Source organism: Stenella coeruleoalba, assembly GCF_951394435.1.
Source record: "Stenella coeruleoalba genome assembly, contig: scaffold_224, whole genome shotgun sequence".
NCBI lineage: Eukaryota > Metazoa > Chordata > Mammalia > Artiodactyla > Delphinidae > Stenella > Stenella coeruleoalba.
The window spans coordinates 35,378-178,081 of record NW_027645930.1 but is presented as its reverse complement, the minus strand read 5'-3'; the positions used below and the strand labels follow the sequence as shown (position 1 = coordinate 178,081).

General features: G+C 47.8%; 1 long non-coding RNA gene across 1 annotated transcript; it reads left to right on the top strand.

Annotated features, from left to right (window-relative positions):
- Positions 1 to 52,706: 52,706 nt before the first annotated feature.
- Positions 52,707 to 141,214, top strand: LOC307181458. The gene is made up of 3 exons (XR_013826806.1): positions 52,707 to 52,793; positions 104,827 to 104,904; positions 141,143 to 141,214. It is a non-coding gene; the product is annotated as an uncharacterized lncRNA (long non-coding RNA).
- The last annotated feature ends 1,490 nt before the right edge of the window (positions 141,215 to 142,704 follow it).

Genomic DNA, 142,704 nt, shown 5'->3' with positions numbered 1-142,704 from the left:
GGGACGGGGACGGTTTAGGGTCCAGGTGAGGGTACGGCAGCGCTTTAGGGGGAGCGTGCGTGTGAGGGCGCGGGTTAGTGTTAGCGTACGGGTTAGGATTAGGGGACGGGTGAGGGTCAGGCTTCGGGGAAGGGTTAGGGTTAGGGTTCGGGCTAGGGTTAGGGTTAGGGGACGGGGACGGTTTAGGGTCCAGGTGAGGGTACGGCAACGCTTTAGGGGGAGCATGTGTGTGAGGGCGCGGGTTAGTGTTAGCGTACGGGTTAGGATTAGGGGATGGGTGAGGGTCAGGCTTCGGGGAAGGGTTAGGGTTATGGTTCGGGCTAGGTTTAGGGTTAGGGGACGGGGACGGTTTAGGGTCCAGGTGAGGGTACGGCAACGCTTTAGGGGGAGCGTGCGTCTGAGGGCGTGGGTTAGTGTTAGCGTACGGGTGAGGATTAGGGGACGGGTGAGGGTCAGGCTTCGGAGAAGGTTTAGGGTTAGGGTTCGGGCTAGGGTTAGGGTTAGGGGACGGGGACGGTTTAGAGTCCAGGAGAGGGTACGGCAACGCTTTAGGGGGTGCGTGCGTGTGAGGGCGCGGGTTAGTGTTAGCGTACGGGTTAGGATTAGGGGACGGGTGAGGGTCAGGCTTCGGGGAAGGGTTAGGGTTAGGGTTCGCGCTAGGGTTAGGGTTAGGGGACGGGGACGGTTTAGGGTCCAGGTGAGGGTACGGCAACGTTTTAGGGGGAGCGTGCGTGTGAGGGCGCGGGTTAGTGTTAGCGTACGGGTTAGGATTAGGGGACGGGTGAGGGTCAGGCTTCGGGGAAGGGTTAGGGTTAGGGTTCGGGCTAGGGTTAGGGTTAGGGGACGGGGACGGTTTAGGGTCCAGGTGAGGGTACGGCAACGCTTTAGGGGGAGCATGCATGTGAGGGCGCGGGTTAGTGTTAGCGTACGGGTTAGGATTAGGGGACGGGTGAGGGTCAGGCTTCGGGGAAGGGTTACGGTTAGGGTTCGGGCTAGGGTTAGGGTTAGGGGACGGGGACGGTTTCGGGTCCAGGTGAGGGTACGGCAACGCTTTAGGGGGAGCGTGCGTGTGAGGGCGCGGGTTAGTGTTAGCGTACGGGTTAGGATTAGGGGACGGATGAGGGTCAGGCTTCGGGGAAGGTTTAGGGTTAGGGTTCGGGCTAGGGTTAGGATTAGGGGACGGGGACGGTTTTGGGTCCAGGTGAGGGTACGGCAACGCTTTAGGGAGAGCGTGCGTGTGAGGGCGCGGGTTAGTGTTAGCGTACGGGTTAGGATTAGGGGATGGGTGAGCGTCAGGCTTCGGGGAAGGGTTAGGGTTAGGGTTCGGGCTAGGGTTAGGGTTAGGGGACGGGGACGGTTTAGGGTCCAGGTGAGGGTACGGCAACGCTTTAGGGGGAGCGTGCGTGTGAGGGCGCGGGTTAGTGTTAGCGTACGGCTTAGGATTAGGGGACGGGTGAGGGTCAGGCTTCGGGGAAGGGTTAGGGTTAGGGTTCGGGCTAGGGTTAGGGTTAGGGGACGGGGACGGTTTAGGGTCCAGGTGAGGGTACGGCAACGCTTTAGGGGGAGCGTGCGTGTGAGGGCGCGGGTTAGTGTTAGCGTACGGGTTAGGATTAGGGGATGGGTGAGGGTCAGGCTTCGGGGAAGGGTTAGGGTTAGGGTTCGGGCTAGGGTTAGGGTTAGGGGCCGGGGACGGTTTAGGTTCCAGGTGAGGGTACGGCAACGCTTTAGGGGGAGCGTGCGTGTGAGGTCGCGGGTTAGTGTTAGCGTACGGCTTAGGATTAGGGGACGGGTGAGGGTCAGGCTTCGGGGAAGGGTTAGGGTTAGGGTTCGGGCTAGGGTTAGGGTTAAGGGACGGGGACGGTTTAGGGTCCAGGTGAGGGTACGGCAACGTTTTAGGGGGAGCGTGCGTGTGAGGGCACGGGTTAGTGTTAGCGTACGGGTTAGGATTAGGGGACGGGTGAGGGTCAGGCTTCGGGGAAGGGTTAGGGTTAGGGTTCGGGCTAGGGTTAGGGTTAGGGGACGGGGACGGTTTAGGGTCCAGGTGAGGGTACGGCAACACTTTAAGGGGAGCGTGCCTGTGAGGGCGCAGGTTAGTGTTAGCGTACGGGTTAGGATTAGGGGACGGGTGAGGGTCAGGCTTCGGGGAAGGGTTAGGGTTAGGGTTCGGGCTAGGGTTAGGGTTAGGGGACGGGGACGGTTTAGGGTCCAGGTGAGGGTACGGCAATGCTTTAGGGGGATCGTGCGTGTGAGGGCGCGGATTAGTGTTAGCGTACGGGTTAGGATTAGGGGACGGGTGAGGGTCAGGCTTCGGGGAAGGGTTAGGGTTAGGGTTCGGGCTAGGGTTAGGGTTAGGGGACGGGGAAGGTTTAGGGACCAGGTGAGGGTACGGCAACGCTTTAGGGGGAGCGTGCGTGTGAGGGCGCGGGTTAGTGTTAGCGTACGGGTTAGGATTAGGGGACGGGTGAGGGTCAGGCTTCGGGGAAGGGTTAGGGTTAGGGTTCGGGCTAGGGTTAGGGTTAGGGGAGGGGGACGGTTTAGGGTCCAGGTGAGGGTACGGCAACGTTTTAGGGGGAGCGTGCGTGTGAGGGCGCGGGTTAGTGTTAGCGTACGGGTTAGGATTAGGGGACGGGTGAGGGTCAGGCTTCGGGGAAGGGTTAGGGTTAGGGTTCGGGCTACGGTTAGGGTTAGGGGACGGGGACGGTTTACGGTCCAGGTGAGGGTACGGCAACACTTTAGGGGGAGCGTGCCTGTGAGGGCGCGGGTTAGTGTTAGCGTACGGGTTAGGATTAGGGGACGGGTGAGGGTCAGGCTTCGGGGAAGGGTTAGGGTTAGGGTTCGGGCTAGGGTTAGGGTTAGGGGACGGGGACGGTTTAGGGTCCAGGTGAGGGTACGGCAACGCTTTAGGGGGAGCGTGCGTGTGAGGGCCCGGGTTAGTGTTAGCGTATGGGTTAGGATTAGGGGACGGGTGAGGGTCAGGCTTCGGGGAAGGGTTAGGGTTAGGGTTCGGGCTAGGGTTAGGTTTTGCGGACGGGGAGGGTTTAGGGTCCAGGTGAGGGTACGGCAACGCTTTAGGGGGAGCGTGCGTGTGAGGGCGCGCGTTAGTGTTAGCGTACGGCTTAGGATAAGGGAACGGGTGAGGGTCAGGCTTCGGGGAAGGGTTAGGGTTAGGGTTCGGGCTAGGGTTAGGGTTAGGGGACGGGGACGGTTTAGGGTCCAGGTGAGGGTACGGCAACGCTTTAGGGGGAGCGTGCGTCTGAGGGCGTGGGTTAGTGTTAGCGTACGGGTTAGGATTAGGGGACGGGTGAGGGTCAGGCTTCGGGGAAGGGTTAGGGTTAGGGTTCGCGCTAGGGTTAGGGTTAGGGGAAGGGGACGGTTTAGGGTCCAGGTGAGGGTACGGCAACGCTTTAGGGGGAGCGTGCGTGTGAGGGCGCGGGTTAGTGTTAGCGTACGGCTTAGGATTAGGGGACGGGTGAGGGTCAGGCTTCGGGGAAGGGTTAGGGTTAGGGTTCGGGCTAGGGTTAGGGTTAGGGGACGGGGACGGTTTAGGGTCCAGGTGAGGGTACGGCAACGCTTTAGGGGGAGCGTGCGTGTGAGGGCGCGGGTTAGTGTTAGCGTACGGGTTAGGATTAGGGGACGGGTGAGGGTCAGGCTTCGGGGAAGGGTTAGGGTTAGGGTTCGGGCTAGGGTTTGGGTTAGGGGACGGGGACGGTTTAGGGTCCAGGTGAGGGTACGGCAACGCTTTAGGGGGAGCGTGCGTGTGAGGTCGCGGGTTAGTGTTAGCGTACGGCTTAGGATTAGGGGACGGGTGAGGGTCAGGCTTGGGGAAGGGTTAGGGTTAGGGTTCGGGCTAGGGTTAGGGTTAAGGGACGGGGACGGTTTAGGGTCCAGGTGAGGGTACGGCAACGTTTTAGGGGGAGCGTGCGTGTGAGGGCACGGGTTAGTGTTAGCGTACGGGTTAGGATTAGGGGACGGGTGAGGGTCAGGCTTCGGGGAAGGGTTAGGGTTAGGGTTCGGGCTAGGGTTAGGGTTAGGGGACGGGGACGGTTTAGGGTCCAGGTGAGGGTACGGCAACACTTTAAGGGGAGCGTGCCTGTGAGGGCGCGGGTTAGTGTTAGCGTACGGGTTAGGATTAGGGGACGGGTGAGGGTCAGGCTTCGGGGAAGGGTTAGGGTTAGGGTTCAGGCTAGGGTTACGGTTAGGGGACGGGGACGGTTTAGGGTCCAGGTGAGGGTACGGTAATGCTTTAGGGGGAGCGTGCGTGTGAGGGCGCGGATTAGTGTTAGCGTACGGGTTAGGATTAGGGGACGGGTGAGGGTCAGGCTTCGGGGAAGGGTTAGGGTTAGGGTTCGGGCTAGGGTTAGGGTTAGGGGACGGGGAAGGTTTAGGGACCAGGTGAGGGTACGGCAACGCTTTAGGGGGAGCGTGCGTGTGAGGGCGCGGGTTAGTGTTAGCGTACGGGTTAGGATTAGGGGACGGGTGAGGGTCAGGCTTCGGGGAAGGGTTAGGGTTAGGGTTCGGGCTAGGGTTAGGGTTAGGGGACGGGGACGGTTTAGGGTCCAGGTGAGGGTACGGCAACGTTTTAGGGGGAGCGTGCGTGTGAGGGCGCGGGTTAGTGTTAGCGTACGGGTTAGGATTAGGGGACGGGTGAGGGTCAGGCTTCGGGGAAGGGTTAGGGTTAGGGTTCGGGCTAGGGTTAGGGTTAGGGGACGGGGACGGTTTAGGGTCCAGGTGAGGGTACGGCAACACTTTAGGGGGAGCGTGCCTGTGAGGGCGCGGGTTAGTGTTAGCGTACGGGTTAGGATTAGGGGACGGGTGAGGGTCAGGCTTCGGGGAAGGGTTAGGGTTAGGGTTCGGGCTAGGGTTAGGGTTAGGGGACGGGGACGGTTTAGGGTCCAGGTGAGGGTACGACAACGCTTTAGGGGGAGCGTGCGTGTGAGGGCCCGGGTTAGTGTTAGCGTACGGGTTAGGATTAGGGGACGGGTGAGGGTCAGGCTTCGGGGAAGGGTTAGGGTTAGGGTTCGGGCTAGGGTTAGGGTTTGCGGACGGGGAGGGTTTAGGGTCCAGGTGAGGGTACGGCAACGCTTTAGGGGGAGCGTGCGTGTGAGGGCGCGCGTTAGTGTTAGCGTACGGCTTAGGATTAGGGGACGGGTGAAGGTCAGGCTTCGGGGAAGGGTTAGGGTTAGGGTTCGGGCTAGGGTTAGGGTTAGGGGACGGGGACGGTTTAGGGTCCAGGTGAGGGTACGGCAACGCTTTAGGGGGAGCGTGCGTGTGAGGGCGCGCGTTAGTGTTAGCGTACGGCTTAGGATTAGGGGACGGGTGAGGGTCAGGCTTCGGGGAAAGGTTAGGGTTAGGGTTCGGGCTAGGGTTAGGGTTAGGGGACGGGGACGGTTTCGGGTCCAGGTGAGGGTACGGCAACACTTTAGGGGGAGCGTGCGTGTGAGGGCGCGGGTTAGTGTTAGCGTACGGGTTAGGATTAGGGGACGGGTGAGGGTCAGGCTTCGGGGAAGGGTTAGGGTTAGGGTTCGGGCTAGGGTTAGGGTTAGGGGACGGGGACGGTTTAGGGTCCAGGTGAGGGTACGGCAACGCTTTAGGGGGAGCGTGCGTGTGAGGGCGCAGGTTATTGTTAGCGTACGGGTTAGGATTAGGGGACGGGTGAGGGTCAGGTTTCGGGGAAGGGTTAGGGTTAGGGTTCGGGCTAGGGTTAGGGTTAGGGGACGGGGACGGTTTAGGGTCCAGGTGAGGGTACGGCAACGCTTTAGGGGGAGCGTGCGTGTGAGGGCGCGGGTTAGTGTTAGCGTACGGGTTAGGATTAGGGGACGGGTGAGGGTCAGGCTTCGGGGAAGGGTTAGGGTTAGGGTTCGGGCTAGGGTTAGTGTTAGGGGACGGGGACGGTTTAGGGTCCAGGTGAGGGTACGGCAACGCTTTAGGGGGAGCGTGCGTGTGAGGGCGCGGGTTAGTGTTAGCGTACGGGTTAAGATTAGGGGACGGGTGAGGGTCAGGCTTCGGGGAAGGGTTAGGGTTAGGGTTCGGGCTAGGGTTAGGGTTAGGGTACGGGGACGGTTTAGGGTCCAGGTGAGGGTACGGCAACGCTTTAGGGGGAGCGTGCGTGTGAGGGCGCGGGTTAGTGTTAGCGTCCGGGTTAGGATTAGGGGACGGGTGAGGGTCAGGCTTCGGGGAAGGGTTAGGGTTAGGGTTCGGGCTAGGGTTAGGGTTAGGGGACGGGGACGGTTTAGGGTCCAGGTGAGGGTACGGCAACGCTTTAGGGGGAGCGTGCGTGTGAGGGCGTGGGTTAGTGTTAGCGTACGGCTTAGGATTAGGGGACGGGTGAGGGTCAGGCTTCGGGGAAGGGTTAGGGTTAGGGTTCGGGCTAGGGTTAGGGTTAGGGGACGGGGACGGTTTAGGGTCCAGGTGAGGGAACGGCAACGCTTTAGGGGGAGCGTGCGTGTGAGGGCGCGCGTTAGTGTTAGCGTACGGGTTAAGATTAGGGGACGGGTGAGGGTCAGGCTTCGGGGAAGGGTTAGGGTTAGGGTTCGGGCTAGGGTTAGGGTTAGGGTACGGGGACGGTTTAGGGTCCAGGTGAGGGTACGGCAACGCTTTAGGGGGAGCGTGCGTGTGAGGGCACGGGTTAGTGTTAGCGTCCGGGTTAGGATTAGGGGACGGGTGAGGGTCAGGCTTCGGGGAAGGGTTAGGGTTAGGGTTCGGGCTAGGGTTAGGGTTAGGGGACGGGGACGGTTTAGGGCCCAGGTGAGGGTACGGCAACGCTTTAGGGGGAGCGTGCGTGTGAGGGCGCGGGTTAGTGTTAGCGTACGGCTTAGGATTAGGGGACGGGTGAGGGTCAGGCTTCGGGGAAGGGTTAGGGTTAGGGTTCGGGCTAGGGTTAGGGTTAGGGGACGGGGACGGTTTAGGGTCCAGGTGAGGGTACGGCAACGCTTTAGGGGGAGCGTGCGTGTGAGGGCGCGCGTTAGTGTTAGCGTACGGCTTAGGATTAGGTGACGGGTGAGGGTCAGGCTTCGGGGAAGGGTTAGGATTAGGGTTCGGGCTAGGGTTAGGGTTAGGGGACGGGGACGGTTTAGGGTCCAGGTGAGGGTACGGCAACGCTTTAGGGGGAGCGTGCGTGTGAGGGCGCGGGTTAGTGTTAGCGTACGGCTTATGATTAGGGGACGGGTGAGGGTCAGGCTTCGGGGAAGGGTTAGGGTTAGGGTTCGGGCTAGGGTTAGGGTTAGGGGACGGGGACGATTTAGGGTCCAGGTGAGGGTACGGCAACGTTTTAGGGGGAGCGTGCGTGTGAGGGCGCGGGTTAGTGTTAGCGTACGGCTTAGGATTAGGGGACGGGTGAGGGTCAGGCTTCGGGGAAGGGTTAGGGTTAGGGTTCGGGCTAGGGTTAGGGTTAGGGGTCGGGGACGGTATCGGGTCCAGGTGAGGGTACGGCAACGCTTTAGGGGGAGCGTGCGTGTGAGGGCGCGGGTTAGTGTTAGCGTACGGCTTAGGATTAGGGGACGGGTGAGGGTCAGGCTTCGGGGAAGGGTTAGGGTTAGGGTTCGGTCTAGGGTTAGGGTTAGGGGACGGGGACGGTTTAGGGTCCAGGTGAGGTAACGGCAATGCTTTAGGGGGAGCGTGCGTGTGAGGGGGCGGGTTAGTGTTAGCGTACGGGTTAGGATTAGGGAACGGGTGAGGGTCAGGCTTCGGGGAAGGGTTAGGGTTAGGGTTCGGGCTAGGGTTAGGGTTAGGGGACGGGGACGGTTTAGGGTCCAGGTGAGGGTACGGCAACGCTTTAGGGGGAGCGTGCGTGTGAGGGCGCGGGTTAGTGTTAGCGTACGGCTTAGGATTAGGGGACGGGTGAGGGTCAGGCTTCGGGGAAGGGTTAGGGTTAGTGTTCGGTCTAGGGTTAGGGTTAGGGGACAGGGACGGTTTAGGGTCCAGGTGAGGGTACGGCAACGCTTTAGGGGGAGCGTGCGTGTGAGGGTGCGGGTTAGTGTTAGCATACGGGTTAGGATTAGGGGACGGGTGAGGGTCAGGCTTCGGGGAAGGGTTAGGGTTAGGGTTCGGGCTAGGGTTAGGGTTAGGGGACGGGGACGGTTTAGGGTCCAGGTGAGGGTACGGCAACGCTTTAGGGGGAGCGTGCGTGTGAGGGCGCGGGTTAGTGTTAGCGTACGGGTTAAGATTAGGGGACGGGTGAGGGTCAGGCTTCGGGGAAGGGTTAGGGTTAGGGTTCGGGCTAGGGTTAGGGTTACGGACGGGGACGGTTTAGGGTCCAGGTGAGGGTACGGCAACGCTTTAGGGGGAGCGTGCGTGTGAGGGCGCGCGTTAGTGTTAGCGTCCGGGTTAGGATTAGGGGACGGGTGAGGGTCAGGCTTCGGGGAAGGGTTAGGGTTAGGGTTCGGGCTAGGGTTAGGGTTAGGGGACGGGGACGGTTTAGGGTCCAGGTGAGGGTACGGCAACGCTTTAGGGGGAGCGTGCGTGTGAGCGCGCGGGTTAGTGTTAGCGTACGGCTTAGGATTAGGGGACGGGTGAGGGTCAGGCTTCGGGGAAGGGTTAGGGTTAGGGTTCGGTCTAGGGTTAGGGTTAGGGTCGGGGACGGTTTAGGGTCCAGGTGAGGGTACGGCAACGCTTTAGGGGGAGCGTGCGTGTGAGGGCGCGCGTTAGTGTTAGCGTACGGGTTAGGATTTGGGGACGGGTGAGGGTCAGGCTTCGGGGAAGGATTAGGGTTAGGGTTCGGGCTAGGGTTAGGGTTAGGGGACGGGGACGGTTTAGGGTCCAGGTGAGGGTACGGCAACGCTTTAGGGGGAGCGTGCGTGTGAGGGCGCGGGTTAGTGTTAGCGTACGGCTTAGGATTAGGGGACGGGTGAGGGTCAGGCTTCGGGGAAGGGTTAGGGTTAGGGTTCGGGCTAGGGTTAGGGTTAGGGGACGGGGACGGTTTAGGGTCCAGGTGAGGGTACGGCAACGCTTTAGGGGGAGCGTGCGTGTGAGGGCGCGCGTTAGTGTTAGCGTACGGCTTAGGATTAGGTGACGGGTGAGGGTCAGGCTTCGGGGAAGGGTTAGGATTAGGGTTCGGGCTAGGGTTAGGGTTAGGGGAGGGGGACGGTTTAGGGTCCAGGTGAGGGTACGGCAACGCTTTAGGGGGAGCGTGCGTGTGAGGGCGCGGGTTAGTGTTAGCGTACGGCTTATGATTAGGGGATGGGTGAGGGTCAGGCTTCGGGGAAGGGTTAGGGTTAGGGTTCGGGCTAGGGTTAGGGTTAGGGGACGGGGACGATTTAGGGTCCAGGTGAGGGTACGGCAACGTTTTAGGGGGAGCGTGCGTGTGAGGGCGCGGGTTAGTGTTAGCGTACGGCTTAGGATTAGGGGACGGGTGAGGGTCAGGCTTCTGGGAAGGGTTAGGGTTAGGGTTCGGGCTAGGGTTAGGGTTAGGGGTCGGGGACGGTTTCGGGTCCAGGTGAGGGTACGGCAACGCTTTAGGGGGAGCGTGCGTGTGAGGGCGCGGGTTAGTGATAGCGTACTGCTTAGGATTAGGGGACGGGTGAGGGTCAGGCTTCGGGGAAGGGTTAGGGTTAGGGTTCGGTCTAGGGTTAGGGTTAGGGGACGGGGACGGTTTAGGGTCCAGGTGAGGGTACGGCAATGCTTTAGGGGGAGCGTGCGTGTGAGGGCGCGGGTTAGTGTTAGCGTACGGGTTAGGATTAGGGGACGGGTGAGGGTCAGGCTTCGGGGAAGGGTTAGGGTTAGGGTTCGGTCTAGGGTTAGGGTTAGGGGACGGGGACGGTTTAGGGTCCAGGTGAGGGTACGGCAACGCTTTAGGGGGAGCGTGCGTGTGAGGGCGCGGGTTAGTGTTAGCGTACGGGTTAAGATTTGGGGACGGGTGAGGGTCAGGCTTCGGGGAAGGGTTAGGGTTAGGGTTCGGGCTAGGGTTAGGGTTAGGGGACGGGGACAGTTTAGGGTCCAGGTGAGGGTACGGCAACGCTTTAGGGGGAGCGTGCGTGTGAGGGCGCGGGTTAGTGTTAGCGTCCGGGTTAGGATTAGGGGACGGGTGAGGGTCAGGCTTCGGGGAAGGGTTAGGGTTAGGGTTCGGGCTAGGGTTAGGGTTAGGGGACGGGCACGGTTTAGGGTCCAGGTGAGAGTACGGCAACGCTTTAGGGGGAGCGTGCGTGTGAGGGCGCGGGTTAGTGTTAGCGTACGGCTTAGGATTAGGGGACGGGTGAGGGTCAGGCTTCGGGGAAGGGTTAGGGTTAGGGTTCGGGCTAGGGTTAGGGTTAGGGGACGGGGACGGTTTAGGGTCCAGGTGAGGGTACGGCAACGTTTTAGGGGGAGAGTGCGTGTGAGGGCGCGGGTTAGTGTTAGCGTACGGCTTAGGATTAGGGGACGGGTGAGGGTCAGGCTTCGGGGAAGGGTTAGGGTTAGGGTTCGGGCTAGGGTTAGGGTTAGGGGAAGGGGACGGTTTCGGTTCCAGGTGAGGGTACGGCAACGATTTAGGGGGAGCGTGCGTGTGAGGGCGCGGGTTAGTGTTAGCGTACGGGTTAGGATTAGGGGACGGGTGAGGGTCAGGCTTCGGGGAAGGGTTAGGGTTAGGGTTCGGGCTAGGGTTAGGGTTAGGGGACGGGGACGGTTTAGGGTCCAGGTGAGGGTACGGCAACGCTTTAGGGGGAGCGTGCGTGTGAGGACGCGGGTTAGTGTTAGCGTACGGGTTAGGATTAGGGGACGGGTGAGGGTCAGGCTTCGGGGAAGGGTTAGGGTTAGGGTTCGGGCTAGGGTTAGTGTTAGGGTCGGGGACGGTTTAGGGTCCAGGTGAGGGTACGGCAACGCTTTAGGGGGAGCGTGCGTGTGAGGGCGCGCGTTAGTGTTAGCGTTCGGCTTAGGATTAGGGGACGGGTGAGGGTCAGGCTTCGGGGAAGGGTTAGGGTTAGGGTTCGGGCTAGGGTTAGGGTTAGGGGACGGGGACGGTTTAGGGTCCAGGTGAGGGTACGGCAACGCTTTAGGGGGAGCGTGCGTGTGAGGGCGCGCGTTATTGTTAGCGTACGGCTTAGGATTAGGGGACGGGTGAGGGTCAGGCTTCGGGGAAGGGTTAGGGTTAGGGTTCGGGCTAGGGTTAGGGTTAGGGGACGGGGACGGTTTAGGGTCCAGGTGAGGGTACGGCAACGCTTTAGGGGGAGCGTGCGTGTGAGGGCGCGGGTTAGTGTTAGCGTACGGCTTAGGATTAGGGGACGGGTGAGGGTCATGCTTCGGGGAAGGGTTAGGGTTAGGGTTCGGGCTAGGGTTAGGGTTAGGGGACGGGGACGGTTTCGGGTCCAGGTGAGGGTACGGCAACGCTTTAGGGGGAGCGTGCGTGTGAGGGCGCGCGTTAGTGTTAGCGTACGGCTTAGGATTAGGGGACGGGTGAGGGTCAGGCTTCGGGGAAGGGTTAGGGTTAGGGTTCGGGCTAGGGTTAGGGTTAGGGGACGGGGACGGTTTCGGGTCCAGGTGAGGGTACGGCAACGCTTTAGGGGGAGCGTGCGTGTGAGGGCGCGGGTTAGTGTTAACGTACGGGTTAGGATTAGGGGACGGGTGAGGGTCAGGCTTCGGGGAAGGGTTAGGGTTAGGGTTCGGGCTAGGGTTAGGGTTAGGGGACGGGGACGGTTTAGGGTCCAGGTGAGGGTACGGCAACGCTTTAGGGGGAGCGTGCGTGTGAGGGCGCGGGTTAGTGTTAGCGTACGGGTTAGGATTAGGGGACGGGTGAGGGTCAGGCTTCGGGGAAGGGTTAGGGTTAGGGTTCGGGCTAGGGTTAGGGTTAGGGGACTGGGACGGTTTAGGGTCCAGGTGAGGGTACGGCAACGCTTTAGAGGAGCGTGCGTGTGAGGGCGCGGGTTATTGTTAGCATACGGGTTAGGATTAGGGGACGGGTGAGGGTCAGGCTTCGGGGAAGGGTTAGGGTTAGGGTTCGGGCTAGGGTTAGGGTTAGGGGACGGGGACGGTTTAGGGTCCAGGTGAGGGTACGGCAACGCTTTAGGGGGAGCGTGCGTGTGAGGGCGCGGGTTGGTGTTAGCGTACGGGTTAGGATTAAAGGAAGGGTGAGGGTCAGGCTTCGGGGAAGGGTTAGGGTTAGGGTTCGGGCTAGGGTTAGGGTTAGGGGACGGGGACGGTTTAGGGTCCAGGTGAGGGTACGGCAACGCTTTAGGGGGAGCGTGCGTGTGAGGGCGTGGGTTAGTGTTAGCGTACGGCTTAGGATTAGGGGACGGGTGAGGGTCAGGCTTCGGGGAAGGGTTAGGGTTAGGGTTCGGTCTAGGGTTAGGGTTAGGGGACGGGCACGGTTTAGGGTCCAGGTGAGGGTACGGCAACGCTTTAGGGGGAGCGTGCGTGTGAGGGCGCGGGTTAGTGTTAGCATACGGGTTAGGATTAGGGGACGGGTGAGTGTCAGGCTTCGGGGAAGGGTTAGGGTTAGGGTTCGGGCTAGGGTTAGGGTTAGGGGACGGGGACGGTTTAGGGTCCAGGTGAGGGTACGGCAACGCTTTAGGGGGAACGTGCGTGTGAGGGCGCGGGTTAGTGTTAGCGTACGGGTTATGATTAGGGGACGTGTGAGGGTCAGGCTTCGGGGAAGGGTTAGGGTTAGGGTTCGGGCTAGGGTTAGGGTTAGGGGACGGGGACGGTTTAGGGTCCAGGTGAGGGTACGGCAACGCTTTAGGGGGAGCGTGCGTGTGAGGGCGCGGGTTAGTGTTAGCGTCCGGGTTAGGATTAGGGGACGGGTGAGGGTCAGGCTTCGGGGAAGGTTTAGGGTTAGGGTTCGGGCTAGGGTTAGGGTTAGGGGACGGGGACGGTTTAGGGTCCAGGTGAGGGTACAGCAACGCTTTAGGGGGAGCGTGCGTGTGAGGGCGCGCGTTAGTGTTAGCGTACGGCTTAGGATTAGGGGACGGGTGAGGGTCAGGCTTCGGGGAAGTGTTAGGGTTAGGGTTCGGGCTAGGGTTAGGGTTAGGGGATGGGGACGGTTTAGGGTCCAGGTGAGGGTACGGCAACGCTTTAGGGGGAGCGTGCGTGTGAGGGCGCGGGTTAGTGTTAGCGTCCGGCTTAGGATTAGGGGACGGGTGAGGGTCAGGCTTCGGGGAAGGGTTAGGGTTAGGGTTCGGGCTAGGGTTAGGGTTAGGGTCGGGGACGGTTTAGGGTCCAGGTGAGGGTACGGCAACGCTTTAGGGGGAGCGTGCGTGTGAGGGCGCGCGTTAGTGTTAGCGTACTGCTTAGGATTAGGGGACGGGTGAGGGTCAGGCTTCGGGGAAGGGTTAAGGTTAGGGTTCGGGCTAGGGTTAGGGTTAGGGGACGGGGACGGTTTAGGGTCCAGGTGAGGGTACGGCAACGCTTTAGGGGGAGCGTGCGTGTGAGGGCGCGCGTTATTGTTAGCGTACGGCTTAGGATTAGGGGACGGGTGAGGGTCAGGCTTCGGGGAAGGGTTAGGGTTAGGGTTCGGGCTAGGGTTAGGGTTAGGGGACGGGGACGGTTTAGGGTCCAGGTGAGGGTACGGCAACGCTTTAGGGGGAGCGTGCGTGTGAGGGCGCGGGTTAGTGTTAGCGTACGGCTTAGGATTAGGGGACGGGTGAGGGTCAGGCTTCGGGGAAGGGTTAGGGTTAGGGTTCGGGCTAGGGTTAGGGTTAGGGGACGGGGACGGTTTAGGGTCCAGGTGAGGGTACGGCAACGCTTTAGGGGGAGCGTGCGTGTGAGGGCGCGGGTTAGTGTTAGCGTACGGGTTAGGATTAGGGGACGGGTGAGGGTCAGGCTTCGGGGAAGGGTTAGGGTTAGGGTTCGGGCTAGGGTTAGGGTTAGGGGACGGGGACGGTTTAGGGTCCAGGTGAGGGTACGGCAACGCTTTAGGGGGAGCGTGCGTGTGAGGGCGCGGGTTAGTGTTAGCGTTCGGCTTAGGATTAGGGGACGGGTGAGGGTCAGGCTTCGGGGAAGGGTTAGGGTTAGGGTTCGGTCTAGGGTTAGGGTTAGGGGACGGGCACGGTTTAGGGTCCAGGTGAGGGTACGGTAACGCTTTAGCGGAGCGTGCGTGTGAGGGCACGGGTTAGTGTTAGCATACGGGTTAGGATTAGGGGACGGGTGAGGGTCAGGCTTCGGGGAAGGGTTAGGGTTAGGGTTCGGGCTAGGGTTAGGGTTAGGGGACGGGGACGGTTTAGGGTCCAGGTGAGGGTACGGCAACGCTTTAGGGGGAGCGTGCGTGTGAGGGCGCGGGTTAGTGTTAGCGTACGGCTTAGGATTAGGGGACGGGTGACGGTCAGGCTTCGGGGAAGGGTTAGGGTTAGGGTTCGGGCTAGGGTTAGGGTTAGGGGACAGGGACGGTTTCGGGTCCAGGTGAGGGTACGGCAACGCTTTAGGGGGAGCGTGCGTGTGAGGGCGCGGGTTAGTGTTAGCGTACGGGTTAGGATTAGGGGACGGGTGAGGGTCAGGCTTCGGGGAAGGGTTAGGGTTAGGGTTCGGGCTAGGGTTAGGGTTAGGGGACGGGGACGGTTTAGGGTCCAGGTGAGGGTACGGCAACGTTTTAGGGGGAGCGTGCGTGTGAGGGCGCGGGTTAGTGTTAGCGTACGGGCTAGGATTAGGGGACGGGTGAGGGTCAGGCTTCGGGGAAGGGTTAGGGTTAGGGTTCGGGCTAGGGTTAGGGTTAGGGGACGGGGACGGTTTAGGGTCCAGGTGAGGGTACAGCAACGCTTTAGGGGGAGCATGCGTGTGAGGGCGCGGGTTAGTGTTAGCGTACGGGTTAGGATTAGGGGACGGGTGAGGGTCAGGCTTCGGGGAAGGCTTAGGTTTAGGGTTCGGGCTAGGGTTAGGGTTAGGGGAGGGGGACGGTTTAGGGTCCAGGTGAGGGTACGGCAACGCTTTAGGGGGAGCGTGCGTGTGAGGGCGCGGTTTAGTGTTAGCGTACGGCTTAGGATTAGGGGACGGGTGAGGGTCATGCTTCGGGGAAGGGTTAGGGTTAGGGTTCGGGCTAGGGTTAGGGTTAAGGGACGGGGACGGTTTAGGGTCCAGCTGAGGGTTCGGCAACGCTTTAGGGGGAGCGTGCGTGTGAGGGCGCGGGTTAGTGTTAGCGTACGGGTTAGTATTAGGGGACAGGTGAGGGTCAGGCTTCGGGAAAGGGTCAGGGTTAGGATTCGGGCTAGGTTTAGGGTTAGGGGACGGGGACGGTTTAGGGTCCAGGTGAGGGTACGGCAACGATTTAGGAGGAGCGTGCGTGTGAGGGCGCGGGTAAGTGTTAGCGTACGGGTTAGGATTAGGGGACGTGTGAGGGTCAGGCTTTGGGGAAGGGTCAGGGTTAGGGTTCGGGCTAGGGTTAGGGTTAGGGGACGGGGACGGTTTAGGGTCCAGGTGAGGGTACGGCAACGCTTTAGGGGGAGCGTGCGTGTGAGGGCGCTGGTTAGTGTTAGCGTACGGGATAGGATTAGGGGACGGGTGAGGGTCAGGCTTCGGGGAAGGGTCAGGGTTAGGGTTCGGGCTAGAGTTAGGGTTAGGGGACGGGGACGGTTTAGGGTCCAGGTGAGGGTACGGCAACGCTTTAGGGGGAGCGTGCGTGTGAGGGCGCGGGTTAGTGTTAGCGTACGGGTTAGGATTGGGGGTCGGGTGAGGGTCAGGCTTCGGGGAAGGGTTAGGGTTAGGGTTCGGAGAAGGGTTAGGGTTAGGGGACGGGGACGGTTTAGGGTCCAGGTGAGGGTACGGCAACGCTTTAGGGGGAGCGTGCGTGTGAGGGCGCGGGTTAGTGTTAGCGTACGGGTTAGGATTAGGGGACGGGTGAGGGTCAGGCTTTGGGGAAGGGTTAGGGTTAGGGTTCGGGCTAGGGTTAGGGTTAGGGGACGGGGACGGTTTAGGGCCCAGGTGAGGGTACGGCAACGCTTTAGGGTAAGCGTGCGTGTGAGGGCGCGGGTTAGTGTTAGCGTACGGGTTAGGATTAGGGGATGGGTGAGGGTCAGGCTTCGGGGAAGGGTTAGGGTTAGGGTTCGGTCTAGGGTTAGGGTTAGGGGACGGGGACGGTTTAGGGTCCAGGTGAGGGTACGGCAACGCTTTAGGGGGAGCGGGCGTGTGAGGGCGCGGGTTAGTGTGAGCGTACGGGTTAGGATTAGGGGACGGGTGAGGGTCAGGCTTCGGGGAAGGGTTAGGGTTAGGGTTCGGGCTAGGGTTAGGGTTAGGGGACGGGGACGGTTTAGGGTCCAGGTGAGGGTACGGCAACGCTTTAGGGGGAGCGTGCGTTGAGGGCGCGGGTTAGTGTGAGTGTACAGGTTAGGATTAGGGGACGGTTGAGGGTCAGGTTTCGGGGAAGGGTTAGGGTTAGGGTTCGGGCTAGGGTTAGGGTTAGGGGACGGGGACTGTTTAGGGTCCAGGTGAGGGTACGGAAACGCTTTAGGGTGAGCGTGCGTGTGAGGGCGCAGATTAGTGTTAGCGTACGGGTTACGATTAGGGGACGGGTGAGGGTCAGGCTTCGGGGAAGGGTTAGGGTTAGGGTTCGGGCTAGGGTTAGGGTTAGGGGACGGGGACGGTTTAGGGTCCAGGTGAGGGTACGGCAACGCTTTAGGGGGAGCGTGCGTGTGAGGGCGCGGGTTAGTGTTAGCGTACGGGTTAGGATTAGGGGACAGGTGAGGGTCAGGCTTCGGGGAAGGGTTAGGGTTAGGGTTCGGCCTAGGGTTAGGGTTAGGGGACGGGGACTGTTTAGGGTCCAGCTGAGGGTACGGCAATGCTTTAGGGGGAGCGTGCGTGTGAGGGCGCGGGTTAGTGTTAGCGTACGGGTTAGGATTAGGGGACGGGTGAGGGTCAGGCTTCGGGAAAGGGTTAGGGTTAGGGTTCGGGCTGGGGTTAGGGTTAGTGGATGGGGACGGTTTAGGGTCCAGGTGAGGCTACGGCAACGCTTTAGGGGGAGCGTGCGTGTGAGGGCGCGGGTTAGTGTTAGCGTACGGGTTAGGATTAGGGGACGTGTGAGGGTCAGGCTTCGGGGAAGGGTCAGGGTTAGGGTTCAGGCTAGGGTTAGGGATAGGGGACGGGGACGGTTTAGGGTCCAGGTGAGGGTACAGCAACGCTTTAGGGGGAGCGTGCGTGTGAGGGCGGAGGTTAGTGTTAGCGTACGGGTTAGGATTAGGGGACGGGTGAGGATCAGGCTTCGGGGAAGGGTTAGGGTTAGGGTTCGGGCTAGGGTTAGGGTTAGGGGAGGGGGACGGTTTAGGGTCCAGGTGAGGGTACGGCAACGCTTTAGGGGGAGCGTGCGTGTGAGGGCGCGGGTTAGTGTTAGCGTACGGCTTAGGATTAGGGGACGGGTGAGGGTCAGGCTTCGGGGAAGTGTTAGGGTTAGGGTTCGGGCTAGGGTTAGGGTTAGGGGATGGGGACGGTTTAGGGTCCAGGTGAGGGTACGGCAACGCTTTAGGGGGAGCGTGCGTGTGAGGGCGCGGGTTAGTGTTAGCGTCCGGCTTAGGATTAGGGGACGGGTGAGGGTCAGGCTTCGGGGAAGGGTTAGGGTTAGGGTTCGGGCTAGGGTTAGGGTTAGGGTCGGGGACGGTTTAGGGTCCAGGTGAGGGTACGGCAACGCTTTAGGGGGAGCGTGCGTGTGAGGGCGCGCGTTAGTGTTAGCGTACTGCTTAGGATTAGGGGACGGGTGAGGGTCAGGCTTCGGGGAAGGGTTAAGGTTAGGGTTCGGGCTAGGGTTAGGTTTAGGGGACGGGGAAGGTTTAGGGTCCAGGTGAGGGTACGGCAACGCTTTAGGGGGAGCGTGCGTGTGAGGGCGCGCGTTATTGTTAGCGTACGGCTTAGGATTAGGGGACGGGTGAGGGTCAGGCTTCGGGGAAGGGTTAGGGTTAGGGTTCGGGCTAGGGTTAGGGTTAGGGGACGGGGACGGTTTAGGGTCCAGGTGAGGGTACGGCAACGCTTTAGGGGGAGCGTGCGTGTGAGGGCGCGGGTTAGTGTTAGCGTACGGCTTAGGATTAGGGGACGGGTGAGGGTCAGGCTTCGGGGAAGGGTTAGGGTTAGGGTTCGGGCTAGGGTTAGGGTTAGGGGACGGGGACGGTTTAGGGTCCAGGTGAGGGTACGGCAACGCTTTAGGGGGAGCGTGCGTGTGAGGGCGCGCGTTAGTGTTAGCGTACGGCTTAGGATTAGGGGACGGGTGAGGGTCAGGCTTCGGGGAAGGGTTAGGGTTAGGGTTCGGGCTAGGGTTAGGGTTAGGGGACGGGGACGGTTTCGGGTCCAGGTGAGGGTACGGCAACGCTTTAGGGGGAGCGTGCGTGTGAGGGCGCGGGTTAGTGTTAACGTACGGGTTAGGATTAGGGGACGGGTGAGGGTCAGGCTTCGGGGAAGGGTTAGGGTTAGGGTTCGGGCTAGGGTTAGGGTTAGGGGACGGGGACGGTTTAGGGTCCAGGTGAGGGTACGGCAACGCTTTAGGGGGAGCGTGCGTGTGAGGGCGCGGGTTAGTGTTAGCGTACGGGTTAGGATTAGGGGACGGGTGAGGGTCAGGCTTCGGGGAAGGGTTAGGGTTAGGGTTCGGGCTAGGGTTAGGGTTAGGGGACGGGGACGGTTTAGGGTCCAGGTGAGGGTACGGCAACGCTTTAGGGGGAGCGTGCGTGTGAGGGCGCGGGTTAGTGTTAGCGTTCGGCTTAGGATTAGGGGACGGGTGAGGGTCAGGCTTCGGGGAAGGGTTAGGGTTAGGGTTCGGTCTAGGGTTAGGGTTAGGGGACGGGCACGGTTTAGGGTCCAGGTGAGGGTACGGTAACGCTTTAGAGGAGCGTGCGTGTGAGGGCGCGGGTTAGTGTTAGCATACGGGTTAGGATTAGGGGACGGGTGAGGGTCAGGCTTCGGGGAAGGGTTAGGGTTAGGGTTCGGGCTAGGGTTAGGGTTAGGGGACGGGGACGGTTTAGGGTCCAGGTGAGGGTACGGCAACGCTTTAGGGGGAGCGTGCGTGTGAGGGCGCGGGTTAGTGTTAGCGTACGGCTTAGGATTAGGGGACGGGTGAGGGTCAGGCTTCGGGGAAGGGTTAGGGTTAGGGTTCGGGCTAGGGTTAGGGTTAGGGGACAGGGACGGTTTCGGGTCCAGGTGAGGGTACGGCAACGCTTTAGGGGGAGCGTGCGTGTGAGGGCGCGGGTTAGTGTTAGCGTACGGGTTAGGATTAGGGGACGGGTGAGGGTCAGGCTTCGGGGAAGGGTTAGGGTTAGGGTTCGGGCTAGGGTTAGGGTTAGGGGACGGGGACGGTTTAGGGTCCAGGTGAGGGTACGGCAACGTTTTAGGGGGAGCGTGCGTGTGAGGGCGCGGGTTAGTGTTAGCGTACGGGCTAGGATTAGGGGACGGGTGAGGGTCAGGCTTCGGGGAAGGGTTAGGGTTAGGGTTCGGGCTAGGGTTAGGGTTAGGGGACGGGGACGGTTTAGGGTCCAGGTGAGGGTACAGCAACGCTTTAGGGGGAGCATGCGTGTGAGGGCGCGGGTTAGTGTTAGCGTACGGGTTAGGATTACGGGACGGGTGAGGGTCAGGCTTCGGGGAAGGCTTAGGTTTAGGGTTCGGGCTAGGGTTAGGGTTAGGGGAGGGGGACGGTTTAGGGTCCAGGTGAGGGTACGGCAACGCTTTAGGGGGAGCGTGCGTGTGAGGGCGCGGTTTAGTGTTAGCGTACGGGTTAGGATTAGGGGACGGGTGAGGGTCAGGCTTCGGGGAAGGGTTAGGGTTAGGGTTCGGGCTAGGGTTAGGGTTAAGGGACGGGGACGGTTTAGGGTCCAGCTGAGTGTTCGGCAACACTTTAGGGGGAGCGTGCGTGTGAGGGCGCGGGTTAGTGTTAGCGTACGGGTTAGTATTAGGGGACAGGTGAGGGTCAGGCTTCGGGAAAGGGTCAGGGTTAGGATTCGGGCTAGGTTTAGGGTTAGGGGACGGGGACGGTTTAGGGTCCAGGTGAGGGTACGGCAACGATTTAGGAGGAGCGTGCGTGTGAGGGCGCGGGTAAGTGTTAGCGTACGGGTTAGGATTAGGGGACGTGTGAGGGTCAGGCTTTGGGGAAGGGTCAGGGTTAGGGTTCGGGCTAGGGTTAGGGTTAGGGGACGGGGACGGTTTAGGGTCCAGGTGAGGGTACGGCAACGCTTTAGGGGGAGCGTGCGTGTGAGGGCGCTGGTTAGTGTTAGCGTACGGGATAGGATTAGGGGACGGGTGAGGGTCAGGCTTCGGGGAAGGGTCAGGGTTAGGGTTCGGGCTAGAGTTAGGGTTAGGGGACGGGGACGGTTTAGGGTCCAGGTGAGGGTACGGCAACGCTTTAGGGGGAGCGTGCGTGTGAGGGCGCGGGTTAGTGTTAGCGTACGGGTTAGGATTGGGGGTCGGGTGAGGGTCAGGCTTCGGGGAAGGGTTAGGGTTAGGGTTCGGAGAAGGGTTAGGGTTAGGGGACGGGGACGGTTTAGGGTCCAGGTGAGGGTACGGCAACGCTTTAGGGGGAGCGTGCGTGTGAGGGCGCGGGTTAGTGTTAGCGTACGGGTTAGGATTAGGGGACGGGTGAGGGTCAGGCTTCGGGGAAGGGTTAGGGTTAGGGTTCGGGCTAGGGTTAGGGTTAGGGGACGGGGACGGTTTAGGGCCCAGGTGAGGGTACGGCAACGCTTTAGGGTAAGCGTGCGTGTGAGGGCGCGGGTTAGTGTTAGCGTACGGGTTAGGATTAGGGGATGGGTGAGGGTCAGGCTTCGGGGAAGGGTTAGGGTTAGGGTTCGGTCTAGGGTTAGGGTTAGGGGACGGGGACGGTTTAGGGTCCAGGTGAGGGTACGGCAACGCTTTAGGGGGAGCGGGCGTGTGAGGGCGCGGGTTAGTGTGAGCGTACGGGTTAGGATTAGGGGACGGGTGAGGGTCAGGCTTCGGGGAAGGGTTAGGGTTAGGGTTCGGGCTAGGGTTAGGGTTAGGGGACGGGGACGGTTTAGGGTCCAGGTGAGGGTACGGCAACGCTTTAGGGGGAGCGTGCGTTGAGGGCGCAGGTTAGTGTGAGTGTACAGGTTAGGATTAGGGGACGGTTGAGGGTCAGGTTTCGGGGAAGGGTTAGGGTTAGGGTTCGGGCTAGGGTTAGGGTTAGGGGACGGGGACTGTTTAGGGTCCAGGTGAGGGTACGGAAACGCTTTAGGGTGAGCGTGCGTGTGAGGGCGCAGATTAGTGTTAGCGTACGGGTTACGATTAGGGGACGGGTGAGGGTCAGGCTTCGGGGAAGGGTTAGGGTTAGGGTTCGGGCTAGGGTTAGGGTTAGGGGACGGGGACGGTTTAGGGTCCAGGTGAGGGTACGGCAACGCTTTAGGGGGAGCGTGCGTGTGAGGGCGCGGGTTAGTGTTAGCGTACGGGTTAGGATTAGGGGACGGGTGAGGGTCAGGCTTCGGGGAAGGGTTAGGGTTAGGGTTCGGCCTAGGGTTAGGGTTAGGGGACGGGGACTGTTTAGGGTCCAGCTGAGGGTACGGCAATGCTTTAGGGGGAGCGTGCGTGTGAGGGCGCGGGTTAGTGTTAGCGTACGGGTTAGGATTAGGGGACGGGTGAGGGTCAGGCTTCGGGAAAGGGTTAGGGTTAGGGTTCGGGCTAGGGTTAGGGTTAGTGGATGGGGACGGTTTAGGGTCCAGGTGAGGCTACGGCAACGCTTTAGGGGGAGCGTGCGTGTGAGGGCGCGGGTTAGTGTTAGCGTACGGGTTAGGATTAGGGGACGTGTGAGGGTCAGGCTTCGGGGAAGGGTCAGGGTTAGGCTTCAGGCTAGGGTTAGGGATAGGGGACGGGGACGGTTTAGGGTCCAGGTGAGGGTACAGCAACGCTTTAGGGGGAGCGTGCGTGTGAGGGCGGAGGTTAGTGTTAGCGTACGGGTTAGGATTAGGGGACGGGTGAGGATCAGGCTTCGGGGAAGGGTTAGGGTTAGGGTTCGGGCTAGGGTTAGGGTTAGGGGAGGGGGACGGTTTAGGGTCCAGGTGAGGGTACGGCAACGCTTTAGGGGGAGCGTGCGTGTGAGGGCGCGGGTTAGTGTTAGCGTACGGGTTAGGATTAGGGGACGGGTGAGGGTCAGGCTTCGGGGAAGGGTTAGGGTTAGGGTTCGGGCTAGGGTTAGGGTTAAGGGACGGGGACGGTTTAGGGTCCAGCTGAGGATTCGGCAACGCTTTAGGGGGAGCGTGCGTGTGAGGCCGCGGGTTAGTGTTAGCGTACGGGTTAGGATTAGGGGACAGGTGAGGGTCAGGCTTCGGGAAAGGGTCAGGGTTAGGGTTCGGGCTAGGGTTAGGGTTAGGGGACGGGGACGGTTTAGGGTCCAGGTGAGGGTACGGCAACGATTTAGGAGGAGCGTGCGTGTGAGGGCGCGGGTAAGTGTTAGCGTACGGGTTAGGATTAGGGGACGTGTGAGGGTCAGGCTTTGAGGAAGGGTCAGGGTTAGGGTTCGGGCTAGGGTTAGGGTTAGGGGACCGGGACGGTTTACGGTCCAGGTGAGGGTACGGCAACGCTTTAGGGGGAGCGTGCGTGTGAGGGCGCTGGTTAGTGTTAGCGTACGGGATAGGATTAGGGGACGGGTGAGGGTCAGGCTTCGGGGAAGGGTCAGGGTTAGGGTTCGGGCTAGAGTTAGGGTTAGGGGACGGGGACGGTTTAGGGTCCAGTTGAGGGTACGGCAACACTTTAGGGGGAGCATGCATGTGAGGGCGCGGGTTAGTGTTAGCGTACGGGTTAGGATTAGGGGACGGGTGAGGGTCAGGCTTCGGGGAAGGGTTAGGGTTAGGGTTCGGGCTAGGGTTAGGGTTAGGGGACGGGGACGGTTTAGGGTCCAGGTGAGGGTACGGCAACGCTTTAGGGGGAGCGTGCGTGTGAGGGCGCGGGTTAGTGAGAGCGTACGGGTTAGGATTAGGGGACGGGTGAGGGTCAGGCTTCGGGGAAGGGTTAGGGCTAGGGTTTGGGCTAGGGTTAGGGTTAGGGGACGGGGACGGTTTAGGGTCCAGGTGAGGGTACGGCAACGCTTTAGGGGGAGCGTGCGTGTGAGGGCGCGGGTTAGTGTGAGCGTACGTGTTAGGATTAGGGGACGGTTGAGGGTCAGGCTTTGGCGAAGGGTTAGGGTTAGGGTTCGGCCTACGGTTAGGGTTAGGGGACTGGGACGGTTTAGGGTCCAGGTGAGGGAACGGCAACGCTTTAGGGGGAGCGTGCGTGTGAGGGCGTGGGTTAGTGTTAGCGTACGGGTTAGGATTAGGGGACGGGTGAGGGTCAGGCTTCGGGGAAGGGTTAGGGTTAGGGTTCGGGCTAGGGTTAGGGTTAGGGGATGGGGACGGTTTAGGGTCCAGGTGAGGGTACGGCAACGCTTTATGGGGAGCGTACGTGTGAGGGCGCGGGTTAGTGTTAGCGTACGGGTTAGGATTAAGGCACGGGTGAGGGTCAGGCTTCGGGGAGGGGTTAGGGTTAGGGTTAGGGCTAGTGTAAGGGTTAGGGGACGGGGACAGTTTAGGGTCCAGGTGAGGGTACGGCAACGCTTTAGGGGGAGCGTGCGTGTGAGGGCGCGGGTTAGTGTTAGCGTACGGGTTAGGATTAGGGGACGGGTGAGGGTCAGGCTTCGGGGAAGGGTTAGGGTTAGGGTTCGGGCTAGGGTTAGGGTTAGGGGACGGGGACGGTTTAGAGTCCAGGTGAGGGTACGGCAACGCTTTAGGGGGAGCGTGCGTGTGAGGGCACGGGTTAGTGTTAGCGTACGGGTTAGGATTACGGGACGGGTGAGGGTCAGGCTTCGGGGAAGGGTTAGGGTTAGGGTTCGGGCTAGGGTTAGGGTTAGGGGATGGGGACGGTTTAGCGTCCAGGTGAGGGTACGGCAACGCTTTAGGGGGAGCGTGCGTGTGAGGGCGCGGGTTAGTGTTAGCGTACGGGTTAGGATTAGGGGACGGGTGAGGGTCAGGCTTCGGGGAAGGGTTAGGGTTAGGGTTCGGGCTAGGGTTAGGGCTAGGGGACGGGGACGGTTGAGGGTCCAGGTGAAGGTACGGCAACGCTTTAGGGGGAGCGTGCGTGTGAGGGCGCGGGTTAGTGTTAGCGTACGGGTTAGGATTAGGGGACGGGTGAGGGTCAGGCTTCGGGGAAGTGTTAGGGTTAGGGTTCGGGCTAGGGTTAGGGTTAGGGGACGGGGACGGTTTAGGGTCCAGGTGAGGGTACGGCAACGCTTTAGGAGGAGCGTGCGTGTGAGGGCGCGGGTTAGTGTTAGCGTACGGGTTAGGATTAGGGGACGGGTGAGGGTCAGGCTTCGGGGAAGGGTTAGGGCTGGGTTCGGGCTAGGGTTAGGGTTAGGGGATGGGGACGGTTTAGGGTCCAGGTGAGGGTACGGCAACGCTTTAGGGGGAGCGTGCGTGTGAGGGCGCGGGTTAGTGTGAGCGTACGTGTTAGGATTAGGGGACGGTTGAGGGTCAGGCTTTTGCGAAGGGTTAGGGTTAGGGTTCGGCCTACGGTTAGGGTTAGGGGACTGGGACGGTTTAGGGTCCAGGTGAGGGAACGGCAACGCTTTAGGGGGAGCGTGCGTGTGAGGGCGTGGGTTAGTGTTAGCGTACGGGTTAGGATTAGGGGACGGGTGAGGGTCAGGCTTCGGGGAAGGGTTAGGGTTAGGGTTCGGGCTAGGGTTAGGGTTAGGGGACGGGGACGGTTTAGGGTCCAGGTGAGGGTACGGCAACGCTTTAGGGGGAGCGTACGTGTGAGGGCGCGGGTTAGTGTTAGCGTACGGGTTAGGATTAAGGCACGGGTGAGGGTCAGGCTTCGGGGAGGGGTTAGTGTTAGGGTTAGGGCTAGTGTAAGGGTTAGGGGACGGGGACAGTTTAGGGTCCAGGTGAGGGTACGGCAACGCTTTAGGGGGAGCGTGCGTGTGAGGGCGCGGGTTAGTGTTAGCGTACGGGTTAGGATTAGGGGACGGGTGAGGGTCAGGCTTCGGGGAAGGGTTAGGGTTAGGGTTCGGGCTAGGGTTAGGGTTAGGGGACGGGGACGGTTTAGAGTCCAGGTGAGGGTACGGCAACGCTTTAGGGGGAGCGTGCGTGTGAGGGCACGGGTTAGTGTTAGCGTACGGGTTAGGATTACGGGACGGGTGAGGGTCAGGCTTCGGGGAAGGGTTAGGGTTAGGGTTCGGGCTAGGGTTAGGGTTAGGGGATGGGGACGGTTTAGCGTCCAGGTGAGGGTACGGCAACGCTTTAGGGGGAGCGCGCGTGTGAGGGCGCGGGTTAGTGTTAGCGTACGGGTTAGGATTAGGGGACGGGTGAGGGTCAGGCTTCGGGGAAGGGTTAGGGTTAGGGTTCGGGCTAGGGTTAGGGCTAGGGGACGGGGACGGTTGAGGGTCCAGGTGAAGGTACGGCAACGCTTTAGGGGGAGCGTGCGTGTGAGGGCGCGGGTTATTGTTAGCGTACGGGTTAGGATTAGGGGACGGGTGAGGGTCAGGCTTCGGGGAAGTGTTAGGGTTAGGGTTCGGGCTAGGGTTAGGGTTAGGGGACGGGGACGGTTTAGGGTCCAGGTGAGGGTACGGCAACGCTTTAGGAGGAGCGTGCGTGTGAGGGCGCGGGTTAGTGTTAGCGTACTGGTTAGGATTAGGGGACGGGTGAGGGTCAGGCTTCGGGGAAGGGTTAGGGCTGGGTTCGGGCTAGGGTTAGGGTTAGGGGATGGGGACGCTTTAGGGTCCAGGTGAGGGTACGGCAACGCTTTAGGGGGAGCGTGCGTGTGAGGGCGCGGGTTAGTGTGAGCGTACGGGTTAGGATTAGGGGACGGGTGAGGGTCAGGCTTCAGGGAAGGGTTAGGGTTAGGGTTCGAGCTAGGGTTAGGGTTAGGGGACGGGGACGGTTTAGGGTCCAGGTGAGGGTACGGCAACGCTTTAGGGGGAGCGTGCGTGTGAGGGTGTGGGTTAGTGTTAGCGTACGGGTTAGGATTAGGGGACGGGTGAGGGTCAGGCTTCGGGGAAGGTTTAGGGTTAGGGTTCGGGCTAGGGTTAGGGTTAGGGGACGGGGACGGTTTAGGGTCCAGGTGAGGGTACGGCAACGCTTTAGGGGGAGCGTGCGTGTGAGGGCGCGGGTTAGTGTTAGCGTACGGGTTAGGATTAGGGGACGGGTGAGGGTCAGGCTTCGGGGAAGGGTTAGGGTTAGGGTTCGGGCTAGGGTTAGGGCTAGGGGACGGGGACGGTTGAGGGTCCAGGTGAAGGTACGGCAACGCTTTAGGGGGAGCGTGCGTGTGAGGGCGCGGGTTATTGTTAGCGTACGGGTTAGGATTAGGGGACGTGTGAGGGTCAGGCTTCGGGGAAGTGTTAGGGTTAGGGTTCGGGCTAGGGTTAGGGTTAGGGGACGGGGACGGTTTAGGGTCCAGGTGAGGGTACGGCAACGCTTTAGGAGGAGCGTGCGTGTGAGGGCGCGGGTTAGTGTTAGCGTACTGGTTAGGATTAGGGGACGGGTGAGGGTCAGGCTTCGGGGAAGGGTTAGGGCTGGGTTCGGGCTAGGGTTAGGGTTAGGGGATGGGGACGCTTTAGGGTCCAGGTGAGGGTACGGCAACGCTTTAGGGGGAGCGTGCGTGTGAGGGCGCGGGTTAGTGTGAGCGTACGGGTTAGGATTAGGGGACGGGTGAGGGTCAGGCTTCAGGGAAGGGTTAGGGTTAGGGTTCGAGCTAGGGTTAGGGTTAGGGGACGGGGACGGTTTAGGGTCCAGGTGAGGGTACGGCAACGCTTTAGGGGGAGCGTGCGTGTGAGGGTGTGGGTTAGTGTTAGCGTACGGGTTAGGATTAGGGGACGGGTGAGGGTCAGGCTTCGGGGAAGGTTTAGGGTTAGGGTTCGGGCTAGGGTTAGGGTTAGGGGACGGGGACGGTTTAGGGTCCAGGTGAGGGTACGGCAACGCTTTAGGGGGAGCGTGCGTGTGAGGGCGCGGGTTAGTGTTAGCGTACGGGTTAGGATTAGGGGACGGGTGAGGGTCAGGCTTCGGGGAAGGGTTAGGGTTAGGGTTCGGGCTAGGGTTAGGGTTAAGGGACGGGGACGGTTTAGGGTCCAGGTGAGGGTACGGCAACGCTTTAGGGGGAGCGTGCGTGTGACGGCGCGGGTTAGTGTGAGCGTACGGTTTAGGATTAAGGGACTGGTGAGGGTCAGGCTTCGGGGAAGGGTTAGGGTTAGGGTTCGGGCTAGGGTTAGGGTTAGGGGACGGGGACGGTTTAGGGTCCAGGTGAGGGTACGGCAACGCTTTAGGGGGAGCGTGCGTGTGAGGGCGCGGGTTAATGTGAGCGTACGGGTTAGGATTAGGGGACGGGTGAGGGTCAGGCTTCGGGGAAGGGTTAGGGTTAGGGTTCGGGCTAGGGTTAGGGTTAGGGGACGGGGACGGTTTAGGGTACAGGTGAGGGTATGGCAACGCTTTAGGGGGAGCGTGCGTGTGAGGGCGCGGGTTAGTGTTAGTGTACGGGTTAGGATTAGGGGACGGTTGAGGGTCAGGCTACGGGGAAGGGCTAGGGTTAGGGTTCGGGCTAGGGTTAGGGTTAGGGGACGGGGACGGTTTAGGGTCCAGGTGAGGGTACGGCAACGCTTTAGGGGGAGCGTGTGTGTGAGGGTGCGGGTTAGTGTGAGCGTACGGGTTAGGATTAGGGGACGGGTGAGGGTCAGGCTTCGGGGAAGGGTTAGGGTTAGGGTTCGGGCTAGGGTTATTGTTAGGGGACGGGGACGGTTTAGGGTCCAGGTGAGGGTACGGCAATGCTTTAGGGGGAGCGTGCGTGTGAGGGCGCGGGTTAATGTTAGCGTACGGGTTAGGATTAGGGGACGGGTGAGGGTCAGGCTTCGGGGAAGGGTTAGGGTTAGGGTTCGGGCTAGGGTTAGGGTTAGGGGACGGGGACGGTTTAGGGTCCAGGTGAGGGTACGACAACGGTTCAGGGGGAGTGTAGGTGTGAGGGCACAGGTTAGTGTTAGCGTACGGCTTACAAATAGGGGAAGGGTGAGGGGAAGTCTTCGGGGAAGTGTTAGGGTTAGGGTTTGGGCTAGGGTTAGGTTTAGGGAACGGGGAAAGTTTAGAGTCCAGGTGAGGGTACGACAATGGTTTAGGGGGAGCGTACATGTGAGGGCACGGGTTAGTGTTAGAGTACGGGTTAGGATGGGGACGGGTGAGGGGAAGGCTTCAGGGAAGGGTTAGGGTTAGGGTTCGGGCTCGGGTTAGGGTTAGGAGACTGGGACGGTTTAGGGTCTAGGTGAGGGTACGACAACGGTTTAGGTGGAGCGTACATGTGAGGGCAAGTTTTAGTGTTAGGGTACGGGTTAGGATTAGGGGACGGGTGAGGAGAAGTCTTCGGGGAAGTGTTAGGTTTAGGGTTCGGGCTAGGGTTACGGTTAGGGGACAGGGACGGTTTAGGGTCCAGGTGAGGTTACGACAACGGTTTAGGTGAGCGTACGTATGAGGGTACGGGTTTGTGTTAGCGAACGGGTTAGGATTAGGGGACGGAAGAGGGGAAGGCTTCGGGGAAGGGTTAGGGTTAGGGTTCGGGCTAGGGTTAGGGTTAGGGGAGGGCGACGGTTTATGGTCCAGGTGAGGGTACGACAACACTTTAGGGGGAGCGTACGTGTGAGGGCGCGGGTTAGTGTTAGCATACGGGTTAGGATTAGGGGACGGGTGAGGGTCAGGCTTCGGGGAAGGGTTAGGGTTAGGGTTCGGGCTAGGGTTAGGGGACGGGGACTGTTTAGTGTCCAGGGGAGGGTACGACATCACTTTAGGGGGAGCGTACGTGTGAGGGTGCGGGTTAGTGTTAGCGTACGGGTTAGGATTTGGGGACGGGTGAGGGTCAGGATTCGGGGAAGGGTTAGGGTTAGAGTTCGGGCTAGGGTTAGGGTTAGGGGACGGGGAAAGTTTAGGGTCCAGGTGAGGGTATGACAACGCTTAAGGGGGAGCGTACGTGTGAGGGCGCGGGTTAGTGTTCGCGTACGGGTTAGGATTAGGGGACGGGTGAGGGTCAGGCTTCGGGGGAGGGTTAGGGTTAGCGTTCGGGCTAGGGTTAGGGTTAGGGGACGGGGACGGTTTAGGGTCCAGGGGAGGGTACGACAACGCTTTACGGGAAGCGTACGTGTGAGGGCGCGGGTTAGTGTTAACGTACGGGTTAGGATTAGGGGACGGGTGAGGGTCAGGCTTCGGGGAAGGGTTAGGGTTAGCGTTCGGGCTAGGGTTAGGGTTCGTGGACGGGGACGGTTTAGGGTCCAGGGGAGGGTACGACAACGCTTTAGGGGAAGCGTACTTGTGAGGGCGCGGGTTAGTGTTAGCATATGGGTTAGGATTAGGGGACGGGTGAGGGTCAGGCTTCGGGGAAGGGTTAGGGCTGGGGTTCGGGCTAGGGTTAGGGTTAGGGGACGGGGACGGTTTCGGGTCCAGGGGAGGGTACGACAACGCTTTAGGGGGAGCGTACGTGTGAGGGCGCGGGTTAGTGTTAGCGTACGGGTTAGGATTAGGGGACGGGTGAGGGTCGGGCTTCGGGGAAGGGTTAGGGTTAGGATTCGGGCTAGGTTTAGGGTTAGGGGACGGGGACGGTTTATGGTCCAGATGAGGGTACGACAGCGCTTTAGGGGGAGCGTACGTGTGAGGGCGCCGGTTAGTGTTATCGTACGGGTTAGGATTAGGGGACGGGTGAGGGTCAGGCTTCGGGGAAGGGGTAGGGTTAGGGTTCGGGCTAGGGTTAGGGGACGGGGACGGTTTAGGGTCCAGGTGAGGGTACGACAATGCTTTAGTGGGAGCGTTCATGTGAGGGAGTGGGTTAGTGTTAGCGTACGGGTTAGGATTAGGGGACGGGTGAGGGTTAGGCTTCGGGGAAGGGTTAGGGTAGGGTTCGGGCTAGGGTTAGGGTTAGGGGACGGGGACGGTTTAGGGTCCAGGTGAGGGTACGACAACGCTTTAGGGGGAGCGTACGTGTGAGGGCGCCGGTTAGTGTCAGCGTACGGGTTAGGATTATGGGACGGGTGAGGGTCAGGCTTCGGAGAAGGGTTAGGGTTAGGGTTCGGGCTAGGGTTAGGGTTAGGGGACGGGGACGGTGTAGGTTCCAGGGGACGGTACGACAATGCTTTAGGGGGACCGTACGTGTGAGGGCGCGTGTTCAGGTTAGCGTACGGGTTAGGATTAGGGGACGTGTGAGGGTCAGGCTTCGGGGAAGGGTTAGGGTTAGGGTTCGGGCTAGAGTTAGGGTTAGGGGACGGGGACGGTTTAGGGTCCAGGTGAGGGTACGACAACGCTTTAGGGGGAGCGTACGTGTGAGGGTGCGGGTTAGTGTTAGCGTACGGGTTAGGATTAGGGGACGGGTGAGGGTTAGGCTTCGGGGAAGGGTTAGGGTTAGTGTTCGGGCTAGGGTTAGGGTTAGGGGACGGGGACGGTTTAGATTCCAGGTGAGGGTACGACAACGCTTTAGGGGGAGCGAACCTGTGAGGGCGCGGGTTAGTGTTAGCGTACGGGTTAGGATTAGGGGACGGGTGAGGGTCAGGCTTCGGGGAAGGGTTAGGGTTAGGGTTCGAGCTAGGGTTAGGGTTAGGGTTAGGGGACGGTTTAGGGTCCAGGGGAGGGTACGACAACGCTTTAGGGGGAGCGTGCGTGTGAGGGCGTCGGTTAGTGTTAGCGTACCGGTTAGGATTAGGGGACGGGTGAGGGTCAGGCTTCGGGGAAGTTTTAGGGTTAGGGTTCGTGCTAGGGTTAGGGTTAAGGTCGGGGACGGTTTAGGGTGCAGGTGAGGGTACGACAACGCTTTAGGGGGAGCGTACGTGTGAGGGCGGGGGTTAGTGTTAGCGTACGGGTTAGGATTAGGGGACGGGTGAGGGTCAGGCTTCGGGGAAGGGTTAGGGTTAGGGTTCGGACTAGGGTTAGGGTTAGGGCTAGGGGAGAGTTTAGGGTCTAGGGGAGGGTACGACAACGCTTTAGGGGGAGCGTACGTGTGAGGGCGTGGGTTAGTGTTAGCGTACCGGTTAGGATTAGGGGACGGGTGAAGGTCAGGCTTCGGGGAAGGGTTAGGGTTAGGGTTCGAGCTAGGGTTAGGGTTAAGGTCGGGGACGGTGTAGGGTCCAGGTGAGGGTACGACGACGGGTTAGGGGGAGCGTACTTGTGAGGGAACGGGTTAGTGTTAGCATACGGCTTAGGATTAGGGGACGGGTGAGGGGAAGGGTTCGGGGAAGAGTTAGGGTTACGGTTCGGGCTAGGGTTAGGGTTATGTGACGGGGACAGTTTAGGGTCCAAGTGAGTGTACGACAACATTTTAGGGGGAGCGTACCTGTGAGGGCACGGGTTAGTGTTAGCGTACGGCTTAGGAATAGGGGACGGATGAGGGGAAGGCTTCGGGAAGGGTTATGTTTAGGGTTCGGGCTAGGGTTAGGGTTAGGGTACGGGGACGGTTTAGGGTCCAGGTGAGGGTACGACAATGGTTCACGGGGAGCGTACGTGTAGGGCACGGGTTAGTGTTAGCGTACGGGTTCGGATTAGGGGACGGGTGAGGGGAAGGCTCCTGGGAAGGGTTAGGGTTAGGGTTCCGGCTAGGGTTAGGGTTTGGGGATGGGGACGGTTTAGGGTCCAAGTGAGGGTATGACAACGGTTTAGGGGGAGCGTATGTGTGGGGGCACGGGTTAGTGTGAGCGTACGGGTTAGGATTAGGGGACGGATGAGGGGTAGGCTTCGGGGAAGTCTTAGGGTTAGTGTTCGGGCTAGGGTTAGGGTTAGGGGAAGGGGACGGTTTAGCGTCCAGTTGAGGGTACGACAACGGTTTAGGGGGAGCGTACGTGTGAGAGCACGGGTTAGTGTTAGCGTACGGGTTAGGATTAGGGCACGGGTGAGGGTGAGGATTAGGGGAAGGGTTAGGGTTAGGGTTCGGGCTAGGGTTAGGGTTAGGGGACGGGGACTGTTTAGGGTCCAGGTGAGGGTACGACGACGGGTTAGGGGGAGCGTACGTGTGAGGGCATGGGTTAGTGTTACCATACGGGTTAGGATTAGGGGACGGGTGAGGGTAAGGCTTCGGGGAAGGGTTAGGGTTAGGGATCGGGCTATAATTAGTCTTAAGGGAAGGGTACGGCTTAGGGTCCAGATGAGGGTACGACTACGGTTTAGGGGGAGCGTACATGTGAGGGCACGTGTTAGTGTTAGTGTACGGGTTAGGATTAGGGAACGGGTGAGGGTCAGGCTTCTGGGAAGTGTTACGGTTAGGGTTTGGGCTAGGGTTAGGGTTAGGGGACGGGGACGGTTTAGGGTCCAGGTGAGGGTACGACAATGGTTTAGGGGGAGCATGCGTGTGAGGGCACGGGTTAGTGTTAGCGTAAGGGTTAGGATTAGGGGACGTGTGAGGGGAAGGCTTCGGGGAAGGTTTAGGGTTAGGTTTCGGGCTAGAGTTAGGGTTAGGGGACGGGGACGGTTTAGGGTCCAGGTGAGGTTATGACAACGTTTCAGGGGGATCGTACGTGTGAGGGCATGGGTTACTGTTAGCGTACAGGTTAGGATTAGGGGACGTGTGAGGGGAAGGCTTCGGGGAAGGGTTAGGGTTAGGGTTCGGTCTAGGGTTAGGGGTAGGGGACGGGGACGGTTTAGGGTCCAGATGAGGGTACGGCAACGGTTTAGGGGGAGCTTACGTGTGAGGGCACGGTTTAGTGTTCGCGTACGCGTTAGGATTAGGTGACGGGTGAGGGGAAGGCTCCGGGGAAGTGTTAGGGTTAGGGTTCGGGCGAGGGTTAGGGTTAGGGTTTGAGTACGGTTTAGGGTCCAGGTGCGGTTACGAAAGCGGTTTAGGGTGAGCGTACGTGTTAGGGCATGGGTTAGTGTTAGCGTACGGGTTAGGACTAGGGAACGGGTGAGGGTAAGGCTTCGGGGAAGGTTTAGGGTGGATCATATTCTGGGTTCCACATGCATGTTTTAGCTGAAGGAAGAATCCCTTAAACCTGGAGAGTTGAGACCCGTGGAATGGGTACCATGCAATATGACTTCAAAGGGTCTTCATTTGCTCACCGAAGCTCTCCAATCCTATCATTGCTGCCTTTATGCCCCTGTACACACGCTTGATTCTCTTTCAGAGACATAGCAATCCATAGGTTTTAAGATACTTACTAGTCAGGTACATTCTTAGGCGTTTAATATGGGGTGTTGAGTCCATTTCGTGTAGCAAGGAGTAGCTCTTGTCTATTACGTATTTGGCTTAAGGAACTTTATCTGTGCTCGTTTCAATCTCTGGTTTTATGCAGCACCCCAACTCACCTTTCCCCTTAAGCAATCATAAGTTCGTTTTCTAAATTTGAAACCCTGTTCTCTTTTGTAATCCAGTTCCTCTGTAGCCAAGTTTACATTCCGTGTATTAGTGATATCTTATGATGTTTCTTTTTTTCTGTGACTTATTTCAGTTAGAATCATCATACCTGAATCCACTCATTATGCTGCTTCGGGCCTGATGACATAGATTTCATTGCTGAGTGATATTGCATTGTACGTAAGTACCACAAATTCTTTATCCATTTTTCGCTTTCTGCGATATTGAACTTGTACCGTAAACGAGGTTCTTGTAAACAGAGCCGTCCCAAACTTTGGGGTGGCTGTGTCTTTATGATTTTAATTTCCCTAAGCTATAGGACCATAAGTGGAAGTGCCCTAGGCTCTGTTGCTTTGTTTTTTAGATGTTTCAGGAAACACCATACACTTCTCCCGAGTGTCTGTTGGCAATTTACATCCCACCCATCAGCATAACAAGGCTCCCAGTTCTCCATGGCCTGTCCTGCCTTTCTGGATTTTACACTTTTTTCAGATGGCCCTTTTGACCGGGGGGAAGTGAGACTTCATTGTAGTGCAGATTTCCTTTGCAAGCTTGCTTGGTTGGCCAAAAAGGGCGTATGCGTTTTTCCCTGAATATATTCAGGGAAAAACGCATACGCCCTTTTTGGCCAAGTGCATCATTGTCGAGGTTCTGACTTTCTTCATATGTTTTCAGTGCATTTCCAGTCTACCTCCTGAAATTGGTTTTTCTGCAATTCTGCCTTCATTTCATTGCCACTTCATAGCCTTACCTCAATATATTTTTTGAAAATAGTTGGCCTTTATAACTCTGCAGGTTTTTGACTTGCAGTGGCCCTTAGCTCCATTTTTCAGCTCTTATTTTTGTGATCTTTCCTCATAACCACAGGATTCCTTCAGGCCCTATTCTTCTTCTGGGGCACCTTGCTGTGCCTTTGGTTAATTCTTCTTACTGATGTGAAATTAGAGTGACATGTGCCCATTGAAACCGCTACAGCTAGTTTCTCACTGGTTCCCCCTATTCCCATTCATCCTCCGCACTAACTGCAGACTGTGCGATACCAGAACTTAAAGGCATTGACTCTCCATGAGGGGATGTTTTTAGTAAAGTGGCTGGAATGTCGATCTGGAGTCCCAGGAGAGGAAAAATGAGGTGCGTTTTAGAAACCTTTCCCGATCATATGGTATACCAGTCGCTGGGTTTCCCAAGCATGGTTTAGCTGTAGGAAGATTCCCTTCAACCTGGAGTGTTGGGACCCTTGGAATGAGTAGCATGAAGTATTGCATTAAACTTTTGGCAGTTGCTCACCAAAGCTCACCAATCCTCTCACCCCCAAGTGTCCAGCCTTATGTCTTATCCAGCTGTGGGTTTATATGTGGTCAATCCAGGTTGCATCACAGCCCCTGAGCAAATTTTGTAAGAATTTTTCTCTCTTTCATTGTTTCTGCATTTTGTTTTTAAAATTTATTTCTATAATGGGGTTTAGCTCATTTTCACTGCTGTGTTTGTGCCGCTCTGCACACACTTGATTCCCTTATGGAGATATATCAATACATGGGTTTTAAGATTCTTATTACTCAGATATATTTCTCTGCGGTGTATAGGGTGTGTTGAGGCCAGTTCATTGAGCAAGGTGTAGATCTTGTCTAATATCTATTTGGTTTATTGAACGGTATCTGTGCTAATTTCAAACTCTGGTTTTATGCATCACCCCACCTCTCCTTTCCCCTTAAGCTGACATAAGTGTGTTTTCTAAATGTGAGACACTGTTCTGTTCTGTAATTCATTTCTTGTGCAGCCATATTTACCCTCCCTCTATAGGTGATATCTTATGATATGTTTCTTTTTCTGTTTGACTTATTTCAAGTAGTATTATCGGACCTAAATCCACTCTTTATCCTTCTACTAGCCTTATTACATTGATTTCATGGTGAAGAGATATTCCATTGTACATAAGTACCACATCTTCTTTATCCATTGTTCTCTTTCCTGGGATATTTAAGGTGTACTGAAGTTGAGGTTCTTGTAAACAGAGTAGCCCTAAACTGTGGTGTGCTTGTGTCTTGTTGATTTTTAGACTTCCCTAGATATACTCCCATGATTGGAAGTGTCCTATGCTCTGTAGCTCTGTTTTTTAGATGATTTAGGAACCACCATACACTTCTCCAGAGTGGCTCTCGGCAGTTCACACACTGCCCATCAGCGTATAAAGGCTCCCTGTTCTCCATGGCCTGTCCTGCATTTCTGGTTTTTACAATTTTTTAGGATGGCCCTTTTGACCGGTGGGAAATGAGACTTCTTTGTTGTGCACATTTGCATTGCTTGCTTGCTTCGTTGTCCATAAAGTGCGTATGCGTTTTTTCCTGGATATAATCAGGAAAAAACGCATACGCCCTTTTGGGCCAACTGCATCATTGTCGAAATTCTGCCGCTTTTCATGTGCTTTAAAGACGAGTCCAATCTATCTCTTGAAATCTGTTTCTTGCAATTCTGTCTTGCATTCAGATCCTCTTCTTTGCCTTACCTCAACATATTTTTGGACGTTAGTTTTCATTTATAACTCTGCAGGTTTGTGAATTGCAGTGACCCTGAGCTCCATTTTTTAAGTTGCTCTTTTGTGAGCTGGCCTCAAACCCGCAGGATTGCTTCAGGCCCTATTTTGGCTCCGGCGAGGCGGGCTGAGCCTTTTTTCAATTCTTATTCTTAATGGGAAATTAGAGTGATATGTGCCCGTCCAAACCCCTACAACTATTCTCTCATTGGTTCCCCCTCTTCCCGTTCATCCTCCTCACAATTTGCAAAATGTGTGAAACAGAAGTTGAAATGTGCTGATTCTCCAAGTGGGGAGATTCTAAGTAACGTGGCTGGAATGGTGAACAGGAGCACCAGGAGAGGATAAATGAGCTGCATTTTAGACACATCTCCCGATCACATGGTGTACAGTCCTCTGGGTTTTCCATGCATGTTTTAGCTGTAGGAAGATCCCTTGAACCTGCAGATTTGGGACCCATTGAATGGGCACCAGGTAGTATTACTTTAAAGGGTGTGCATTTCCTCACCCAACCTCACATTTCTCTTAGCGCAAACAGTTTCCAGCCTTATGTCTCATCCTGCTGTGGGTCTAGATGTGTTCAATCCATGTTGCATCACAGTCCCTGAGGAAAAGTTGTAAGAGGTTTTCTCTGTCTCTCTGTCGTTTATTTTTTTCAATTTATTACTATATTGGTTACAGCTGATTTTCAAAGCTCTGTTTCTTGCTGCTGTACATCCACTTGATTCACGTACAGAGAGACATCAGTAAATTCTTTTTCAGATTCTTACCAGTCATATATATTCTTTTCCGGTGACTTGAGTGTGCTGAGTGCAGTTCTTTTAGCTACCGTGTAGGCCTTGTTGATTATCAGTTTGGTATTTGGAATGGTATCTTTGCTAATTTCAACCTCCTGGATGATGTCTCACCCCTCCCCACCTTTCCCGTTTAGCAGCCTTATGCGTGTTTTCTACATATTTGACTATGTTTTTGTTTTGTAATTTATTTCATGTGTAGCCATTTTGGATTCCACCTTTAAGTGATATCTTATGATATGTGTCTTTTTCTTTTTGTATTATGTCACTTAGAAAGATCATATGTAACTCCTCTGGAGTTGTTACAACTGGCCATATTTCATTGATTTCCAGGCTGAATAATATTCCACTCTACATAAGTACCACATCTCTATCCATTTTTTCCCTCCAGAGACATTTAAGTTATATCCTAGTCGAGGATCTTTTAAACAGAGAGTGGGTAAACATTGGGGTGCCTGTGTCCTCTCGATTTTTGTTTTTCCCAAGATATACGCCCATGAGTGCAAGTGCCCTATGCTCTGTAGCTCATTTTTTAGATGCTTTAGTAAACACAATACACTTCTCCAGAATGGCCGTTGGCAATATACATTTCCACTATAAGTCTCACAGGGCTCCCTCTTCTCGTTGCCCTGTCCTGCATTTCTGTTGTTTACGCTTTATGAGGATGGCTCTTCTGACTGATGCGAAGTGATATCTTTTGTAGTATTGACTTCCCGTGCCCACCTGTTTGGTTGGCTAAAAAAGTGTATGCCCTTTTCTTGAATATATACAGAAAAAAACGCATACACCCTTTTTGGCCAACTGCAATGTTGGCAATGTTCAGCTCCTTTTCTTGTGCTTAATGGCGAGTCCTTTCTACCTCCTCAAATCCCTTTCCTGCCATTCTCCCTTGCTTACAAGTCCTTTTCTCTGACTTTCCTCAAGACATTTTTCAGTGATGGATATTTTCAACTCTGCAGTTTTGTGAATTTTACTGCCCCTGAGTTCCATTGTTCAACTTGTGTTTATGGGAACTGGCCACAAAGCAGCGGGATTTCCTCAAGCCCTATACTGTTTCCATGGGCAACCCTAGCCTTTGGTCAATTCGTCTTCCTGATTGGAAATTAGAGTGACATGTGCCTGTCTGAACACCTAGGACTTGTCTCTCATTGTTCCTCATCCTTCCGCTTCATCCTCTGGACAAATTCCAAACTGTACGCAACAGGATGTTGACAGTGCTGACATCTCCAAGTGGGGAGACTGTTAGTAAAGACGCTGGAGGGGTGAACCCGAGCACCAGGAGATGAGGAGATGAGATGCCTTTTCCAAACTCTTCCCGATCAGACGGTATACCATCCTCTGGGTGTGACAGACATGTTTTAGCAGTAGGAAGAGTCCCATTCATGTAAGGAGAACACCAGGGCTTTTTCAAAATCAGTGTCTCCCCGAAACCCAAACTGGGGAAGTTTTTAAGCTACGGCTACACATATGTTCATTAAGGGCCTTGGGAAGTAGGCAGAGTCCAAACTTTAGATGATTGAAGTCTTCAGGGTCAGAAGCACTCACCACCAGCTTCCCTTAGGTTACACTTTAACTGTCATTGATAGATGATGTCAATAAAAATATCTATTCTTTTTCAGATTATTTCCCCTTATAGGTTATTGCAAAATGTTGAGTGTAGTTCCCTGTGCTATACAGTAGTTCCTTGTTGATGATCTATTTTATACATAGCAGTGTGTATGTGTTAATCCCAAACTGTTAATTTATCCCTCCTCCCACCTTTCCCCTTTGGTAATAATAAATTATAAGATTTTATACTTCTCAGAAATGGGGGAGCTGAAAGAGAGGTATCATTTTCAATGGAAAAGCATTTAAAACAAGATTGAAGCTTTAACCAAGATTATTAGATGTACATCCTTGGAAAGAAATCACTTCGTTTCTCTAATATTGACCTGACAAATAAGACAAACCCTTTCACTGAACTTGCTTATAATAAAGTGATGGAAATATCAAATGGAAGTGTTAGAAACATCTTATTTTACCTGAGCCTTATACACTGTTCTATGTTAACTACAGTTTGGCTCACACATCTGTTCATTGAGGTTACAATAGTCTCAATTTCTGTTACTGATCCTCCAGAGTGGACCCCAACAAGTGTCCCCCTGCCCAGTGTCATTGGGGCCAACAGATCGAGACTGAGTTTGGTTCACAAGCAAAGGAAACTTTATATTTTGATCAGAGAATGGAGAGGTGAGAGCATGCACTACCCCGTGGGCTGTGGGCTGGGCTGCTGTGTAGAGATCCTGTCAGAGTCAGTGGGAGGGAGGGGGCGGAGCTCTCGAGGGCCAGGTTGGCTGCAGCTCAGGCTCTATATCGCGGAGTCTGCACTGGGTCCCAGGATCTGAGGTGTCGTCCCAGCCATTCTGCACTAGGAAATCTGGTCTGAAGTGCCAGGTGTGGAACCTCTGCATGCGGGACCCTAGGAGCACATGAAATTAGACAAAGCACAAAGGATAAAAAAGGTTAGACTTGACTTTATTGCCCAGATTCTATTTTTATCTCCCAGGGATTTTTAATGGGCTTTGCTGGGGACAAACCCCTCCTCTGTCTTTTGTCCCGTTCCTCATTCTTGGAGTGCTGAGGGTGCAGACCCTTCTTCTGTAACTGCTGAGTGCTGAGTTGGGAGCCCTCATACCTGGTGGCGAGGGTCAGAGCTTCTCCCCAGCAGCCTCCAGGTGACATTGATTGTCCCCAGGCCCCCTGCCTCCCTGCTCGTCCACCTGAGCACCAGCATTGGAAGTGTTATAGATTCTAATGACCTTTAAGGGTCCAGGAAAGAGATGTGCAGAGACGCTGTGGGGGCCGGTTTCACCCCGCCCCACATTTGTTCGGCCACCTTAGGCTGACCGTTTCTGCCAGCCTAGATGCTCTGACCAGTAGTCTGCGCTTTCTTCAGTTAGGCCCCTGAATTAACGTACAAACAGCACCAGGTGTCAGAGCCCTGGCCACTCAACTCCCAGAGAGTCCAGGGTCAGTGGTGATCAAGGACCATGATGGCCACTGAGTCAACAGCCTTTTGAAGTAAACAGGAGTCCAGCCGGTCTTATTGGCCACCATCATCATGGTGTCTGTATGCTTTTCTATGGTGACAGTGTGATATACGGTTCCCCCGCCAAGATTATTAGCTCCCCTCTGGGTGCAGTAAGTCCTGCAAGCAGTAGTCTACTCTTTTGGGACACACTCTTGTTGTTTTATGAGAGAAACTCCAGGTCAAGTGATGTTCACACGAGTCGTCATGGTGCCCTGTTGCCCCCGGTTATCTCTCTGGATGTTGGAGTTGCAGGGCCTCCTCACTCGAGGTTGGTGTGCCCACGGAGCGAACCCTGCAACTTCAGGGCATGGTTGGTGGTTAGGATCACCACGTGAGGTCCTTTTCCCTTAGGAGGGAGGTGGCCTTTTGGGCTGCTGATTTCCAGGTTTTTAGATACCGCCAGTATCTTGGCCAGATGTGGCAGTGGGCCAAGCCCCTTGGTGACCGTAGTTTATCCTACCTGGATGGCATTCTTGCATTGTTCCATTTCAAGTGGTCCCAGTTTTTGCACTAATTCTCCAATGGCGATTCACCTTTCACCGGGAATGTAAAGGTCAAAGGGTTTAGCTAAATTAGGGAGTTCCAGGGCAAGGGTCTGAATTGACTGCTCTTTCCATTCTTGAAAGGCCACTTCTGGATTCTATTCAAAAGGATCATCATCTTTTCCTTTCAGTGTTTCATATAGAGGCCCAGCTAGTAGACTGTAGTTAGGGATCCAGAAGCAGCAAACCCTGGCCTCCCCAGGAACCCCTAAGCTGTCTTCTAGTTTTAGAAAGGGGTAAGGCTGAAAATGGTTTCTTCCCTTTCCTGGGATGGGCTTCTCTGACCTTCTGTGAGAATGAAGCCCAGGCAGATCACCGCAGTCTGTGATATTTGAGCTTTTTCTTGGACAACTTCTATCCTTTATTGGCTTGGTAGTTCAGAGGCCTCCTTAGTAGGGCTGGCGATCAGAATGTCGTCTGCGTACTGAAGGAGGGTTTCCTTTTCCAGAGGTAGAACTTTTAGGTCTTTAGCTAAGCTTTCCCCAAAGATGGTGTGGGAATTTTTGCACCCTTGGGGCAAGACGGCCCGGAAGTATTGTTTTAGTTGTATGTTGAGTCCTGCCACTCACAAGCCAAAATTTCTTGTGACTCTGGGACTAATGGAATACAAAAGAAGGCATCATTGAAGACTAATACAGAATACCATGTCCTGGTGGTTGGTAGAATGACCAGCAGGGTGTAGGAATTAGGAGCAGCTGGAGGTATATCCTCGGTGGCTTCACTGACTGTCCTGACATCCTTTACCAGGTCCCCAGCAGCCCATGGGGCTCTCGTGGTCAGACCAATCCCAGAATATGGAGCTCACCTGGGCAGGTACCCCACCCCCACCCCAGCCCATGGGGCTCTCGTGGTCAGGCCCCTCCCAGGATACAGAGCTACCCTTGTAGGTACCGTGGCAGGGCTGGGCACACAGGAACCGTGCACACAGCCCTCATTGCAGAGCACCCCCAGCTCACCTGTCGCTCAGAGCTGACACAGAGCACCTCAGAGCAGGACTTGAACTAACAAACAGCAGCTGTGACAGGTCTGTGACCCTGGGCATCACTCTGTACGGCCTCCCTCCACCTGGTCTTCCAGAGACTTCCACTGCACCCGGGGCACCAGGCCTCTGTCTCCAACCACCACCCACCCCTCCTCTCCCTGACTCCTGGGTTCCTCTCATTAGGAGAGGGTTTTCTTGAAGTTGTCTCCCACTCATGGGCCAGATAAAATGATTAGAAAACAAGCCAAAGCTGCAGCCCCTTGTCTATCCTGACTCTCAGGAGCCCACACCTGTTCCTTGGACCTGGCCGGTTCAGCAAGTTCCATTTTCTGCAACTGTGAGCCCCTGAGGGGTGATGATTGGCTGACCTGGGCAGCCTTACCGTGCCGGCCAGCCCTCCCCAGGTGTGCCTGGGTTGAGATCAATATAAATACCACTCCAGGCAGCAAGAGCCCCTGCAGCCGTGCCTGACGCCATTTTCTCTGCCCTGTCAGCAGTCTCGGGGCTGGGCTGGTGGGAGGGAGTGAGAGGCCATGGCTTTGTGGGTGGCCCAGTATGAGTGGGGCTCTGCTGGACTTTCTGCAGCAGTTGCCAGGCTGCCACCTGCTAAAGAAGAGGATGTGTCACCCATACCAGCTGCTGGAATTTCTCCCTGGGCAGAGGTGAGGAAGGAAAAAAGCAGTGGGGGCAGGGACAGGACGGGTATCTCAGGCAGGGAAATGGAAATCTTCCAGAAGAGCACCCAGGGCCAGGACCATCCTGGCTGGCCTGCAGGCACCAAGTCGGCCGGCATGCTGTCACTCGTGTGGCTCTATGGCCCTTCCTCTAGGCTTTCAAGTCCTTGTATATATTCAGGTGTTTTACCTGGGACGGGTGGGAATAGTTCAGCAGCAACTGGCCTGGGGCTCAGCTCACGTTTACTCACAGATGCCTCGGCACGGTGCCCCAGCTTTGCAATGAGGACGCTTGTTGCGTGGGGGCTGCTGGCTGAATGGGAGACGATTCCCCACCACTGACCAACTTCAGAATTGTTTACAACTGGAGCAAGTGCCCTGATACGGTTTTCCTCTGTGTAACTGGTGGGTTCTGTGTTTTTTTCTCTTTTTCGTTTTTGGTTCAAGGTAGATTTTATTCCTCTTTTTTGTATTTACAGATATAAGCATGGAAATAATTTATTCATATAAATACATGTATGTGCAGGGAATAATTGTTTTTTCTGTTTTATTTTTTAAATTTTATTTCTTTTTAATTTTGAATTTTATTTTATATTTTTATACAGCAGGTTCTTATTGGTTATCTATTTTATACATATAAATGTATACATGCCAATCCCAGTCTCTCAACTCCTCCCACCACCACCCCCCCAAGAGCTTTCCCCCCTTGTTGTCCATACGTTTGTTGTCTACATCTGTTGCTCTGTTTATGCCTTGCAAAATGGTTAATCTGTACAGTTTTTCTAGGTTCCACATATATGCATGAATATACAAGATTTGTTTTCCTCTTTCTGACTTACTTCACTCTGTATGACAGTCTCTAGATCCATCGACGTCTCTACAAATGACCCAATTTCATTCCTTTTCATGGTTTAGTAATATTCCATTTTATATATGTACCACAGCTTTATGCATTCGTCTGTCTGTGGGCATTTAGGTTGCTTTCATTACCTCGATATTGTAAAGAGTGAGGCAATGAACATTGCGGTGAATGTCTCTTTCTGATTTATGGTTTTGTCTGGGTATATGTCCAGAACTGGGATTGCTGTATCATATGGTAATTCTACTGTTAGTTTCTTAAGAAACTCCATATTGTTCTCCATAGTGACTGTATCAATTTATATTCCCAACAATAGTGGAAGAGGGTTCCTTTTCTCCACACCCTTTCCAGCATTTTTTGTTTGTAGATTTTCTGATGATGTGCATTCAATCAGATGTGAGGTGATACCTCATTGTTGAGTCCATTTTGTTGAGCAAGGGGTAGGTCTTGGCTATTACATATGTGGCTTATGGAACGGTATCTGTGCTAATTTCAAACTCTGGTTTTATGCAGCACCCCAACTCACCTTCCCCCTTAAGCAAGCATAAGTTGGTTTTCTAAACATGAGACCCTGTTCTATTTGGTAATTCAGTTCATGTGTAGCCAAGTTCTCATTCCATGTATTAGTGATACCTTATGATGTTTCTTTTTCTGTGTGACTTTTTTCATTTAGAATCACCGTGCCTCAATCCACTCATTATGCTGGTACAGGCCTGGTGACATAGTTTTCATTGCTGAGAGGTATTCTGTTGTACGTAAGTACCGCAACTTCTTTATGCATTATTTGCTCTCTGGCATATTTAACTTGTGCTGCAGAAGAGGTTCCTATAAACAGAGCCGTCCCAAATTTTGGGGTGGCTGTGTCTTTTTGATTTTAATTTCCCTAAGCTATAGGACCATAAGTGGAAGTGCCCTAGGCTCTGTTGCTTTGTTTTCTAGATGTTTCAGGAAACACCATACACATCTCCCCAGTGTCTGTTGGCAATTTACATCCCGCCCATCAGCATAACAAGGCTCCCAGTTCTCCATGGCCTGTCCTGCCTTTCTGGATTTTACACTTTTTTCAGATGGCCCTTTTGACCGGGGGGAAGTGAGACTTCATTGTAGTGCAGATTTCCTTTGCAAGCTTGCTTGGTTGGCCAAAAAGGGCGTATGCGTTTTTTCCTGAATATATTCAGGAAAACACGCATACGCCCTTTTTGGCCAAGTGCATCATTGTGGACGTTCTGCCTCTTTTCCCATGCTTTCAATGCAATTCCAGTCTACCTCTGAAATCGGTTTCCTGCAATTCTGCCCCGCTTTCAAGTCCTCTTGGCAGCCTTACTTCAGTATATTTTTGGACGATAGCTGTCATTTATAACTCTGCAGGTTTGTGAATTACAGTGCCCCTGAGCTCCTTTCTTAAACTCGCTTTCTTGTGAGCTGGCCGCAACACCGCAGGATTGCTTCAGGCCCTTATATGGTTCTGGCACGGCACGCTGAGCCTTTGGTTAATTCCTCTTCCTGGTGGGAAATGAGAGTTAAATTTGCCCGTCCAGACACCTCCAGCTACTCTCATTGGTTCTCCCTATTCCTGTTCATCTTCCGCAGAAATTGCAAACTGGGCCAAACAGGAGGTTAAAGGCACTGACTCTCCAAGTCGGGAGAGTGTTAGTAAAGCGTCTGGAATGTTGCACCCGAGTACCAGGGGACGAGAAATGAGACATATTGGAACAGGTCTCCCGATCACACGGTTGATCATACTCTGGGTTCCACATGCATGTTTTAGCTAAAGGAAGAGTCCCTTAAACCTGGAGAGTTGAGACCCGTGGAATGGGTACCATGCAATATGACTTCAAAGGGTTTTCATTTGCTCACCGAACCTCTCCAATCCTATCACTGCTGCGTTTATGCCCCTGTACACATGCTTGATTCTCTTTCGGAGACATAGCAATCCATAGGTTTTAAGATACTTACTAGTCAGGTACATTCTTAGGCGTTTAATATGCGGTGTTGAGTCCATTTCGTTGAGCAAGGAGTAGCTCTTGTCTATTCCATATTTGGCTTAAGGAACTTTATCTGTGCTCATTTCAATCTCTGGTTTTATGCAGCACCCCAACTCACCTTTAACCTTAAGCAAGCATAAGTTGGTTTTCTAAATTTGAGACCCTGTTCTGTTCTGTAATTCAGTTCCTGTGTAGCCAACTTTCCATTCCGTGTATTACTGATATCTTATGATGTTTCTTTTTCTGTGTGACTTATTTCAGTTAGAATCATCATACCTGAATCCACTCATTGTGCTGCTAAGCGCCTGATGACATAGATTTCATTGCTGAGTGTTATTGCTTTGTAAGTAAATACCACAGCTTCTTTATCCATTTTTCATTTTCTGCGATGTTGAACTTGTACTGTAAACGAGGTTCTTGTAAATAGAGTCGTCCCAAACTTTGGGGTGGCTGTGTCTTTTTGATTTTAATTTCCCTAAGCTATAGGACCATAAGTGGAAGTGCCCTAGGCTCTGTTGCTTTGTTTTTTAGATGTTTCAGGAAACACCATACACTTCTCCCAAGTGTCTGTTGGCAACTTACATCCCACCCATCAGCATAACAAGGCTCCCAGTTCTCCATGGCCTGTCCTGCCTTTCTGGATTTTACACTTTTTTCAGATGGCCCTTTTGACCGGGGGGAAGTGAGACTTCATTGCAGTGCAGATTTCCTTTGCAAGCTTGCTTGGTTGGCCAAAAAGGGCGTATGCGTTTTTTCCTGAATATATTCAGGAAAAAACGCATACGCCCTTTTTGGCCAAGTGCATCATTGTGGACGTTCTGCCTCTTTTCCTATGCTTTCAATGCAATTCCAGTCTACATCCTGAAATCGGTTTCCTGCAATTCTGCCCCGCTTTCAAGTCCTCTTGGCAGCCTTACTTCAGTCTATTTTTGGACGATAGCTGTCATTTATAACTCTGCAGGTTTGTGAATTTCAGTGCCCCTGAGCTCCTTTCTTCAACTCGCTTTCTTTTGAGCTGGCCGCAACACCGCAGGATGTCTTCAGGCCCTAATCTGGTTCCGGTACGGCACGCTGAGCCTTTGGTTAATTCCTCTTCCTGGTGGGAAATGAGAGTTAAATTTGCCCGTCCAGACACCTCCAGCTAGTCTCTCATTGGTTCTCGCTATTCCTGTTCATCTTCCGCAGAAATTGCAAACTGGGCCAAACAGGAGGTTAAAGGGACTGACTCTCCAAGTGGCGAGAGTGTTAGTAAAGCGTCTGGAATGTTGCACCCGAGTACCAGGGGAGGAAAACTGAGACATATTTGAACACGTCTCCCGATCACATGGTTGATCATACTCTAGGTTCCACATGCATGTTTTAGCTGAAGGAAGAATACCTTAAACCTGGGTAGTTGAAACCCATGGAATGGGTACCATGCAATATGACTTCAAAGGGTCTTCATTTGTTCACCGAACCTCTCCAATCCTATCACTGCTGCGTTTATGCCCCTGTACACATGCTTGATTCTCTTTCGGAGACATAGCAATCTATAGGTTTTAAGATACTTACTAGTCAGGTACATTCTTAGGCGTTTAATATGGGGTGTTGAGTCCATTTCGTTGAGCAAGGAGTAGCTCTTGTCTATTCCATATTTGGCTTAAGGAACTTTATCTGTGCTCATTTCAATCTCTGGTTTTATGCAGCACCCCAACTCACCTTTCCCCTTAAGCAAGCATAAGTTGGTTTTCTAAATTTGAGACCCTGTTCTGTTCTGTAATTCAGTTCCTGTGTAGCCAAGTTTACATTCCGTGTATTACTGATATCTTATGATGTTTCTTTTTCTGTGTGACTTATTTCAGTTAGAATCATCATACCTGAATCCACTCATTGTGCTGCTAAGGGCCTGATGACATAGATTTCATTGCTGAGTGATACTGCATTGTACGTAAGTACCACAAGTTCTTTATCCATTTTTCACTTTCTGCGATGTTGAACTTGTACTGTAAACGAGGTTCTTGTAAACAGAGCCGTTCCAAACTTTGGGGTGGCTGTGTCTTTTTGATTTTAATTTCCCTAAGCTATAGGACCATAAGTGGAAGTGCCCTAGGCTCTGTTGCTTTGTTTTTTAGATGTTTCAGGAAACACCATACACTTCTCCCAAGTGTCTGTTGGCAATTTACATCACGCCCCTCAGCATAACAAGGCTCCCAGTTCTCAATGGCCTGTTGCCTTTCTGGATTTTACACTTTTTTCAGATGGCCCTTTTGACCAGAGGGAAGTGAGACTTCATTGTAGTGCAGATTTCCTTTGCAAGCTTGCTTGGTTGGCCAAAAAGGGCGTATGCGTTTTTTCCTGAATATATTCAGGAAAAAACGCATACGCCCTTTTTGGCCAAGTGCATCATTGTGGACGTTCTGCCTCTTTTCCTATGCTTTCAATGCAATTCCAGTCTACCTCCTGAAATCGGTTTCCTGCAATTCTGCCCCGCTTTCAAGTCCTCTTGGCAGCCTTACTTCAGTCTATTTTTGGACGATAGCTGTCATTTATAACTCTGCAGGTTTGTGAATTACAGTGCCCCTGAGCTCCTGTCTTCAACTCGTTTTCTTGTGACCTGGCCGCAACACCTCAGGATGGCTTCAGGCCCTAATCTGGTTCCGGCCCGGCATGCTGAGCCTTTGGTTAATTCCTCTTCCTGGTGGGAAATGAGAGTTAAATTTGCCCGTCCAGACACCTCCAGCTAGCCTCTCATTTGTTCTCGCTATTCCTGTTCATCTTCCGCAGAAATTGCAAACTGGGCCAAACAGGAGGTTAAAGGGACTGACTCTCCAAGTGGGGAGAGTGTTAGTAAAGCGTCTGGAATGTTGCACCCGAGTACCAGGGGAGGAAAACTGAGACATATTTGAACACGTCTCCCGATCACATGGTTGATCATACTCTAGGTTCCACATGCATGTTTTAGCTGAAGGAAGAATACCTTAAACCTGGGTAGTTGAAACCCGTGGAATGGGTACCATGCAATATGACTTCAAAGGGTCTTCATTTGCTCACCGAACCTCTCCAATCCTATCACTGCTGCTTTTATGCCCCTGTACACATGCTTGATTCTCTTTCGGAGACATAGCAATCCATAGGTTTTAAGATACTTACTAGTCAGGTACATTCTTAGGCGTTTAATATGCGGTGTTGAGTCCATTTCGTTGAGCAAGGAGTAGCTCTTGTCTATTCCATATTTGGCTTAAGGAACTTTATCTGTGCTCATTTCAATCTCTGGTTTTATGCAGCACCCCAACTCACCTTTCCCCTTAAGCAAGCATAAGTTGGTTTTCTAAATTTGAGACCCTGTTCTGTTTTGGAATGCAGTTCCTGTGTAGCCAAGTTTACATTCCGTGTATTAGTGATATCTTATGATGTTTCTTTTTCTGTGTGACTTATTTCAGTTAGAATCATCGTACCTGAATCTACTCATTATGCTGCTACGGGCCTGATGACATAGATTTCATTGCTGAGTGATACTGCATTGTACGTAAGTACCACAAGTTCTTTATCCATTTTTCACTTTCTGCGATGTTGAACTTGTACTGTAAACGAGGTTCTTGTAAACAGAGCCGTTCCAAACTTTGGGGTGGCTGTGTCTTTTTGATTTTAATTTCCCTAAGCTATAGGACCATAAGTGGAAGTGCCCTAGGCTCTGTTGCTTTGTTTTTTAGATGTTTCAGGAAACACCATACACTTCTCCCAAGTGTCTGTTGGCAATTTACATCCCGCCCATCAGCATAACAAGGCTCCCAGTTCTCAATGGCCTGTTGCCTTTCTGGATTTTACACTTTTTTCAGATGGCCCTTTTGACCGAGGGGAAGTGAGACTTCATTGTAGTGCAGATTTCCTTTGCAAGCTTGCTTGGTTGGCCAAAAAGGGCGTATGCGTTTTTTCCTGAATATATTCAGGAAAAAACGCATACGCCCTTTTTGGCCAAGTGCATCATTGTGGACGTTCTGCCTCTTTTCCTATGCTTTCAATGCAATTCCAGTCTACCTCCTGAAATCGGTTTCCTGCAATTCTGCCCCGCTTTCAAGTCCTCTTGGCAGCCTTACTTCAGTCTATTTTTGGACGATAGCTGTCATTTATAACTCTGCAGGTTTGTGAATTACAGTGCCCCTGAGCTCCTGTCTTCAACTCGTTTTCTTGTGACCTGGCCGCAACACCGCAGGATGGCTTCAGGCCCTAATCTGGTTCCGGCCCGGCATGCTGAACCTTTGGTTAATTCCTCTTCCTGGTGGGAAATGAGAGTTAAATTTGCCCGTCCAGACACCTCCAGCTAGCCTCTCATTTGTTCTCGCTATTCCTGTTCATCTTCCGCAGAAATTGCAAACTGGGCCAAACAGGAGGTTAAAGGGACTGACTCTCCAAGTGGGGAGAGTGTTAGTAAAGCGTCTGGAATGTTGCACCCGAGTACCAGGGGAGGAAAACTGAGACATATTTGAACACGTCTCCCGATCACATGGTTGATCATACTCTAGGTTCCACATGCATGTTTTAGCTGAAGGAAGAATACCTTAAACCTGGGTAGTTGAAACCCGTGGAATGGGTACCATGCAATATGACTTCAAAGGGTCTTCATTTGCTCACCGAACCTCTCCAATCCTATCACTGCTGCTTTTATGCCCCTGTACACATGCTTGATTCTCTTTCGGAGACATAGCAATCCATAGGTTTTAAGATACTTACTAGTCAGGTACATTCTTAGGCGTTTAATATGCGGTGTTGAGTCCATTTCGTTGAGCAAGGAGTAGCTCTTGTCTATTCCATATTTGGCTTAAGGAACTTTATCTGTGCTCATTTCAATCTCTGGTTTTATGCAGCAACCCAACTCACCTTTCCCCTTAAGCAAGCATAAGTTGGTTTTCTAAATTTGAGAACCTGTTCTGTTTTGGAATTCAGTTCCTGTGTAGCCAAGTTTACATTCCGTGTATTAGTGATATCTTATGATGTTTCTTTTTCTGTGTGACTTATTTCAGTTAGAATCATCGTAGCTGAATCTACTCATTATGCTGCTACGGGCCTGATGACATAGATTTCATTGCTGAGTGATACTGCATTGTACGTAAGTACCACAAGTTCTTTATGCATTTTTCACTTTCTGCGATGTTGAACTTGTACTGTAAACGAGGTTCTTGTAAACAGAGCCGTTCCAAACTTTGGGGTGGCTGTGTCTTTTTGATTTTAATTTCCCTAAGCTATAGGACCATAAGTGGAAGTGCCCTAGGCTCTGTTGCTTTGTTTTTTAGATGTTTCAGGAAACACCATACACTTCTCCCAAGTGTCTGTTGGCAATTTACATCCCGCCCATCAGCATAACAAGGCTCCCAGTTCTCAATGGCCTCTTGCCTTTCTGGATTTTACACTTTTTTCAGATGGCCCTTTTGACCGAGGGGAAGTGAGACTTCATTGTAGTGCAGATTTCCTTTGCAAGCTTGCTTGGTTGGCCAAAAAGGGCGTATGCGTTTTTTCCTGAATATATTCAGGAAAAAACGCATACGCCCTTTTTGGCCAAGTGCATCATTGTGGACGTTCTGCCTCTTTTCCTATGCTTTCAATGCAATTCCAGTCTACCTCCTGAAATCGGTTTCCTGCAATTCTGCCCCGCTTTCAAGTCCTCTTGGCAGCCTTACTTCAGTCTATTTTTGGACGATAGCTGTCATTTATAACTCTGCAGGTTTGTGAATTACAGTGCCCCTGAGCTCCTTTCTTCAACTCGCTTTCTTGTGACCTGGCCGCAACACCGCAGGATGGCTTCAGGCCCTAATCTGGTTCCGGCCCGGCACGCTGAGCCTTTGGTTAATTCCTCTTCCTGGTGGGAAATGAGAGTTAAATTTGCCCGTCCAGACACCTCCAGCTAGCCTCTCATTGGTTCTCGCTATTCCTGTTCATCTTCCGCAGAAATTGCAAACTGGGCCAAACAGGAGGTTAAAGGGACTGACTCTCCAAGTCGGGAGAGTGTTAGTAAAGCGTCTGGAATGTTGCACCCGAGTACCAGGGGAGGAAAACTGAGACATATTTGAACACGTCTCCCGTTCACATGGTTGATCATACTCTGGGTTCCACATGCATGTTTTAGCTGAAGGAAGAATACCTTAAACCTGGAGAGTTGAGACCCGTGTAATGGGTACCATGCAAAATGACTTCAAAGGGTCTTCATTTGATCACCGAACCTCTCCAATCCTATCACTGCTGCGTTTATTCCCCTGTACACACGTTTGATTCTCTTTTGGAGACATAGCAATCCATAGGTTTTAAGATACTTACTAGTCAGGTACATTCTTAGGGGTTTAATATGGGGTTTTGAGTTCATTTCGTTGAGCAAGGAGTAGCTCTTGTCTATTCCATATTTGGCTTAAGGAACTTTATCTGTGCTCATTTCAATCTCTGGTTTTATGCAGCAACCCAACTCACCTTTCCCCTTAAGCAAGCATAAGTTGGTTTTCTAAATTTGAGACCCTGTTCTGTTTTGGAATGCAGTTCCTGTGTAGCCAAGTTTACATTCCGTGTATTAGTGATATCTTATGATGTTTCTTTTTCTGTGTGACTTATTTCAGTTAGAATCATCGTACCTGAATCCACTCATTATGCTGCTACGGGCCTGATGACATAGATTTCATTGCTGAGTGATACTGCATTGTACGTAAGTACCACAAGTTCTTTATCCATTTTTCACTTTCTGTGATGTTGAACTTGTACTGTAAACGAGGTTCTTGTAAACAGAGGCGTCCCAAACTTTGGGGTGGCTGTGTCTTTTTGATTTTAATTTCCCTAAGCTATAGGACCATAAGTGGCAGTGCCCTAGGCTCTGTTGCTTTGTTTTTTAGATGTTTCAGGAAACACCATACACTTCTCCTGAGTGTCTGTTGGCAATTTACATCCCGCCCATCAGCATAACAAGGCTCCCAGTTCTCCATGGCCTGTCCTGCCTTTCTGGATTTTACACTTTTTTCAGATGGCCCTTTTGACCGGGGGGAAGTGAGACTTCATTGTAGTGCAGATTTCCTTTCCAAGCTTGCTTGGTTGGCCAAAAAGGGCGTATGCGTTTTTTCCTGAATATATTCAGGGGAAAACGCATACGCCCTTTTTGGCCAAGTGCATCATTGTGGACGTTCTGCCTCTTTTCCTATGCTTTCAATGCAATTCCAGTCTACCTCCTGAAATCGGTTTCCTGCAATTCTGCCCCCCTTTCAAGTCCTCTTGGCAGCCTTACTTCAGTCTATTTTTGGACGATAGCTGTCATTTATAACTCTGCAGGTTTGTGAATTACAGTGCCCCTGAGCTCCTTTCTTCAACTCGCTTTCTTGTGACCTGGCCGCAACACCGCAAGATGGCTTCAGGCCCTAATCTGGTTCCGGGATGGCACGCTGAGCCTTTGGTTATTTCCTCTTCCTGGTGGGAAATGAGAGTTAAATTTGCCCGTCCAGACACCTCCAGCTAGTCTCTCATTGGTTCTCGCTATTTCTGTTCATCTTCCGCAGAAATTGCAAACTGGGCCAAACAGGAGGTTAAAGGCGCTGACTTTCCAAGTGGGGAGAGTGTTAGTAAAGCGTCTGGAATGTTGCACCCGAGTACCAGGGGAGGAAAACTGAGACATATTTGAACACGTCTCCCGTTCACATGGTTGATCATACTTGGGTTCCACATGCATGTTTTAGCTGAAGGAAGAATACCTTAAACCTGGAGAGTTAAGACCCGTGTAATGGGTACCATGCAATATGACTTCAAAGGGTCTTCATTTGCTCACCGAACCTCTCCAATCCTATCACTGCTGCGTTTATGCCCCTGTACACATGCTTGATTCTCTTTCGGAGACATAGCAATCCATAGGTTTTAAGATACTTACTAGTCAGGTACATTCTTAGGCGTTTAATATGTGGTGTTGAGTCCATTTCGTTGAGCAAGGAGTAGCTCTTGTCTATTCCATATTTGACTTAAGGAACTTTATCTGTGCTCATTTCAATCTCTGCTTTTATGCAGCACCCCAACTCACCTTTCCCCTTAAGCAAGCATAAGTTGGTTTTCTAAATTTGAGACCCTGTTCTGTTCTGTAATTCAGTTCCTGTGTAGCCAAGTTTACATTCCGTGTATTACTGATATCTTATGATGTTTCTTTTTCTGTGTGACTTACTTCATTTAGAATCATCATACCTGAATCCACTCATTGTGCTGCTAAGGGCCTGATGACACAGATTTCATTGCTGAGTGATATTGCTTTGTAAGTAAATACCACAACTTCTTTATCCATTTTTCACTTTCTGCGATGTTGAACTTGTACTGTAAACGAGGTTCTTGTAAACAGAGCCGTTCCAAACTTTGGGGTGGCTGTGTCTTTTTGATTTTAATTTCCCTAAGCTATAGGACCATAAGTGGAAGTGCCCTAGGTTCTGTTGCTTTGTTTTTTAGATGTTTCAGGAAACAGCATACACTTCTCCCCAGTGGTTGTTGGCAATTTACATCCCGCCCATCACCATAACAAGGCTCCCAGTTCTCCATGGCCTGTCCTGCCTTTCTGGATTTTACACTTTTTTCAGATGGCCCTTTTGACCAGAGGGAAGTGAGACTTCATTGTAGTGCAGATTTCCTTTGCAAGCTTGCTTGGTTGGCCAAAAAGGGCGTATGCGTTTTTTCCTGAATATATTCAGGAAAAAACGCATACGCCCTTTTTGGCCAAGTGCATCATTGTGGACGTTCTGCCTCTTTTCCTATGCTTTCAATGCAATTCCAGTCTACCTCCTGAAATCGGTTTCCTGCAATTCTGCCCCGCTTTCAAGTCCTCTTGGCAGCCTTACTTCAGTCTATTTTTGGACGATAGCTGTCATTTATAACTCTGCAGGTTTGTGAATTACAGTGCCCCTGAGCTCCTTTCTTCAACTCGCTTTCTTTTGAGCTGGCCGCAACACCGCAGGATGGCTTCAGGCCCTAATCTGTTTCCGGTACAGCACGCTGAGCCTTTGGTTATTTCCTCTTCCTGGTGGGAAATGAGAGTTAAATTTGCCCGTCCAGACACCTCCAGCTAGCCTCTCATTGGTTCTCGCTATTCCTGTTCATCTTCCGCAGAAATTGCAAACTGGGCCAAACAGGAGGTTAAAGGCGCTGACTCTCCAAGTGGGGAGAGTGTTAGTAAAGCGTCTGGAATGTTGCACCCGAGTACCAGGGGAGGAAAACTGAGACATATTTGAACACGTCTCCCGTTCACAGGGTTGATCATACTTGGGTTCCACATGCATGTTTTAGCTGAAGGAAGAATACCTTAAACCTGGAGAGTTGAGACCCGTGTAATGGGTACCATGCAATATGACTTCAAAGGGTCTTCATTTGCTCACCGAAACTCTCCAATCCTATCACTGCTGCGTTTATGCCCCTGTACACATGCTTGATTCTCTTTCGGAGACATAGCAATCCATAGGTTTTACGATACTTACTAGTCAGGTACATTCTTAGGCGTTTAATATGCGGTGTTGAGTCCATTTCGTTGAGCAAGGAGTAGCTCTTGTCTATTCCATATTTGGCCTAAGGAACTTTATCTGTGCTCATTTCAATCTCTGGTTTTATGCAGCACCCCAACTCACCTTTACCCTTAAGCAAGCATAAGTTGGTTTTCTAAATTTGAGACCCTGTTCTGTTCTGTAATTCAGTTCCTGTGTAGCCAAGTTTACATTCCGTGTATTACTGATATCTTATGATGTTTCTTTTTCTGTGTGACTTACTTCAGTTAGAATCATCATACCTGAATCCACTCATTGTGCTGCTAAGGGCCTGATGACACAGATTTCATTGCTGAGTGATATTGCTTTGTAAGTAAATACCACAACTTCTTTATCCATTTTTCACTTTCTGCGATGTTGAACTTGTACTGTAAACGAGGTTCTTGTAAACAGAGCCGTTCCAAACTTTGGGGTGGCTGTGTCTTTTTGATTTTAATTTCCCTAAGCTATAGGACCATAAGTGGAAGTGCCCTAGGTTCTGTTGCTTTGTTTTTTAGATGTTTCAGGAAACACCATACACTTCTCCCCAGTGGTTGTTGGCAATTTACATCCCGCCCATCAGCATAACAAGGCTCCCAGTTCTCCATGGCCTGTCCTGCCTTTCTGGATTTTACACTTTTTTCAGATGGCCCTTTTGACCGGGGGGAAGTGAGACTTCATTGTAGTGCAGATTTCCTTTGCAAGCTTGCTTGGTTGGCCAAAAAGGGCGTATGCGTTTTTTCCTGAATATATTCAGGAAAAAACGCATACGCCCTTTTTGGCCAAGTGCATCATTGTGGACGTTCTGCCTCTTTTCCTATGCTTTCAATGCAATTCCAGTCTACCTCCTGAAATCGGTTTCCTGCAATTCTGCCCCGCTTTCAAGTCCTCTTGGCAGCCTTACTTCAGTCTATTTTTGGACGATAGCTGTCATTTATAACTCTGCAGGTTTGTGAATTACAGTGCCCCTGAGCTCCTTTCTTCAACTCGCTTTCTTTTGAGCTGGCCGCAACACCGCAGGATGGCTTCAGGCCCTAATCTGGCTGCGGTACGGCACGCTGAGCCTTTGGTTATTTCCTCTTCCTGGTGGGAAATGAGAGTTAAATTTGCCCGTCCAGACACCTCCAGCTAGCCTCTCATTGGTTCTCGCTATTCCTGTTCATCTTCCGCAGAAATTGCAAACTGGGCCAAACAGGAGGTTAAAGGCGCTGACTCTCCAAGAGGGGAGAGTGTTAGTAAAGCGTCTGGAATGTTGCACCCAAGTACCAGGGGAGGAAAACTGAGACATATTTGAACACGTCTCCCGTTCACATGGTTGATCATACTTGGGTTCCACATGCATGTTTTAGCTGAAGGAAGAATACCTTAAACCTGGGTAGTTGAAACCCGTGGAATGGGTACCATGCAATATGACTTCAAAGGGTCTTCATTTGTTCACCGAACCTCTCCAATCCTATCACTGCTGCGTTTATGCCCCTGTACACATGCTTGATTCTCTTTTGGAGACATAGCAATCCATAGGTTTTAAGATACTTACAAGTCAGGTACATTCTTAGGCGTTTAATATGCGGTGTTGAGTCCATTTCGTTGAGCAAGGAGTAGCTCTTGTCTATTCCATATTTGGCTTAAGGAACTTTATCTGTGCTCATTTCAATCTCTGGTTTTATGCAGCACCCCAACTCACCTTTACCCTTAAGCAAGCATAAGTTGGTTTTCTAAATTTGAGACCCTGTTCTGTTCTGTAATTCAGTTCCTGTGTAGCCAAGTTTACATTCCGTGTATTACTGATATCTTATGATGTTTCTTTTTCTGTGTGACTTATTTCAGTTAGAATCATCATACCTGAATCCACTCATTGTGATGCTAAGGGCCTGATGACATAGATTTCATTGCTGAGTGATATTGCTTTGTAAGTAAATACCACAACTTCTTTATCCATTTTTCACTTTCTGCGATGTTGAACTTGTACTGTAAACGAGGTTCTTGTAAACAGAGGCGTCCCAAACTTTGGGGTGGCTGTGTCTTTTTGATTTTAATTTCCCTAAGCTATAGGACCATAAGTGGAAGTGCCCTAGGCTCTGTTGCTTTGTTTTTTAGATGTTTCAGGAAACACCATACACTTCTCCAGAGTAGTTGTTGGCAATTTACATCCCGCCCTTCAGCATAACAAGGCTCCCAGTTCTCCATGGCCTGTCCTGCCTTTCTGGATTTTGCCCTTTTTTCAGATGGCCCTTTTGACCGGGGGGAAGTGAGACTTCATTGTAGTGCAGATTTCCTTCGCAAGCTTGCTTGGTTGGCCAAAAAGGGCGTATGCGTTTTTTCCTGAATATATTCAGGAAAAAACGCATACGCCCTTTTTGGCCAAGTGCATCATTGTGGACGTTCTGCCTCTTTTCCTATGCTTTCAATGCAATTCCAGTCTACCTCCTGAAATCGGTTTCCTGCAATTCTGCCCCGCTTTCAAGTCCTCTTGGCAGCCTTACTTCAGTCTATTTTTGGACGATAGCTGTCATTTATAACTCTGCAGGTTTGTGAATTACAGTGACCCTGAGCTCCTTTCTTCAACTCGCTTTCTTGTGACCTGGCCGCAACACCGCAGGATGGCTTCAGGCCCTAATCTGGATCCGGCACGGCACGCTGAGCCTTTGGTTATTTCCTCTTCCTGGTGGGAAATGAGAGTTAAATTTGCCCGTCCAGACACCTCCAGCTAGTCTCTCATTGGTTCTCGCTATTCCTGTTCATCTTCCGCAGAAATTGCAAACTGGGCCAAACAGGAGGTTAAAGGCACTGACTCTCCAAGTGGGGAGAGTGTTAGTAAAGCGTCTGGAATGTTGCACCTGAGTACCAGGGTACGAAAACTGGGACATATTTGAACACGTCTCCCGATCACATGGTTGATCATACTCTAGGTTCCACATGCATGTTTTAGCTGAAGGAAGAATACCTAAAACCTGGGTAGTTGAAACCCGTGGAATGGGTACCATGCAATATGACTTCAAAGGGTCTTCATTTGCTCACGAACCTCTCCAATCCTATCACTGCTGCGTTTATGCCCCTGTACACATGCTTGATTCTCTTTCGGAGACATAGCAATCCATAGGTTTTAAGATACTTACTAGTCAGGTACATTCTTAGGCGTTTAATATGGGGTGTTGAGTCCATTTCGTTGAGCAAGGAGTAGCTCTTGTCTATTCCATATTTGGCTTAAGGAACTTTATCTGTGCTCATTTCAATCTCTGGTTTTATGCAGCACCCCAACTCACCTTTCCCCTTAAGCAAGCATAAGTTGGTTTTCTAAATTTGAGACACTGTTCTGTTCTGTAATTCAGTTCCTGTGTAGCCAAGTTTACATTCCGTGTATTACTGATATCTTATGATGTTTCTTTTTCTGTGTGACTTATTTCAGTTAGAATCATCATACCTGAATCCACTCATTGTGCTGCTAAGGGCCTGATGACACAGATTTCATTGCTGAGTGATATTGTTTTGTAAGTAAATACCACAACTTCTTTACCCATTTTTCACTTTCTGCGATGTTGAACTTGTACTGTAAACGAGGTTCTTGTAAACAGAGCCATTCCAAACTTTGGGGTGGCTGTGTCTTTTTGATTTTAATTTCCCTAAGCTATAGGACCATAAGTGGAAGTGCCCTAGGTTCTGTTGCTTTGTTTTTTAGATGTTTCAGGAAACACCATACACTTCTCCCGAGTGGTTGTTGGCAATTTACATCCCGCCCTTCAGCATAACAAGGCTCCCAGTTCTCCATGGCCTGTCCTGCCTTTCTGGATTTTACCCTTTTTTCAGATGGCCCTTTTGACCGGGGGGAAGTGAGACTTCATTGTAGTGCAGATTTCCTTTGCAAGCTTGCTTGGTTGGCCAAAAAGGGCGTATGCGTTTTTTCCTGAATATATTCAGGAAAAAACGCATACGCCGTTTTTGGCCAAGTGCATCATTGTGGACGTTCTGCCTCTTTTCCTATGCTTTCAATGCAATTCCAGTCTACCTCCTGAAATCGGTTTCCTGCAATTCTGCCCCGCTTTCAAGTCCTCTTGGCAGCCTTACTTCAGTCTATTTTTGGACGATAGCTGTCATTTATAACTCTGCAGTTTTGTGAATTACAGTGACCCTGAGCTCCTTTCTTCAACTCGCTTTCTTGTGACCTGGCCGCAACACCGCAGGATGGCTTCAGGCCCTAATCTGGATCCGGCACGGCACGCTGAGCCTTTGGTTATTTCCTCTTCCTGGTGGGAAATGAGAGTTAAATTTGCCCGTCCAGACACCTCCAGCTAGTCTCTCATTGGTTCTCGCTATTCCTGTTCATCTTCCGCAGAAATTGCAAACTGGGCCAAACAGGAGGTTAAAGGCACTGACTCTCCAAGTGGGGAGAGTGTTAGTAAAGCGTCTGGAATGTTGCACCAGAGTACCAGGGTACGAAAACTGGGACATATTTGAACACGTCTCCCGATCACATGGTTGATCATACTCTAGGTTCCACATGCATGTTTTAGCTGAAGGAAGAATACCTAAAACCTGGGTAGTTGAAACCCGTGGAATGGGTACCATGCAATATGACTTCAAAGGGTCTTCATTTGCTCACGAACCTCTCCAATCCTATCACTGCTGCGTTTATGCCCCTGTACACATGCTTGATTCTCTTTCGGAGACATAGCAATCCATAGGTTTTAAGATACTTACTAGTCAGGTACATTCTTAGGCGTTTAATATGGGGTGTTGAGTCCATTTCGTTGAGCAAGGAGTAGCTCTTGTCTATTCCATATTTGGCTTAAGGAACTTTATCTGTGCTCATTTCAATCTCTGGTTTTATGCAGCACCCCAACTCACCTTTCCCCTTAAGCAAGCATAAGTTGGTTTTCTAAATTTGAGACACTGTTCTGTTCTGTAATTCAGTTCCTGTGTAGCCAAGTTTACATTCCGTGTATTACTGATATCTTATGATGTTTCTTTTTCTGTGTGACTTATTTCAGTTAGAATCATCATACCTGAATCCACTCATTGTGCTGCTAAGGGCCTGATGACACAGATTTCATTGCTGAGTGATATTGTTTTGTAAGTAAATACCACAACTTCTTTACCCATTTTTCACTTTCTGCGATGTTGAACTTGTACTGTAAACGAGGTTCTTGTAAACAGAGCCGTTCCAAACTTTGGGGTGGCTGTGTCTTTTTGATTTTAATTTCCCTAAGCTATAGGACCATAAGTGGAAGTGCCCTAGGTTCTGTTGCTTTGTTTTTTAGATGTTTCAGGAAACACCATACACTTCTCCCGAGTGGTTGTTGGCAATTTACATCCCGCCCTTCAGCATAACAAGGCTCCCAGTTCTCCATGGCCTGTCCTGCCTTTCTGGATTTTACCCTTTTTTCAGATGGCCCTTTTGACCGGGGGGAAGTGAGACTTCATTGTAGTGCAGATTTCCTTTGCAAGCTTGCTTGGTTGGCCAAAAAGGGCGTATGCGTTTTTTCCTGAATATATTCAGGAAAAAACGCATACGCCCTTTTTGGCCAAGTGCATCATTGTGGACGTTCTGCCTCTTTTCCTATGCTTTCAATGCAATTCCAGTCTACCTCCTGAAATCGGTTTCCTGCAATTCTGCCCCGCTTTCAAGTCCTCTTGGCAGCCTTACTTCAGTCTATTTTTGGACGATAGCTGTCATTTATAACTCTGCAGGTTTGTGAATTACAGTGACCCTGAGCTCCTTTCTTCAACTCGCTTTCTTGTGACCTGGCCGCAACACCGCAGGATGGCTTCAGGCCCTAATCTGGATCCGGCACGGCACGCTGAGCCTTTGGTTATTTCCTCTTCCTGGTGGGAAATGAGAGTTAAATTTGCCCGTCCAGACACCTCCAGCTAGTCTCTCATTGGTTCTCGCTATTCCTGTTCATCTTCCGCAGAAATTGCAAACTGGGCCAAACAGGAGGTTAAAGGCACTGACTCTCCAAGTGGGGAGAGTGTTAGTAAAGCGTCTGGAATGTTGCACCTGAGTACCAGGGTACGAAAACTGGGACATATTTGAACACGTCTCCCGATCACATGGTTGATCATACTCTAGGTTCCACATGCATGTTTTAGCTGAAGGAAGAATACCTAAAACCTGGGTAGTTGAAACCCGTGGAATGGGTACCATGCAATATGACTTCAAAGGGTCTTCATTTGCTCACGAACCTCTCCAATCCTATCACTGCTGCGTTTATGCCCCTGTACACATGCTTGATTCTCTTTCGGAGACATAGCAATCCATAGGTTTTAAGATACTTACTAGTCAGGTACATTCTTAGGCGTTTAATATGGGGTGTTGAGTCCATTTCGTTGAGCAAGGAGTAGCTCTTGTCTATTCCATATTTGGCTTAAGGAACTTTATCTGTGCTCATTTCAATCTCTGGTTTTATGCAGCACCCCAACTCACCTTTCCCCTTAAGCAAGCATAAGTTGGTTTTCTAAATTTGAGACCCTGTTCTGTTTTGGAATGCAGTTCCTGTGTAGCCAAGTTTTCATTCCGTGTATTAGTGATATCTTATGATGTTTCTTTTTCTGTGTGACTTATTTCAGTTAGAATCATCGTACCTGAATCCACTCATTATGCTGCTACGGGCCTGATGACATAGATTTCATTGCTGAGTGATACTGCATTGTACATAAGTACCACAACTTCTTTATCCATTTTTCACTTTCTGCGATGTTAAACTTGTACTGTAAACGAGGTTCTTGTAAACAGAGGCGTCCCAAACTTTGGGGTGGCTGTGTCTTTTTGATTTTAATTTCCCTAAGCTATAGGACCATAAGTGGAATTGCCCTAGGCTCTGTTGCTTTGTTTTTTAGATGTTTCAGGAAACACCATACACTTCTCCCGAGTGTCTGTTGGCAATTTACATCACGCCCATCAGCATAACAAGGCTCCCAGTTCTCCATGGCCTGTCCTGCCTTTCTGGATTTTACACTTTTTTCAGATGGCCCTTTTGACCAGGGGGAAGTGAGACTTCATTGTAGTGCAGATTTCCTTTGCAAGCTTGCTTGGTTGGCCAAAAAGTGCGTATGCGTTTTTTCCTGAATATATTCAGGAAAAAACGCATACGCCCTTTTTGGCCAAGTGCATCATTGTGGACGTTCTGCCTCTTTTCCTATGCTTTCAATGCAATTCCAGTCTACCTCCTGAAATCGGTTTCCTGCAATTCTGCCCCGCTTTCAAGTCCTCTTGGCAGCCTTACTTCAGTCTATTTTTGGACGATAGCTGTCATTTATAACTCTGCAGGTTTGTGAATTACAGTGCCCCTGAGCTCCTTTCTTCAACTCGCTTTCTTGTGACCTGGCCGCAACACCGCAGGATGGCTTCAGGCCCTAATCTTGTTCTGGCACGGCACGCTGAGCCTTTGGTTAATTCCTCTTCCTGGTGGGAAATGAGAGTTAAATTTGCCCGTTCAGACACCTCCAGCTAGTCTCTCATTGGTTCTCGCTATTCCTGTTCATCTTCCGCAGAAATTGCCAACTGGGCCAAACAGGAGGTTAAAGGGACTGACTCTCCAAGTGGGGAGAGTGTTAGTAAAGCATCTGGAATGTTGCACCCGAGTACCAGGGTACGAAAACTGAGACATATTTGAACACGTCTCCCGATCACATGGTTGATCATACTCTAGGTTCCACATGCATGTTTTAGCTGAAGGAAGAATACCTTAAACCTGGGTAGTTGAAACCCGTGGAATGGGTACCATGCAATATGACTTCAAAGGGTCTTCATTTGCTCACCGAACATCTCCAAACCTATCACTGCTGCGTTTATGCCCCTGTACACATGCTTGATTCTCTTTCGGAGACATTGCAATCCATAGGTTTTAAGATACTTACTAGTCAGGTACATTCTTAGGCGTTTAATATGGGGTGTTGAGTCCATTTCGTTGAGCAAGGAGTAGCTCTTGTCTATTCCATATTTGGCTTAAGGAACTTTATCTGTGCTCATTTCAATCTCTGGTTTTATGCAGCACCGCAACTCACCTTTACCCTTAAGCAAGCATAAGTTGGTTTTCTATATTTGAGACCCTGTTCTGTTCTGTAATTCAGTTCCTGTGTAGCCAAGTTTACATTCCGTGTATTACTGATATCTTATGATGTTTCTTTTTCTGTGTGACTTATTTCAGTTAGAATCATCATACCTGAATCCACTCATTGTGCTGCTAAGGGCCTGATGACACAGATTTCATTGCTGAGTGATATTGTTTTGTAAGTAAATACCACAACTTCTTTACCCATTTTTCACTTTCTGCGATGTTGAACTTGTACTGTAAACGAGGTTCTTGTAAACAGAGCCGTTCCAAACTTTGGGGTGGCTGTGTCTTTTTGATTTTAATTTCCCTAAGCTATAGGACCATAAGTGGAAGTGCCCTAGGTTCTGTTGCTTTGTTTTTTAGATGTTTCAGGAAACACCATACACTTCTCCCGAGTGGTTGTTGGCAATTTACATCCCGCCCTTCAGCATAACAAGGCTCCCAGTTCTCCATGGCCTGTCCTGCCTTTCTGGATTTTACCCTTTTTTCAGATGGCCCTTTTGACCGGGGGGAAGTGAGACTTCATTGTAGTGCAGATTTCCTTTGCAAGCTTGCTTGGTTGGCCAAAAAGGGCGTATGCGTTTTTTCCTGAATATATTCAGGAAAAAACGCATACGCCCTTTTTGGCCAAGTGCATCATTGTGGACGTTCTGCCTCTTTTCCTATGCTTTCAATGCAATTCCAGTCTACCTCCTGAAATCGGTTTCCTGCAATTCTGCCCCGCTTTCAAGTCCTCTTGGCAGCCTTACTTCAGTCTATTTTTGGACGATAGCTGTCATTTATAACTCTGCAGGTTTGTGAATTACAGTGCCCCTGAGCTCCTTTCTTCAACTCGCTTTCTTGTGACCTGGCCGCAACACCGCAGGATGGCTTCAGGCCCTAATCTGGATCCGGCACGGCACGCTGAGCCTTTGGTTATTTCCTCTTCCTGGTAGGAAATGAGAGTTAAATTTGCCCGTCCAGACACCTCCAGCTAGTCTCTCATTGGTTCTCGCTATTCCTGTTCATCTTCCGCAGAAATTGCAAACTGGGCCAAACAGGAGGTTAAAGGCGCTGACTCTCCAAGTGGGGAGAGTGTTAGTAAAGCGTCTGGAATGTTGCACCTGAGTACCAGGGTACGAAAACTGGGACATATTTGAACACGTCTCCCGATCACATGGTTGATCATACTCTAGGTTCCACATGCATGTTTTAGCTGAAGGAAGAATACCTAAAACCTGGGTAGTTGAAACCCGTGGAATGGGTACCATGCAATATGACTTCAAAGGGTCTTCATTTGCTCCCGAACCTCTCCAATCCTATCACTGCTGCGTTTATGCCCCTGTACACATGCTTGATTCTCTTTCGGAGACATAGCAATCCATAGGTTTTAAGATACTTACTAGTCAGGTACATTCTTAGGCGTTTAATATGGGGTGTTGAGTCCATTTCGTTGAGCAAGGAGTAGCTCTTGTCTATTCCATATTTGGCTTAAGGAATTTTATCTGTGCTCATTTCAATCTCTGGTTTTATGCAGCACCCCAACTCACCTTTCCCCTTAAGCAAGCATAAGTTGGTTTTCTAAATTTGAGACCCTGTTCTGTTTTGGAATGCAGTTCCTGTGTAGCCAAGTTTACATTCCGTGTATTAGTGATATCTTATGATGTTTCTTTTTCTGTGTGACTTATTTCAGTTAGAATCATCGTACCTGAATCTACTCATTAGGCTGCTACGGACCTGATGACATAGATTTCATTGTTGAGTGATACTGCATTGTACGTAAGTACCACAAGTTCTTTATGCATTTTTCACTTTCTGTGATATTGAACTTGTACGGTAAACGAGGTTCTTGTAAACAGAGGCGTCCCAAACTTTGGGGTGGCTGTGTCTTTTTGATTTTAATTTCCCTAAGCTATAGGACCATAAGTGGAAGTGCCCTAGGCTCTGTTGCTTTGTTTTTTAGATGTTTCAGGAAACACCATACACTTCTCCCGAGTGTCTGTTGGCAATTTACATCCCGCCCATCAGCATAACAAGGCTCCCAGTTCTCCATGGCCTGTCCTGCCTTTCTGGATTTTACCCTTTTTTCAGATGGCCCTTTTGACCGGGGGGAAGTGAGACTTCATTGTAGTGCAGATTTCCTTTGCAAGTTTGCTTGGTTGGCCAAAAAGGGCGTATGCGTTTTTTCCTGAATATATTCAGGAAAAAACGCATACGCCCTTTTTGGCCAAGTGCATCATTGTGGACGTTCTGCCTCTTTTCCTATGCTTTCAATGCAATTCCAGTCTACCTCCTGAAATCGGTTTCCTGCAATTCTGCCCCGCTTTCAAGTCCTCTTGGCAGCCTTACTTCAGTCTATTTTTGGACGATAGCTGTCATTTATAACTCTGCAGTTTTGTGAATTACAGTGCCCCGAGCTCCTTTCTTCAACTCGCTTTCTTTTGAGCTGGCCGCAACACCGCAGGATGGCTTCAGGCCCTAATCTGGTTCCGGCATGGCACGCTGAGCCTTTGGTTAATTCCTCTTCCTGGTGGGAAATGAGAGTTAAATTTGCCCATCCAGACACCTCCAGCTAGTCTCTCATTTGTTCTCGCTATTCCTGTTCATCTTCCACAGAAATTGCAAACTGGGCCAAACAGGAGGTTAAAGGGACTGACTCTCCAAGTCGGGAGAGTGTTAGTAAAGCGTCTGGAATGTTGCACCCGAGTACCAGGGTACGAAAACTGAGACATATTTGAACACGTCTCCCGATCACATGGTTGATCATACTCTGGGTTCCACATGCATGTTTTAGCTGAAGGAAGAATACCTAAAACCTGGGTAGTTGAAACCCGTGGAATGGGTACCATGCAATATGACTTCAAAGGGTCTTCATTTGCTCACCGAACATCTCCAATCCTATCACTGCTGCGTTTATGCCCCTGTACACATGCTTGATTCTCTTTCGGAGACATAGCAATCCATAGGTTTTAAGATACTTACTAGTCAGGTACATTCTTAGGCGTTTAATATGCGGTGTTGAGTCCATTTCGTTGAGCAAGGAGTAGCTCTTGTCTATTCCATATTTGGCTTAAGGAACTTTATCTGTGCTCATTTCTATCTCTGGTTTTATGCAGCACCTCAACTCACCTTTCCCCTTAAGCAAGCATAAGTTGGTTTTCTAAATTTGAGACACTGTTCTGTTCTGTAATTCAGTTCCTGTGTAGCCAAGTTTACATTCCGTGTATTACTGATATCTTATGATGTTTCTTTTTCTGTGTGACTTATTTCAGTTAGAATCATCATACCTGAATCCACTCATTGTGCTGCTAAGGGCCTGATGACACAGATTTCATTGCTGAGTGATATTGTTTTGTAAGTAAATACCACAACTTCTTTACCCATTTTTCACTTTCTGCGATGTTGAACTTGTACTGTAAACGAGGTTCTTGTAAACAGAGCCGTTCCAAACTTTGGGGTGGCTGTGTCTTTTTGATTTTAATTTCCCTAAGCTATAGGACCATAAGTGGAAGTGCCCTAGGTTCTGTTGCTTTGTTTTTTAGATGTTTCAGGAAACACCATACACTTCTCCCGAGTGGTTGTTGGCAATTTACATCCCGCCCTTCAGCATAACAAGGCTCCCAGTTCTCCATGGCCTGTCCTGCCTTTCTGGATTTTACCCTTTTTTCAGATGGCCCTTTTGACCGGGGGGAAGTGAGACTTCATTGTAGTGCAGATTTCCTTTGCAAGCTTGCTTGGTTGGCCAAAAAGGGCGTATGCGTTTTTTCCTGAATATATTCAGGAAAAAACGCATACGCCCTTTTTGGCCAAGTGCATCATTGTGGACGTTCTGCCTCTTTTCCTATGCTTTCAATGCAATTCCAGTCTACCTCCTGAAATCGGTTTCCTGCAATTCTGCCCCGCTTTCAAGTCCTCTTGGCAGCCTTACTTCAGTCTATTTTTGGACGATAGCTGTCATTTATAACTCTGCAGGTTTGTGAATTACAGTGCCCCTGAGCTCCTTTCTTCAACTCGCTTTCTTGTGACCTGGCCGCAACACCGCAGGATGGCTTCAGGCCCTAATCTGGATCCGGCACGGCACGCTGAGCCTTTGGTTATTTCCTCTTCCTGGTGGGAAATGAGAGTTAAATTTGCCCGTCCAGACACCTCCAGCTAGTCTCTCATTGGTTCTCGCTATTCCTGTTCATCTTCCGCAGAAATTGCAAACTGGGCCAAACAGGAGGTTAAAGGCGCTGACTCTCCAAGTGGGGAGAGTGTTAGTAAAGCGTCTGGAATGTTGCACCCGAGTACCAGGGTACGAAAACTGGGACATATTTGAACACGTCTCCCGATCACATGGTTGATCATACTCTAGGTTCCACATGCATGTTTTAGCTGAAGGAAGAATACCTAAAACCTGGGTAGTTGAAACCCGTGGAATGGGTACCATGCAATATGACTTCAAAGGGTCTTCATTTGCTCACGAACCTCTCCAATCCTATCACTGCTGCGTTTATGCCCCTGTACACATGCTTGATTCTCTTTCGGAGACATAGCAATCCATAGGTTTTAAGATACTTACTAGTCAGGTACATTCTTAGGCGTTTAATATGGGGTGTTGAGTCCATTTCGTTGAGCAAGGAGTAGCTCTTGTCTATTCCATATTTGGCTTAAGGAACTTTATCTGTGCTCATTTCTATCTCTGGTTTTATGCAGCACCTCAACTCACCTTTCCCCTTAAGCAAGCATAAGTTGGTTTTCTAAATTTGAGACACTGTTCTGTTCTGTAATTCAGTTCCTGTGTAGCCAAGTTTACATTCCGTGTATTACTGATATCTTATGATGTTTCTTTTTCTGTGTGACTTATTTCAGTTAGAATCATCATACCTGAATCCACTCATTGTGCTGCTAAGGGCCTGATGACACAGATTTCATTGCTGAGTGATATTGTTTTGTAAGTAAATACCACAACTTCTTTACCCATTTTTCACTTTCTGCGATGTTGAACTTGTACTGTAAACGAGGTTCTTGTAAACAGAGCCGTTCCAAACTTTGGGGTGGCTGTGTCTTTTTGATTTTAATTTCCCTAAGCTATAGGACCATAAGTGGAAGTGCCCTAGGTTCTGTTGCTTTGTTTTTTAGATGTTTCAGGAAACACCATACACTTCTCCCGAGTGGTTGTTGGCAATTTACATCCCGCCCTTCAGCATAACAAGGCTCCCAGTTCTCCATGGCCTGTCCTGCCTTTCTGGATTTTACCCTTTTTTCAGATGGCCCTTTTGACCGGGGGGAAGTGAGACTTCATTGTAGTGCAGATTTCCTTTGCAAGCTTGCTTGGTTGGCCAAAAAGGGCGTATGCGTTTTTTCCTGAATATATTCAGGAAAAAACGCATACGCCCTTTTTGGCCAAGTGCATCATTGTGGACGTTCTGCCTCTTTTCCTATGCTTTCAATGCAATTCCAGTCTACCTCCTGAAATCGGTTTCCTGCAATTCTGCCCCGCTTTCAAGTCCTCTTGGCAGCCTTACTTCAGTCTATTTTTGGACGATAGCTGTCATTTATAACTCTGCAGGTTTGTGAATTACAGTGCCCCTGAGCTCCTTTCTTCAACTCGCTTTCTTGTGACCTGGCCGCAACACCGCAGGATGGCTTCAGGCCCTAATCTGGATCCGGCACGGCACGCTGAGCCTTTGGTTATTTCCTCTTCCTGGTGGGAAATGAGAGTTAAATTTGCCCGTCCAGACACCTCCAGCTAGTCTCTCATTGGTTCTCGCTATTCCTGTTCATCTTCCACAGAAATTGCAAACTCGGCCAAACAGGAGGTTAAAGGCGCTGACTCTCCAAGTGGGGAGAGTGTTAGTAAAGCGTCTGGAATGTTGCACCTGAGTACCAGGGTACGAAAACTGGGACATATTTGAACACGTCTCCCGATCACATGGTTGATCATACTCTAGGTTCCACATGCATGTTTTAGCTGAAGGAAGAATACCTAAAACCTGGGTAGTTGAAACCCGTGGAATGGGTACCATGCAATATGACTTCAAAGGGTCTTCATTTGCTCCCGAACCTCTCCAATCCTATCACTGCTGCGTTTATGCCCCTGTACACATGCTTGATTCTCTTTCGGAGACATAGCAATCCATAGGTTTTAAGATACTTACTAGTCAGGTACATTCTTAGGCGTTTAATATGGGGTGTTGAGTCCATTTCGTTGAGCAAGGAGTAGCTCTTGTCTATTCCATATTTGGCTTAAGGAATTTTATCTGTGCTCATTTCAATCTCTGGTTTTATGCAGCACCCCAACTCACCTTTCCCCTTAAGCAAGCATAAGTTGGTTTTCTAAATTTGAGACACTGTTCTGTTCTGTAATTCAGTTCCTGTGTAGCCAAGTTTACATTCCGTGTATTACTGATATCTTATGATGTTTCTTTTTCTGTGTGACTTATTTCAGTTAGAATCATCATACCTGAATCCACTCATTGTGCTGCTAAGGGCCTGATGACACAGATTTCATTGCTGAGTGATATTGTTTTGTAAGTAAATACCACAACTTCTTTACCCATTTTTCACTTTCTGCGATGTTGAACTTGTACTGTAAATGAGGTTCTTGTAAACAGAGCCGTTCCAAACTTTGGGGTGGCTGTGTCTTTTTGATTTTAATTTCCCTAAGCTATAGGACCATAAGTGGAAGTGCCCTAGGTTCTGTTGCTTTGTTTTTTAGATGTTTCAGGAAACACCATACACTTCTCCCGAGTGGTTGTTGGCAATTTACATCCCGCCCTTCAGCATAACAAGGCTCCCAGTTCTCCATGGCCTGTCCTGCCTTTCTGGATTTTACCCTTTTTTCAGATGGCCCTTTTGACCGGGGGGAAGTGAGACTTCATTGTAGTGCAGATTTCCTTCGCAAGCTTGCTTGGTTGGCCAAAAAGGGCGTATGCGTTTTTTCCTGAATATATTCAGGAAAAAACGCATACGCCCTTTTTGGCCAAGTGCATCATTGTGGACGTTCTGCCTCTTTTCCTATGCTTTCAATGCAATTCCAGTCTACCTCCTGAAATCGGTTTCCTGCAATTCTGCCCCGCTTTCAAGTCCTCTTGGCAGCCTTACTTCAGTCTATTTTTGGACGATAGCTGTCATTTATAACTCTGCAGGTTTGTGAATTACAGTGCCCCTGAGCTCCTTTCTTCAACTCGCTTTCTTGTGACCTGGCCGCAACACCGCAGGATGGCTTCAGGCCCTAATCTGGATCCGGCACGGCACGCTGAGCCTTTGGTTATTTCCTCTTCCTGGTGGGAAATGAGAGTTAAATTTGCCCGTCCAGACACCTCCAGCTAGTCTCTCATTGGTTCTCGCTATTCCTGTTCATCTTCCGCAGAAATTGCAAACTGGGCCAAACAGGAGGTTAAAGGCGCTGACTCTCCAAGTGGGGAGAGTGTTAGTAAAGCGTCTGGAATGTTGCACCCGAGTACCAGGGTACGAAAACTGGGACATATTTGAACACGTCTCCCGATCACATGGTTGATCATACTCTAGGTTCCACATGCATGTTTTAGCTGAAGGAAGAATACCTAAAACCTGGGTAGTTGAAACCCGTGGAATGGGTACCATGCAATATGACTTCAAAGGGTCTTCATTTGCTCACCGCACCTCTCCAATCCTATCACTGCTGCGTTTATGCCCCTGTACACATGCTTGATTCTCTTTCGGAGACATAGCAATCCATAGGTTTTAAGATACTTACTAGTCAGGTACATTCTTAGGCGTTTAATATGGGGTGTTGAGTCCATTTCGTTGAGCAAGGAGTAGCTCTTGTCTATTCCATATTTGGCTTAAGGAACTTTATCTGTGCTCATTTCAATCTCTGGTTTTATGCAGCACCCCAACTCACCTTTCCCCTTAAGCAAGCATAAGTTGGTTTTCTAAATTTGAGACACTGTTCTGTTCTGTAATTCAGTTCCTGTGTAGCCAAGTTTACATTCCGTGTATTACTGATATCTTATGATGTTTCTTTTTCTGTGTGACTTATTTCAGTTAGAATCATCATACCTGAATCCACTCATTGTGCTGCTAAGGGCCTGATGACACAGATTTCATTGCTGAGTGATATTGTTTTGTAAATAAATACCACAACTTCTTTACCCATTTTTCACTTTCTGCGATGTTGAACTTGTACTGTAAACGAGGTTCTTGTAAACAGAGCCATTCCAAACTTTGGGGTGGCTGTGTCTTTTTGATTTTAATTTCCCTAAGCTATAAGACCATAAGTGGAAGTGCCCTAGGTTCTGTTGCTTTGTTTTTTAGATGTTTCAGGAAACACCATACACTTCTCCGGAGTGTCTGTTGGCAATTTACATCCCGCCCTTCAGCATAACAAGGCTCCCAGTTCTCCATGGCCTGTCCTGCCTTTCTGGATTTTGCCCTTTTTTCAGATGGCCCTTTTGACCGGGGGGAAGTGAGACTTCATTGTAGTGCAGATTTCCTTTGCAAGCTTGCTTGGTTGGCCAAAAAGGGCGTATGCGTTTTTTCCTGAATATATTCAGGAAAAAACGCATATGCCCTTTTTGGCCAAGTGCATCATTGTGGACGTTCTGCCTCTTTTCCTATGCTTTCAATGCAATTCCAGTCTACCTCCTGAAATCGGTTTCCTGCAATTCTGCCCTGCTTTCAAGTCCTCTTGGCAGCCTTACTTCAGTCTATTTTTGGACGATAGCTGTCATTTATAACTCTGCAGGTTTGTGAATTACAGTGCCCCTGAGCTCCTTTCTTCAACTCGCTTTCTTTTGAGCTGGCCGCAACACCGCAGGATGGCTTCAGGCCCTAATCTGGTTCCGGCACGGCACGCTGAGCCTTTGGTTATTTCCTCTTCCTGGTGGGAAATGAGAGTTAAATTTGCCCGTCCAGACACCTCCAGCTAGTCTCTCATTGGTTCTCGCTATTCCTGTTCATCTTCCGCAGAAATTGCAAACTGGGCCAAACAGGAGGTTAAAGGCGCTGACTCTCCAAGTGGGGAGAGTGTTAGTAAAGCGTCTGGAATGTTGCACCCGAGTACCAGGGGAGGAAAACTGAGACATATTTGAACACGTCTCCCGTTCACATGGTTGATCATACTTGGGTTCCACATGCATGTTTTAGCTGAAGGAAGAATACCTAAAACCTGGGTAGTTGAAACCCGTGGAATGGGTACCATGCAATATGACTTCAAAGGGTCTTCATTTGCTCACCGAACCTCTCCAATCCTATCACTGCTGCGTTTATGCCCCTGTACACATGCTTGATTCTCTTTCGGAGACATAGCAATCCATAGGTTTTAAGATACTTACTAGTCAGGTACATTCTTAGGCGTTTAATATGCGGTGTTGAGTCCATTTCGTTGAGCAAGGACTAGCTCTTGTCTATTCCATATTTGGCTTAAGGAACTTTATCTGTGCTCATTTCAATCTCTGGTTTTATGCAGCACCCCAACTCACCTTTCCCCTTAAGCAAGCATAAGTTGGTTTTCTAAATTTGAGACCCTGTTCTGTTTTGGAATGCAGTTCCTGTGTAGCCAAGTTTACATTCCGTGTATTAGTGATATCTTATGATGTTTCTTTTTCTGTGTGACTTATTTCAGTTAGAATCATCGAACCTGAATCCACTCATTATGCTGCCACGGGCCTGATGACATAGATTTCATTGCTGAGTGATACTGCATTGTACGTAAGTACCACAAGTTCTTTATGCATTTTTCACTTTCTGTGATATTGAACTTGTACGGTAAACGAGGTTCTTGTAAACAGAGGCGTCCCAAACTTTGGGGTGGCTGTGTCTTTTTGATTTTAATTTCCCTAAGCTATAGGACCATAAGTGGAAGTGCCCTAGGCTCTGTTGCTGTGTTTTTTAGATGTTTCAGGAAACACCATACACTTCTCCCGAGTGTCTGTTGGCAATTTACATCCCGCCCATCAGCATAACAAGGCTCCCAGTTCTCCATGGCCTGTCCTGCCTTTCTGGATTTTACCCTTTTTTCAGATGGCCCTTTTGACCAGGGGGAAGTGAGACTTCATTGTAGTGCAGATTTCCTTTGCAAGCTTGCTTGGTTGGCCAAAAAGGGCGTATGCGTTTTTTCCTGAATATATTCAGGAAAAAACGCATACGCCCTTTTTGGCCAAGTGCATCATTGTGGACGTTCTGCCTCTTTTCCTATGCTTTCAATGCAATTCCAGTCTACCTCCTGAAATCGGTTTCCTGCAATTCTGCCCCGCTTTCAAGTCCTCTTGGCAGCCTTACTTCAGTCTATTTTTGGACGATAGCTGTCATTTATAACTCTGCAGGTTTGTGAATTACAGTGCCCCTGAGCTCCTTTCTTCAACTCGCTTTCTTGTGACCTGGCCGCAACACGGCAGGATGGCTTCAGGCTCTAATCTGGTTCCAGTACGGCACACTGAGCCTTTGGTTATTTCCTCTTCCTGGTGGGAAATGAGAGTTAAATTTGCCCGTCCAGACACCTCCAGCTAGCCTCTCATTGGTTCTCGCTATTCCTGTTCATCTTCCGCAGAAATTGCAAACTGTGCCAAACAGGAGGTTAAAGGCGCTGACTCTCCAAGTGGGGAGAGTGTTAGTAAAGCATCTGGAATGTTGTACCCGAGTACCAGGGGAGGAAAACTGAGACATATTTGAACACGTCTCCCGATCACATGGTTGATCATACTCTGGGTTCCACATGCATGTTTTAGCTGAAGGAAGAATACCTGAAACCTGGGTAGTTGAAACCCGTGGAATGGGTACCATGCAATATGACTTCAAAGGGTCTTCATTTGCTCACCGAACCTCTCCAATCCTATCACTGCTGCGTTTATGCCCCTGTACACATGCTTGATTCTCTTTCAGAGACATAGCAATCCATAGGTTTTAAGATACTTACTAGTCAGGTACATTCTTAGGCGTTTTATATGCGGTGTTGAGTCCATTTCGTTGAGCAAGGAGTAGCTCTTGTCTATTCCATATTTGGCTTAAGGAACTTTATCTGTGCTCATTTCAATCTCTGGTTTTATGCAGCACCCCAACTCACCTTTCCCCTTAAGCAAGCATAAGTTGGTTTTCTAAATTTGAGACCCTGTTCTGTTCTGTAATTCAGTTCCTGTGTAGCCAAGTTTACATTCCGTGTATTACTGATATCTTATGATGTTTCTTTTTCTGTGTGACTTATTTCAGTTAGAATCATCATACCTGAATCCACTCATTGTGCTGCTAAGGGCCTGATGACACAGATTTCATTGCTGAGTGATATTGCTTTGTAAGTAAATACCACAACTTCTTTATCCATTTTTCACTTTCTGCGATGTTGAACTTGTACTGTAAACGAGGTTCTTGTAAACAGAGCCGTTCCAAACATTGGGGTGGCTGTGTCTTTTTGATTTTAAATTCCCTAAGCTATAGGACCATAAGTGGAAGTGCCCTAGGCTCTGTTGCTTTGTTTTTTAGATGTTTCAGGAAACACCATACACTTCTCCCGAGTGGTTGTTGGCAATTTACATCCCGCCTTTCAGCATAACAAGGCTCACAGTTCTCCATGGCCTGTCCTGCCTTTCTGGATTTTACACTTTTTTCAGATGGCCCTTTTGACCGGGGGGAAGTGAGACTTCATTGTAGTGCAGATTTCCTTTGCAAGCTTGCTTGGTTGGCCAAAAAGGGCGTATGCGTTTTTTCCTGAATATATTCAGGAAAAAACGCATACGCCCTTTTTGGCCAAGTGCATCATTGTGGACGTTCTGCCTCTTTTCCTATGCTTTCAATGCAATTCCAGTCTACCTCCTGAAATCGGTTTCCTGCAATTCTGCCCCGCTTTCAAGTCCTCTTGGCAGCCTTACTTCAGTCTATTTTTGGACGATAGCTGTCATTTATAACTCTGCAGGTTTGTGAATTACAGTGCCCCTGAGCTCCTTTCTTCAACTCGCTTTCTTGTGACCTGGCCGCAACACCGCAGGATGGCTTCAGGCCCTAATCTGGTTCCGGCCCGGCATGCTGATCCTTTGATTAATTCCTCTTCCTGGTGGGAAATGAGAGTTAAATTTGCCCGTTCAGACACCTCCAGCTAGCCTCTCATTGGTTCTCGCTATTCCTGTTCATCTTCCGCAGAAATTGCAAACTGGGCCAAACAGGAGGTTAAAGGCACTGACTCTCCAAGTCGGGAGAGTGTTAGTAAAGCGTTTGGAATGTTGCACCCGAGTTCCAGGGGAGGAAAACTGAGACATATTTGAACACGTCTCCCGTTCACATGGTTGATCATACTCTGGGTTCAACATGCATGTTTTAGCTGAAGGAAGAATACCTTAAACCTGGAGAGTTGAGACCCGTGTAATGGGTACCATGCAATATGACTTCAAAGGGTCTTCATTTGCTCACCGAACCTCTCCAATCCTATCACTGCTGCGTTTATGCCCCTGTACACAAGCTTGATTCTCTTTTGGAGACATAGCAATCCATAGGTTTTAAGATACTTACTAGTCAGGTACATTCTTAGGCGTTTAATATGGGGTGTTGAGTCCATTTCGTTGAGCAAGGAGTAGCTCTTGTCTATTCCATATTTGGCTTAAGGAACTTTATCTGTGCTCATTTCAATCTCTGGTTTTATGCAGCACCCCAACTCACCTTTCCCCTTAAGCAAGCATAAGTTGGTTTTCTAAATTTGAGACCCTGTTCTGTTTTGGAATGCAGTTCCTGTGTAGCCAAGTTTTCATTCCGTGTATTAGTGATATCTTATGATGTTTCTTTTTCTGTGTGACTTATTTCAGTTAGAATCATCGTACCTGAATCCACTCATTATGCTGCTACGGGCCTGATGACATAGATTTCATTGCTGAGTGATTCTGCATTGTACGTAATTACCACAAGTTCTTTATCCATTTTTCACTTTCTGCGATGTTGAACTTGTACTGTAAACGAGGGTCTTGTAAACAGAGGCGTCCCAAACTTTGGGGTGGCTGTGTCTTTTTGATTTTAATTTCCCTAAGCTATAGGACCATAAGTGGAAGTGCCCTAGGCTCTGTTGCTTTGTTTTTTAGATGTTTCAGGAAACACCATACACTTCTCCCAAGTGTCTGTTGGCAATTTACATCCCGCCCATCAGCATAACAAGGCTCCCAGTTCTCAATGGCCTGTTGCCTTTCTGGATTTTACACTTTTTTCAGATGGCCCTTTTGACCGGGGGGAAGTGAGACTTCATTGTAGTGCAGATTTCCTTTGCAAGCTTGCTTGGTTGGCCAAAAAGAGCGTATGCGTTTTTTCCTGAATATATTCAGGAAAAAACGCATACGCCCTTTTTGGCCAAGTGCATCATTGTGGACGTTCTGCCTCTTTTCCTATGCTTTCAATGCAATTCCACTCTACCTCCTGAAATCGGTTTCCTGCAATTCTGCCCCGCTTTCAAGTCCTCTTGGCAGCCTTACTTCAGTCTATTTTTGGACGATAGCTGTCATTTATAACTCTGCAGGTTTGTGAATTACAGTGCCCCTGAGCTCCTTTCTTCAACTCGCTTTCTTGTGACCTGGCCGCAACACCGCAGGATGGCTTCAGGCCCTAATCTTGTTCTGGCACGGCACGCTGAGCCTTTGGTTAATTCCTCTTCCTGGTGGGAAATGAGAGTTAAATTTGCCCGTTCAGACACCTCCAGCTAGTCTCTCATTGGTTCTCGCTATTCCTGTTCATCTTCTGCAGAAATTGCCAACTGGGCCAAACAGGAGGTTAAAGGGACTGACTCTCCAAGTGGGGAGAGTGTTAGTAAAGCATCTGGAATGTTGCACCCGAGTACCAGGGTACGAAAACTGAGACATATTTGAACACGTCTCCCGATCACATGGTTGATCATACTCTAGGTTCCACATGCATGTTTTAGCTGAAGGAAGAATACCTTAAACCTGGGTAGTTGAAACCCGTGGAATGGGTACCATGCAATATGACTTCAAAGGGTCTTCATTTGCTCACCGAACATCTCCAAACCTATCACTGCTGCGTTTATGCCCCTGTACACATGCTTGATTCTCTTTCGGAGACATTGCAATCCATAGGTTTTAAGATACTTACTAGTCAGGTACATTCTTAGGCGTTTAATATGCGGTTTTGAGTCCATTTCGTTGAGCAAGGAGTAGCTCTTGTCTATTCCATATTTTGCTTAAGGAACTTTATCTGTGCTCATTTCAATCTCTGGTTTTATGCAGCACCGCAACTCACCTTTACCCTTAAGCAAGCATAAGTTGGTTTTCTATATTTGAGACCCTGTTCTGTTCTGTAATTCAGTTCCTGTGTAGCCAAGTTTACATTCCGTGTATTACTGATATCTTATGATGTTTCTTTTTCTGTGTGACTTATTTCAGTTAGAATCATCATACCTGAATCCACTCATTGTGCTGCTAAGGGCCTGATGACACAGATTCATTGCTGAGTGATATTGCTTTGTAAGTAAATACCACAACTTCTTTATCCATTTTCCACTTTCTGCGATGTTGAACTTGTACTGTAAACGAGGTTCTTGTAAACAGAGGCGTCCCAAACTTAGGGGTGGCTGTGTCTTTTTTATTTTAATTTCCCTAAGCTATAGGACCATAAGTGGAAGTGCCCTAGGCTCTGTTGCTTGGTTTTTTAGATGTTTCAGGAAACACCATACACTTCTCCCGAGTGGTTGTTGGCAATTTACATCCCGCCCTTCAGCATAACAAGGCTCCCAGTTCTCCATGGCCTGTCCTGCCTTTCTGGATTTTACCCTTTTTTCAGATGGCCCTTTTGACCGGGGGGAAGTGAGACTTCATTGTAGTGCAGATTTCCTTTGCAAGCTTCCTTGGTTGGCCAAAAAGGGCGTATGCGTTTTTTCCTGAATATATTCAGGAAAAAACGCATACGCCCTTTTTGGCCAAGTGCATCATTGTGGACGTTCTGCCTCTTTTCCTATGCTTTCAATGCAATTCCAGTCTACCTCCTGAAATCGGTTTCCTGCAATTCTGCCCCGCTTTCAAGTCCTCTTGGCAGCCTTACTTCAGTCTATTTTTGGACGATAGCTGTCATTTATAACTCTGCAGGTTTGTGAATTACAGTGCCCCTGAGCTCCTTTCTTCAACTCGCTTTCTTTTGAGCTGGCCGCAACACCGCAGGATGGCTTCAGGCCCTAATCTGGTTCCGGCACGGCACGCTGAGCCTTTGGTTATTTCCTCTTCCTGGTGGGAAATGAGAGTTAAATTTGCCCGTCCAGACACCTCCAGCTAGTCTCTCATTGTTTCTCACCATTCCTGTTCATCTTCCGCAGAAATTGCAAACTGGGCCAAACAGGAGGTTAAAGGGACTGACTCTCCAAGTCGGGAGAGTGTTAGTAAAGCGTCTGGAATGTTGCACCCGAGTACCAGGGTACGAAAACTGAGACATATTTGAACACGTCTCCCGATCACATGCTTGATCATACTCTAGGTTCCACATGCAAGTTTTAGCTGAAGGAAGAATACCTTAAAACTGGGTAGTTAAACCCGTGGAATGGGTACCATGTAATATGACTTCAAAGGGTCTTCTTTTGCTCACCGAACCTCTCCAATCCTTTCACTGCTGTGTTTGTGCCCCTGTACACATGCTTCATTCTCTTTCAGAGACATAGCAATCCATAGGTTTTAAGATACTTACTAGTCAGGTACATTCTTAGGCGTTTAATATGCGGTGTCGAGTCCATTTCGTTGAGCAAGCAGTAGCTCTTGTCTATTCCATATTTGGCTTAAGGAACTTTATCTGTGCTCATGTCGATCTCTGGTTTTATGCAGCACCCCAACTCACCTTTACCCTTAAGCAAGCATAAGTTGGTTTTCTAAATTTGAGACCCTGTTCTGTTCTGTAATTCAGTTCCTGTGTAGCCAAGTTTACATTCCGTGTATTACTGATATCTTATGATGTTTCTTTTTCTGTGTGACTTATTTCAGTTAGAATCATCATACCTGAATCCACTCATTGTGCTGCTAAGGGCCTGATGACATAGATTTCATTGCTGAGTGATATTGCTTTGTAAGTAAATACCACAACTTCTTTATCCATTTTTCACTTTCTGCGATGTTGAACTTGTATGGTAAACGAGGTTCTTGTAAACAGAGGCGTCCCAAATTTTGGGGTGGCTGTGTCTTTTTGATTTTAATTTCCCTAAGCTATAGGACCATAAGTGGAAGTGCCCTAGACTCTGTTGCTTTGTTTTTTCGATGTTTCAGGAAACACCATACACTTCTCCTGAGTGTCTGTTGGCAATTTACATCCCGCCCATCAGCATAACAAGGCTCCCAGTTCTCCATGGCCTGTCCTGCCTTTCTGGATTTTACACTTTTTTCAGATGGCCCTTTTGACCGGGGGGAAGTGAGACTTCATTGTAGTGCAGATTTCCTTTGCAAGTTTGCTTGGTTGGCCAAAAAGGGCGTATGCGTTTTTACCTGAATATATTCAGGAAAAAACGCATACGCCCTTTTTGGCCAAGTGCATCATTGTGGACGTTCTGCCTCTTTTCCTATGCTTTCAATGCAATTCCAGTCTACCTCCTGAAATCGGTTTCCTGCAATTCTGCCCCGCTTTCAAGTCCTCTTGGCAGCCTTACTTCAGTCTATTTTTGGACGATAGCTGTCATTTATAACTCTGCAGGTTTGTGAATTACAGTGCCCCTGAGCTCCTTTCTTCAACTCGCTTTCTTGTGAGCTGGCCGCAACACCGCAGGATGGCTTCAGGCCCTAATCTGGTTCCGGCACGGCACGCTGAGCCTTTGGTTAATTCCTCTTCCTGGTGGGATGTGAGTGTTAAATTTGCCCGTCAGGACACCTCCAGCTAGTCTCTCATTGGTTCTCGCTATTCCTGTTCATCTTACGCAGAAATTGCAAACTGGGCCAAACAGGAGGTTTAAGGCGCCGACTCTCCAAGTGGGGAGAGTGTTAGTAAAGCATCTGGAATGTTACACCCGAGTACCAGGGGAAGAAAACTGAGACATATTTGAACACGACTCCCGTTCACACGGTTGATCATACTCTGGGTTCCACATGCATGTTTTAGCTGAAGGAAGAATACCTGAAACCTGCAGAGTTGAGACCCGTGGAGTGGGTACCATGCAATATGACTTCAAAGGGTCTTCATTTGCTCACCGAACCTCTCCAATCCTATCACTGCTGCGTTTATGCCCCTGTACACATGCTTGATTCTCTTTTGGAGACATAGCAATCCATAGGTTTTAAGATACTTACTAGTCAGGTACATTCTTAGGCGTTTAATATGGGGTGTTGAGTCCATTTCGTTGAGCAAGGAGTAGCTCTTGTCTATTCCATATTTGGCTTAAGGAACTTTATCTGTGCTCATTTCAATCTCTGGTTTTATGCAGCACCCCAACTCACCTTTCCCCTTAAGCAAGCATAAGTTGGCTTTCTAAATTTGAGACCCTGTTCTGTTCTGTAATTCAGTTCCTGTGTAGCCAAGTTTCCATTCCGTGTATTACTGATATCTTATGATGTTTCTTTTTCTGTGTGACTTATTTCAGTTAGCATCATCGTACCTGAATCCACTCATTATGCTGCCACGGGCCTGATGACATAGATTTCATTGCTGAGTGATACTGCATTGTACGTAAGTACCACAAGTTCTTTATCCATTTTTCACTTTCTGTGATATTGAACTTGTACGGTAAACGTGGTTCTTGTAAACAGAGGCGTCCCAAACTTTGGGGTTGCTGTGTCTTTTTGATTTTAATTTCCCTAAGCTATAGGACCATAAGTGAAAGTGCCCTAGGCTCTGTTGCTTTGTTTTTTAGATGTTTCAGGAAACACCATACACTTCTCCCAAGTGTCTGTTGGCAATTTACATCCCGCCCATCAGCATAACAAGTCTCCCAGTTGTCCATGGCCTGTCCTGCCATTCTGGATTTTACACTTTTTTCAGATGGCCCTTTTGACCAGGGGGAAGTGAGACTTCATTGTACTGCAGATTTCCTTTGCAAGCTTGCTTGGTTGGCCAATAAGGGCGTATGCGTTTTTTCCTGAATATATTCAGGAAAAAACGCATACGCCCTTTTTGGCCAAGTGCATCATTGTGGACGTTCTGCCTCTTTTCCTATGCTTTCAATGCAATTCCAGTCTACCTCCTGAAATCGGTTTCCTGCAATTCTGCCCCGCTTTCAAGTCCTCTAGGCAGCCTTACTTCAGTCTATTTTTGGACGATAGCTGTCATTTATAACTCTGCAGGTTTGTGAATTACAGTGCCCCTGAGCTCCTTTCTTCAACTCTCTTTCTTGTGACCTGGCCGCAACACCGCAGGATGGCTTCAGGCCCTAATCTGGTTCCGGCACGGCACGCTGAGCCTTTGGTTAATTCCTCTTGCTGGTGGGATGTGAGTGTTAGATTTGCCCGTCCAGACACCTCCAGCTAGTCTCTCATTGGTTCTCGCTATTCCTGTTCATCTTCCGCAGAAATTGCAAACTGGGCCAAACAGGAGGTTAAAGGGACTGACTCTCCAAGTCGGGAGAGTGTTAGTAAAGCGTCTGGAATGTTGCACCCGAGTACCAGGGTACAAAAACTGAGACATATTTGAACACGTCTCCCGTTCACACAGTTGATCATACTCTGGGTTCCACATGCATGTTTTAGCTGAAGGAAGAATACCTGAAACCTGCAGAGTTGAGACTCGTGGAATGGGTACCATGCAATATGACTTCAAAGGGTCTTCATTTGCTCACCGAACCTCTCCAATCCTATCACTGCTGCGTTTATGCCCCTGTACACATGCTTGATTCTCTTTCAGAGACATAGCAATCCATAGGTTTTAAGATACTTACTAGTCAGGTACATTCTTAGGCGTTTAATATGGGGTGTTGAGTCCATTTCGTTGAGCAAGGAGTAGCTCTTGTCTATTCCATATTTGGCTTAAGGAACTTTATCTGTGCTCATTTCGATCTCTGGATTTATGCAGCACCCCAACTCACCTTTCCCCTTAAGCAAGCATATGTTGGTTTTCTAAATTTGAGACCCTGTTCTGTTCTGTAATTCAGTTCCTGTGTAGCCAAGTTTACATTCCGTGTATTACTGATATCTTATGATGTTTCTTTTTCTGTGTGACTTATTTCAGTTAGAATCATCATACCTGAATCCACTCATTGTGCTGCTAAGGGCCTGATGACATAGATTTCATTGCTGAGTGATATTTCTTTGTAAGTAAATACCACAACTTCTTTATCCATTTTTCACATTCTGCGATGTTGAACTTGTACTGTAAACGAGGTTCTTGTAAACAGAGGCGTCCCAAACTTTGGGGTGGCTGTGTCTTTTTGATTTTAATTTCCGTAAGCTATACGACCATAAGTGGAAGAGCCCTAGGCTCTGTTGCTTTGTTTTTTAGATGTTTCAGGAAACACCATACACTTCTCCGGAGTGTCTGTTGGCAATTTACATCCCGCCCATCAGCATAACAAGGCTCCCAGTTCTCCATGGCCTGTCCTGCCTTTCTGGATTTTACACTTTTTTCAGATGGCCCTTTTGACCGGGGGGAAGTGAGACTTCATTGTAGTGCAGATTTCCTTTGCAAGCTTGCTTGGTTGGCCAAAAAGGGCGTATGCGTTTTTTCCTGAATATATTCAGGAAAAAACGCATACGCCCTTTTTGGCCAAGTGCATCATTGTGGACGTTCTGCCTCTTTTCCTATGCTTTCAATGCAATTCCAGTCTACCTCCTGAAATCGGTTTCCTGCAATTCTGCCCCGCTTTCAAGTCCTCTTGGCAGCCTTACTTCAGTCTATTTTTGGACGATAGCTGTCATTTATAACTCTGCAGGTTTGTGAATTACAGTGCCCCTGAGCTCCTTTCCTCAACTCGCTTTCTTTTGAGCTGGCCGCAAAACCGCAGGATGGCTTCAGGCCCTAATCTGGTTCCAGCACGGCACGCTGAGCCTTTGGTTATTTCCTCTTCCTGGTGGGAAATGAGAGTTAAATTTGCCTGTCCAGACACCTCCAGCTAGTCTCTCATTGGTTCTCGCTATTCCTGTTCATCTTCCGCAGAAATTGCAAACTGGGCCAAACAGGAGGTTAAAGGCGCTGACTCTCCAAGTGGGGAGAGTGTTAGTAAAGCGTCTGGAATGTTGCACCCGAGTACCAGGGGACGAAAACTGAGACATATTTGAACACGTCTCCCGATCACATGGTTGATCATACTCTGGGTTCCACATGCATGTTTTAGCTGAAGGAAGAATACCTAAAACCTGGGTAGTTGAAACCCGTGGAATGGGTACCATGCAATATGACTTCAAAGGGTCTTCATTTGCTCACCGAACCTCTCCAATCCTATCACTGCTGCGTTTTTGCCCCTGTACACATGCTTGATTCTCTTTCGGAGACATAGCAATCTATAGGTTTTAAGATACTTACTAGTCAGGTACATTCTTAGACGTTTAATATGCGGTGTTGAGTCCATTTCGGTGAGCAAGGAGTAGCTCTTGTCTATTCCATATTTGGCTTAAGGAACTTTATCTGTGCTCATTTCAATCTCTGGTTTTATGCAGCAACACAACTCACCTTTCCCCTTAAGCAAGCATAAGTTGGTTTTCTAAATTTGAGATCCTGTTCTGTTCTGTAATTCAGTTCCTGTGTAGCCAAGTTTACATTCCGTGTATTACTGATATCTTATGATGTTTCTTTTTCTGTGTGACTTATTTCAGTTAGAATCATCATACCTGAATCCACTCATTGTGCTGCTAAGGGCCTGATGACATAGATTTCATTGCTGAGTGATATTTCTTTGTAAGTAAATACCACAACTTCTTTATCCATTTTTCACATTCTGCGATGTTGAACTTGTACTGTAAACGAGGTTCTTGTAAACAGAGGCGTCCCAAACTTTGGGGTGGCTGTGTCTTTTTGATTTTAATTTCCGTAAGCTATACGACCATAAGTGGAAGAGCCCTAGGCTCTGTTGCTTTGTTTTTTAGATGTTTCAGGAAACACCATACACTTCTCCGGAGTGTCTGCTGGCAATTTACATCCCGCCCATCAGCATAACAAGGCTCCCAGTTCTCCATGGCCTGTCCTGCCTTTCTGGATTTTACACTTTTTTCAGATGGCCCTTTTGACCGGGGGGAAGTGAGACTTCATTGTAGTGCAGATTTCCTTTGCAAGCTTGCTTGGTTGGCCAAAAAGGGCGTATGCGTTTTTTCCTGAATATATTCAGGAAAAAACGCATACGCCCTTTTTGGCCAAGTGCATCATTGTGGACGTTCTGCCTCTTTTCCTATGCTTTCAATGCAATTCCAGTCTACCTCCTGAAATCGGTTTCCTGCAATTCTGCCCCGCTTTCAAGTCCTCTTGGCAGCCTTACTTCAGTCTATTTTTGGACGATAGCTGTCATTTATAACTCTGCAGGTTTGTGAATTACAGTGCCCCTGAGCTCCTTTCCTCAACTCGCTTTCTTTTGAGCTGGCCGCAAAACCGCAGGATGGCTTCAGGCCCTAATCTGGTTCCAGCACGGCACGCTGAGCCTTTGGTTATTTCCTCTTCCTGGTGGGAAATGAGAGTTAAATTTGCCTGTCCAGACACCTCCAGCTAGTCTCTCATTGGTTCTCGCTATTCCTGTTCATCTTCCGCAGAAATTGCAAACTGGGCCAAACAGGAGGTTAAAGGCGCTGACTCTCCAAGTGGGGAGAGTGTTAGTAAAGCGTCTGGAATGTTGCACCCGAGTACCAGGGGACGAAAACTGAGACATATTTGAACACGTCTCCCGATCACATGGTTGATCATACTCTGGGTTCCACATGCATGTTTTAGCTGAAGGAAGAATACCTAAAACCTGGGTAGTTGAAACCCGTGGAATGGGTACCATGCAATATGACTTCAAAGGGTCTTCATTTGCTCACCGAACCTCTCCAATCCTATCACTGCTGCGTTTTTGCCCCTGTACACATGCTTGATTCTCTTTCGGAGACATAGCAATCTATAGGTTTTAAGATACTTACTAGTCAGGTACATTCTTAGACGTTTAATATGCGGTGTTGAGTCCATTTCGTTGAGCAAGGAGTAGCTCTTGTCTATTCCATATTTGGCTTAAGGAACTTTATCTGTGCTCATTTCAATCTCTGGTTTTATGCAGCAACACAACTCACCTTTCCCCTTAAGCAAGCATAAGTTGGTTTTCTAAATTTGAGATCCTGTTCTGTTCTGTAATTCAGTTCCTGTGTAGTCAAGTTTACATTCCATATATTACTGATATCTTATGATGTTTCTTTTTCTGTGTGACTTATTTCAGTTAGAATCATCATACCTGAATCCACTCATTGTGCTGCTAAGGGCCTGATGACATAGATTTCATTGCTGAGTGATATTGCTTTGTAAGTAAATACCACAACTTCTTTATCCATTTTTCACTTTCTGCGATGTTGAAATTGTACTGTAAACGAGGTTCTTGTAAACAGAGGCGTCCCAAAGTTTGGGGTGGCTGTGTCTTTTTGATTTTAATTTCCCTAAGCTATAGGACCATAAGTGGAAGTGCCCTAGGCTCTGTTGCTTTGTTTTTTAGATGTTTCAGGAAACACCATACACTTCTCCCGAGTGTCTGTTGGCAATTTACATCCCGCCCATCAGCATAACAAGGCTCCCAGTTCTCCATGGCCTGTCCTGCCTTTCTGGATTTTACCCTTTTTTCAGATGGCCCTTTTGACCGGGGGGAAGTGAGACTTCATTGTAGTGCAGATTTCCTTTGCAAGCTTGCTTGGTTGGCCAAAAAGGGCGTATGCGTTTTTTCCTGAATATATTCAGGAAAAAACGCATACGCCCTTTTTGGCTAAGTGCATCATTGTGGACGTTCTGCCTCTTTTCCTATGCTTTCAATGCAATTCCAGTCTACCTCCTGAAATCGGTTTCCTGCAATTCTGCCCTGCTTTCAAGTCCTCTTGGCAGCCTTACTTCAGTATATTTTTGGACGATAGCTGTCATTTATAACTCTGCAGGTTTGTGAATTACAGTGCCCCTGAGCTCCTTTCTTCAACTCGCTTTCTTGTGACCTGGCCGCAACACCGCAGGATGTCTTCAGGCCCTAATCTGGTTCTGGCACGGCACGCTGAGCCTTTGGTTATTTCCTCTTCCTGGTGGGAAATGAGAGTTATATTTGCCCATCCAGACACCTCCAGCTAGTCTTTCATTGGTTCTCGCTATTCCTGTTCATCTTCCACAGAAATTGCAAACTGGGCCAAACAGGAAGTTAAAGGGACTGACTCTCCAAGTGGGGAGAGTGTTAGTAAAGCGTCTGGAATGTTGCACCCGAGTACTAGGGTACGAAAACTGAGACATATTTGAACACGTCTCCCGATCACATGGTTGATCATACTCTAGGTTCCACATGCATGTTTTAGATGAAGGAAGAATACCTTAAACCTGGGTAGTTGAAACCCGTGGAATGGGTACCATGCAATATGACTTCAAAGGGTCTTCATTTGCTCACGAACCTCTCCAATCCTATCACTGCTGCGTTTATGCCCCTGTACACATGCTTGATTCTCTTTCGGAGACATAGCAATCCATAGGTTTTAAGATACTTACTAGTCAGGTGCATTCTTAGGCGTTTAATATGGGGTTTTGTGTCCATTTCGTTGAGCAAGGAGTAGCTCTTGTCTATTCCATATTTGGCTTAAGGAACTTTATCTGTACTCATTTCAATCTCTGGTTTTATGCAGCACCCCAACTCACCTTTCACCTTAAGCAAGCATAAGTTGGTTTTCTAAATTTGAGACCCTGTTCTGTGTTGGAATGCAGTTCCTGTGTAGCCAAGTTTACATTCCGTGTATTACTGATATCTTATGATGATTCTTTTTCTGTGTGACTTATTTCAGTTAGAATCATCGTACCTGAATCCACTCATTATGCTGCTACGGGCCTGATGACATAGATTTCATTGCTGAGTGATACTGCATTGTACGTAAGTACCACAAGTTCTTTATCCATTTTTCACTTTCTGTGATATTGAACTTGTACGGTAAACGAGGTTCTTGTAAACGGAGGCGTCCCAAACTTTGGGGTGGCTGTGTCTTTTTGATTTTAATTTCCCTAAGCTATAGGACCATAAGCGCAAGTGCCCTAGGCTCTGTTGCTTTGTTTTTTAGATGTTTCAGGAAACACCATACACTTCTCCTGAGGGTCTGTTGGCAATTTACATCCCGCCCATCAGCATAACAAGGCTCCCAGTTCTCCATGGCCTGTCCTGCCTTTCTGGATTTTACACTTTTTTCAGATGGCCCTTTTGACCGGGGGGAAGTGAGACTTCATTGTAGTGCAGATTTCCTTTGCAAGTTTGCTTGGTTGGCCAAAAAGGGCGTATGCGTTTTTTCCTGAATATATTCAGGAAAAAACGCATACGCCCTTTTTGGCCAAGTGCATCATTGTGGACGTTCTGCCTCTTTTCCTATGCTTTCAATGCAATTCCAGTCTACCTCCTGACATTGGTTTCCTGCAATTCTGCCCCGCTTTCAAGTCCTCTTGGCAGCCTTACTTCAGTCTATTTTTGGACGATAGCTGTCATTTATAACTCTGCAGGTTTGTGAATTACAGTGCCCCTGAGCTCCTTTCTTCAACTCGCTTTCTTGTGAGCTGGCCGCAACACCGCAGGATGGCTTCAGGCCCTAATCTGGTTCTGGCATGGCACGCTGAACCTTTGGTTAATTCCTCTTCCTGGTAGGAAATGAGAGTTAAATTTGCCCGTCCAGACACCTCCAGCTAGTCTCCATTGGTTCTCACTATTCCTGTTCATCTTCTGCAGAAATTGCAAACTGGGCCAAACAGGAGGTTAAAGGCGCTGACTATCCAAATGGGGAGAGTGTTAGTAAAGCGTCTGGAATGTTGCACCCGAGTACCAGGGTACGAAAACTGAGACATATTTGAACACGTCTCCCGTTCACATGGTTGATCATACTTGGGTTCCACATGCATGTTTTAGCTGAAGGAAGAATACCTTAAACCTGGAGAGTTGAGACCCGTGTAATGGGTACCATGCAATATGACTTCAAAGGGTCTTCATTTGCTCACCGAACCTCTCCAATCCTATCACTGCTGCGTTTATGCCCCTGTACACATGCTTGATTCTCTTTCAGAGACATAGCAATCCATAGGTTTTAAGATACTTACTAGTCAGGTACATTCTTAGGCGTTTAATATGCGGTGTTGAGTCCATTTCGTTGAGCAAGGAGTAGCTCTTGTCTATTCCATATTTGGCTTAAGGAACTTTATCTGTGCTCATTTCAATCTCTGGTTTTATGCAGCACCCCAACTCACCTTTACCCTTAAGCAAGAATAAGTTGGTTTTCTAAATTTGAGACCCTGTTCTGTTCTGTAATTCAGTTCCTGTGTAGCCAAGTTTACATTCCGTGTATTACTGATATCTTATGATGTTTCTTTTTCTGTGTGACTTATTTCAGTTAGAATCATCATACCTGAATCCACTCATTGTGCTGCTAAGGGCCTGATGACACAGATTTCATTGCTGAGTGATATTGCTTTGTAAGTAAATACCACAACTTCTTTATCCATTTTTCACTTTCTGCGATGTTGAACTTGTACTGTAAACGAGGTTCTTGTCAACAGAGCCGTTCCAAACATTGGGGTGGCTGTGTCTTTTTGATTTTAATTTCCCTAAGCTATAGGACCATAAGTGGAAGTGCCCTAGGTTCTGTTGCTTTGTTTTTTAGATGTTTCAGGAAACACCATACACTTCTCCCGAGTGGTTGTTGGCAATTTACATCCCGCCCATCAGCATAACAAGGCTCCCAGTTCTCCATGGCCTGTCCTGCCTTTCTGGATTTTACACTTTTTTCAGATGGCCCTTTTGACCGGGGGGAAGTGAGACTTCATTGTAGTGCAGATTTCCTTTGCAAGCTTGCTTGGTTGGCCAAAAAGTGCGTATGCGTTTTTTCCTGAATATATTCAGGAAAAAACGCATACGCCCTTTTTGGCCAAGTGCATCATTGTGGACGTTCTGCCTCTTTTCCTATGCTTTCAATGCAATTCCAGTCTACCTCCTGAAATCGGTTTACTGCAATTCTGCCCCGCTTTCAAGTCCTCTTGGCAGCCTTACTTCAGTCTATTTTTGGACGATAGCTGTCATTTATAACTCTGCAGGTTTGTGAATTACAGTGTCCCTGAGCTCCTTTCTTCAACTCGCTTTCTTGTGACCTGGCCGCAACACCGCAGGATGTCTTCAGGCCCTAATCTGGTTCTGGCACGGCACGCTGAGCCTTTGGTTAATTCCTCTTCCTGGTGGGAAATGAGAGTTATATTTGCCCATCCAGACACCTCCAGCTAGTCTTTCATTGGTTCTCGCTATTCCTGTTCATCTTCCACAGAAATTGCAAACTGGGCCAAACAGGAAGTTAAAGGGACTGACTCTCCAAGTCGGGAGAGTGTTAGTAAAGCGTCTGGAATGTTGCACCCGAGTACCAGGGTACGAAAACTGAGACATATTTGAACACGTCTCCCGATCACATGGTTGATCATACTCTAGGTTCCACATGCATGTTTTAGATGAAGGAAGAATACCTTAAACCTGGGTAGTTGAAACCCGTGGAATGGGTACCATGCTATATGACTTCAAAGGGTCTTCATTTGCTCACGAACCTCTCCAATCCTATCACTGCTGCGTTTATGCCCCTGTACACATGCTTGATTCTCTTTCGGAGACATAGCAATCCATAGGTTTTAAGATACTTACTAGTCAGGTGCATTCTTAGGCGTTTAATATGGGGTTTTGTGTCCATTTCGTTGAGCAAGGAGTAGCTCTTGTCTATTCCATATTTGGCTTAAGGAACTTTATCTGTACTCATTTCAATCTCTGGTTTTATGCAGCACCCCAACTCACCTTTCCCCTTAAGCAAGCATAAGTTGGTTTTCTAAATTTGAGACCCTGTTCTGTGTTGGAATGCAGTTCCTGTGTAGCCAAGTTTACATTCCGTGTATTAGTGATATCTTATGATGTTTCTTTTTCTGTGTGACTTATTTCAGTTAGAATCATCGTACCTGAATCCACTCATTATGCTGCTACGGGCCTGATGACATAGATTTCATTGCTGAGTGATACTGCATTGTACGTAAGTACCACAAGTTCTTTATCCATTTTTCACTTTCTGTGATATTGAACTTGTACGGTAAACGAGGTTCTTGTAAACGGAGGCGTCCCAAACTTTGGGGTGGCTGTGTCTTTTTGATTTTAATTTCCCTAAGCTATAGGACCATAAGTGGAAGTGCCCTAGGTTCTGTTGCTTTGTTTTTTAGATGTTTCAGGAAACACCATACACTTCTCCCGAGTGGTTGTTGGCAATTTACATCCCGCCCATCAGCATAACAAGGCTCCCAGTTCTCCATGGCCTGTCCTGCCTTTCTGGATTTTACACTTTTTTCAGATGGCCCTTTTTACCCGGGGGAAATGAGACTTCATTGTAGTGCAGATTTCCCTTGCAAGCTTGCTTGGTTGGCCAAAAAGGGCGTATGCGTTTTTTCCTGAATATATTCAGGAAAAAACGCATACGCCCTTTTTGGCCAAGTGCATCATTGTGGACGTTCTGCCTCTTTTCCTATGCTTTCAATGCAATTCCAGTCTACCTCCTGAAATCGGTTTCCTGCAATTCTGCCCCACTTTCAAGTCCTCTTGGCAGCCTTACTTCAGTCTATTTTTGGACGATAGCTGTCATTTATAACTCTGCAGGTTTGTGAATTACAGTGCCCCTGAGCTCCTTTCTTCAACTCGCTTTCTTGTGAGCTGGCCGCAACACCGCAGGATGGCTTCAGGCCCTAATCTGGTTCCGGCACGGCACGCTGAGCCTTTGGTTAATTCATCTTCCTGGTAGGAAATGAGAGTTAAATATGCCCGTCCAGACACCTCCAGCTAGTCTCCATTGGTTCTCGCTATTCCTTTTCATCTTCTGCAGAAATTGCAAACTGGGCCAAACAGGAGGTTAAAGGCGCTGACTCTCCAAATGGGGAGAGTGTTAGTAAAGCGTCTGGAATGTTGCACCCGAGTACCAGGGTACGAAAACTGAGACATATTTGAACACGTCTCCCGTTCACATGGTTGATCATACTTCGGTTCCACATGCATGTTTTAGCTGAAGGAAGAATACCTTAAACCTGGAGAGTTGAGACCCGTGTAATGGGTACCATGCAATATGACTTCAAAGGGTCTTCATTTGCTCACCGAACCTCTCCAATCCTATCACTGCTACGTTTATGCCCCTGTACACATGCTTGATTCTCTTTCGGAGACATAGCAATCCATAGGTTTTAAGATACTTACTAGTCAGGTACATTCTTAGGCGTTTAATATGCGGTGTTGAGTCCATTTCGTTGAGCAAGGAGTAGCTCTTGTCTATTCCATATTTGGCTTAAGGAACTTTATCTGTGCTCATTTCAATCTCTGGTTTTATGCAGCACCCCAACTCACCTTTACCCTTAAGCAAGAATAAGTTGGTTTTCTAAATTTGAGACCCTGTTCTGTTCTGTAATTCAGTTCCTGTGTAGCCAAGTTTACATTCCGTGTATTACTGATATCTTATGATGTTTCTTTTTCTGTGTGACTTATTTCAGTTAGAATCATCATACCTGAATCCACTCATTGTGCTGCTAAGGGCCTGATGACACAGATTTCATTGCTGAGTGATATTGCTTTGTAAGTAAATACCACAACTTCTTTATCCATTTTTCACTTTCTGCGATGTTGAACTTGTACTGTAAACGAGGTTCTTGTAAACAGAGGCGTCCCAAATTTTGGGGTGGCTGTGTCTTTTTGATTTTAATTTCCCTAAGCTATAGGACCATAAGTGGAAGTGCCCTAGACTCTGTTGCTTTGTTTTTTCGATGTTTCAGGAAACACCATACACTTCTCCCGAGTGGTTGTTGGCAATTTACATCCCGCCCATCAGCATAACAAGGCTCCCAGTTCTCCATGGCCTGTCCTGCCTTTCTGGATTTTACACTTTTTTCAGATGGCCCTTTTGACCGGGGGGAAGTGAGACTTCATTGTAGTGCAGATTTCCTTTGCAAGCTTGCTTGGTTGGCCAAAAAGGGCGTATGCGTTTTTTCCTGAATATATTCAGGAAAAAACGCATACGCCATTTTTGGCCAAGTGCATCATTGTGGACGTTCTGCCTCTTTTCCTATGCTTTCAATGCAATTCCAGTCTACCTCCTGAAATCGGTTTCCTGCAATTCTGCCCCGCTTTCAAGTCCTCTTGGCAGCCTTACTTCAGTATATTTTTGGACGATAGCTGTCATTTATAACTCTGCAGGTTTGTGAATTACAGTGTCCCTGAGCTCCTTTCTTCAACTCGCTTTCTTGTGACCTGGCCGCAACACCGCAGGATGTCTTCAGGCCCTAATCTGGTTCTGGCACGGCACGCTGAGCCTTTGGTTAATTCCTCTTCCTGGTGGGAAATGAGAGTTATATTTGCCCATCCAGACACCTCCAGCTAGTCTTTCATTGGTTCTCGCTATTCCTGTTCATCTTCCACAGAAATTGCAAACTGGGCCAAACAGGAAGTTAAAGGGACTGACTCTCCAAGTGGGGAGAGTGTTAGTAAAGCGTCTGGAATGTTGCACCCGAGTACCAGGGTACGAAAACTGAGACATATTTGAACACGTCTCCCGATCACATGGTTGATCATACTCTAGGTTCCACATGCATGTTTTAGATGAAGGAAGAATACCTTAAACCTGGGTAGTTGAAACCCGTGGAATGGGTACCATGCAATATGACTTCAAAGGGTCTTCATTTGCTCACGAACCTCTCCAATCCTATCACTGCTGCGTTTATGCCCCTGTACACATGCTTGATTCTCTTTCGGAGACATAGCAATTCATAGGTTTTAAGATACTTACTAGTCAGGTGCATTCTTAGGCGTTTAATATGGGGTTTTGTGTCCATTTCGTTGAGCAAGGAGTAGCTCTTGTCTATTCCATATTTGGCTTAAGGAACTTTATCTGTACTCATTTCAATCTCTGGTTTTATGCAGCACCCCAACTCACCTTTCACCTTAAGCAAGCATAAGTTGGTTTTCTAAATTTGAGAACCTGTTCTGTGTTGGAATGCAGTTCCTGTGTAGCCAAGTTTACATTCCGTGTATTAGTGATATCTTATGATGTTTCTTTTTCTGTGTGACTTATTTCAGTTAGAATCATCGTACCTGAATCCACTCATTATGCTGCTATGGGCCTGATGACATAGATTTCATTGCTGAGTGATACTGCATTGTACGTAAGTACCACAAGTTCTTTATCCATTTTTCACTTTCTGTGATATTGAACTTGTACGGTAAACGAGGTTCTTGTAAACGGAGGCGTCCCAAACTTTGGGGTGGCTGTGTCTTTTTGATTTTAATTTCCCTAAGCTATAGGACCATAAGCGCAAGTGCCCTAGGCTCTGTTGCTTTGTTTTTTAGATGTTTCAGGAAACACCATACACTTCTCCCGAGTGTCTGTTGGCAATTTACATCCCGCCCATCAGCATAACAAGGCTCCCAGTTCTCCATGGCCTGTCCTGCCTTTCTGGATTTTACACTTTTTTCAGATGGCCCTTTTGACCGGGGGGAAGTGAGACTTCATTGTAGTGCAGATTTCCTTTGCAAGCTTGCTTGGTTGGCCAAAAAGGGCGTATGCGTTTTTTCCTGAATATATTCAGGAAAAAACGCATACGCCCTTTTTGGCCAAGTGCATCATTGTGGACGTTCTGCCTCTTTTCCTATGCTTTCAATGCAATTCCAGTCTACCTCCTGAAATCGGTTTCCTGCAATTCTGCCCCGCTTTCAAGTCCTCTTGGCAACCTTACTTCAGTCTATTTTTGGACGATAGCTGTCATTTATAACTCTGCAGGTTTGTGAATTACAGTGCCCCTGAGCTCCTTTCTTCAACTCACTTTCTTTTGTGCTGGCCGCAACACCGCAGAATGGCTTCAGGCCCTAATCTGGTTCCGGCACGGCACGCTGAGCCTTTGGTTAATTCCTCTTCCTGGTGGGAAATGAGAGTTAAATTTGCCCGTCCAGACACCTCCAGGTAGCCTCTCATTGGTTCTCGCTATTCCTGTTCATCTTCCGCAGAAATTGCAAACTGGGCCAAACAGGAGGTTAAAGGGACTGACTCTCCAAGTCGGGAGAGTGTTAGTAAAGCGTCTGGAATCTTGCACCCGAGTACCAGGGTACGAAAACTGAGACATATTTGAACACGTCTCCCGATCACATGGTTGATCATACTCTAGGTTCCACATGCATGTTTTAGCTGAAGGAAGAATACCTTAAACTTGGGTAGTTGAAACCTGTGGAATGGGTACCATGCAATATGACTTCAAAGGGTCTTCATTTGCTCACCGAACCTCTCCAATCCTATCACTGCTGCGTTTATGCCCCTGTACACATGCTTGGTTCTCTTTCGGAGACATAGCAATCCATAGGTTTTAAGATACTTACTAGTCAGGTACATTCTTAGGCGTTTAATATGCGGTGTTGAGTCCATTTCGTTGAGCAAGGAGTAGCTCTTGTCTATTCCATATTTGGCTTAAGGAACTTTATCTGTGCTCATTTCAATCTCTGGTTTTATGCAGCACCCCAACTCACCTTTCCCCTTAAGCAAGAATAAGTTGGTTTTCTAAATTTGAGACCCTGTTCTGTTCTGTAATTCAGTTCCTGTGTAGCCAAGTTTACATTCCGTGTATTACTGATATCTTATGATGTTTCTTTTTCTGTGTGACTTATTTCAGTTAGAATCATCATACCTGAATCCACTCATTGTGCTGCTAAGGGCCTGATGACACAGATTTCATTGCTGAGTGATATTGCTTTGTAAGTAAATACCACAACTTCTTTATCCATTTTTCACTTTCTGCGATGTTGAACTTGTACTGTAAACGAGGTTCTTGTCAACAGAGCCGTTCCAAACATTGGGGTGGCTGTGTCTTTTTGATTTTAATTTCCCTAAGCTATAGGACCATAAGTGGAAGTGCCCTAGGTTCTGTTGCTTTGTTTTTTAGATGTTTCAGGAAACACCATACACTTCTCCCGAGTGGTTGTTGGCAATTTACATCCCGCCCATCAGCATAACAAGGCTCCCAGTTCTCCATGGCCTGTCCTGCCTTTCTGGATTTTACACTTTTTTCAGATGGCCCTTTTGACCGGGGGGAAGTGAGACTTCATTGTAGTGCAGATTTCCTTTGCAAGCTTGCTTGGTTGGCCAAAAAGGGCGTATGCGTTTTTTCCTGAATATATTCAGGAAAAAACGCATACGCCCTTTTTGGCCAAGTGCATCATTGTGGACGTTCTGCCTCTTTTCCTATGCTTTCAATGCAATTCCAGTCTACCTCCTGAAATCGGTTTCCTGCAATTCTGCCCCGCTTTCAAGTCCTCTTAGCAACCTTACTTCAGTCTATTTTTGGACGATAGCTGTCATTTATAACTCTGCAGGTTTGTGAATTACAGTGCCCCTGAGCTCCTTTCTTCAACTCACTTTCTTTTGTGCTGGCCGCAACACCACAGAATGGCTTCAGGCCCTAATCTGGTTCCGGCACGGCACGCTGAGCCTTTGGTTAATTCCTCTTCCTGGTGGGAAATGAGAGTTAAATTTGCCCGTCCAGACACCTCCAGGTAGCCTCTCATTGGTTCTCGCTATTCCTGTTCATCTTCCGCAGAAATTGCAAACTGGGCCAAACAGGAGGTTAAAGGGACTGACTCTCCAAGTCGGGAGAGTGTTAGTAAAGCGTCTGGAATCTTGCACCCGAGTACCAGGGTACGAATACTGAGACATATTTGAACACGTCTCCCGATCACATGGTTGATCATACTCTAGGTTCCACATGCATGTTTTAGCTGAAGGAAGAATACCTTAAACTTGGGTAGTTGAAACCTGTGGAATGGGTACCATGCAATATGACTTCAAAGGGTCTTCATTTGCTCACCGAACCTCTCCAATCCTATCACTGCTGCGTTTATGCCCCTGTACACATGCTTGGTTCTCTTTCGGAGACGTAGCAATCCATAGGTTTTAAGATACTTACTAGTCAGGTACATTCTTAGGCGTTTAATATGGGGTGTTGAGTCCATTTCGTTGAGCAAGGAGTAGCTCTTGTCTATTCCATATTTGGCTTAAGGAACTTTATCTGTGCTCATTTCAATCTCCGGTATTATGCAGCACCCCAACTCACCTTTCCTCTTAAGCAAGCATAAGTTGGTTTTCTAAATTTGAGACCCTGTTCTGTTCTGTAATTCATTTCCTGTGTAGCCAAGTTTCCATTCCGTGTATTAGTGATATCTTATGATATTTCTTTTTCTGTGTGACTTATTTCAGTTAGAATCATCGTACCTGAATCCACTCATTATGCTGCTACGGGCCTGATGACATAGATTTCATTGCTGAGTGATACTGCATTGTACGTAAGTACCACAAGTTCTTTATCCATTTTTCACTTTCTGTGATATTGAACTTGTACGGTAAACGAGGTTCTGGTAAACGGAGGCGTCCCAAACTTTGGGGTGGCTGTGTCTTTTTGATTTTAATTTCCCTAAGCTATAGGACCATAAGTGGCAGTGCCCTAGGCTCTGTTGCTTTGTTTTTTAGATGTTTCAGGAAACACCATACACTTCTCCCGAGTGGTTGTTGGCAATTTACATCCCGCCCATCAGCATAACAAGGCTCCCAGTTCTCCATGGCCTGTCCTGCCTTTCTGGATTTTACACTTTTTTCAGATGGCCCTTTTGACCAGGGGGAAGTGAGACTTCATTGTAGTGCAGATTTCCTTTGCAAGCTTGCTTGGTTGGCCAAAAAGGGCGTATGCGTTTTTTCCTGAATATATTCAGGAAAAAACGCATACGCCCTTTTTGGCCAAGTGCATCATTGTGGACGTTCTGCCTCTTTTCCTATGCTTTCAATGCAATTCCAGTCTACCTCCTGAAATCGGTTTCCTTCAATTCTGCCCCGCTTTCAAGTCCTCTTGGCAGCCTTACTTCAGTCTATTTTTGGACGATAGCTGTCATTTATAACTCTGCAGGTTTGTGAATTACAGTGCCCCTGAGCTCCTTTCTTCAACTCGCTTTCTTGTGACCTGGCCGCAACACCGCAGGATGGCTTCAGGCCCTATTCTTGTTCCGGTACGGCACGCTCAGCCTTTGGTTAATTCCTCTTCCTGGTGGGAAATGAGAGTTAAATTTGCCCGGCCACACACCTCCAACTAGTCTCTCATTGGTTCTCGCTATTCCTGTTCATCTTCCGCAGAAATTGCAAACTGGGCCAAACAGGAGGTTAAAGGCGCTGACTCTCCAAGTGGGGAGAGTGTTAGTAAAGCGTCTGGAATGTTGCACCCGAGTACCAGGGGAGGAAAAGTGAGACATATTTGAACACATCTCCCGTTCACATGGTTGATCATACTCTGGGTTCCACATGCATGTTTTAGCTGAAGGAAGAATACCTAAAACCTGGGTAGTTGAAACCCGTGGAATGGGTACCATGCAATATGACTTCAAAGGGTCTTCATTTGCTCACCGAACCTCTCCAATCCTATCACTGCTGCGTTTATGCCCCTGTACACATGCTTGATTCTCTTTCGGAGACATAGCAATCCATAGGTTTTAAGATACTTACTAGTCAGGTACATTCTTAGGCGTTTAATATGCGGTGTTGAGTCCATTTCGTTGAGCAAGGAGTAGCTCTTGTCTATTCCATATTTGGCTTAAGGAACTTTATCTGTGCTCATTTCAATCTCTGGTTTTATGCAACAAACCAACTCACCTTTCCCCTTAAGCAAGCATAAGTTGGTTTTCTAAATTTGAGAACCTGTTCTGTTTTGGAATTCAGTTCCTGTGTAGCCAAGTTTACATTCCGTGTATTAGTGATATCTTATGATGTTTCTTTTTCTGTGTGACTTATTTCAGTTAGAATCATCGTACCTGAATCCACTCATTATGCTGCTACGGGCCTGATGACATAGATTTCATTGCTGAGTGATACTGCATTGTACGTAAGTACCACAAGTTCTTTATCCATTTTTCACTTTCTGTGATATTGAACTTGTACGGTAAACGAGGTTCTTGTAAACGGAGGCGTCCCAAACTTTGGGGTGGCTGTGTCTTTTTGATTTTAATTTCCCTAAACTATAGGCCCATAAGTGGAAGTGCCCTAGACTCTGTTGCTTTGTTTTTTAGATGTTTCAGGAAACACCATACACTTCTCCCGAGTGGTTGTTGGCAATTTACATCCCGCCCATCAGCATAACAAGGCTCCCAGTTCTCCATGGCCTGTCCTGCCTTTCTGGATTTTACACTTTTTTCAGATGGCCCTTTTGACCGGGGGGAAGTGAGACTTCATTGTAGTGCAGATTTCCTTTGCAAGCTTGCTTGGTTGGCCAAAAAGGGCGTATGCGTTTTATCCTGAATATATTCAGGAAAAAACGCATACGCCCTTTTTGGCCAAGTGCATCATTGTGGACGTTCTGCCTCTTTTCCTATGCTTTCAATGCAATTCCAGTCTACCTCCTGAAATCGGTTTCCTGCAATTCTGCCCCGCTTTCAAGTCCTCTTGGCAGCCTTACTTCAGTATATTTTTGGACGATAGCTGTCATTTATAACTCTGCAGGTTTGTGAATTACAGTGCCCCTGAGCTCCTTTCTTCAACTTGCTTTCTTGCGACCTGGCCGCAACACCGCAGGATGGCTTCAGGCCCTAATCTGGTTCCGGCATGGCACGCTGAGCCTTTGGTTATTTCCTCTTCCTGGTGGGAAATGAGAGTTAAATTTGCCCGTCCAGACACCTCCAACTAGTCTCTCATTGGTTCTCGCTAATCCTGTTCATCTTCCGTAGAAATTGCAAACTGGGCCAAACAGGAGGTTAAAGGCGCTGACTCTCCAAGTGGGGAGAGTGTTAGTAAAGCGTCTGGAATGTTGCACCCGAGTACCAGGGGAGGAAAACTGAGACATATTTGAACACGTCTCCCGTTCACATGGTTGATCATACTTGGGTTCCACATGCATGTTTTAGCTGAAGGAAGAATACCTTAAACATGGGTAGTTGAAACCCGTGGAATGGGTACCATGCAATATGACTTCAAAGGGTCTTCATTTGCTCACTGAACCTCTCCAATCCTATCACTGCTGCGTTTATGCCCCTGTACACATGCTTGATTCTCTTTCAGAGACATAGCAATCCATTGGTTTTAAGATACTTACAAGTCAGGTACATTCTTAGGCGTTTAATATGCAGTGTTGAGTCCATTTCGTTGAGCAAGGAGTAGCTCTTGTCTATTCCATATTTGGCTTAAGGAACTTTATCTGTGCTCATTTCAATCTCTGGTTTTATGCAGCACCCCAACTCAACTTTCCCCTTAAGCAAGCATAAGTTGTTTTTCTAAATGTGAGACCCTGTTCTGTTCTGTAATTCAGTTCCTGTGTAGCCAAGTTTACATTCCGTGTATTACTGATATCTTATGATGTTTCTTTTTCTGTGTGACTTATTTCAGTTAGAATCATCATACCTGAATCCACTCATTGTGCTGCTAAGGGCCTGATGACACAGATTTCATTGCTGAGTGATATTGCTTTGTAAGTAAATACCACAACTTCTTTATCCATTTTTCACTTTCTGCGATGTTGAACTTGTACTGTAAACGAGGTTCTTGTCAACAGAGCCGTTCCAAACATTGGGGTGGCTGTGTCTTTTTGATTTTAATTTCCCTAAGCTATAGGACCATAAGTGGAAGTGCCCTAGGTTCTGTTGCTTTGTTTTTTAGATGTTTCAGGAAACACCATACACTTCTCCCGAGTGGTTGTTGGCAATTTACATCCCGCCCATCAGCATAACAAGGCTCCCAGTTCTCCATGGCCTGTCCTGCCTTTCTGGATTTTACACTTTTTTCAGATGGCCCTTTTGACCGGGGGGAAGTGAGACTTCATTGTAGTGCAGATTTCCTTTGCAAGCTTGCTTGGTTGGCCAAAAAGGGCGTATGCGTTTTTTCCTGAATATATTCAGGAAAAAACGCATACGCCCTTTTTGGCCAAGTGCATCATTGTGGACGTTCTGCCTCTTTTCCTATGCTTTCAATGCAATTCCAGTCTACCTCCTGAAATCGGTTTCCTGCAATTCTGCCCCGCTTTCAAGTCCTCTTAGCAACCTTACTTCAGTCTATTTTTGGACGATAGCTGTCATTTATAACTCTGCAGGTTTGTGAATTACAGTGCCCCTGAGCTCCTTTCTTCAACTCACTTTCTTTTGTGCTGGCCGCAACACCACAGAATGGCTTCAGGCCCTAATCTGGTTCCGGCACGGCACGCTGAGCCTTTGGTTAATTCCTCTTCCTGGTGGGAAATGAGAGTTAAATTTGCCCGTCCAGACACCTCCAGGTAGCCTCTAATTGGTTCTCGCTATTCCTGTTCATCTTCCGCAGAAACTGCAAACTGGGCCAAACAGGAGGTTAAAGGGACTGACTCTCCAAGTCGGGAGAGTGTTAGTAAAGCGTCTGGAATCTTGCACCCGAGTACCAGGGTACGAAAACTGAGACATATTTGAACACGTCTCCCGATCACATGGTTGATCATACTCTAGGTTCCACATGCATGTTTTAGCTGAAGGAAGAATACCTTAAACTTGGGTAGTTGAAACCTGTGGAATGGGTACCATGCAATATGACTTCAAAGGGTCTTCATTTGCTCACCGAACCTCTCCAATCCTATCACTGCTGCGTTTATGCCCCTGTACACATGCTTGGTTCTCTTTCGGAGACGTAGCAATCCATAGGTTTTAAGATACTTACTAGTCAGGTACATTCTTAGGCGTTTAATATGGGGTGTTGAGTCCATTTCGTTGAGCAAGGAGTAGCTCTTGTCTATTCCATATTTGGCTTAAGGAACTTTATCTGTGCTCATTTCAATCTCCGGTATTATGCAGCACCCCAACTCACCTTTCCTCTTAAGCAAGCATAAGTTGGTTTTCTAAATTTGAGACCCTGTTCTGTTCTGTAATTCATTTCCTGTGTAGCCAAGTTTCCATTCCGTGTATTAGTGATATCTTATGATATTTCTTTTTCTGTGTGACTTATTTCAGTTAGAATCATCGTACCTGAATCCACTCATTATGCTGCTACGGGCCTGATGACATAGATTTCATTGCTGAGTGATACTGCATTGTACGTAAGTACCACAAGTTCTTTATCCATTTTTCACTTTCTGTGATATTGAACTTGTACGGTAAACGAGGTTCTGGTAAACGGAGGCGTCCCAAACTTTGGGGTGGCTGTGTCTTTTTGATTTTAATTTCCCTAAGCTATAGGACCATAAGTGGCAGTGCCCTAGGCTCTGTTGCTTTGTTTTTTAGATGTTTCAGGAAACACCATACACTTCTCCCGAGTGGTTGTTGGCAATTTACATCCCGCCCATCAGCATAACAAGGCTCCCAGTTCTCCATGGCCTGTCCTGCCTTTCTGGATTTTACACTTTTTTCAGATGGCCCTTTTGACCAGGGGGAAGTGAGACTTCATTGTAGTGCAGATTTCCTTTGCAAGCTTGCTTGGTTGGCCAAAAAGGGCGTATGCGTTTTTTCCTGAATATATTCAGGAAAAAACGCATACGCCCTTTTTGGCCAAGTGCATCATTGTGGACGTTCTGCCTCTTTTCCTATGCTTTCAATGCAATTCCAGTCTACCTCCTGAAATCGGTTTCCTGCAATTCTGCCCCGCTTTCAAGTCCTCTTGGCAGCCTCACTTCAGTCTATTTTTGGACGATAGCTGTCATTTATAACTCTGCAGGTTTGTGAATTACAGTGCCCCTGAGCTCCTTTCTTCAACTCGCTTTCTTGTGACCTGGCCGCAACACCGCCGGATGGCTTCAGGCCCTATTCTTGTTCCGGTACGGCACGCTGAGCCTTTGGTTAATTCCTCTTCCTGGTGGGAAATGAGAGTTAAATTTGCCCGGCCACACACCTCCAACTAGTCTCTCATTGGTTCTCGCTATTCCTGTTCATCTTCCGCAGAAATTGCAAACTGGGCCAAACAGGAGGTTAAAGGCGCTGACTCTCCAAGTGGGGAGAGTGTTAGTAAAGCGTCTGGAATGTTGCACCCGAGTACCAGGGGAGGAAAAGTGAGACATATTTGAACACATCTCCCGTTCACATGGTTGATCATACTCTGGGTTCCACATGCATGTTTTAGCTGAAGGAAGAATACCTAAAACCTGGGTAGTTGAAACCCGTGGAATGGGTACCATGCAATATGACTTCAAAGGGTCTTCATTTGCTCACCGAACCTCTCCAATCCTATCACTGCTGCGTTTATGCCCCTGTACACATGCTTGATTCTCTTTCGGAGACATAGCAATCCATAGGTTTTAAGATACTTACTAGTCAGGTACATTCTTAGGCGTTTAATATGCGGTGTTGAGTCCATTTCGTTGAGCAAGGAGTAGCTCTTGTCTATTCCATATTTGGCTTAAGGAACTTTATCTGTGCTCATTTCAATCTCTGGTTTTATGCAACAAACCAACTCACCTTTCCCCTTAAGCAAGCATAAGTTGGTTTTCTAAATTTGAGAACCTGTTCTGTTTTGGAATTCAGTTCCTGTGTAGCCAAGTTTACATTCCGTGTATTAGTGATATCTTATGATGTTTCTTTTTCTGTGTGACTTATTTCAGTTAGAATCATCGTACCTGAATCCACTCATTATGCTGCTACGGGCCTGATGACATAGATTTCATTGCTGAGTGATACTGCATTGTACGTAAGTACCACAAGTTCTTTATCCATTTTTCACTTTCTGTGATATTGAACTTGTACGGTAAACGAGGTTCTTGTAAACGGAGGCGTCCCAAACTTTGGGGTGGCTGTGTCTTTTTGATTTTAATTTCCCTAAACTATAGGCCCATAAGTGGAAGTGCCCTAGACTCTGTTGCTTTGTTTTTTAGATGTTTCAGGAAACACCATACACTTCTCCCGAGTGGTTGTTGGCAATTTACATCCCGCCCATCAGCATAACAAGGCTCCCAGTTCTCCATGGCCTGTCCTGCCTTTCTGGATTTTACACTTTTTTCAGATGGCCCTTTTGACCGGGGGGAAGTGAGACTTCATTGTAGTGCAGATTTCCTTTGCAAGCTTGCTTGGTTGGCCAAAAAGGGCGTATGCGTTTTTTCCTGAATATATTCAGGAAAAAACGCATACGCCCTTTTTGGCCAAGTGCATCATTGTGGACGTTCTGCCTCTTTTCCTATGCTTTCAATGCAATTCCAGTCTACCTCCTGAAATCGGTTTCCTGCAATTCTGCCCCGCTTTCAAGTCCTCTTGGCAGCCTTACTTCAGTCTATTTTTGGACGATAGCTGTCATTTATAACTCTGCAGGTTTGTGAATTACAGTGCCCCTGAGCTCCTTTCTTCAACTTGCTTTCTTGCGACCTGGCCGCAACACCGCAGGATGGCTTCAGGCCCTAATCTGGTTCCGGCATGGCACGCTGAGCCTTTGGTTATTTCCTCTTCCTGGTGGGAAATGAGAGTTAAATTTGCCCGTCCAGACACCTCCAACTAGTCTCTCATTGGTTCTCGCTAATCCTGTTCATCTTCCGCAGAAATTGCAAACTGGGCCAAACAGGAGGTTAAAGGCGCTGACTCTCCAAGTGGGGAGAGTGTTAGTAAAGCGTCTGGAATGTTGCACCCGAGTACCAGGGGAGGAAAACTGAGACATATTTGAACACGTCTCCCGTTCACATGGTTGATCATACTTGGGTTCCACATGCATGTTTTAGCTGAAGGAAGAATACCTTAAACATGGGTAGTTGAAACCCGTGGAATGGGTACCATGCAATATGACTTCAAAGGGTCTTCATTTGCTCACTGAACCTCTCCAATCCTATCACTGCTGCGTTTATGCCCCTGTACACATGCTTGATTCTCTTTCAGAGACATAGCAATCCATAGGTTTTAAGATACTTACAAGTCAGGTACATTCTTAGGCGTTTAATATGCAGTGTTGAGTCCATTTCGTTGAGCAAGGAGTAGCTCTTGTCTATTCCATATTTGGCTTAAGGAACTTTATCTGTGCTCATTTCAATCTCTGGTTTTATGCAGCACCCCAACTCACCTTTCCCCTTAAGCAAGCATAAGTTGTTTTTCTAAATGTGAGACCCTGTTCTGTTCTGTAATTCAGTTCCTGTGTAGCCAAGTTTCCATTCCGTGTATTACTGATATCTTATGATGTTTCTTTTTCTGTGTGACTTATTTCAGTTAGAATCATCATACCTGAATCCACTCATTGTGCTGCTAAGGGCCTGATGACATAGATTTCATTGCTGAGTGATATTGCTTTGTAAGTGAATACCACAACTTCTTTATCCATTTTTCACTTTCTGCGATGTTGAACTTGTACTGTAAACGAGGTTCTTGTAAACAGAGCCGTTCCAAACTTTGGGGTGGCTGTGTCTTTTTGATTTTAATTTCCCTAAGCTATAGGACCATAAGTGGAAGTGCCCTAGGCTCTGTTGCTTTGTTTTTTAGATGTTTCAGGAAACACCATACACTTCTCCCGAGTGTCTGTTGGCAATTTACATCCCGCCCATCAGCATAACAAGGCTCCCAGTTCTCAATGGCCTGTTGCATTTTTGGATTTTACACTTTTTTCAGATGGCCCTTTTGACCGGGGGGAAATGAGACTTCATTGTAGTGCAGATTTCCTTTGCAAGCTTGCTTGGTTGGCCAAAAAGGGCGTATGCGTTTTTTCCTGAATATATTCAGGAAAAAACGCATACGCCCTTTTTGGCCAAGTGCATCATTGTGGACATTCTGCCTCTTTTCCTATGCTTTCAATGCAATTCCAGTCTACCTCCTGAAATCGGTTTCCTGCAATTCTGCCCCGCTTTCAAGTCCTCTTGGCAGCCTTACTTCAGTCTATTTTTGGACGATAGCTGTCATTTATAACTCTGCAGGTTTGTGAATTACAGTGCCCCTGAGCTCCTTTCTTCAACTCGCTTTCTTGTGACCTGGCCGCAACACCGCAGGATGGCTTCAGGCCCTAATCTGGTTCCGGCCCGGCACGCTGAGCCTTTGGTTATTTCCTCTTCCTGGTGGGAAATGAGAGTTAAATTTGCCCGTCCAGACACCTCCAGCTAGCCTCTCATTGGTTCTCGCTATTCCTGTTCATCTTCTGCAGAAATTGCAAACTGGGCCAAACAGGAGGTTAAAGGCGCTGACTCTCCAAGTGGGGAGAGTGTTAGTAAAGCGTCTGGAATGTTGCACCCGAGTACCAGGGGAGGAAAACTGAGACATATTTGAACACGTCTCCCGATCACATGGTTGATCATACTCTAGGTTCCACATGCATGTTTTAGCTGAAGGAAGAATACCTTAAACCTGGGTAGTTGAAACCCGTGGAATGGGTACCATGCAATATGACTTCAAAGGGTCTTCATTTGCTCACCGAACCTCTCCAATCCTATCACTGCTGCGTTTATGCCCCTGTACACATGCTTGATTCTCTTTCGGAAACATAGCAATCCATAGGTTTTAAGATACTTACTAGTCAGGTACATTCTTAGGCATTTAATATGCGGTGTTGAGTCCATTTCGTTGAGCAAGGAGTAGCTCTTGTCTATTCCATATTTGGCTTAAGGAACTTTATCTGTGCTCATTTCAATCTCTGGTTTTATGCAGCACTCCAACTCACCTTTACCCTTAAGCAAGCATAAGTTGGTTTTCTAAATTTGAGACCCTGTTCTGTTCTGTAATTCAGTTCCTGTGTAGCCAAGTTTACATTCCGTGTATTACTGATATCTTATGATGTTTCTTTTTCTGTGTGACTTACTTCAGTTAGAATCATCATACCTGATTCCACTCATTGTGCTGCTAAGGGCCTGATGACACAGATTTCATTGCTGAGTGATATTGCTTTGTAAGTAAATACCACAACTTCTTTATCCATTTTTCACTTTCTGCGATGTTGAACTTGTACTGTAAACGAGGTTCTTGTAAACAGAGGCGTCCCAAACTTTGGGGTGGCTGTGTCTTTTTGATTTTAATTTCCCTAAGCTATAGGACCATAAGTGGCAGTGCCCTAGGCTCTGTTGCTTTGTTTTTTAGATGTTTCAGGAAACACCATACACTTCTCCCAAGTGTCTGTTGGCAATTTACATCCCGCCCATCAGCATAACAAGGCTCCCAGTTCTCCATGGCCTGTCCTGACTTTCTGGATTTTACACTTTTTTCAGATGGCCCTTTTGACCGGGGGGAAGTGAGACTTCATTGTAGTGCAGATTTCCTTTGCAAGCTTGCTTGGTTGGCCAAAAAGGGCGTATGCGTTTTTTCCTGAATATATTCAGGAAAAAACGCATACGTCCTTTTTGGCCAAGTGCATCATTGTGGACGTTCTGCCTCTTTTCCTATGCTTGCAATGCAATTCCAGTCTACCTCCTGAAATCGGTTTCCTGCAATTCTGCCCCGCTTTCAAGTCCTCTTGGCAGCCTTACTTCAGTCTATTTTTGGACGATAGCTGTCATTTATAACTCTGCAGGTTTGTGAATTACAGTGCCCCTGAGCTCCTTTCTTCAACTCGCTTTCTTGTGACCTGGCCGCAACACCGCAGGATGGCTTCAGGCCCTAATCTGGTTCCTGCCCGGCACGCTGAGCCTTTGGTTAATTCCTCTTCCTGGTGGGAAATGAGAGTTAAATTTGCCCGTCCAGACACCTCCAGCTAGCCTCTCATTGGTTCTCGCTATTCCTGTTCATCTTCCGCAGAAATTGCAAACTGGGCCAAACAGGAGGTTAAAGGGACTGACTCTCCAAGTGGGGAGAGTGTTAGTAAAGCGTCTGGAATGTTGCACCCGAGTACCAGGGAGGAAAACTGAGACATATTTGAACACGTCTCCCGATCACATGGTTGATCATACTCTAGGTTCCATATGCATGTTTTAGCTGAAGGAAGAATACCTTAAACCTGGGTAGTTGAAACCCGTGGAATGGGTACCATGCAATATGACTTCAAAGGGTCTTCATTTGCTCACCGAACCTCTCCAATCCTATCACTGCTGCGTTTATGCCCCTGTACACATGCTTGATTCTCTTTCGGAGACATAGCAATCCATAGGTTTTAAGATACTTACTAGTCAGGTACATTCTTAGGCGTTTAATATGGGGTGTTGAGTCCATTTCGTTGAGCAAGGAGTAGCTCTTGTCTATTCCATATTTGGCTTAAGGAACTTTATCTGTGCTCATTTCAATCTCTGGTTTTATGCAGCACCCCAACTCACCTTTACCCTTAAGCAAGAATAAGTTGGTTTTCTAAATTTGAGACCCTGTTCTGTTCTGTAATTCAGTTCCTGTGTAGCCAAGTTTACATTCCGTGTATTACTGATATCTTATGATGTTTCTTTTTCTGTGTGACTTATTTCAGTTAGAATCATCGTACCTGAATCTACTCATTATGCTGCTACGGGCCTGATGACATAGATTTCATTGCTGAGTTATACTGCATTGTACGTAAGTACCACAAGTTCTTTATCCATTTTTCACTTTCTGCGATGTTGAACTTGTACTGTAAACGAGGTTCTTGTAAACAGAGCCGTTCCAAACTTTGGGGTGGCTGTGTCTTTTTGATTTTAATTTCCCTAAGCTATAGGACCATAAGTGGAAGTGCCCTAGGCTCTGTTGCTTTGTTTTTTAGATGTTTCAGGAAACACCATACACTTCTCCCGAGTGTCTGTTGGCAATTTACATCCCGCCCATCAGCATAACAAGGCTCCCAGTTCTCAATGGCCTGTTGCCTTTCTGGATTTTACACTTTTTTCAGATGGCCCTTTTGACCGGGGGGAAGTGAGACTTCATTGTAGTGCAGATTTCCTTTGCAAGCTTGCTTGGTTGGCCAAAAAGGGCGTATGCGTTTTTTCCTGAATATATTCAGGAAAAAACGCATACGCCCTTTTTGGCCAAGTGCATCATTGTGGACGTTCTGCCTCTTTTCCTATGCTTTCAATGCAATTCCAGTCTGCCTCCTGAAATCGGTTTCCTGCAATTCTGCCCCGCTTTCAAGTCCTCTTGGCAGCCTTACTTCAGTCTATTTTTGGACGATAGCTGTCATTTATAACTCTGCAGGTTTGTGAATTACAGTGCCGCTGAGCTCCTTTCTTCAACTCGCTTTCTTGTGACCTGGCCGCAACACCGCAGGATGGCTTCAGGCCCTAATCTGGTTTTGGCCCGGCATGCTGAGCCTTTGGTTAATTCCTCTTCCTGGTGGGAAATGAGAGTTAAATATGCCCGTTCAGACACCTCCAGCTAGTCTCTCATTGGTTCTCGCTATTCCTGTTCATCTTCCGCAGAAATTGCAAACTGGGCCAAACAGGAGGTTAAAGGGACTGACTCTCCAAGTGGGGAGAGTGTTAGTAAAGCGTCTGGAATGTTGCACCCGAGTACCAGGGGAGGAAAACTGAGACATATTTGAACACGTCTCCCGTTCACATGGTTGATCATACTTGGGTTCCACATGCATGTTTTAGCTGAAGGAAGAATACCTTAAACCTGGAGAGTTGAGACCCGTGGAATGGGTACCATGCAATATGACTTCAAAGGGTCTTCCTTTGCTCACCGAACCTCTCCAATCCTATCACTGCTGCGTTTATGCCCCTGTACAGACGCTTGATTCTCTTTTGGAGACATAGCAATCCATAGGTTTTACGATACTTACTAGTCAGGTACATTCTTAGGCGTTTAATATGCGGTGTTGAGTCCATTTCGTTGAGCAAGGAGTAGCTCTTGTCTATTCCATATTTGGCTTAAGGAACTTTATCTGTGCTCATTTCAATCTCTGGTTTTATGCAGCACCCCAACTCACCTTTACCCTTAAGCAAGCATAAGTTGGTTTTCTAAATTTGAGTCCCTGTTCTGTTCTGTAATTCAGTTCCTGTGTAGCCAAGTTTACATTCCGTGTATTACTGATATCTTATGATGTTTCTTTTTCTGTGTGACTTACTTCAGTTAGAATCATCATACCTGAATCCCTTCATTGTGCTGCTAAGGGCCTGATGACACAGATTTCATTGCTGAGTGATATTGCTTTGTAAGTAAATACCACAACTTCTTTATCCATTTTTCACTTTCTGCGATGTTGAACTTGTACTGTAAACGAGGTTCTTGTAAACAGAGCCGTTCCAAACTTTGGGGTGGCTGTGTCTTTTTGATTTTAATTTCCCTAAGCTATAGGACCATAAGTGGAAGTGCCCTAGGTTCTGTTGCTTTGTTTTTTAGATGTTTCAGGAAACACCATACACTTCTCCCGAGTGGTTGTTGGCAATTTACATCCCGCCCATCAGCATAACAAGGCTCCCAGTTCTCCATGGCCTGTCCTGCCTTTCTGGATTTTACACTTTTTTCAGATGGCCCTTTTGACCGGGGAGAAGTGAGACTTCATTGTAGTGCAGATTTCCTTTGCAAGCTTGCTTGGTTGGCCAAAAAGGGCGTATGCGTTTTTTCCTGAATATATTCAGGAAAAAACGCATACGCCCTTTTTGGCCAAGTGCATCATTGTGGACGTTCTGCCTCTTTTCCTATGCTTGCAATGCAATTCCAGTCTACCTCCTGAAATCGGTTTCCTGCAATTCTGCCCCGCTTTTAAGTCCTCTTGGCAGCCTTACTTCAGTATATTTTTGGACGATAGCTGTCATTTATAGCTCTGCAGGTTTGTGAATTACAGTGCCGCTGAGCTCCTTTCTTCAACTCGCTTTCTTGTGACCTGGCCGCAACACCGCAGGATGGCTTCAGGCCCTATTCTTGTTCCGGTACGGCACGCTCAGCCTTTGGTTAATTCCTCTTCCTGGTGGGAAATGAGAGTTAAATTTGCCCGTCCAGACACCTCCAGCTAGCCTCTCATTGGTTCTCGCTATTCCTGTTCATCTTCTGCAGAAATTGCAAACTGGGCCAAACAGGAGGTTAAAGGCGCTGACTCTCCAAGTGGGGAGAGTGTTAGTAAAGCGTCTGGAATGTTGCACCCGAGTACCAGGGGAGGAAAACTGAGACATATTTGAACACGTCTCCCGATCACATGGTTGATCATACTCTAGGTTCCACATGCATGTTTTAGCTGAAGGAAGAATACCTTAAACCTGGGTAGTTGAAACCCGTGGAATGGGTACCATGCAATATGACTTCAAAGGGTCTTCATTTGCTCACCGAACCTCTCCAATCCTATCACTGCTGCGTTTATGCCCCTGTACACATGCTTGATTCTCTTTCGGAAACATAGCAATCCATAGGTTTTAAGATACTTACTAGTCAGGTACATTCTTAGGCGTTTAATATGCGGTGTTGAGTCCATTTCGTTGAGCAAGGACTAGCTCTTGTCTATTCCATATTTGGCTTAAGGAACTTTATCTGTGCTCATTTCAATCTCTGGTTTTATGCAGCACCCCAACTCACCTTTACCCTTAAGCAAGCATAAGTTGGTTTTCTAAATTTGAGACCCTGTTCTGTTCTGTAATTCAGTTCCTGTGTAGCCAAGTTTACATTCCATGTATTACTGATATCTTATGATGTTTCTTTTTCTGTGTGACTTACTTCAGTTAGAATCATCATACCTGAATCCACTCATTGTGCTGCTAAGGGCCTGATGACACAGATTTCATTGCTGAGTGATATTGCTTTGTAAGTAAATACCACAACTTCTTTATCCATTTTTCACTTTCTGCGATGTTGAACTTGTACTGTAAACGAGGTTCTTGTAAACAGAGGCGTCCCAAACTTTGGGGTGGCTGTGTCTTTTTGATTTTAATTTCCCTAAGCTATAGGACCATAAGTGGCAGTGCCCTAGGCTCTGTTGCTTTGTTTTTTAGATGTTTCAGGAAACACCATACACTTCTCCCAAGTGTCTGTTGGCAATTTACATCCCGCCCATCAGCATAACAAGGCTCCCAGTTCTCCATGGCCTGTCCTGACTTTCTGGATTTTACACTTTTTTCAGATGGCCCTTTTGACCGGGGGGAAGTGAGACTTCATTGTAGTGCAGATTTCCTTTGCAAGCTTGCTTGGTTGGCCAAAAAGGGCGTATGCGTTTTTTCCTGAATATATTCAGGAAAAAACGCATACGCTCTTTTTGGCCAAGTGCATCATTGTGGACGTTCTGCCTCTTTTCCTATGCTTTCAATGCAATTCCAGTCTACCTCCTGAAATCGCTTTCCTGCAATTCTGCCCCGCTTTCAAGTCCTCTTGGCAGCCTTACTTCAGTCTATTTTTGGACGATAGCTGTCATTTATAACTCTGCAGGCTTGTGAATTACAGTGCCCCTGAGCTCCTTTCTTCAACTCGCTTTCTTGTGAGCTGGCCGCAACACCGCAGGATGGCTTCAGGCCCTAATCTGGTTCCGGCACGGCACGCTGAGCCTTTGGTTAATTCCTCTTCCTGGTGGGAAATGAGAGTTAAATTTGCCCGTCCAGACACCTCCAGCTAGTCTCTCATTGGTTCTCGCTATTCCTGTTCATCTTCCGCAGAAATTGCAAACTGGGACAAACAGGAGGTAAAAGGCGCTGACTCTCCAAGTGGGGAGAGTGTTAGTAAAGCTTCTGGAATGTTGCACCCGAGTACCAGGGGAGGAAAACTGAGACATATTTGAACACGTCTCCCGTTCACACGGTTGATCATACTCTGGGTTCCACATGCATGTTTTAGCTGAAGGAAGAATACCTTAAACCTGGAGAGTTGAGACCCGTGGAATGGGTACCATGCAATATGTCTTCAAAGGGTCTTCATTTGCTCACCGAACCTCCCCAATCCTATCACTGCTGCGTTTATGCCCCTGTACACATGCTTGATTCTCTTTCGGAGACATAGCAATCCATAGGTTTTAAGATACTTACTAGTCAGGTACATTCTTAGGCGTTTAATATGCGGTGTTGAGTCCATTTCGTTGAGCAAGGAGTAGCTCTTGTCTATTCCATATTTGGCTTAAGGAACTTTATCTGTGCTCATTTCAATCTCTGGTTTTATGCAGCACCCCAACTCACCTTTCCCCTTAAGCAAGCATAAGTTGGTTTTCTAAATTTGAGACCCTGTTCTGTTCTGTAATTCAGTTCCTGTGTAGCCAAGTTTACATTCCGTGTATTACAGATATCTTATGATGTTTCTTTTTCTGTGTGACTTATTTCAGTTAGAATCATCATACCTGAATCCACTCATTGTGCTGCTAAGGGCCTGATGACACAGATTTCATTGCTGAGTGATATTGCTTTGTAAGTAAATACCACAACTTCTTTATCCATTTTTCACTTTCTGCGATGTTGAACTTGTACTGTAAACGAGGTTCTTGTAAACAGAGCCGTTCCAAACTTTGGGGTGGCTGTGTCTTTTTGATTTTAATTTCCCTAAGCTATAGGACCATAAGTGGAAGTGCCCTAGGTTCTGTTGCTTTGTTTTTTAGATGTTTCAGGAAACACCATACACTTCTCCCGAGTGGTTGTTGGCAATTTACATCCCGCCCATCAGCATAACAAGGCTCCCAGTTCTCCATGGCCTGTCCTGCCTTTCTGGATTTTACACTTTTTTCAGATGGCCCTTTTGACCGGGGGTAGTGAGACTTCATTGTAGTGCAGATTTCCTTTGCAAGTTTGCTTGTTTGGCCAAAAAGGGCGTATGCGTTTTTTCCTAAATATATTCAGGAAAAACCGCATACGCCCTTTTTGGCCAAGTGCATCATTGTGGACGTTCTGCCTCTTTTCCTATGCTTTCAATGCAATTCCAGTCTACCTCCTGAAATCGGTTTCCTGCAATTCTGCCCCGCTTTCAAGTCCTCTTGGCAGCCTTACTTCAGTCTATTTTTGGACGATAGCTGTCATTTATAACTCTGCAGGCTTGTGAATTACAGTGCCCCTGAGCTCCTTTTTTCAACTCGCTTTCTTGTGAGCTGGCCGCAACACCGCAGGATGGCTTCAGGCCCTAATCTGGTTCCGGCACGGCACGCTGAGCCTTTGGTTAATTCCTCTTCCTGGTGGGAAATGAGAGTTAAATTTGCCCGTCCAGACACCTCCAGCTAGTCTCTCATTGGTTCTCGCTATTCCTGTTCATCTTCCGCAGAAATAGCAAACTGGGACAAACAGGAGGTTAAAGGCGCTGACTCTCCAAGTGGGGAGAGTGTTAGTAAAGCTTCTGGAATGTTGCACCCGAGTACCAGGGGAGGAAAACTGAGACATATTTGAACACGTCTCCCGTTCACACGGTTGATCATACTCTGGGTTCCACATGCATGTTTTAGCTGAAGGAAGAATACCTTAAACCTGGAGAGTTGAGACCCGTGGAATGGGTACCATGCAATATGTCTTCAAAGGGTCTTCATTTGCTCACCGAACCTCCCCAATCCTATCACTGCTGCGTTTATGCCCCTGTACACATGCTTGATTCTCTTTCGGAGACATAGCAATCCATAGGTTTTAAGATACTTACTAGTCAGGTACATTCTTAGGCGTTTAATATGCGGTGTTGAGTCCATTTCGTTGAGCAAGGAGTAGCTCTTGTCTATTCCATATTTGGCTTAAGGAACTTTATCTGTGCTCATTTCAATCTCTGGTTTTATGCAGCACCCCAACTCACCTTTCCCCTTAAGCAAGCATAAGTTGGTTTTCTAAATTTGAGACCCTGTTCTGTTCTGTAATTCAGTTCCTGTGTAGCCAAGTTTACATTCCGTGTATTACAGATATCTTATGATGTTTCTTTTTCTGTGTGACTTATTTCAGTTAGAATCATCATACCTGAATCCACTCATTGTGCTGCTAAGGGCCTGATGACACAGATTTCATTGCTGAGTGATATTGCTTTGTAAGTAAATACCACAACTTCTTTATCCATTTTTCACTTTCTGCGATGTTGAACTTGTACTGTAAACGAGGTTCTTGTAAACAGAGCCGTTCCAAACTTTGGGGTGGCTGTGTCTTTTTGATTTTAATTTCCCTAAGCTATAGGACCATAAGTGGAAGTGCCCTAGGTTCTGTTGCTTTGTTTTTTAGATGTTTCAGGAAACACCATACACTTCTCCCGAGTGGTTGTTGGCAATTTACATCCCGCCCATCAGCATAACAAGGCTCCCAGTTCTCCATGGCCTGTCCTGCCTTTCTGGATTTTACACTTTTTTCAGATGGCCCTTTTGACCGGGGGTAGTGAGACTTCATTGTAGTGCAGATTTCCTTTGCAAGCTTGCTTGGTTGGCCAAAAAGGGCGTATGCGTTTTTTCCTGAATATATTCAGGAAAAAACGCATACGCCCTTTTTGGCCAAGTGCATCATTGTGGACGTTCTGCCTCTATTCCTATGCTTTCAATGCAATTCCAGTCTACCTCCTGAAATCGGTTTCCTGCAATTCTGCCCCGCTTTGAAGTCCTCTTGGCAGCCTTACTTCAGTCTATTTTTGGACGATAGCTGTCATTTATAACTCTGCAGGTTTGTGAATTACAGTGCCCCTGAGCTCCTTTCTTCAACTCGCTTTCTTGTGACCTGGCCGCAACACCGCAGGATGGCTTCAGGCCCTAATCTGGTTCCGGCACGGCACGCTGAGCCTTTGGTTATTTCCTCTTCCTGGTGGGAAATGAGAGTTAAATTTGCCCGTCCAGACACCTCCAGCTAGTCTCTCATTGGTTCTCGCTATTCCTGTTCATCTTCCGCAGAAATTGCAAACTGGGCCAAACAGGAGGTTAAAGGGACTGACTCTCCAAGTGGGGAGAGTGTTAGTAAAGCGTCTGGAATGTTGCACCCGAGTACCAGGGGAGGAAAACTGAGACATATTTGAACACGTCTCCCGTTCACATGGTTGATCATACTCTGGGTTCCACATGCATGTTTTAGCTGAAGGAAGAATACCTAAAACCTGGGTAGTTGAAACCCGTGGAATGGGTACCATGCAATATGACTTCAAAGGGTCTTCATTTGGTCACCGAACCTCTCCAATACTATCACTGCTGCGTTTATGCCCCTGTACACATGCTTGATTCTCTTTCGGAGACATAGCAATCCATAGGTTTTAAGATACTTACTAGTCAGGTACATTCTTAGGCGTTTAATATGTGGTGTTGAGTCCATTTCGTTGAGCAAGGAGTAGCTCTTGTCTATTCCATATTTGGCTTAAGGAACTTTATCTGTGCTCATTTCAATCTCTGGTTTTATGCAGCACCCCAACTCACCTTTCCCCTTAAGCAAGCATAAGTTGGTTTTCGAAATTTGAGACCCTGTTCTGTTCTGTAATTCAGTTCCTGTGTAGCCAAGTTTACATTCCGTGTATTACTGATATCTTATGATGTTTCTATTTCTGTGTGACTTATTTCAGTTAGAATCATCATACCTGAATCCACTCATTGTGCTGCTAAGGGCCTGATGACACAGATTTCATTGCTGAGTGATATTGCTTTGTAAGTAAATACCAGAACTTCTTTATCCATTTTTCACTTTCTGTGATATTGAACTTGTACGGTAAACGAGGTTCTGGTAAACGGAGGCGTCCCAAACTTTGGGGTGGCTGTGTCTTTTTGATTTTAATTTCCCTAAGCTATAGGACCATAAGTGGCAGTGCCCTAGGCTCTGTTGCTTTGTGTTTTAGATGTTTCAGGAAACACCATACACTTCTCCCGAGTGGTTGTTGGCAATTTACATCCCGCCCATCAGCATAACAAGGCTCCCAGTTCTCCATGGCCTGTCCTGCCTTTCTGGATTTTACACTTTTTTCAGATGGCCCTTTTGACCGGGGGTAGTGAGACTTCATTGTAGTGCAGATTTCCTTTGCAAGTTTGCTTGTTTGGCCAAAAAGGGCGTATGCGTTTTTTCCTAAATATATTCAGGAAAAAACGCATACGCCCTTTTTGGCCAAGTGCATCATTGTGGACGTTCTGCCTCTTTTCCTATGCTTTCAATGCAATTCCAGTCTACCTCCTGAAATCGGTTTCCTGCAATTCTGCCCCGCTTTCAAGTCCTCTTGGCAGCCTTACTTCAGTCTATTTTTGGACGATAGCTGTCATTTATAACTCTGCAGGTTTGTGAATTACAGTGCCCCTGAGCTCCTTTCTTCAACTCGCTTTCTTGTGACCTGGCCGCAACACCGCAGGATGGCTTCAGGCCCTAATCTGGTTCCAGCAAGGCATGCTGAGCCTTTGGTTAATTCCTCTTCCTGGTGGGAAATGAGAGTTAAATTTGCCCGTCCAGACACCTCCAGCTAGCCTCTCATTGGTTCTCGCTATTCCTGTTCATCTTCCGCAGAAATTGCAAACTGGGCCAAACAGGAGGTTAAAGGGACTGACTCTCCAAGTGGGGAGAGTGTTAGTAAAGCGTCTGGAATGTTGCACCCGAGTACCAGGGGAGGAAAACTGAGACATATTTGAACACGTCTCCCGTTCACATGGTTGATCATACTCTAGGTTCCACATGCATGTTTTAGCTGAAGGAAGAATACCGAAAACATGGGGAGTTGAAACCCGTGGAATGGGTACCATGCAATATGACTTCAAAGGGTCTTCATATGCTCACCGAACCTCTCCAATCCTATCACTGCTGCGTTTATGCCCCTGTACACATGCTTGATTCTCTTTCGGAGACATAGCAATCCATAGGTTTTAAGATACTTACTAGTCAGGTACATTCTTAGGCGTTTAATATGCGGTGTTGAGTCCATTTCATTGAGCAAGTAGTAGCTCTTGTCTATTCCATATTTGGCTTAAGGAACTTTATCTGTGCTCATTTCAATCTCTGGTTTTATGCAGCACCCCAACTCACCTTTCCCCTTAAGCAAGCATAAGTTGGTTTTCTAAATTTGAGAACCTGTTCTGTTTTGGAATTCAGTTCCTGTGTAGCCAAGTATACATTCCGTGTATTAGTGATATCTTATGATGTTTCTTTTTCTGTGTGACTTATTTCAGTTAGAATCATCATACCTGAATCCACTCATTGTGCTGCTAAGGACCTGATGACACAGATTTCATTGCTGAGTGATATTGCTTTGTAAGTAAATACCACAACTTCTTTATCCATTTTTCACTTTTTGCGATGTTGAACTTGTACTGTAAACGAGGTTCTTGTAAACAGAGCCGTTCCAAACTTTGGGGTGGCTGTGTCTTTTTGATTTTGAATTCCCTAAGCTATAGGACCATAAGTGGAAGTGCCCTAGGTTCTGTTGCTTTGTTTTTTAGATGTTTCAGGAAACACCATACACTTCTCCCGAGTGGTTGTTAGCAATTTACATCCCGCCCATCAGCATAACAAGGCTCCCAGTTCTCCATGGCCTGTCCTGCCTTTCTGGATTTTACACTTTTTTCAGATGGCCCTTTTGACCGGGGGGAAGTGAGACTTCATTGTAGTGCAGATTTCCTTTGCAAGCTTGCTTGGTTGGCCAAAAAGGGCGTATGCGTTTTTTCCTGAATATATTCAGGAAAAAACGCATACGCCCTTTTTGGCCAAGTGCATCATTGTGGACGTTCTGCCTCTATTCCTATGCTTTCAATGCAATTCCAGTCTACCTCCTGAAATCGGTTTCCTGCAATTCTGCCCCGCTTTGAAGTCCTCTTGGCAGCCTTACTTCAGTCTATTTTTGGACGATAGCTGTCATTTATAACTCTGCAGGTTTGTGAATTACAGTGCCCCTGAGCTCCTTTCTTCAACTCGCTTTCTTGTGACCTGGCCGCAACACCGCAGGATGGCTTCAGGCCCTAATCTGGTTCCGGCACGGCACGCTGAGCCTTTGGTTATTTCCTCTTCCTGGTGGGAAATGAGAGTTAAATTTGCCCGTCCAGACACCTCCAGCTAGTCTCTCATTGGTTCTCGCTATTCCTGTTCATCTTCCGCAGAAATTGCAAACTGGGCCAAACAGGAGGTTAAAGGGACTGACTCTCCAAGTGGGGAGAGTGTTAGTAAAGCGTCTGGAATGTTGCACCCGAGTACCAGGGGAGGAAAACTGAGACATATTTGAACACGTCTCCCGTTCACATGGTTGATCATACTCTGGGTTCCACATGCATGTTTTAGCTGAAGGAAGAATACCTAAAACCTGGGTAGTTGAAACCCGTGGAATGGGTACCATGCAATATGACTTCAAAGGGTCTTCATTTGGTCACCGAACCTCTCCAATACTATCACTGCTGCGTTTATGCCCCTGTACACATGCTTGATTCTCTTTCAGAGACATAGCAATCCATAGGTTTTAAGATACTTACTAGTCAGGTACATTCTTAGGCGTTTAATATGTGGTGTTGAGTCCATTTCGTTGAGCAAGGAGTAGCTCTTGTCTATTCCATATTTGGCTTAAGGAACTTTATCTGTGCTCATTTCAATCTCTGGTTTTATGCAGCACCCCAACTCACCTTTCCCCTTAAGCAAGCATAAGTTGGTTTTCGAAATTTGAGACCCTGTTCTGTTCTGTAATTCAGTTCCTGTGTAGCCAAGTTTACATTCCGTGTATTACTGATATCTTATGATGTTTCTATTTCTGTGTGACTTATTTCAGTTAGAATCATCATACCTGAATCCACTCATTGTGCTGCTAAGGGCCTGATGACACAGATTTCATTGCTGAGTGATATTGCTTTGTAAGTAAATACCAGAACTTCTTTATCCATTTTTCACTTTCTGCGATGTTGAACTTGTACTGTAAACGAGGTTCTTGTAAACAGAGGTGTCCCAAACTTTGGGGTGGCTGTGTCTTTTTGATTTTAATTTCCCTAAGCTATAGGACCATAAGTGGCAGTGCCCTAGGCTCTGTTGCTTTGTGTTTTAGATGTTTCAGGAAACACCATACACTTCTCCGGAGTGGTTGTTGGCAATTTACATCCCGCCCATCAGCATAACAAGGCTCCCAGTTCTCCATGGACTGTCCTGCCTTTCTGGATTTTACACTTTTTTCAGATGGCCCTTTTGACCGGGGGGAAGTGAGACTTCATTGTAGTGCAGATTTCCTTTGCAAGCTTGCTTGGTTGGCCAAAAAGGGCGTATGCGTTTTTTCCTGAATATATTCAGGAAAAAACGCATACGCCCTTTTTGGCCAAGTGCATCATTGTGGACGTTCTGCCTCTTTTCCTATGCTTTCAATGCAATTCCAGTCTACCTCCTGAAATCGGTTTCCTGCAATTCTGCCCCGCTTTCAAGTCCTCTTAGCAACCTTACTTCAGTCTATTTTTGGACGATAGCTGTCATTTATAACTCTGCAGGTTTGTGAATTACAGTGCCCCTGAGCTCCTTTCTTCAACTCACTTTCTTTTGTGCTGGCCGCAACACCGCAGAATGGCTTCAGGCCCTAATCTGGTTCCGGCACGGCACGCTGAGCCTTTGGTTAATTCCTCTTCCTGGTGGGAAATGAGAGTTAAATTTGCCCGTCCAGACACCTCCAGGTAGCCTCTCATTGGTTCTCGCTATTCCTGTTCATCTTCCGCAGAAATTGCAAACTGGGCCAAACAGGAGGTTAAAGGGACTGACTCTCCAAGTCGGGAGAGTGTTAGTAAAGCGTCTGGAATCTTGCACCCGAGTACCAGGGTACGAAAACTGAGACATATTTGAACACGTCTCCCGATCACATGGTTGATCATACTCTAGGTTCCACATGCATGTTTTAGCTGAAGGAAGAATACCTTAAACTTGGGTAGTTGAAACCTGTGGAATGGGTACCATGCAATATGACTTCAAAGGGTCTTCATTTGCTCACCGAACCTCTCCAATCCTATCACTGCTGCGTTTATGCCCCTGTACACATGCTTGGTTCTCTTTCGGAGACGTAGCAATCCATAGGTTTTAAGATACTTACTAGTCAGGTACATTCTTAGGCGTTTAATATGGTGTGTTGAGTCCATTTCGTTGAGCAAGGAGTAGCTCTTGTCTATTCCATATTTGGCTTAAGGAACTTTATCTGTGCTCATTTCAATCTCCGGTATTATGCAGCACCCCAACTCACCTTTCCTCTTAAGCAAGCATAAGTTGGTTTTCTAAATTTGAGACCCTGTTCTGTTCTGTAATTCATTTCCTGTGTAGCCAAGTTTCCATTCCGTGTATTAGTGATATCTTATGATATTTCTTTTTCTGTGTGACTTATTTCAGTTAGAATCATCGTACCTGAATCCACTCATTATGCTGCTACGGGCCTGATGACATAGATTTCATTGCTGAGTGATACTGCATTGTACGTAAGTACCACAAGTTCTTTATCCATTTTTCACTTTCTGTGATATTGAACTTGTACGGTAAACGAGGTTCTGGTAAACGGAGGCGTCCCAAACTTTGGGGTGGCTGTGTCTTTTTGATTTTAATTTCCCTAAGCTATAGGACCATAAGTGGCAGTGCCCTAGGCTCTGTTGCTTTGTTTTTTAGATGTTTCAGGAAACACCATACACTTCTCCCGAGTGGTTGTTGGCAATTTACATCCCGCCCATCAGCATAACAAGGCTCCCAGTTCTCCATGGCCTGTCCTGCCTTTCTGGATTTTACACTTTTTTCAGATGGCCCTTTTGACCAGGGGGAAGTGAGACTTCATTGTAGTGCAGATTTCCTTTGCAAGCTTGCTTGGTTGGCCAAAAAGGGCGTATGCGTTTTTTCCTGAATATATTCAGGAAAAAACGCATACGCCCTTTTTGGCCAAGTGCATCATTGTGGACGTTCTGCCTCTTTTCCTATGCTTTCAATGCAATTCCAGTCTACCTCCTGAAATCGGTTTCCTGCAATTCTGCCCCGCTTTCAAGTCCTCTTGGCAGCCTCATTTCAGTCTATTTTTGGACGATAGCTGTCATTTATAACTCTGCAGGTTTGTGAATTACAGTGCCCCTGAGCTCCTTTCTTCAACTCGCTTTCTTGTGACCTGGCCGCAACACCGCAGGATGGCTTCAGGCCCTATTCTTGTTCCGGTACGGCACGCTCAGCCTTTGGTTAATTCCTCTTCCTGGTGGGAAATGAGAGTTAAATTTGCCCGGCCACACACCTCCAACTAGTCTCTCATTGGTTCTCGCTATTCCTGTTCATCTTCCGCAGAAATTGCAAACTGGGCCAAACAGGAGGTTAAAGGCGCTGACTCTCCAAGTGGGGAGAGTGTTAGTAAAGCGTCTGGAATGTTGCACCCGAGTACCAGGGGAGGAAAAGTGAGACATATTTGAACACATCTCCCGTTCACATGGTTGATCATACTCTGGGTTCCACATGCATGTTTTAGCTGAAGGAAGAATACCTAAAACCTGGGTAGTTGAAACCCGTGGAATGGGTACCATGCAATATGACTTCAAAGGGTCTTCATTTGCTCACCGAACCTCTCCAATCCTATCACTGCTGCGTTTATGCCCCTGTACACATGCTTGATTCTCTTTCGGAGACATAGCAATCCATAGGTTTTAAGATACTTACTAGTCAGGTACATTCTTAGGCGTTTAATATGCGGTGTTGAGTCCATTTCGTTGAGCAAGGAGTAGCTCTTGTCTATTCCATATTTGGCTTAAGGAACTTTATCTGTGCTCATTTCAATCTCTGGTTTTATGCAGCACCCCAACTCACCTTTCCCCTTAAGCAAGCATAAGTTGTTTTTCTAAATGTGAGACCCTGTTCTGTTCTGTAATTCAGTTCCTGTGTAGCCAAGTTTCCATTCCGTGTATTACTGATATCTTATGATGTTTCTTTTTCTGTGTGACTTATTTCAGTTAGAATCATCATACCTGAATCCACTCATTGTGCTGCTAAGGGCCTGATGACATAGATTTCATTGCTGAGTGATATTGCTTTGTAAGTGAATACCACAACTTCTTTATCCATTTTTCACTTTCTGCGATGTTGAACTTGTACTGTAAACGAGGTTCTTGTAAACAGAGGCGTCCCAAACTTTGGGGTGGCTGTGTCTTTTTGATTTTAATTTCCCTAAGCTATAGGACCATAAGTGGAAGTGCCCTAGGCTCTGTTGCTTTGTTTTTTAGATGTTTCAGGAAACACCATACACTTCTCCCAAGTGTCTGTTGGCAATTTACATCCCGCCCATCAGCATAACAAGGCTCCCAGTTCTCCATGGCCTGTCCTGACTTTCTGGATTTTACACTTTTTTCAGATGGCCCTTTTGACCGGGGGGAAGTGAGACTTCATTGTAGTGCAGATTTCCTTTGCAAGCTTGCTTGGTTGGCCAAAAAGGGCGTATGCGTTTTTTCCTGAATATATTCAGGAAAAAACGCATACGTCCTTTTTGGCCAAGTGCATCATTGTGGACGTTCTGCCTCTTTTCCTATGCTTGCAATGCAATTCCAGTCTACCTCCTGAAATCGGTTTCCTGCAATTCTGCCCCGCTTTCAAGTCCTCTTGGCAGCCTTACTTCAGTCTACTTTTGGACGATAGCTGTCATTTATAACTCTGCAGGTTTCTGAATTACAGTGCCCCTGAGCTCCTTTCTTCAACTCGCTTTCTTGTGACCTGGCCGCAACACCGCAGGATGGCTTCAGGCCCTAATCTGGTTCCTGCCCGGCACGCTGAGCCTTTGGTTAATTCCTCTTCCTGGTGGGAAATGAGAGTTAAATTTGCCCGTCCAGACACCTCCAGCTAGCCTCTCATTGGTTCTCGCTATTCCTGTTCATCTTCCGCAGAAATTGCAAACTGGGCCAAACAGGAGGTTAAAGGGACTGACTCTCCAAGTGGGGAGAGTGTTAGTAAAGCGTCTGGAATGTTGCACCCGAGTACCAGGGAGGAAAACTGAGACATATTTGAACACGTCTCCCGATCACATGGTTGATCATACTCTAGGTTCCATATGCATGTTTTAGCTGAAGGAAGAATACCTTAAACCTGGGTAGTTGAAACCCGTGGAATGGGTACCATGCAATATGACTTCAAAGGGTCTTCATTTGCTCACCGAACCTCTCCAATCCTATCACTGCTGCGTTTATGCCCCTGTACACATGCTTGATTCTCTTTCGGAGACATAGCAATCCATAGGTTTTAAGATACTTACTAGTCAGGTACATTCTTAGGCGTTTAATATGGGGTGTTGAGTCCATTTCGTTGAGCAAGGAGTAGCTCTTGTCTATTCCATATTTGGCTTAAGGAACTTTATCTGTGCTCATTTCAATCTCTGGTTTTATGCAGCACCCCAACTCACCTTTACCCTTAAGCAAGAATAAGTTGGTTTTCTAAATTTGAGACCCTGTTCTGTTCTGTAATTCAGTTCCTGTGTAGCCAAGTTTACATTCCGTGTATTACTGATATCTTATGATGTTTCTTTTTCTGTGTGACTTATTTCAGTTAGAATCATCGTACCTGAATCTACTCATTATGCTGCTACGGGCCTGATGACATAGATTTCATTGCTGAGTTATACTGCATTGTACGTAAGTACCACAAGTTCTTTATCCATTTTTCACTTTCTGCGATGTTGAACTTGTACTGTAAACGAGGTTCTTGTAAACAGAGCCGTTCCAAACTTTGGGGTGGCTGTGTCTTTTTGATTTTAATTTCCCTAAGCTATAGGACCATAAGTGGAAGTGCCCTAGGCTCTGTTGCTTTGTTTTTTAGATGTTTCAGGAAACACCATACACTTCTCCCGAGTGTCTGTTGGCAATTTACACCCCGCCCATCAGCATAACAAGGCTCCCAGTTCTCAATGGCCTGTTGCCTTTCTGGATTTTACACTTTTTTCAGATGGCCCTTTTGACCGGGGGGAAGTGAGACTTCATTGTAGTGCAGATTTCCTTTGCAAGCTTGCTTGGTTGGCCAAAAAGGGCGTATGCGTTTTTTCCTGAATATATTCAGGAAAAAACGCATACGCCCTTTTTGGCCAAGTGCATCATTGTGGACGTTCTGCCTCTTTTCCTATGCTTTCAATGCAATTCCAGTCTGCCTCCTGAAATCGGTTTCCTGCAATTCTGCCCCGCTTTCAAGTCCTCTTGGCAGCCTTACTTCAGTCTATTTTTGGACGATAGCTGTCATTTATAACTCTGCAGGTTTGTGAATTACAGTGCCGCTGAGCTCCTTTCTTCAACTCGCTTTCTTGTGACCTGGCCGCAACACCGCAGGATGGCTTCAGGCCCTAATCTGGTTTTGGCCCGGCATGCTGAGCCTTTGGTTAATTCCTCTTCCTGGTGGGAAATGAGAGTTAAATATGCCCGTTCAGACACCTCCAGCTAGTCTCTCATTGGTTCTCGCTATTCCTGTTCATCTTCCGCAGAAATTGCAAACTGGGCCAAACAGGAGGTTAAAGGGACTGACTCTCCAAGTCGGGAGAGTGTTAGTAAAGCGTCTGGAATGTTGCACCCGAGTACCAGGGGAGGAAAACTGAGACATATTTGAACACGTCTCCCGTTCACATGGTTGATCATACTTGGGTTCCACATGCATGTTTTAGCTGAAGGAAGAATACCTTAAACCTGGAGAGTTGAGACCCGTGGAATGGGTACCATGCAATATGACTTCAAAGGGTCTTCCTTTGCTCACCGAACCTCTCCAATCCTATCACTGCTGCGTTTATGCCCCTGTACAGACGCTTGATTCTCTTTTGGAGACATAGCAATCCATAGGTTTTACGATACTTACTAGTCAGGTACATTCTTAGGCGTTTAATATGCGGTGTTGAGTCCATTTCGTTGAGCAAGGAGTAGCTCTTGTCTATTCCATATTTGGCTTAAGGAACTTTATCTGTGCTCATTTCAATCTCTGGTTTTATGCAGCACCCCAACTCACCTTTACCCTTAAGCAAGCATAAGTTGGTTTTCTAAATTTGAGTCCCTGTTCTGTTCTGTAATTCAGTTCCTGTGTAGCCAAGTTTACATTCCGTGTATTACTGATATCTTATGATGTTTCTTTTTCTGTGTGACTTACTTCAGTTAGAATCATCATACCTGAATCCCTTCATTGTGCTGCTAAGGGCCTGATGACACAGATTTCATTGCTGAGTGATATTGCTTTGTAAGTAAATACCACAACTTCTTTATCCATTTTTCACTTTCTGCGATGTTGAACTTGTACTGTAAACGAGGTTCTTGTAAACAGAGCCGTTCCAAACTTTGGGGTGGCTGTGTCTTTTTGATTTTAATTTCCCTAAGCTATAGGACCATAAGTGGAAGTGCCCTAGGTTCTGTTGCTTTGTTTTTTAGATGTTTCAGGAAACACCATACACTTCTCCCGAGTGGTTGTTGGCAATTTACATCCCGCCCATCAGCATAACAAGGCTCCCAGTTCTCCATGGCCTGTCCTGCCTTTCTGGATTTTACACTTTTTTCAGATGGCCCTTTTGACTGGGGAGAAGTGAGACTTCATTGTAGTGCAGATTTCCTTTGCAAGCTTGCTTGGTTGGCCAAAAAGGGCGTATGCGTTTTTTCCTGAATATATTCAGGAAAAAACGCATACGCCCTTTTTGGCCAAGTGCATCATTGTGGACGTTCTGCCTCTTTTCCTATGCTTGCAATGCAATTCCAGTCTACCTCCTGAAATCGGTTTCCTGCAATTCTGCCCCGCTTTTAAGTCCTCTTGGCAGCCTTACTTCAGTATATTTTTGGACGATAGCTGTCATTTATAGCTCTGCAGGTTTGTGAATTTCAGTGCCGCTGAGCTCCTTTCTTCAACTCGCTTTCTTGTGACCTGGCCGCAACACCGCAGGATGGCTTCAGGCCCTATTCTTGTTCCGGTACGGCACGCTCAGCCTTTGGTTAATTCCTCTTCCTGGTGGGAAATGAGAGTTAAATTTGCCCGTCCAGACACCTCCAGCTAGCCTCTCATTGGTTCTCGCTATTCCTGTTCATCTTCTGCAGAAATTGCAAACTGGGCCAAACAGGAGGTTAAAGGCGCTGACTCTCCAAGTGGGGAGAGTGTTAGTAAAGCGTCTGGAATGTTGCACCCGAGTACCAGGGGAGGAAAACTGAGACATATTTGAACACGTCTCCCGATCACATGGTTGATCATACTCTAGGTTCCACATGCATGTTTTAGCTGAAGGAAGAATACCTTAAACCTGGGTAGTTGAAACCCGTGGAATGGGTACCATGCAATATGACTTCAAAGGGTCTTCATTTGCTCACCGAACCTCTCCAATCCTATCACTGCTGCGTTTATGCCCCTGTACACATGCTTGATTCTCTTTCGGAAACATAGCAATCCATAGGTTTTAAGATACTTACTAGTCAGGTACATTCTTAGGCGTTTAATATGCGGTGTTGAGTCCATTTCGTTGAGCAAGGACTAGCTCTTGTCTATTCCATATTTGGCTTAAGGAACTTTATCTGTGCTCATTTCAATCTCTGGTTTTATGCAGCACCCCAACTCACCTTTACCCTTAAGCAAGCATAAGTTGGTTTTCTAAATTTGAGACCCTGTTCTGTTCTGTAATTCAGTTCCTGTGTAGCCAAGTTTACATTCCGTGTATTACTGATATCTTATGATGTTTCTTTTTCTGTGTGACTTACTTCAGTTAGAATCATCATACCTGAATCCACTCATTGTGCTGCTAAGGGCCTGATGACACAGATTTCATTGCTGAGTGATATTGCTTTGTAAGTAAATACCACAACTTCTTTATCCATTTTTCACTTTCTGCGATGTTGAACTTGTACTGTAAACGAGGTTCTTGTAAACAGAGCCGTTCCAAACTTTGGGGTGGCTGTGTCTTTTTGATTTTGAATTCCCTAAGCTATAGGACCATAAGTGGAAGTGCCCTAGGTTCTGTTGCTTTGTTTTTTAGATGTTTCAGGAAACACCATACACTTCTCCCGAGTGGTTGTTGGCAATTTACATCCCGCCCATCAGCATAACAAGGCTCCCAGTTCTCCATGGCCTGTCCTGCCTTTCTGGATTTTACACTTTTTTCAGATGGCCCTTTTGACCGGGGGGAAGTGAGACTTCATTGTAGTGCAGATTTCCTTTGCAAGCTTGCTTGGTTGGCCAAAAAGGGCGTATGCGTTTTTTCCTGAATATATTCAGGAAAAAACGCATACGCCCTTTTTGGCCAAGTGCATCATTGTGGACGTTCTGCCTCTTTTCCTATGCTTTCAATGCAATTCCAGTCTACCTCCTGAAATCGGTTTCCTGCAATTCTGCCCCGCTTTCAAGTCCTCTTGGCAGCCTTACTTCAGTCTATTTTTGGACGATAGCTGTCATTTATAACTCTGCAGGTTTGTGAATTACAGTGCCCCTGAGCTCCTTTCTTCAACTCGCTTTCTTTTGAGCTGGCCGCAACACCGCAGGATGGCTTCAGGCCCTAATCTGGCTCTGGTACGGCACGCTGAGCCTTTGGTTATTTCCTCTTCCTGGTGGGAAATGAGAGTTAAATTTGCCCGTCCAGACACCTCCAGGTAGCCTCTCATTGGTTCTCGCTATTCCTGTTCATCTTCCTCAGAAATTGCAAACTGGGCCAAACAGGAGGTTAAAGGCGCTGACTCTCCAAGTGGGGAGAGTGTTAGTAAAGCGTCTGGAATGTTGCACCCGAGTACCAGGGGAGGAAAACTGAGACATATTTGAACACGTCTCCCGTTCACATGGTTGATCATACTTGGGTTCCACATGCATGTTTTAGCTGAAGGAAGAATACCTTAAACCAGGAGAGTTGAGACCCGTGTAATGGGTACCATGCAATATGACTTCAAAGGGTCTTCATTTGCTCACCGAACCTCTCCAATCCTATCACTGCTGCGTTTATGCCCCTGTACACATGCTTGATTCTCTTTTGGAGACATAGCAATCCATAGGTTTTACGATACTTACTAGTCAGGTACATTCTTAGGCGTTTAATATGCGGTGTTGAGTCCATTTCGTTGAGCAAGGAGTAGCTCTTGTCTATTCCATATTTGGCTTAAGGAACTTTATCTGTGCTCATTTCAATCTCTGGTTTTATGCAGCACCCCAACTCACCTTTCCCCTTAAGCAAGCATAAGTTGGTTTTCGAAATTTGAGACCCTGTTCTGTTCTGTAATTCAGTTCCTGTGTAGCCAAGTTTACATTCCGTGTATTACTGATATCTTATGATGTTTCTATTTCTGTGTGACTTATTTCAGTTAGAATCATCATACCTGAATCCACTCATTGTGCTGCTAAGGGCCTGATGACACAGATTTCATTGCTGAGTGATATTGCTTTGTAAGTAAATACCAGAACTTCTTTATCCATTTTTCACTTTCTGCGATGTTGAACTTGTACTGTAAACGAGGTTCTTGTAAACAGAGGTGTCCCAAACTTTGGGGTGGCTGTGTCTTTTTGATTTTAATTTCCCTAAGCTATAGGACCATAAGTGGCAGTGCCCTAGGCTCTGTTGCTTTGTGTTTTAGATGTTTCAGGAAACACCATACACTTCTCCCGAGTGGTTGTTGGCAATTTACATCCCGCCCATCAGCATAACAAGGCTCCCAGTTCTCCATGGACTGTCCTGCCTTTCTGGATTTTACACTTTTTTCAGATGGCCCTTTTGACCGGGGGGAAGTGAGACTTCATTGTAGTGCAGATTTCCTTTGCAAGCTTGCTTGGTTGGCCAAAAAGGGCGTATGCGTTTTTTCCTGAATATATTCAGGAAAAAACGCATACGCCCTTTTTGGCCAAGTGCATCATTGTGGACGTTCTGCCTCTTTTCCTATGCTTTCAATGCAATTCCAGTCTACCTCCTGAAATCGGTTTCCTGCAATTCTGCCCCGCTTTCAAGTCCTCTTGGCAGCCTTACTTCAGTCTATTTTTGGACGATAGCTGTCATTTATAACTCTGCAGGTTTGTGAATTACAGTGCCCCTGAGCTCCTTTCTTCAACTCGCTTTCTTTTGAGCTGGCCGCAACACCGCAGGATGGCTTCAGGCCCTAATCTGGCTCTGGTACGGCACGCTGAGCCTTTGGTTATTTCCTCTTCCTGGTGGGAAATGAGAGTTAAATTTGTCCGTCCAGACACCTCCAGGTAGCCTCTCATTGGTTCTCGCTATTCCTGTTCATCTTCCTCAGAAATTGCAAACTGGGCCAAACAGGAGGTTAAAGGCGCTGACTCTCCAAGTGGGGAGAGTGTTAGTAAAGCGTCTGGAATGTTGCACCCGAGTACCAGGGGAGGACAACTGAGACATATTTGAACACGTCTCCCGTTCACATGGTTGATCATACTTGGGTTCCACATGCATGTTTTAGCTGAAGGAAGAATACCTTAAACCAGGAGAGTTGAGACCCGTGTAATGGGTACCATGCAATATGACTTCAAAGGGTCTTCATTTGCTCACCGAACCTCTCCAATCCTATCACTGCTGCGTTTATGCCCCTGTACACATGCTTGATTCTCTTTTGGAGACATAGCAATCCATAGGTTTTACGATACTTACTAGTCAGGTACATTCTTAGGCGTTTAATATGCGGTGTTGAGTCCATTTCGTTGAGCAAGGAGTAGCTCTTGTCTATTCCATATTTGACTTAAGGAACTTTATCTGTGCTCATTTCAATCTCTGGTTTTATGCAGCACCCCACCTCACCTTTACCCTTAAGCAAGCATAAGTTGGTTTTCTAAATTTGAGACCCTGTTCTGTTCTGTAATTCAGTTCCTGTGTAGCCAAGTTTACATTCCATGTATTACTGATATCTTATGATGTTTCTTTTTCTGTGTGACTTATTTCAGTTAGAATCATCATACCTGAATCCACTCATTGTGCTGCTAAGGGCCTGATGACACAGATTTCATTGCTGAGTGATATTGCTTTGTAAGTAAATACCACAACTTCTTTATCCATTTTTCACTTTCTGCGATGTTGAACTTGTACTGTAAATGAGGTTCTTGTAAACAGAGCCGTTCCAAACTTTGGGGTGGCTGTGTCTTTTTGATTTTAATTTCCCTAAGCTATAGGACCATAAGTGGAAGTGCCCTAGGTTCTGTTGCTTTGTTTTTTAGATGTTTCAGGAAACACCATACACTTCTCCCGAGTGGTTGTTGGCAATTTACATCCCGCCCATCAGCATAACAAGGCTCCCAGTTCTCCATGGCCTGTCCTGCCTTTCTGGATTTTACACTTTTTTCAGATGGCCCTTTTGACCGGGGGGAAGTGAGACTTCATTGTAGTGCAGATTTCCTTTGCAAGCTTGCTTGGTTGGCCAAAAAGGGCGTATGCGTTTTTTCCTGAATATATTCAGGAAAAAACGCATACGCCCTTTTTGGCCAAGTGCATCATTGTGGACGTTCTGCCTCTTTTCCTATGCTTTCAATGCAATTCCAGTCTACCTCCTGAAATCGGTTTCCTGCAATTCTGCCCCGCTTTCAAGTCCTCTTGGCAGTCTTACTTCAGTCTATTTTTGGACGATAGCTGTCATTTATAACTCTGCAGGTTTGTGAATTACAGTGCCCCTGAGCTCCTTTCTTCAACTCGCTTTCTTTTGAGCTGGCCGCAACACCGCAGGATGGCTTCAGGCCCTAATCTGGCTCTGGTACGGCACGCTGAGCCTTTGGTTATTTCCTCTTCCTGGTGGGAAATGAGAGTTAAATTTGTCCGTCCAGACACCTCCAGGTAGCCTCTCATTGGTTCTCGCTATTCCTGTTCATCTTCCTCAGAAATTGCAAACTGGGCCAAACAGGAGGTTAAAGGCGCTGACTCTCCAAGTGGGGAGAGTGTTAGTAAAGCGTCTGGAATGTTGCACCCGAGTACCAGGGGAGGACAACTGAGACATATTTGAACACGTCTCCCGTTCACATGGTTGATCATACTTGGGTTCCACATGCATGTTTTAGCTGAAGGAAGAATACCTTAAACCAGGAGAGTTGAGACCCGTGTAATGGGTACCATGCAATATGACTTCAAAGGGTCTTCATTTGCTCACCGAACCTCTCCAATCCTATCACTGCTGCGTTTATGCCCCTGTACACATGCTTGATTCTCTTTTGGAGACATAGCAATCCATAGGTTTTACGATACTTACTAGTCAGGTACATTCTTAGGCGTTTAATATGCGGTGTTGAGTCCATTTCGTTGAGCAAGGAGTAGCTCTTGTCTATTCCATATTTGACTTAAGGAACTTTATCTGTGCTCATTTCAATCTCTGGTTTTATGCAGCACCCCACCTCACCTTTACCCTTAAGCAAGCATAAGTTGGTTTTCTAAATTTGAGACCCTGTTCTGTTCTGTAATTCAGTTCCTGTGTAGCCAAGTTTACATTCCATGTATTACTGATATCTTATGATGTTTCTTTTTCTGTGTGACTTATTTCAGTTAGAATCATCATACCTGAATCCACTCATTGTGCTGCTAAGGGCCTGATGACACAGATTTCATTGCTGAGTGATATTGCTTTGTAAGTAAATACCACAACTTCTTTATCCATTTTTCACTTTCTGCGATGTTGAACTTGTACTGTAAATGAGGTTCTTGTAAACAGAGCCGTTCCAAACTTTGGGGTGGCTGTGTCTTTTTGATTTTAATTTCCCTAAGCTATAGGACCATAAGTGGAAGTGCCCTAGGTTCTGTTGCTTTGTTTTTTAGATGTTTCAGGAAACACCATACACTTCTCCCGAGTGGTTGTTGGCAATTTACATCCCGCCCATCAGCATAACAAGGCTCCCAGTTCTCCATGGCCTGTCCTGCCTTTCTGGATTTTACACTTTTTTCAGATGGCCCTTTTGACCGGGGGGAAGTGAGACTTCATTGTAGTGCAGATTTCCTTTGCAAGCTTGCTTGTTTGGCCAAAAGGGCGTATGCGTTTTTTCCTGAATATATTCAGGAAAAAACGCATACGCCCTTTTTGGCCAAGTGCATCATTGTGGACGTTCTGCCTCTTTTCCTATGCTTTCAATGCAATTCCAGTCTACCTCCTGAAATCGGTTTCCTGCAATTCTGCCCCGCTTTCAAGTCCTCTTGGCAGCCTTACTTCAGTCTATTTTTGGACGATAGCTGTCATTTATAACTCTGCAGGTTTGTGAATTACAGTGCCCCTGAGCTCCTTTCTTCAACTCGCTTTCTTTTGAGCTGGCCACAACACCACAGGATGGCTTCAGGCCCTAATCTGGCTCCGGTACGGCACGTTGAGCCTTTGGTTATTTCCTCTTCCTGGTTGTAAATGAGAGTTAAATTTGCCCGTCCAGACACCTCCAGCTAGCCTCTCATTGGTTCTCGCTATTCCTGTTCATCTTCCGCAGAAATTGCAAACTGGGCCAAACAGGAGGTTAAATGCGTTGACTCTCCAAGTGGGGAGAGTGTTAGTAAAGCGTCTGGAATGTTGCACCCGAGTACCAGGGGAGGAAAACTGAGACATATTTGAACACGTCTCGCGATCACATGGTTGATCATACTCTGGGTTCCACATGCATGTTTTAGCTGAAGGAAGAATACCTAAAACCTGGGTATTTGAAACCCGTGGAATGGGTACCATGCAATATGACTTCAAAGGGTCTTCATTTGCTCACCGAACCTCTCCAATCCTATCACTGCTGCGTTTATGCCCCTGTACACATGCTTGATTCTCTTTCGGAGACATAGCAATCCATAGGTTTTAAGATACTTACTAGTCAGGTACATTCTTAGGCGTTTAATATGCGGTGTTGAGTCCATTTCATTGAGCAAGGAGTAGCTCTTGTCTATTCCATATTTGGCTTAAGGAACTTTATCTGTGTTCATTTCAATCTCTGGTTTTATGCAACAACCCAACTCACCTTTCCCCTTAAGCAAGCATAAGTTGGTTTTCTAAATTTGAGAACCTGTTCTGTTTTGGAATTCAGTTCCTGTGTAGCCAAGTTTACATTCCGTGTATTACTGATATCTTATGATGTTTCTTTTTCTGTGTGACTTATTTCAGTTAGAATCATTTTACCTGAATCTACTCATTATGCTGCTACGGGCCTGATGACATAGATTTCATTGCTGAGTGATACTGCATTGTACGTAAGTACCACAAGTTCTTTATCCATTTTTCACTTTCTGCGATGTTGAACTTGTACTGTAAACGAGGTTCTTGTAAACAGAGCCGTTCCAAACTTTGGGGTGGCTGTGTCTTTTTGATTTTAATTTGCCTAAGCTATAGGACCATAAGTGGAAGTGCCCTAGGCTCTGTTGCTTTGTTTTTTAGATGTTTCAGGAAACACCATACACTTCTCCCGAGTGTCTGTTGGCAATTTACATCCCGCCCATCAGCATAACAAGGCTCCCAGTTCTCAATGGCCTGTTGCCTTTCTGGATTTTACACTTTTTTCAGATGGCCCTTTTGACCGGGGGGAAGTGAGACTTCATTGTAGTGCAGATTTCCTTTGCAAGCTTGCTTGGTTGGCCAAAAAGGGCGTATGCGTTTTTTCCTGATTATATTCAGGAAAAAACGCATACGCCCTTTTTGGCCAAGTGCATCATTGTGGACGTTCTGCCTCTTTTCCTATGCTTTCAATGCAATTCCAGTCTACCTCCTGAAATCGGTTTCCTGCAATTCTGCCCCGCTTTCAAGTCCTCTTGGCAGCCTTACTTCAGTCTATTTTTGGACGATAGCTGTCATTTATAACTCTGCAGGTTTGTGAATTACAGTGCCCCTGAGCTCCTTTCTTCAACTCGTTTTCTTGTGACCTGGCCGCAACAACGCAGGATGGCTTCAGGCCCTAATCTGGTTCCCGCCCGGCATGCTGAGCCTTTGGTTAATTCCTCTTCCTGGTGGGAAATGAGAGTTAAATTTGCCCGTCCAGACACCTCCAGCTAGCCTCTCATTGGTTCTCGCTATTCCTGTTCATCTTCCGCAGAAATTGCAAACTGGGCCAAACAGGAGGTTAAAGGGACTGACTCTCCAAGTGGGGAGAGTGTTAGTAAAGCGTCTGGAATGTTGCACCCGAGTACCAGGGGAGGAAAACTGAGACATATTTGAACACGTCTCCCGATCACATGGTTGATCATACTCTAGGTTCCACATGCATGTTATAGCTGAAGGAAGAATACCTTAAACCTGGGTAGTTGAAACCTGTGGAATGGGTACCATGCAATATGACTTCAAAGGGTCTTCATTTGATCACGGAACCTCTCCAATCCTATCACTGCTGCGTTTATGCCCCTGTACACATGCTTGATTCTCTTTCGGAGACATAGCAATCCATAGGTTTTAAGATACTTACTAGTCAGGTACATTCTTAGGCGTTTAATATGGGGTGTTGAGTCCATTTCGTTGAGCAAGGAGTAGCTCTTGTCTATTCCATATTTGGCTTAAGGAACTTTATCTGTGCTCATTTCAATCTCTGGTTTTATGCAGCACCCCAACTCACCTTTACCCTTAAGCAAGAATAAGTTGGTTTTCTAAATTTGAGACCCTGTTCTGTTCTGTAATTCAGTTCCTGTGTAGCCAAGTTTACATTCCGTGTATTACTGATATCTTATGATGTTTCTTTTTCTGTGTGACTTATTTCAGTTAGAATCATCATACCTGAATCCACTCATTGTGCTGCTAAGGGCCTGATGACACAGATTTCATTGCTGAGTGATATTGCTTTGTAAGTAAATACCAAAACTTCTTTATCCATTTTTCACTTTCTGCGATGTTGAACTTGTACTGTAAACGAGGTTCTTGTAAACAGAGCCGTTCCAAACTTTGGGGTGGCTGTGTCTTTTTGATTTTAATTTCCCTAAGCTATAGGACCATAAGTGGAAGTGCCCTAGGTTCTGTTGCTTTGTTTTTTAGATGTTTCAGGAAACACCATACACTTCTCCCGAGTGGTTGTTGGCAATTTACATCCCGCCCATCAGCATAACAAGGCTCCCAGTTCTCCATGGCCTGTCCTGCCTTTCTGGATTTTACACTTGTTTCAGATGGCCCTTTTGACCGGGGGGAAGTGAGACTTCATTGTAGTGCAGATTTCCTTTGCAAGCTTGCTTGGTTGGCCAAAAAGGGCGTATGCGTTTTTTCCTGAATATATTCAGGAAAAAACGCATACGCCCTTTTTGGCCAAGTGCATCATTGTGGACGTTCTGTCTCTTTTCCTATGCTTTCAATGCAATTCCAGTCTACCTCCTGAAATCGGTTTCCTGCAATTCTGCCCCGCTTTCAAGTCCTCTTGGCAGCCTTACTTCAGTCTATTTTTGGACGATAGCTGTCATTTATAACTCTGCACGTTTGTGAATTACAGTGCCCCTGAGCTCCTTTCTTCAACTCGCTTTCTTTTGAGCTGGCCGCAACACCGCAGGATGGCTTCAGGCCCTAATCTGGTTCCGGTACGGCACGCTGAGCCTTTGGTTATTTCCTCTTCCTGTTGGGAAATGAGAGTTAAATTTGCCCGTCCAGACACCTCCAGCTAGCCTCTCATTGGTTCTCGCTATTCCTGTTCATCTTCCGCAGAAATTGCAAACTGTGCCAAACAGGAGGTTAAAGGCGCTGACTCTCCAAGTGGGGAGAGTGTTAGTAAAGCGTCTGGAATGTTGCACCCGAGTACCAGGGGAGGAAAACTGAGACATATTTGAACACGTCTCCCGATCACATGGTTGATCATACTCTGGGTTCCACATGCATGTTTTAGCTGAAGGAAGAATACCTAAAACCTGGGTAGTTGAAACCCGTGGAATGGGTACCATGCAATATGACTTCAAAGGGTCTTCATTTGCTCACCGAACATATCCAATCCTATCACTGCTGCGTTTATGCCCCTGTACACATGCTTGATTCTCTTTCGGAGACATAGCAATCCATAGGTTTTAAGATACTTACTAGTCAGGTACATTCTTAGGCGTTTAATATGCGGTGTTGAGTCCATTTCGTTGAGCAACGAGTAGCTCTTGTCTATTCCATATTTGGCTTAAGGAACTTTATATGTGCTCATTTCAATCTCTGGTTTTATGCAGCACCCCAACTCACCTTTCCCCTTAAGCAAGCATAAGTTGGTTTTCTAAATTTGAGACCCTGTTCTGTTTTGGAATGCAGTTCCTGTGTAGCCAAGTTTAATTCCGTGTATTAGTGATATCTTATGATGTTTCTTTTTCTGTGTGACTTATTTCAGTTAGAATCATCGTACCTGAATCCACTCATTATCCTGCTACGGGCCTGATGACATAGATTTCATTGCTGAGTGATACTGCATTGTACGTAAGTACCACAAGTTCTTTATCCATTTTTCACTTTCTGTGATATTGAACTAGTACGGTAAACGAGGTTCTTGTAAACAGAGGCGTCCCAAACTTTGGGGTGGCTGTGTCTTTTTGATTTTAATTTCCCTAAGCTATAGGACCATAAGTGGCAGTGCCCTAGTCTCTGTTGCTTTGTTTTTTAGATGTTTCAGGAAACACCATACACTTCTCCCTAGTGTCTGTTGGCAATTTACATCCCGCCCATCAGCATAACAAGGCTCCCAGTTCTCCATGGCCTGTCCTGCCTTTCTGGATTTTACACTTTTTTCAGATGGCCCTTTTGACCGGGGGGAAGTGAGACTTCATTGTAGTGCAGATTTCCTTTGCAAGCTTGCTTGGTTGGCCAAAAAGGGCGTATGCGTTTTTTCCTGAATATATTCAGGAAAAAACGCATACGCCCTTTTTGGCCAAGTGCATCATTGTGGACGTTCTGCCTCTTTTCCTATGCTTTCAATGCAATTCCAGTCTACCTCCTGAAATCGGTTTCCTGCAATTCTGCCCCGCTTTCAAGTCCTCTTGGCAGCCTTACTTCAGTATATTTTTGGACGATAGCTGTCATTTATAACTCTGCAGGTTTGTGAATTACAGTGCCCCTGAGCTCCTTTCTTCAACTTGCTTTCTTGTGACCTGGCCGCAACACCGCAGGATGGCTTCAGGCCCTAATCTGGTTCCGGTACGGCACGCTGAGCCTTTGGTTATTTCCTCTTCCTGGTGGGAAATGAGAGTTAAATTTGCCCGTCCAGACACCTCCAGCTAGCCTCTCATTGGTTCTCGCTATTCCTGTTCATCTTCCGCAGAAATTGCAAACTGTGCCAAACAGGAGGTTAAAGGCGCTGACTCTCCAAGTGGGGAGACTGTTAGTAAAGCGTCTGGAATGTTGCACCCGAGTACCAGGGTACGAAAACTGAGACATATTTGAACACGTCTCCCGTTCACATGGTTGATCATACTCTGGGTTCCACATGCATGTTTTAGCTGAAGGAAGAATACCTTAAACCTGGAGAGTTGAGACCCGTGTAATGGGTACCATGCAATATGACTTCAAAGGGTCTTCATTTGCTCACCGAACCTCTCCAATCCTATCACTGCTGCGTTTATGCCCCTGTACACATGCTTGATTCTCTTTTGGAGACATAGCAATCCATAGGTTTTACGATACTTACTAGTCAGGTACATTCTTAGGCGTTTAATATGCGGTGTTGAGTCCATTTCGTTGAGCAAGGAGTAGCTCTTGTCTATTCCATATTTGACTTAAGGAACTTTATCTGTGCTCATTTCAATCTCTGGTTTTATGCAGCACCCCACCTCACCTTTACCCTTAAGCAAGCATAAGTTGGTTTTCTAAATTTGAGACCCTGTTCTGTTCTGTAATTCAGTTCCTGTGTAGCCAAGTTTACATTCCGTGTATTACTGATATCTTATGATGGTTCTTTTTCTGTGTGACTTATTTCAGTTAGAATCATCATACCTGAATCCACTCATTGTGCTGCTAAGGGCCTGATGACATAGATTTCATTGCTGAGTGATATTGCTTTGTAAGTAAATACCACAACTTCTTTATCCATTTTTCACTTTCTGCGATGTTGAACTTGTACTGTAAATGAGGTTCTTGTAAACAGAGGCGTCCCAAACTTTGGGGTGGCTGTGTCTTTTTGATTTTAATTTCCCTAAGCTATAGGACCATAAGTGGCAGTGCCCTAGGCTCTGTTGCTTTGTTTTTTAGATGTTTCAGGAAACACCATACACTTCTCCCGAGTGTCTGTTGGCAATTTACATCCCGCCCATCAGCATAACAAGGCTCCCAGTTCTCCATGGCCTGTCCTGCCTTTCTGGATTTTACACTTTTTTCAGATGGCCCTTTTGACTGGGGGGAAGTGAGACTTCATTGTAGTGCAGATTTCCTTTGCAAGCTTGCTTGGTTGGCCAAAAAGGGCGTATGCGTTTTTTCCTGATTATATTCAGGAAAAAACGCATACGCCCTTTTTGGCCAAGTGCATCATTGTGGACGTTCTGCCTCTTTTCCTATGCTTTCAATGCAATTCCAGTCTACCTCCTGAAATCGGTTTCCTGCAATTCTGCCCCACTTTCAAGTCCTCTTGGCAGCCTTACTTCAGTCTATTTTTGGACGATAGCTGTCATTTATAACTCTGCAGGTTTGTGAATTACAGTGCCCCTGAGCTCCTTTCTTCAACTCGCTTTCTTGTGACCTGGCCGCAACACCGCAGGAGGGCTTCAGGCCCTAATCTGGTTCCGGCCCGGCATGCTGAGCCTTTGGTTAATTCCTCTTCCTGGTAGGAAATGAGAGTTAAATTTGCCCGTCCAGACACCTCCAGCTAGCCTCTCATTGGTTCTCGCTATTCCTGTTCATCTTCCGCAGAAATTGCAAACTGGGCCAAACAGGAGGTTAAAGGGACTGACTCTCCAAGTGGGGAGAGTGTTAGTAAAGCGTCTGGAATGTTGCACCCGAGTACCAGGGGAGGAAAACTGAGACATATATGAACACGTCTCCCGATCACATGGTTGATCATACTCTAGGTTCCACATGCATGTTTTAGCTGAAGGAAGAATACCTTAAACCTGGGTAGTTGAAACCTGTGGAATGGGTACCATGCAATATGACTTCAAAGGGTCTTCATTTGCTCACCGAACCTCTCCAGTCCTATCACTGCTGCGTTTATGTCCCTGTACACATGCTTGATTCTCTTTCGGAGACATAGCAATCCATAGGTTTTAAGATACTTACTAGTCAGGTACATTCTTAGGCGTTTAATATGGGGTGTTGAGTCCATTTCGTTGAGCAAGGAGTAGCTCTTGTCTATTCCATATTTGGCTTAAGGAACTTTATCTGTGCTCATTTCGATCTCTGGTTTTATGCAGCACCCCAACTCACCTTTCCCCTTAAGCAAGCATAAGTTGGTTTTCTAAATTTGAGACCCTGTTCTGTTCTGTAATTCCGTTCCTGTGTAGCCAAGTTTACATTCCGTGTATTAGTGATATCTTATGATGTTTCTTTTTCTGTGTGACTTATTTCAGTTAGAATCATCGTACCTGAATGCACTCATTATGCTGCTACGGGCCTGATGACATAGATTTCATTGCTGAGTGATAATGCATTGTACGTAAGTACCACTAGTTCTTTATCCATTTTTCACTTTCTGTGATATTGATCTTGTACGGTAAACGAGGTTCTTGTAAACAGAGGCTTCCCAAACTTTGGGGTGGCTGTGTGTTTTTGATTTTAACTTCCCTAAGCTATAGGACCATAAGTGGAAGTGCCCTAGGCTCTGTTGCTTTGTTTTTTAGATGTTTCAGGAAACACCATACACTTCTCCCGAGTGGTTGTTGGCAATTTACATCCCGCCCTTCAGCATAACAAGGCTCCCAGTTCTCCATGGCCTGTCCTGCCTTTCTGGATTTTACACTTTTTTCAGATGGCCCTTTTGACCGGGGGGAAGTGAGACTTCATTGTAGTGCAGATTTCCTTTGCAAGCTTGCTTGGTTGGCCAAAAAGGGCGTATGCGTTTTTTCCTGAATATATTCAGGAAAAAACGCATACGCCCTTTTTGGCCAAGTGCATCATTGTGGACGTTCTGCCTCTTTTCCTATGCTTTCAATGCAATTCCAGTCTACCTCCTGAAATCGGTTTCCTGCAATTCTGCCGCGCTTTCAAGTCCTCTTGGCAGCCTTACTTCAGTCTATTTTTGGACGATAGCTGTCATTTATAACTCTGCAGGTTTGTGAATTACAGTGCCCCTGAGCTCCTTTCTTCAACTCGCTTTCTTTTGAGCTGGCCGCAACACCGCAGGATGGCTTCAGGCCCTAATCTGGTTCCGGTACGGCATGCTGAGCTTTTGGTTATTTCCTCTTCCTGGTGGGAAATGAGAGTTAAATTTGCCCGTCCAGACACCTCCAGCTAGCCTCTCATTGGTTCTCACTATTCCTGTTCATCTTCCGCAGAAATTGCAAACTGGGCCAAACAGGAGGTTAAAGGCGCTGACTCTCCATGTGGGGAGAGTGTTAGTAAAGCGTCTGGAATGTGGCACCCGAGTACCAGGGGAGGAAAACTGAGACATATTGGAACACGTCTCCCGATCACATGGTTGATCATACTCTGGGTTCCACATGCATGTTTTAGCTGAAGGAAGAATACCTAAAACCTGGGTAGTTGAAACCCGTGGAATGGGTACCATGCAATATGACTTCAAAGGGTCTTCATTTGCTCACCGAACCTCTCCAATCCTATCATGCTGCATTTATGCCCCTGTACACATGCTTGATTCTCTTTCAGAGACATAGCAATCCATAGGTTTTAAGATAGTTACTAGTCAGGTACATTCTTAGGTGTTTAATATGCGGTGTTGAGTCCATTTCGTTGAGCAAGGAGTAGCTCTTGTCTATTCCATATTTGGCTTAAGGAACTTTATCTGTGCTCATTTCAATCTCTGGTTTTATGCAGCAACCCAACTCACCTTTCCCCTTAAGCAAGCATAAGTTGGTATTTTAAATTTGAGAACCTGTTCTGTTTTGGAATTCAGTTCCTGTGTAGCCAAGTTTACATTCCGTGTATTACTGATATCTTATGATGTTTCTTTTTCTGTGTGACTTATTTCAGTTAGAATCATCGTACCTGAATCTACTCATTATGCTGCTTCGGGCCTGATGACATATATTTCATTGCTGAGTGATACTGCATTGTACGTAAGTACCACAAGTTCTTTATCCATTTTTCACTTTCTATGATATTGAACTTGTACGGTAAACGAGGTTCTTGTAAACAGAGGCGTCCCAAACTTTGGGGTGGCTGTGTCTTTTTGATTTTAATTTCCCTAAGCTATAGGACCATAAGTGGAAGTGCCCTAGACTCTGTTGCTTTGTTTTTTAGATGTTTCAGGAAACACCATACACTTCTCCTGAGTGTCTGTTGGCAATTTACATCCCGCCCATCAGCATAACAAGGCTCCCAGTTCTCCATGGCCTGTGCTGCCTTTCTGGATTTTACACTTTTTTCAGATGGCCCTTTTGACCGTGGGGAAGTGAGACTTCATTGTAGTGCAGATTTCCTTTGCAAGTTTGCTTGGTTGGCCAAAAAGGGCGTATGAGTTTTTTCCTGAATATATTCAGGAAAAAACGCATATGCCCTTTTTGGCCAAGTGCATCATTGTGGACGTTCTGCCTCTTTTCCTATGCTTTCAATGCAATTCCAGTCTACCTCCTGAAATCGGTTTCCTGCAATTCTGCCCCGCTTTCAAGTCCTCTTGGCAGCCTTACTTCAGTATATTTTTGGACGATAGCTGTCATTTATAACTCTGCAGGTTTGTGAATTACAGTGCCCCTGAGCTCCTTTCTTCAACTCGCTTTCTTGTGACCTGGCCGCAACACCGCAGGATGGCTTCAGGCCCTAATCTGGTTCCTGCACGGCACGCTGAGCCTTTGGTTAATTCCTCTTCCTGGTGGGAAATGATAGTTAAATTTGCCCGTCCAGACACCTCCAGCTAGTCTCTCATTGGTTCTCGCTATTCCTGTTCATTTTCCGCAGAAATTGCAAACTGGGCCAAACAGGAGGTTAAAGGCACTGACTCTTCAAGTCGGGAGAGCGTTAGTAAAGCGTCTGGAATGTTGCACCCGAGTACCAGGGGAGGAAAACTGAGACATATTTGAACACGTCTCCCGTTCACATGGTTGATCATACTTGGGTTCCACATGCATGTTTTAGCTGAAGGAAGAATACCTTAAACCTGGAGAGTTGAGACCCGTGTAATGGGTACCATGCAATATGACTTCAAAGGGTCTTCATTTGCTCACCGAACCTCTCCAATCCTATCACTGCTGCGTTTATGCCCCTGTACACATGCTTGATTCTCTTTTGGAGACATAGCAATCCATAGGTTTTACGATACTTACTAGTCAGGTACATTCTTAGGCGTTTAATATGCGGTGTTGAGTCCATTTCGTTGAGCAAGGAGTAGCTCTTGTCTATTCCATATTTGACTTAAGGAACTTTATCTGTGCTCATTTCAATCTCTGGTTTTATGCAGCACCCCAACTCACCTTTCCCCTTAAGCAAGCATAAGTTGGTTTTCTAAATTTGAGACCCTGTTCTGTTCTGTAATTCAGTTCCTGTGTAGCCAAGTTTACATTCCGTGTATTACTGATATCTTACGATGTTTCTTTTTCTGTGTGACTTATTTCAGTTAGAATCATCATACCTGAATCCACTCATTGTGATGCTAAGGGCCTGATGACATAGATTTCATTGCTGAGTGATATTGCTTTGTAAGTAAATACCACAACTTCTTTATCCATTTTTCACTTTCTGCGATGTTGAACTTGTACTGTAAACGAGGTTCTTGTAAACAGAGGCGTCCCAAACTTTGGGGTGGCTGTGTCTTTTTGATTTTAATTTCCCTAAGCTATAGGACCATAAGTGGCAGTGCCCCAGGCTCTGTTGCTTTGTATTTTAGATGTTTCAGGAAACACCATACACTTCTCCCGAGTGTCTGTTGGCAATTTACATCCCGCCCATCAGCATAACAAGGCTCCCAGTTCTCCATGGCCTGTCCTGACTTTCTGGATTTTACACTTTTTTCAGATGGCCCTTTTGACCGGGGGGAAGTGAGACTTCATTGTAGTGCAGATTTCCTTTGCAAGCTTGCTTGGTTGGCCAAAAAGGGCGTATGCGTTTTTTCCTGAATATATTCAGGAAAAAACGCATACGCCCTTTTTGGCCAAGTGCATCATTGTGGACGTTCTGCCTCTTTTCCTATGCTTTCAATGCAATTCCAGTCTACCTCCTGAAATCGGTTTCCTGCAATTCTGCCCCGCTTTCAAGTCCTCTTGGCAGCCTTACTTCAATCTATTTTTGGACGATAGCTGTCATTTATAACTCTGCAGGTTTGTGAATTACAGTGCCCCTGAGCTCCTTTCTTCAACTCGCTTTCTTGTGACCTGGCCGCAACACCGTAGGATGGCTTCAGGCCCTAATCTGGTTCCGGCACGGCACGCTGAGCCTTTGGTTAATTCCTCTTCCTGGTGGGAAATAAGAGTTAAATTTGCCCGTCCAGACACCTCCAGCTAGTCTCTCATTGGTTCTCCCTATTCCTCTTCAACTTCCGCAGTAATTGCAAACTGGGCCAAACAGGAGGTTAAAGGCACTGACTCTTCAAGTCGGGAGAGCGTTAGTAAAGCGTCTGGAATGTTGCACCCGAGTACCAGGGGAGGAAAACTGAGACATATTTGAACACGTCTCCCGTTCACATGGTTGATCATACTTGGGTTCCACATGCATGTTTTAGCTGAAGGAAGAATACCTTAAACCTGGAGAGTTGAGACCCGTGTAATGGGTACCATGCAATATGACTTCAAAGGGTCTTCATTTGCTCACCGAACCTCTCCAATCCTATCACTGCTGCGTTTATGCCCCTGTACACATGCTTGATTCTCTTTTGGAGACATAGCAATCCATAGGTTTTACGATACTTACTAGTCAGGTACATTCTTAGGCATTTAATATGCGGTGTTGAGTCCATTTCGTTGAGCAAGGAGTAGCTCTTGTCTATTCCATATTTGACTTAAGGAACTTTATCTGTGCTCATTTCAATCTCTGGTTTTATGCAGCACCCCAACTCACCTTTCCCCTTAAGCAAGCATAAGTTGGTTTTCTAAATTTGAGACCCTGTTCTGTTCTGTAATTCAGTTCCTGTGTAGCCAAGTTTACATTCCGTGTATTACTGATATCTTACGATGTTTCTTTTTC